This window comes from Acomys russatus, chromosome 21 (genome assembly GCF_903995435.1).
Source record: "Acomys russatus chromosome 21, mAcoRus1.1, whole genome shotgun sequence".
Taxonomy (NCBI): domain Eukaryota; kingdom Metazoa; phylum Chordata; class Mammalia; order Rodentia; family Muridae; genus Acomys; species Acomys russatus.
The window spans coordinates 7282305-7399010 of NC_067157.1; the positions used below are offsets into that span (position 1 = coordinate 7282305).

Sequence of the window (116706 nt, forward strand, 5' to 3'; positions counted from 1 at the left end):
TGTGCCACAAACAGCATTTCCTGTTTCAGGAGAGCACTAAAGCGAGGCCCTTCCCTGCCTGTGGCAGTTCTCGCCTCCTCCGGCCACTCATAAGAAACCTGCCTCAGGACTCTGTGTATCTTGAGTTTGGGAGATCAGGAGCACCTGCGTATCAAGTGGAGTCAACCCTTGGGCCTATGCTGAGCCTCACTAGTTCACCCCACAAGTCGAGAAAGCGGGCAGCCCTCCTAGATTCAGCCGACTGTGAGGCCTAAATCACACAAGGCTCTACTTTGATGCCTCGGACTCAGTCACAAAGATGTCCTGATGCTACCTCTTACAATGTCTTAGTAGGTGTGTGTTGCGGGGAGGGGGGGGGTCGTGTTTCCTGAGGAAACTGACCCCTGATGGAGGGCATCCATCTCCACCTCCCCCCAACACTCTTTCCTAATGGAACACTGGCTTTGGCAGATGTCCATTCTCCGGGTAATGACAGGTGACAGAAACGGCTTCTGGGGTCTCTCCTCCGTTCTGAGGAAGATGAACAAGAAGATAGCCTTCCATTGCTGTGACATCTGGAACCAGAGCCACCACAGAACTTAGTGGCAACTGACTTCACTGGCTAAACTAGGGAGCTCCTCTTGTTTTATATGTTAAACTTTTTTTTTTTTTTAAGGTTTCTCTGAGTTAGACTTTGTGTTACTTATAGAGGAAACGGAAGGATTCGTGCCCAAGCAAGATAGGTAGCAGTTTTGCCGTCTTTGGAGCATTTAACATGGACACAGTGCCTTGGTTCTTGGACACCTGCCTTCATATTTGTAAAATTCAGGGACCACACATAAGCATTCAGCCCTTCAATCTTCTGACTAATTTGATAAACACATATTTTTCCTCCAAAGAGAAATGGTATTAAAGACAGCAGCCTATCTATACAATTTTGCTCTACTGTCCGAATGTGTAAGAAATAATTTTTCTGTTTCAAGGTCTGTGTGTTTTTTCTTACTTGGTATTCTTGGCGTATTTGTGAACAGAGTTGCCTGAAGCAGTCTCTTGGTTTGTTTGGGTTTTGTGACGGAGTTTCTCTACACAAGATGACTTAGACAGCATCAAATGTTGCATGAAATAAGGTTGTTGAGAGTGAAGTTATGTTCTAATTAAAGAAATCATACAATTACGTCTTTTTTCTCTGGGGTCCTACTATGTGGCTGCAGATGGCCTTGAACTCAGAAGCCTTCTGCCTCCACTCCCTGGCTACTAAGATTGCAGAATACCTCACTACGACAGGCCTATAAAAATCCTTCAGTTCAATTCCTTTCTATAGTGACACAATTATGTTTTGCCATGTCTAAAAGGAAGACAAAAAGAAAACCGATTCTTTTGTGCCTTCTCATTTTATGTTATGCAAAGAATAAAGTTTTGTTTTTTAAACAAAGATGTACAGGAGAGACTTCCCCCAAATTATGCCCATGCCAGAAATTGGGGTGTCTGCCTGTGATTTCAGTATTTGGGACGCAAAGGCAGGAGGACCATACTTGGTGACATAGAAAGTTCGAGACTAGCCTGGGCTACATGAGAACCTAATTCAATAAAAACAACAAAAGCAAACACGTTATTCCTATACAAGCCATCCTAGCTGATAGTACCCCCACTGAAGTGTACTTCTATGAATTCTAAATCATTACCATATTTGTCTATTTGCCCTGGGTGCATTGTAGAAATTCTCAGGAGTGTGTATTTCTCCTGTGAAACATGAGGCCTTGAACCACTGCTTTTCTCCCTATCTCACTGGCAGTTTTCACTAAAAGCCGGAATCTTTCTCTACTTTATTTCAGCCTCAGCTACATAATTAGGGGGGAAGATCTATAAACCTTTCTATCAATCCCAGTGCTCTGGTAACTCAAAATGGCTTGAAGGATAGGGTATTTATCAACCCGACACAACAGCTGTGGGAATAAAGCTGCTGTTGGAGCCGATAATTCAGCAGCTCAACAGTGTACGCAGACTCCAGCTGCTCTCCTGTGCTTTCCCTGCTCTCTCTTCAGTCTGCCCTCACCTAATTCCCAGAGTCGTCCCAAGTCAGCCATCATGTCTGCGGCATGCAGCAAGAGGGGTTGTTTCTTCCTGTCGGCTTATTTTTACAGACCCCTTCCCTGGTCCTTTAACATACGTCCTTCACACCTTGTCAGTCCGAATCACACCATAGTGACTATGAACACTTTACAGCTCACAGAGGCATAAAGCAATGCGGGCACATCAGCAAAGAGATATACCCAAACTAATCATTGGTAAAAGGACCAAAACACTAGGGTCGGAGCAGTCATGACTGACTGTGTCATTGGATATGGCTTCTGATGTGCACGAGGGGTAGATGTTTGAACAAATCAGTGTTAGAAGAGAAAAAAATGTGTGCGGAGCAAGATGGCAGGGTAAAGGGAATCGTTTAGGGATAGGCCCCTTCAATGTTAGAGCCTCTCCTGCCTTCATTCCTTCCCATCCATTTAAGTCTGACACATCTCATAATCCTGGGAATAGTAGCGCTTCCTGGCAGTGCCTGTCAAGTACAGCTGATCACTGGACACTGGGACGTAAAATTGTTATCTACAGAGTTTATGCTCCATCGAGCTATACAAAAAGTCCCACACAACCCCATCATGTTTAAGTAAGTTTACGGCTCTGCGTCAAGCTGCTCATAGCCAGGGGACCATGTGCCCACAGGCCACAGGTTGGACACCTCTGGTAGCTCTGTCCACTAGCTGGGATTCAGAAACCACTTTTCCTCCAATGTTAGCAAAACTTAGATTTCTTTGTCAGTTCTGTTTAGTTAGTTTGTTTGTTTAGTTTTGCTTGTTTGTTTGTTTTGTTCAGACAAGGTCTTGCTGTGTAATCCATGCACAGCAGTCCTGCTGGGCTTTGGGATGGCAGGTGTGGTCATCACATTTGGCTGCTTTTGTCTTTTCTCAACAACAATGACAGGAAAGCAACTGAGAAACTGCAAAATGAAATGGTAGGTCTCATGCCAAAATCTCCTGTCCATCCTGACGTCTGTGTGCCTGGCTTGTCCATTCTGATTTGTTTTCACGTGGGGTTTCAAGGAATTAGCTTAATGACGGCATCGTCAAGACTTGCTTAGGTTGTGCCGTACGAGTGCCAGGCTATCTACAGCATTGTCTGTCCACCTCCTCGGTTTGCAGTGCGCTGGGTGACTCATTGATGTGACCATTTTCATCCTTTCTAGAGCTTTCTTTGTATCCGATGGAAGCCAAGGGGACTCCCAGGAGTTAACACTGCATGGTGGGGAACCACAGTTCTCTCACACCCCCAGTGAGGTGCCTGGACCTTCATCTACAGAGTCTGCAATGTTTAAAAAGGTAATATTTCATTTTATTTTCTTTTCTGTTTTTTTTTTTTTTTTTTTTTTTTTTTTGGTTGTTTGAGACAGGGTTTCTTTGTGTAGCTCTGGCTGTCCTGGAACTCAGTCTGTAGATAAGGCTAGCCTCAAACCCAGAGATCTGCCTGCCTCTGCTTCCTGAGTAGTGTAATTAAAGGCATGTGCCACCATGTCCAGCTTTACTGTTTCATTTTCAACATATGGTTCTCAGAAATAAATATTTTTAACAATTAAAACATGTGGGATAACTCCTATGTACCTAAGCAATATATACTTATAAGGAACATTATGTACTATATATGTTATTACATAGCTCTGCGTACTGTATCTAACATATTGTGATTTATTATCTAATCAGCATGATACCATATACATTATATAAAATATATGATGAATATTATAACATATCAAAGTTAACATATGATGATAAATTAGTCTCACTGGGTGCATTTAGTCCCTGCTTTCACCACTGTCAGTCATGCTTCCTCGCTGTCATGGACCTTTAGCTAACATTTTCTTTTTACTTAGGGCATGTGAAGTGTACTATGACATCAATATTTGGAGTTGGTAGTTTTTTTTCCCATAAAAATCAGCCTTCTTTCTGTGGTTGGATGTTTAAAGTTGTTATCATTCGCTTCTCTGTTTTATTTTTTTTTCTTTTTAATTTTTTTCGGTTTTATTTTTTACTTTTATTTTTCTTAGACAGCGTCTCATATGTAGCCTTGGCTAGCCTGGCACTCACAAGAACTTCCCACTTCTGCCCGCTGGCTTACAGGCATGGACACATCTCCCAGCGAGTGGTTGCTAGCTGTGTTTGTGTGGAATGTTCTATATACTTGGATACACACAGGCCCTGGGTTCAATGTCTGGTCTAATTATATTTTCTTAAAAGAAGAGTTTCCCTGAAGTGGGAAATGCAGATGTGTGTTCTTGTTGGCTGCTTTCCCCCATGTGTATAGAGACATTATTTGTTACCTACCTATCTGCAGCATAAACGAACAGATTGATGCTCTAAATCACAGTGAGGGCTAGGTAGCTGCCAGGCCCGAGGAGGTAGGATACACTTTTTCCTTATAACTTATAAGATCAATGATGGGGAATCATAAAAGGTATTTTGTTGAGAAAGAAGTCTTTCCAAATGCAAAGGACATTTGCTTTATTAATACTATATATTACAAGGTAATTACCTAGTGCAAGCCAAGTGTGGTGGCTTGTGTCTGGAGTTGGAGTACCTGGGAGCTGAAGGCAGAAGGCTTCGGGTTCAAGGATTCTCTGGGTTACAAAGCAGCATGAAAAGAGTTCTGGATGTTGGTTGTCTATCAGTCGGAATGTACTGGAGACTGTTTACCTGACTATCTTAAAATGACTCAGATGGCAAAGTTTTCTGCATTGTGTGTTTTAGCACAAAAGCAAAAATTAGACTCACCTGTAGGGTGCATGCTTGGGATACACAAGGCCCTGGTTCAATCTCTAACATTCCAAACAAAACTAAATATCGGTTAGTGATGGTAATCAGTAAGAAAAGGCCATGACGCGATTGCTAGGACATCGCTAGGCATCGCTAGCGGAACTTCCAACTCAGAACACCTTACTATCAAACACTGAAATTAAAAATCAATTTTAAATAAACTTTCTATACTTTATACTTACTTTCAAATTGATTTCTCAAATTCTATCCAAGTTATTTATTTATAAAGTGCTTTATAGCTATGGGTGAAAAGCCCTGGAAAGTCTGGCTACTGACCTTAGCTTGAGTTTCTATGAATTATGCTTTTTCTTATCATTTAAGATGAAAATATTTCTACACATCTAACTCATTTCAGTTCCTTAGTGGTTGCTGAAGTGCAGGAATGATCTGTGGAAGCGTTCAGAGTGAGACAGAGGAGAGGCTGCAGAGGTGACTCAGAGACTGAGAGCACCTGTTCCTCTTGTGGAAGACCTGGGTTTGATTCTCAGCACCCACATGGTAGCTCAAAACTGACACCAACTCCAAATCCAGCAGACCCAGGGCCCTCTCCAGGCCTCCTTGCACACCATGAGCATATGTGGTACATTCATACATAAACACACTCAGACACATAAAATAAAAATAAATATTTATATTTAAAAGAATTAGGACAAAGCCGGGCATGGTGGCACACACCTTTAATCCCAGCACTTGGGAGGCAGAGGCAGGCGGATCACTGTGAGTTCGAGGCCAGCCTGGTCTACAAAGTGAGTCCAGGACAGCCAAGGCTAACAGAGAAACCCTGTCTCGAAAAACAAAAACAAAAACAAAACAAGCAAACAAAAAAATTAGGACAAAAGATAAATTCTGTAGGGAGGAGCAGTGAGGGCTCCACAGTGTCCCTGTTTCCCATGCAGTGCCACCAGGGGGTCTCACTGTCACTTCACAGCAATGGCTTGGTCCCTGGGCTCTTACTTGTGCCCTCAGGCTACAATCAAGAAGCCATGGGTTCTGAGCATTACCCAAGAAAGACCCCGAGACCACACAGAAGGAAGAGATAGAAGATGGAGAGGTCAGAGCTTGGAGCCCCAGGCAAGTGAGTGGGGAGCCCAGTGTAGACAGAGCAGGAAGAAGAGAACACGAAGGAAACACTTCAGGCCACACTGTTCCCATGTGTCTCCTAGAACGGGGTCAGCCAGGTACCACTGTTTGATGCTCTTCCCCAGGGATGGTCAAAATACACACCAGTGGCTTTGATGCCTCCTGATCTCCCCACCGCCTCTCTCTCTCTCTCTCTCTCTCTCTCTCTCTCTCTCTCTCTCTCTCTCTCTCTCTCTCTCTCTCTCCCTCTCTCTATCTCCCTCTCTTGCTCTGCCATCTCTTCTACCCCTCTGGCATCTCTCCACCTCCTTTTTCATTCTTATTCATGAGCCATGGCTCTTAGAATCTTTCTCATTGTCTTATTTATCACTCTAAGCCTGAAGAAAAGATGGGGGTGCAATATCAAGCCGGGGGCGTGAATGGCTGATAGATATCTTCCTCAGTTCACGCTCCATCTTATTCTTTGAAGCAGGGTCTCTCAGTTAAACCCAGAACTCACCGATTTGGCAAGGCTGGCTAGCCGGCTTGCTCTGGGGGCCTCAGCCTTCCCTGTGCTGCTGGACTTACAGGCGGAGAGAGCCATGCATACCTATCCAATATTTACATGGGGCCAGGGGACCGAAACTCCAGTCCTCATGCCTTCTCAGCGATGCTGACTGACTCCTCTCTCCTGCCTACCAACGCGTGTTTGGCCTCATATCTCTTGAGACTATGGCTGAGAGGGCCAGTGAGAACCATATCTCAGCAATGCCAGATCATACCCTGGACCAACACTTTGGCTGGAATTATGTTGATACAACCTAGATCCTGTGTAGCTCTGGCCTGGGGTGTCTCTCAGTGGGAGAACATTGACTGACATGTATAAGGCCCTGAGGTCAATCTCCAGGGGGAAAAAAAAGTAAATTCTTTGTGATTCACCTACAGTAAATGCCCGGTACTGTTCATACCTCTGAAAGGCACCCCCAATTTATATTGGATCCACACATTCTATATTATATTTACTGTTGCTAACTTTAAAGTGTTATCATAGCATTCCTTAAAACTGGTAATGCTATGTTGATACCTCCCATTAAAGTAATATGATATTTACTATACCTGCTTATTTATATACACAAAAATAAAGGTTTCTAATTACCAAGGTGGCGTGGCCTGTCCACTGATTTCTTCTTTGGTGTTTTTGAGACAGGGTTTCCCTGTGTAGCCTTGGCTGTCCTAGACTCACTTTGTAGACCAGGCTGGCCTCCAACTCACAGTGATCTGCCTGCCTCCTGAGTGCTGAGATTAAAGGCGTGCGCCACCATGCCTGGCCTGTCCACTGATTTTTCATTGAGTGCCAACCCTCAACCTCACTCCCTACAACAGATCAACATAAAATACTTAAGAGGCCTCTAGCTTTAACCCTGCCCCAGCCTGATGCTATCCCGTGGGCCGTAGGGTCATGTGGCCCTCAGTACACTGTCCCAAGACACACAAGACAGAAATCCTCTTCACTAGGGTCTCATGCTGTCTTAAGTCACCTTGGCTGCTGATCTTACTGAAAACAGGTTCACTCACTACTAGTAGAAAAATAACCAAAACAAAAAGCCATCTAGGCATATAAGTTCTTTGCCTCAGTCTGTTTTTCAGCTCAAGGTGTCTGCCTGGCAGGAGTGTCTCTGCTTAGTCATATTGATCTAAGGCAGTGGTTCCTAGCCTTCCTAATGCTGCTGCCCTTTGCTACAGTTCCTTATGTTGCGGTGACCCCAACCATAACATTATTTTCGTTGCTACTTCATAATAGTAATTTTGCCACTGCTATGAAGCCTAATATAATGTTCTGTGTTTTCTGATGGCCTTAGGTGACCCCTGTGAAAGGTTCAGTCAGCCCCAAAGGGGTCACTTACTACCGATAAGTTGAGGACCACAGCTCTAAGGGATAAACACAATACAACCCAAAACAAAAAGCCTAAGGCAGAGATCAGAATGAGTAGCATGTTGTAGCTTATACAAGAGGCAGCAGAATAGAATATACGTGTATTTGTTTATCAATGCATTGATTGACTATAGTAGGGTACATTAAAAGCTAATAATGCTACTAGAGGGCACACGCTAGAAATCAACAGACTGAGGCAGGAGGATTACAAGTTCCAGACTAGCCTGTTCTACATTAAGGAGATGCAAAGTCTCTAATTAATTAATTAGCACTGGTAATAAATAGCTATGGGGGGGGCTGGAAAAATGATTCGGCGGTTGGGAGCACTGACTGTTCTTCCAGAGGCCCAGGGTTCAATTCCCAGCACCCACATGGCAGCTCACAACTGTCTGTAACTCCAAAATCTGACACCCACAGACATAAAATGCACATAAATAAATAAATAAATAAATAAACTAAATAGTTGTGGTGCAGTCGGGAGGGGAAAGAACAGGTAGGAGATAAAAGCTTCTGGTGGTATATGGGCTTGCATTTCTGTCTTGAGGCTGTGTAAAAGTACTGTTCACTCAAATATTTTTGAAGAAGGAGAAATTATTTCAGCATTATTACGATTAAAGCTAAGACTTAGGAATGCATTCATGATCTTCAGGACCCTCTACGTCTTATAAACTGTAGCAGTCTCGCCTTCGTTGCCTGCGGGTTTTCGCTCAGTCTCCGGGTTTCCCTCATAGGCCGGTCTCTTGCCTTCTTCCCGAGCCCAGAGCATCCCCACTCATGTGTACTCAAGGATGAGCTCTTTCTTGGTGGCCTCTGCCCAGGAAAAATTTTTCATTTTTCTCTCCGTGCTGCCACTCACCTCAAGTGTCCTCTGATCTCGGCCTTTACTGGACTGATTAGTACTAAGCCTTCTTACTAGATCGGGAGACTCTAAGGGCCCGTGATGGTTCTCTGTGGTTGTCAACGTGGCAAGGATGTAGAATCACCTTGGAGACAAGCCTCCAGGCATCCAGTGAGGGGTTCTCTGGATTAGGTTATATGAGGTGAGAAGACTCCCCTTAGTTGCAATGTGACCAGCACCCTCAGTTTCCTACCTCCATGACGCCCCTTGACATGATGGACTGTGAGCAAAATAAATGCCCTCCTCCTTTTGTTGCTTCTGTCAAGTATCTCGTCCCAGCAGCATGTAACGCATCTAACACAGCGAAGGCCACATCAGTCTTGCATGGCTGGAAAGCAGTCTGTTCACAGTAAGAAAAACAAAACAAAACAAAACCCGCAATGGGTCATGTGGGCAATATTCAGCAGTTTGAACCTCATTTTTGTTTAGGCTTTAACAGTAGATCAGAAAATCTCACCAAAGCATGTGTGGGCCTAGGAAGCAACTCAACACTCCAAGGACCAGACCCCTTTTCTCTCATGCCGTACAGTGGCCAGAGCCCCTGGGAAATAGAGCCCAGTGGCCTGGACATCTGTCTCCTTGTCTCTGGGACAGCCTGAAAGCATGGCCTTTCCATGCACAGGAACACTCAGCAGTTGTGTACCAGAGGTTGCTGCTCTGGTACCAAAGATGCCTTTCAAACAGTGGGGTTCTCTGTGCCAGTTGCTCTTCTTCTAAAAGCTAAATATCTAATCTGCACACATGTGCACACACACACACACACACACACACACACACACACACACACACACTGGGAGGGAAGGAGGGGGAGAGAGAGGGAGGGAGCACTGCTAATTTATGTCTTGCCAGCATCCCATTTGAAGGTGTCAGGGTCGCCTGATATAATAGGAAAGCCCAGTGAGGGATTTGTTTTCTTTTCTCCCCAAGTATCTGTTGTCCCTTCCTTTGAAGTAGCCACTGTGGGTGTTGTTTATTTACATATGTATAAATAAACATATAAATATATGTAAGCCAGTCCATTTCCTGTGTTCTGCCAAGCTAGGAGGCTTCATCTGTGAGAGGAGGTGTTTTGGTTTGGTTTCTTTTCAACAACCTGGCTTGTTGTTGTATTATTTTCTTGTGGCAAAAGAAATGTGCCATTGTAACAAAATATACAAAACAAAGGCTTACGGCTCTCTCCACCTTGACAGGTGACTGCGTTCTCTCTCTTTACTACTTATGTATGTGAGCAGTTGGTCCAGCGTGGGCTATTTTTAACAGTAAGTTCCATGAACTGCACACAATTCTCCAACTTAGTTGTTCCTTTCTTTTCTCTCCCCAACTCTCAACAGTGTCACCTGTAGTCTAGTCTGGCCTGGAGCTTTTTACATAGCTGAGGATGACCTTGACAACTTGTTTTTTCTTTACTAAGAAAGCGTGTTAATTTTCATTCCATCAGCCTATGACAACTGTGTGACAGGTGGCATTCTTCACATGGGAAGCGATGGCCAGAGGACCATGATTCTCTGGTCTTTTGGAGACTCCTCTGTTTCTACTTTTTACCTTTTTTTTTTATTGTTGTTGTTAGTTATTTCTATGAACTAAATTCTCTTAAAAGCACTCATGTTTTGAAATGGTATATTCTCAGATTGACCATAAAAAAAGGAGTTACCAGAGGCTGAAGAGATAGCTCAGCAGGTTAAGAGCATTGGTTGTTCTTCCAAAGGACCCAGGTTCAAATCCCAGCACTCATGTGGTGGTTCAAAACTGTCTGTAATTCCAGTTCCAGGGGATCTGACACTTGCACACAGACATACATGGAGGGGGAACACCTATGTAAATAAAATAAAATGATAACAAAAAATTTTTAAAAAGAAGGATTTATCAGCTTATACTCCAGCACTGAATGTGTCTGATTTTTTCCCCTCCTCATATGACGTGGATAACCAATTGCTTAAATCTTGCCAGTCTGTTGCTATTGTATTATTTAAATTTGCAATTCCTCAATTAAATGGCGTTGAAAGTCAGAAATAATGCTCACCTTGCAATCCCAGTGCTGAGGAGGCTGAGACAGAGAGATTGTCTTGAATCTCAGGCCAACCTGGGCTGTAGAATAGGACCACGTCTCAAAAAAGAAAAGTAAATCAATTAAGAATAATAACATGAATGAGGTAGAGATTTGTCTGTTTTCTTAATGTTTTCATATTATGGTGTTTGTTTGTTTGTTTGTTTGTTTGTTTGAGACAGAGTTTCACAATGTAGCCCTAGCTGTCCTGGAACTTATTCTGTAGACCAGGCTGGCCTCAAATTCATAGAAATCCTCCTGCCTCTGCCTCTTGAGTATTAGGATTAAAGGTGTGCACCACCCCTGGCCCAGTGAGGCTAAGATTTTTACACATTATTTTTTGTCATTTTATATTTTTGCAATGAATTTTCTTTTCCTATTCTTTCTTTGGGTTTCTACACAGGTTTGTATTGAGAGACACAGTGACAATCTGTGCTGTTTAGCACTGACAAAAGGTTTTTGTGAATTTCTTTTCTTGAGACCAGGTCTCTCTCTCTCTATGTAGCCTTGGCCGTCCAGAAACTTGCTATATAGATCCACTTGCCTCTGCCACTGGAATACTGGGATTAAAAACATATGCCACCATGCCCAGTCTTGATAAAAGTTTTTATAGGAAATATTTTTTTACCCCCTTACTCTCCTCTTCCTCCTCCTCTCTCTGCTCTCTCTTCCCCTCTCTACCCATCAGGAGAATAGAAAATAGGCATGGATGCTGGCGAGCTGCCCCAAACGCTCTTCACTTTACACATTTGCCCTTTCTGTCTTTGCTTAAGTGCATTTCTTACATATAAACACAAAAACTTCCCAAGACTTAAAACATGGGGTCTGAAACCACTTAAGAGGGGTCCTCTGGGATGCTGCAACCAGCTTCAGGAAAGATGGGCCCCCTTCTTTTGGGAATCCTGAGGGGTGAGTGTCCTGACCAGCATACGTCTTGTAAGGGAGCACTACAAAAGCTCAGCACAGTGGTAATTACTGTTATTGTCCTGACATCCTGGAACGTCAAGCTGAATTCCTACCAGCAATACAGGGCAAAATTAAAGCCATGGTGACATCATGCCTACAATAAAGAGGAGTCACGGCCGGTGATGCTCACTTGTTTTCCTGAGGCCACTGAGAGAGGATCTCTCATTTGGAGAGATGACGCCATTGAGCCTGGTCTGAGCCTGACCCTGTGAGTGGACACAGGGTCTCTCCTAATCTTTGTAGTTTGATTTTTTGCTGAAGTCCTTCTTTGGGATCAAGAGCAGAGGCCCAGGCTGTTGCTCACTCTGGGCCTGTCAGGACAACACCTGGCTGCATATGCGGCTGGATCGCTGCATTCATTCTGCAGTATTTACTGTTCTCTCGTGGAGAAAATCTGAAAGCCGGTCCACTCGATGGGGGGTCGGACTTGCTGTGGCTGCGGCTGCGGCTGCGGCTGTGGCAGGTGCAATGGGTGTGCCAACAATCGTAGCAGGAGCGTCGACTCTCGAAACCGGCGCCTTGACTCCCGGAATAGATGTGAAAATTCCAGAAACAGGTGCTATGACCGGGATCTTGAGGTGAGTCCTAGCTGGGGAATCTTCTGTGTAATTGGGTTTTGTTTTTGTTTTGTTTTACTCTTTACAGGGGTTAAATTGTAGGAATGTGAGTGGGAGCCAGCATTATCACAGTTGTGAATGGCTAGCCATGTTGGCCTTGTATCTGTCAATATCCCAGCCACTACAGTTAAAACACACAGTCTTTTCTCTCTCACCCCCTCTCTTCCCTTCCTTGCATTGTTTTTGGTTTTGTTTTTGTTTTTCCTTTTAGTTGGCTATAGTTTAGCTATTGAAGTAAATGCCACTGAGGCTAGTTACTGCTGGGTAATGTTCTCCAAGACTTAACCCTTTGTATGTAAAAAATGTTTGGACCCTTGTTTTGGGGGCAGGGGAGACAAAAAAATAATAATAAAACCTTGTATTTTCTTTAAAGCCATTTTCCTTTGGGCTGAGCTAATTTGCAGGGTACCAAGTTCTTATTTGAACTAGATAATAATAAACCATAAAGATTCTTTGTTAGGGCACGGCTACAGCGCAGTTAGTACAATGCTTGCCTAAAACGCACAAGGCTCTGGGTTTCATCTCCGGCAACACACATAGCAGCTCATGCCTGAAATCCCAACACGTGTGGAGGCAGGAATTCAATGTCATCTCTGGGCACGTAGTGAGTTTGAGGCCAGCCTGGGATACAGGAGACCCTGTCTCAGAAAAACAAATAGAGATGCATTTGAGAAATGGCATTTGAGAAAAGCGAATGGCCATTTTCAGATGCCGGTTCTGTGCTGGGGACCAAACCCAAGGCCTCTCTGTGTGAGGGACACAAGTGCTCTGCCACCGAGCAATACCTGTAGCCTCTGTTTTCAGGTTCTGATGCACAGCGCAAGTGCTCTTGTGCGCACCACAGGTCACCGTTTGTAAGGTGGATGTGGCTCTCGACCTTGATGGGTTCCCACCCTCCCCACCTGCTGCTGGCTGGACCTGTCCTGCTCCGTCACCACCAGCCTGCGCTTGCCTTTGATGCTCTTTCACCCTGTTCCTCACCTGTTGTACTGTATGTACATTCGCTTTGTTCTATGCATGGGAACTTTGTAGCTGTCGAATGGAATGCATACAATGTGTCAGCCTCGTCTATGTAATGTGCTCTAGGGGAAATGCGTGTCCTATAAACTTTTGATCTATTTTTTTTTCCCTCCATGCCGGAGTTCCCTGATCGAACCCATAATTTAATGAGACAGGTAGCTGATTTTAAAAATGGGTATATGCTTGTGGGTGCATACACATAAACACACTTTTGAAAAACATCTAAGTGCTGACTGACAGCTTGAGATAGAATAAGGCATTCAATGTTGGCCCTGCTCTGAGCACAACGGCAAGAGCATCCTTTCAGCTGTGTCCTATGCTGGGGATGTAGGATCCTAAACCTCTTGGTTTTACTGCCGTGCCTCAAGTGCCTCTTTCTGCCCCTGTGCCTGATAAGCCTCAGATTTGAGATTCTTCATTTTTAAACATTGCCTAGAGAGACGCCTTAAGTCATTATACACAGATTTGTGGTCTTTGCTAATTCTTGCCTAATTAGCAACCCTCTGGGGATATTTTGCCCCCCTCTGGAGATATTTTTAATGATGTCCAACCAGCAGTTTGGCAGAAAATTCCCAGAAGAACTTGGGGGAAAACTCAATTTTGTGGCTGGAGGACATGACCAATAATAACACTAGTATAAATGCCCAGAGCCTTGGTGACAATGTGGGATTAGGAGCAAGCTCTGTGACTGTGACAGTCACAGACAAAAGGAGTAACTGGGGACAAGCTGGGTCATCTTGGTAAACCGAGACCCGAGGATGTATGCACAGTCACTGAGTGAAGAGTGGCTCAGGCACTGAGAACAGACACCATGTCCTCCAAGATGACCCCGCTAGGAGCCCCGAGAAGTGAGGAACTGAAGTTTGCTTAACTTCAAAGTGAGAGCGAGGAGGAATGTTCAGGTCACCAGTATTAAAACATCCACTTTAAGATATCTCCCTGGAGCCGGGCGTGGTGGCACACACCTGTAATCCCAGCACTCTGAGAGGCAGAGGCAGGTGGATCACTGTGAGTTCGAGGCCAGCCTAGTCTACAAAGTGAATCCAGGACAGCCAAGGCTATACAGAGAGACCCTGTCTTGAAAAACAAACAAACAAACAAACAAATAAATATATCTATCTCCATTAATGACAATGACAATCAAATCAGAGCCCTTGGGTTTTTGTTTTTTATCATTTTTGCCTAAAATAACTTAAAAACTATGAAAGCATCCTTTCTTCAAGAGTTAACTTCTTGGCCTGGCGTGATGGTTCATGCCTTTAATACTAGAGGGAGAGGCAGGAGGATCTCTGTGAGTTTGAGGCCAGCCTGGTTGACAGAGGGAGCTCTAGGATAAGCCTCCCCTGAAAAGAAAAAGTTAACTTATATCCTAGATTGGGGCCACAAGCTTGTGAAACCAGATACCTGATGAGCCGAGGCAGGAGGTTCACAAGTTCAAATATTGTCTGGGCTACACAATGAGTTCAAGTCCCGCCTGTTCAACCTAGAGAGATCGTGTCTCTAAATGAATAAGTAGATAGGCTGAGCCACAGCTCCCTACGAGCCTAGTGTGCACAAGACCCTCCAATTCGCAGTTCAGTCCTCAGTCCTGGGGGAAGATACTTCTATGAGTTGGGGAATTAATTAGGTAATGTTTCACCACAAGGTGCATGCTAATTAAAAATATTGGTTTTAAATACTTTACAAAGTGACAATATACATAGCAAACTAAAAGAGCAGCCTTTGCTAGGGAATCTTCTTGCAGTTTTTGTTTTATTTTAAAACTGTAGTAATCCAAATATGCACTTATCTTACAATTCTGATTAAATACTAACCTTATTTGTGAAGATGGTCTGGGTCTCTAGCGTCTTCTCTCCACTGATGGTGTTCTTGGGGGAACTTTGTAAGATCCTAGGTTTCTCCATCTTTAGAAACGGTGTCTCTTTCCACCAGGAAGTGGCTTCTTCAGAGCATTGAAGGAAAAAAAAAAAAGATCTGTACGAATATGGGGGACATAAGGGAATTTAATGGTATCCATGAGACAGGATGTATCATTATTTGTGCGTGATATGTGTGTGCACTCACATGCCACAGCATGCTGTGCAGGTCAGACTCTGTTGAGTCTTGAATTGGTTCTCTCCTTCCATCTTTGGGGGATAGAATCGGGTCATCAGGCCTTTACTCACTGAGCCCGGCGAAACACAGCAACAAATGCAGCTGAGAGCAGAGCCCACCAGCTTTGGTGGTCTCCTAAAAATGAGTAGACAGGAGTGGAGTAGATGGTGTGGTGTGCCTCGGCATCATGTGGGGGGGCCTCCAAGGCTCCAGGAGGAAAGAGGAAGCTGGCTGGGGGAGGAAATTGGGCTTGTCAGCTTCAGGCCGCATCTTTGAAGCTCTGATGATACCATCTCACCTTCCCACTTCCTACCTTCCCATTTCTCACCTTCCCACCTTCCCACATTCCCACCTTCTCACCTTCTCACCTTCCCACTGCCCACCTTCCCATTTCCCACCTTCCCACCTTCCCACTTCCCACCTTCCCACCTTCCCACTTCCCACCTTCCCACTTCTCCACCTTCCCACTTCCCACCTTCTCACCTTCCCACCTTCTTCTTCCCACATTCCCACTTCCCACATTCTCACTTCCCACCTTCCCACTTCCCACCTTCCCACTTCCCACATTCTCACTTCCCACCTTCCCACTTCCCACCTTCCCACTTCCCACATTCTCACTTCCCACCTTCCCACTTCCCACCTTCCCACTTCCCACCTTCTCACCTTCCCACCTTCCCACTTCCCACCTTCTCACCTTCCCACCTTCCCACTTCCCAACTTCCTACTTTCCACTTCCTACCTTCCCACTTCCCACCTTTGCCTGGGTTTGGCATTCAGCTAAATGTAAGTAGATTTCTTTTTAGTAAAATACTGAGGTGCTGGGGAAACCCTCGGAAACAACTAGCCTCTACACAACATTCTTCTGCATCTAGTATCTGATTTTATCTAGTTTTATTAATTTACGTTATTGTCATATTACCTTTCTTTAAAAGCAACAGATTTGGCGCCAGAACTTGGCTTGTTAGGTAAAGGTGCTTGCCGCTGGCTGATTCTGGCAACCTGAGTTTGTTGCCCAAAATCCACATAGTGGAAGGAGAGAACTAAGCCTTACACACTGTACCCGCTAAATAAATAGATGAAATAAATACATTTTAAAAATAAAGGAAAGGAATGCTGTCACAGGGATACCATTAACCCACTCATACCCCTCATGTTCATACACATATTTCTGCTCTACTGTTGCATGCTCAGCTTATCTATTATTTCCTATAAATACAGTTTACATTCAAGCAAGCTTCCTGTCCCTAAAGGCTTTCTGTTGTTGATGTTGGTTTGCTGTACCATGCTAATTGTCACTGCATTTTGCTTTTATCTATGCACCGGGGATCTTAGCTGTTCAGATAGGTCACTTCTTCCCAGTCATTTTTTTTTTTTTAAGATTTATTTATTTATTATTATGTATACAGTTCTCTGGTTGCATGTACACCTGCAGGCCAGTAGAGGGCATCAGATAACATTATAGGTGGTTGTGAGCCACCACGCGGTTGCTGGGAATTGAACTCAGGGCCTCTGGAGGAGCAGTCAGTGCCCTTAACCTCTGAGCCATCTCTCCAGCCCCTTCCCAGTCATTTTTAAGCCGCTGGGTGGAGTGATAACCAAGTTGGAATTGCTGGAGGAGAGGGCAGCTGACCAAATTGATACTTTGACCTCATGGTACTAGATGACCTTGCAATGAGTCATCTTATGTACCTCCATGTTTTTTTTTTTTTTTTTTTTTTTTTTTTTAAGTGATCCTTGAAATAGCCATTCTGGCAAGGTTATGGGTAAACATGCATTGGCTGTCACCCCAGGTAGAAAATGGAGCCACACATAATTTCAACACGTTAACAGTAAGCAGGGGGTTGGGTGGATTCAGGAGGACAGAAAAGATCCACCAGAAAGTAGGAGAACAGGAGCTGAAGGAAGAGATTGAGCCACGTGTGCTCAGAGCTCACTCACAGCCTGCGAACAGGCCCTAGCCCTCCTCCAGGCTTCTGTTGTTGTTTGTTTGTTTTGGATTTGGGTTTTGGTTTCTTCTAAGGTTAGTGTCTTATTGTACATCCCTGGCTGGCCTGCAACTTGCTGTACATATATAGCCCAGGCTTGCTTTGAGCTTGCAGGTCCCTTCCAAGTACTGGGACTAAAGGTGTGTGCCACCATATCTGGCTTTAAAAAAATTTTTTTTTAATTATGTGTTCCTGTCTGTGTGAGGATGTGTGCACTTGAATAAGGTACCCTGCCCTCAGAGGCCAAAAGATGGGTTGGATGTGCTAGAGCCGGGGTTCCAGGTGGTTGTGAACTGCCCAGCATGGATGCTGGGGTCTGAACTTGGGTCCTCTGCAAGAGCGGTGTGTACTTTGAATCACTGAGTAGGCTCTCCAGTTGTGTCGTTTACTGCTAAAATTCTGACAGCGTCTTATCCTTTGTCCCTTCCTTGGCGTTGTAAGCTATTTATTTATTTAATACTTGTTGACGGGCTTACCCTGGGAGCTGCTTCTTGCAGCAGAAAAGGAATGAGGAAAAATAAAGAACTCTCAACATTACTGATGCTTGGCCTAAACCAAGACGGAAAGAAATGACCGACTAGTGTTTACGATTTAAAGCTAGGATGACACTGTGTTGGGTATATTTACTACTGCCCTGTGGTGTTGGAAAGGCATCAGAATGAAGGTGCTGGCCATGGAGACTGTCTCTGGCCAGGAAAGGGGCGCAGAAAGGAACCCGAGTAGTAGGTACCCCCCCCCCCACCCTCCCCACTCACAGAAGTATCTGGTCGGGGTCCATCCCTTAAATGCCGACAAATTGTTGTGAGTTCTTAAGCAAAGATAAATATTTGATAACAGATGGAATATGCGAGAGACAGTGGCATTGAGCTTCTTGCTGTAACGGAAGAGTTGTGTACAGGGAAGTAAAAAGCTTTGAAAGCAGAAGGGCTTGGACTCTCAGAGGCTGCTCACGCGGCCATCCAAACTGTGCGTTTGCATGGAGGCAGAGGCTGTCGGGTGAGATGAAGTCAAGAGACTGCATGATGAATCCCTCGTGTCATGTGAGCAAAAGTGGACGGTCATGATTTGGAGCATTTAGACTCAGAGGCTGGAGACATGCCCTGGTGACAAACCTGAGTCTTGTGAAGGGAGCTGGCTGGTGGGGGGAGAGGGGGAGGCGGGTAAGTGGGTAGGAGCCCTCTGGTCGTTTTAGAGAACGCTGACTTTGAAGTAGTGCCTTGAAAACCAGCCAGAGAGATTTGGAACATTTTCAGAATAGATGAGAATATGGAGGTTTTCCTGTTATTAATCAATTAATTTTTGCAAATTAACATGAAAATTCATTTGTCAGCAAAATCTAACCAGGACACATGTGAAGCAATGCGTACAATAAATAGCATATACTTTGCTATTAAAACCATGAATGTGTCTTTCTATATGCAGAGATTTGATTATAACTCCCCGAATCTGAAGTTTCTTTGAAATATATCTGTTTGCGGGAGGTTTTCATAGGGGACGGACAGCTCACCACAACTCAGGGTAGGCAGCGGCTCTCACAGAGCCATAGAGCCGGAGGCCTTTGCAAGACGGAAGTAAATAGCCATGCGCTTAGAATCAGCAACTCAATGTCAAACAGAAACAGGTAGGAAAAAGGCAAAATAAGAAAATTCAAAAGAGTAGGTAAAATACGGGATAATGTTGAGCTCCTACATTTCTTAAAGCTCGTGAGAGTAGAAGTGGGTGGCCATGCCGCTCTGAACTTACTGCAAGTCTTTTACCCCGGATGAAAACCTCTTCGGAAACAGAAGTACGTCAGAAGAGTCTGAAAATTTGGGGAAGATATTCTCTGTGTATAGCAAAATACATGAATGGTTTTGATGGCAAAATATATGCTGCTTACTCTTAGTGAGATAATTAAAGATGCATTGTTAGAGCGGGGCTTGGGGTGAGGTGGGGGAGTGGCTGGGGGTGGGGTGTCACACACACAGATGGGGCAGGCTCTATGGTGAAATGGGACAAACCAGGCAGTTTTAGGATCCAAGTAGAGCACTAAGGAGGTGGGACAGGACTAAAAGGCCCTCAGATTAAGGGAGGTACAGGTTACCGGAGCTTGGGGTGTTGAGCGTGATGGCTCAGCATTCTGTAGAGTAAAGAACACAGCATTGACACATAAAGAAACTTACGCTGGGGCTAATTTTCTTTGTGGAGAATGGGAGGGGGGGCAAATTGATGTCTGAGAAGAGCATGGTTTGGCAATGACCACCTGACAGCCATTGGCTGGTGTTGTTATGGCAACAGGAGATGATGGTTGGCAGAAGGGCCAGGGTAGTGAATGTCAGAGATCCAAAGTCTAGACCCGCAAGGGGATGCTTGACCATGGGTGCCATGGTATTCAATAGGATATATACATTGCAACCCACATAAATGTGGGGCCTTTTTATTCTCCCAGCAAACATGTAGGTGGGACTGATGAAACGAGGTGCACCATGCGATCCTTTGATGTTGGGTTTCCCCCAAATAAGCAAATAGCTATCCCAGGTCTAAGACTGTAACTATGGCAACAATCTGGTCCTCTTCTTCTCGCTGTTCTTTCTGCATGGAGGAGCCAGAACCATCTTGTTATATGCCGATCAGATATCATTGCTCTCCTGCTTGTGGTCTCAGGCATTCCGTTGTGCTGAGAGGAGACCCTTCAATCTTCCTGCAAGTTCTCGGTCCCTGGCAACCTGGTGTGTGTCCTCGCCTCCTACTCTGTCCATCTCCACCCACTCACCCCTTTTTCCCACCTGAACTCTTTCTTGCTGGGAGAACAATATAGCACCCCCTGTTTGCTTGGCCTGGGACACACTTTTGGGAGTCCTCAGGGACTGATTGCCACTCACCCTTCACGTTTCCTTTAAATGATAACCTCTGCAGAAAAACCTCTCGGACACCTCAGCCTACAGGAATTGTCCGCAGAGTACAAATCACGAGGTGACGTTTTTCTGTTTGCTTTTGTCTATCTTCCGTCTCTGGCAACATAAACCAGGAAGCGGGGACTTTTGCCTCTTGCTCACGGCTGTGTCCTCATTCCTAGCACCGCACCTGGCACACACAGAATGTTCAGTAAGGTTTTTTCGACTGAAGGAAGACATAGCCCTTCTGTTTCTTTTATTTCACTTTAATTTGCTTAACCCCAGGGACTAGGCATTAGGAGTTTTTGCTTTCAAATAGTGGTAGGGGTCTCTACTGCTCTGCAGTACAGTGTTACAATTGCTGGGTCTGACCATCCCTGTAAGGTTTCTTGGGCAGTTAGGTCCAAAACCTGTCTTGTTCTTCCCTCCCCTCATAATTATCTTACATATCAGAAAGTCGCTTTTTGGTTAGGAAGCAGTTTTATCACCAACAGGTTTGGCAGCTCTGCTCTCAAACCCACAATCCCATCTGTTGCCTGAGCCAGGATGGCAGACTGAGTCCCTTCCGATACTTTCTGATGTTCTCCCCAGTGCAGCAGCAACCAGGTAAACCCGGCCCTGGGACATACCTAGACGAACTAAGATACCAGCACGCCCTTTCCTCACAGAGCCCACTGGAGAAGCAGAAGTAAAAATCTTTGCTGCGTGAAGATGAGCATACAGCGGGAACCCAAAGGCCAGTGTGTAGTCACAGGAAGTAAGTGCAGACATGTTCAGACCACCCTCCTCCAGGGACAGATGCAGCTGTGCTGGGCGCTAACGCTGTGTAATTAATACAAACCATCCGCGAGGCCGAGCTTCCTGCAGGTGCTCCCTATGAGCACCAATCCATCACTAATTAGCCCATACTCAAGCCCCTAAGCTGGGTATCATTATTCCTGCTTTGCAAACAAGGAAAAACAAGGATGCTAGGGCCCAGACTCTGCGTACCCATGTTGCTGGGCCTAATGAAGAATCTTGGAATTCCTTATTCTGGATGAGTTTCCTGCACTAAGAAATCTACCTGTATCATTGTGGAAGACGGCCTAGTGGGAATAACTCCAAAACAGGTCGTTCTTGTAGCCCATTTCAGCTCCAGCTTTGTGGTTTTCCGCCTGAAAGGAGACTGCTCTCTGCTTGGCATAGTGGGGTTGGGAGGGGCTGGGGCCGGAGATGGGGGCTGGTTTGCCTCAGTGAAGAGCCTGGACCTGCTGTGTGACTGTTGGACTTTACAGAGGTGCTACCTCAGCTGAGCTTTCTGAGAATGTCACTTAAATCTGGAAAACGTGCTGTCCTTTGCAGAGAAGGTTGGCCATGAAATTTGGCATTCCTTTCCAGAAATTTTGTGGTAAGTTCTGTTATCTCCGAACAGACAACTCAGATTCTAGAAGCCCCTCAGCACACGAGTTGGCAGAACAAACCTGGGAAGGGAGTGCGCACATGCGCACTGAAGTGTCAGTATGTAGCTCTAGATAAGACGGTGTCAAAAGACCATAACCACAGTACTGTTATTAACACTGATGAAGATATTGTTAATTACTTTGCATTAGCAAGCATCCTGCCATGCTTCTAATTAACCCAGTCATCTATTGTATCCTACGTGTGATTTGAGCCTCTGTGCTGCAGCTTGGTCAATATGTCTCCTGGGCCTCTGTGTGTCTGTGACTGCTCCTCCTACCTTTTTTCTTGACAATTTTTCACATTAATTAATTAATTAGAGATAAGGGTCTCACTGTGTATCCCTGGTTGGCCTGGAACTCACTATGGTAGACCAGGCTAACCTCAGACTCACAGAGATCCACCTACCTTGTCTCCTCAGTGCTGGGACCAAAGATGTGTGCCAGCACACAAGCTCTGTCATTTTTTTCCCCCTGTGAAATGTCGCACATCCTGGCTTCCTCTGGCTTTGTCCTCAAGGTACCACTGAACTTTCCCAGCCATCCCCAGTGTTTACTGCCAAGCAGTAAACCCACCAACTTGATTCAGTTATTGGAGGAGGATATTTCAGATGTTATTTGCATAATAAAGCACCTACCAGTTTCTCATTTTTGTCAAGCAAAGGTTGATATGGTCCTCTGGACACCTCCCTTTCAAAGCCTTTACCAAACAGTGTCACTGATGACTGTTGCTTGTAGTCTTCAAGTCATCTGGCCACATTTATTAGCTGAGACTTTTCTATTGGAAGAACTTTCCTTCATCACATGTTTTGCTACCTGAAAAGGTTCATGAGGAAGGCAGGGAAATGTTTGATTTAACTCCTTTATTTTCCAGCTTCTGGAATAATGACTTGTTGCATTAAAAAACCTCCAGATGGGGTCATAGTTTTCTTGTTGTCTGTGCTATACTTGCGACTATGCAAGAATCATAGAAACGAACAGATAGTATCAGAAAAACATAACAACTGGAAGCTGTTGGCTTCTTAGGCTTGTGAGCCACCGGTACTTTTTATTAAGAGCGGCCTTTCGGGGCTGGGAAGATGGCTCAGTATGTAGACTGCATGCTGTGCAAAACCTGGGTATCCTGGTAACCTGTAATCCCAGTGCAGGGTGCCCTGATAGGTGGATGGATTATCCCTGGAACTCATTGGCCAGTCAGCCTAGCCACCTGATGATCTACATGTCCAATAAGAGGTCCTGGTTCAAAACATAGGTGGAAAAGCTGGGCATGGTGGCGCACGCTTTTTTTTTTTTAAGAGACAGGGTCTCTCTGTGTTAGCCTTGGCTGTCCTGGACTCGCTTTGTAGACCAGGCTGGCCTTGAACTCACAGCAAGCCACCTGTCTCTGCCTCCCGAGTGCTGGGATCAAAGTCGTGCACCACCACGCCTGGCCTTGGCACAAGCTTTTAATCCCAGCACTTAGGAGGCAGAGGCGAGAGGATCGTTGTGAGTTTAGGACCAGCCTGGTCTAGGACAGCCAAGGCTACACGGAAAAACCCTGTCTCCAAAAACAAAAACAAACGAACAAAAAAAAAAAAAAAAAAAAAAAGTAGGTAGAAAATGGTTAAGGGAGACAACTGACATTAATCTGGGGGCTCTACATGTATGCACAGACATGTGTACTCATACCCTCACGAATTCATTCCTGTAACACACACACACACACACACACACACACACACACACACACACACACACACACACACACCCCAAGAAAGTGACCAAGAGCAGGAAAGACATGTGCTGTGACAATGTGGACTCCAGCGATGTTGACTGCTGACCTTGACCTCTGTGGTGCCATGTCTGTCCTAGGTTCCTTGTTCATTTAAATGCTAACCTAAGAGTGACTTTTCTTTCTAGACTTTTTTTTTTTCTTTTACTTCTACAGAACATAAGACATTTTTTTCAAGATGTGTGATTTCAAAACACTTTGGTTTGTTGTCACCCCCTGCCCTGTGTCCTGTGTGCCCTCAGATAAACATGGGTTCCCTTATCCACTGAGGAAGATGATGCATGGTTTTGTCCTTATCAGAGGAGTGCTGCTCACTCAGAAGGTGATGATTACATCTGTGACTCAGATGCTGACTTGCAGTAAGGTTAAAACAAAACAAAAAAACAGATGTGACTGTGTCATGATTGTGTCTGTGGTCTTCGGAAAAATTGATATTAAAAGCTGTGTGTAAGTGGATCTCTGCAAGTACCAGGCCAGCCTGGTCTACCAAGAGAGTTCCAGGACAGACAGGGTGATTACACAGATAAACCCTGGTCTCAAAACAAAACAAAATTGTGTTCAGATAGTCAGCTGTGCTCTTACATCCTTAGCCAGAGTGTCCTTGGTTCTTTTTGAGGCACTGGCGGGGGGGGGGGGGGGGGGCGGGGAGGTGAAGCTGAGGGTACACGCCTACAGGGCACGGCTCTGCCGCTGAGCCACACCTCAGCCCAGTGCTGGTGTGTTTCACAGAAGCCACCATGATGCTAATGTGTCAGCAGTCTACCAGGGATCTGTAGTGCATGACAACTTCCAAACTTTCATAATTATACAGTCCTTCCCTTTTAATGTGCTTTTATATTTAGGAAGATTAAAAACACCCTCGAAACTTTAACTGTCCTTTTAAAGCCCCAACGCTTTTACTTTTTATCTAGTATTTTATTGTTGCTGTATTATTGTCTCACTGTGTCGCCCAGGCTGGACTCCAGCTTATGGCAATCCGCTTGACTTGGCTTCCTGAGTGCTGGAATTACAGGCAACTGCTCCTATGCCTGACTTCTTCGTTAAACATAAATTCATTGAGAACTTTTAGCTGCATTCAAACTACTAAACAAACCCAGGTTTGATGGCCCACAGGATATTGAGTTTGAGGTCAGCCTGAGTTATATAGTAAGACCGTGACTCAGAACAGCAACAAACATGAGATATTAAGAATAGATTTGGAGGGCTGGAGAGATGGCTCAGAGGTTAAGAGCACTGATTGCTCTTCCAGAGGTCCTGAGTTCAATTCCCAGCAACCATATGGTGGCTCACAACCATCTATAAAGAGATCTTGTGCCCTCTTCTGGCAAACAGGTATACATGCAGACAGAACACTGTATACATGATAAATAAATAAATCTTTAAAATAAGAAAAAATAGATTTGGAGGGCTGGAGTAGTGACTCAGTGGCTAAGAGCACTTGCTTTTGCAGAAGACACAGGTTCCATTCTCAGCACCCACATCAGGGGCTCACAACCACTTGTAACTCTAGTTCCAGGGGATCCAGTGTCCTCTTCTGGCACCTGTAGTTTGAGGCACACACATGGTACACATACGTACATGCAGAGAAGACACTCGTGCATATTAAATAAAAAATAAGTAAATAAATATTTTAAATGGAGTTAAATAGATTTAGTGTCTCTCTCCGATGAGAGAAAGAGTGATTCACTTCCAAGGCCTACCTTGACTTCTTCTTCATCCCTCAGAGAACAGACCCTGAAGCGGAGCGGTCTTCCCAGGACCAAGGTGTAACCTAAGGGAGGCTGTATCCAGGGACTCATTAAAAGCCTGCATGAGCAAGCCGTGCAGTCCCTGGGCAGGTGTGGCGGGCCTCCTGTATGGAACATGGAAGAGAAGTTGAAGGTACCATTCTTCAAAGGCAGAAGGACACAACACTTAGGAGATGAAAAATGATGAGCCTAGGGGAAGGGCTAGGAGATGTAGGAGAGATGGAGAGATCGGGGGTCTCAGGATGGGAAAGAAGGACCCACTAAAGCACACTGTGCAAACTGCTTTAGTGGTATCTAATAACCTGCAAGCCAATTTAAACTATATAAAAAAAAAAATTGAAACGTCATTTGATAGTTTTTTTTAGCTTGACTCATTTAAATATATGGTGTGGAACTTTCCATTAGAATCTTGTTCTCTCTCTCTCTTTTTTTTAAATTAATGATTGGGAAAACTTGGCCAATTTAAAAAATATTTTTAGTACATATTAATTATATGTAGTTCATTTCATTGTAACATTATATGTATTATATTTTGATCATGTTTTCTACGCAGTAACATCTCAACAGCTAGTCAAATCTGGATATATTTTTGTTTTCAACTAGTGAGGGTGAGGGAGGAGATTACACACATGCCACAGCCACATATGGAATCAGAGAACAACTTTCACCATCCGTCCTAGGGATGGAACCCAGGCCGCCAGGCTTGCCTGGCAGGTGCCCTCACCCTCTGAGCCATCTCACCTGCCCGAGGCTGAGTCAGCTCTTAAAAATCAGCATGAAGAAGCGTAAGATTCTTCTGTTCCTATTTCTCAAGACTCCAGAAGTTCACATTTGACTTTTGCCATGAATACAGGCACAAGGCTATTCCTAAACACACATCCCATTAACTTGGGGGATGTGTTAAGAACGGCTCTTCAAGAAGAGCCGAGTGGAGCTGTGAGCAGGTCAGAGGTATGAGCCTTCCACCTTTATGTGTCAAGGAGGCATATAGTTCTGCGAGATATAGTTTTGCTGTAAAATGTTGCCTGCTCTAGCAAAATTTATAAACTGAATGGGAAGATAGGAGAAAAATGGAACTTAAGAGGAGAGTGACTCTGAAAGTCATGTTCCCAGCAGCAGACGCTTTAAGAGGCAGAGTCCAGTTAGCTTGGATTGTCAGGAGGCCTCCGGGCTGGGCCCCACCCAGTGAATCAGAATTGGGTTGGCACAGGCAAGTGAGGCTACATTTTGGGAGGGGAAAGTCCACAGGCAGAGATATGGAGACAGACACTGTGCAGAACCACAAAGATAGGACAGCTTTAAAAACAGACGGTGCCGGCTGGAGAGTTGGCTCAGAGGTTAAGGGCACTGACTGCTCCTCTGGAGGTCCTCAGTTCAATTCCCAGCAACCACATGGTGGCTCACAACCATCTGTAATGTGATCTGATGCCCTCTTCTGGCTTGCAGAGCACTGTATACATAATAATAAACAAATCTTTAAAAAAAAAAAAAAAACAGACGGTGCCATTTTGTGCAGTGTTGTCTTGACAAGACCGGACAATGGTTGGAGGCTTTTGTGATGCAGACGATAGGGCAGGAGCTGTGATTTAGAAAAGAGCAAACAGCTTTGCTTATAGGGATTGGCACAGAGGGGACAGAGGTCCAGAGGTCAGAGACCAAAGAAGAGCTCTGACATTTAGAAAAGAGACACACTCGTTTCTTACAGGGATTGAATCATTGTCTAGTTGGGCGTAGTGGTATAAACCTGTACCCTAGCACTTGTGAGTTGGAGCAGGGGGGGTCAGGAATTACCAGCCTTGGTTACATGCAAGACTAGCCTTGGCTACATGTGGCCTTTTTTCAAGAAAAGAAAAAAAAACCTTGGGTGGTTAAGAGCACTGGTTCATCCAGAGGCCCTGAGTTCAATTCCCAGCACCCACGTAGTGACCTACAACTGTCTATAACTCCAACCCCAGGGGATCAGACCTCTAAGGCCACTGCATGCACGTGGTGCACAGACATACATGTAGGCAAACACGCATATACATAAAATAAAAATAAAGAAAGAAACCAGGCAGTGGTGGTGCACATATTTAATCCCAGCGCTGGGGAAGCAGAGGCAGGTGGATCTCTGTGAGTTGGAGGCCAGCTTGGTCTACAAAGAGAGTTCTAGGACCTCAGGGCTACACAGAGAGATCCTCTTAACAAAACAAAAACAAATTTAAAAAAGAAAAGAAAGACGAAAGCAATACACATCTCTAAAGTTTCTCAAAGCTATTACCAAAGATTTTCACAGGGACTAAGTGGTTGGTAATGGGGCATAGTGAAAAAAAAATGAGTTTCATTGTAAAATGAAAAAGTGACACTCATTTCCCACATAGCAAACTACTTCATGATCCCTCATGTTTGCTTTACATTACTGTCTGCTTCTTATAATGAAGAACAAGTAAGGTCCCCTCTTGGGCTGGGTAGGTGGCTGTGCTTGCCTTATAAGCAAAGGACCTGAGTTCAAATCCCCAGAGCCCACGGAACAGCTGGATACAATGTTGCAAGTGTCTTGAATCCCAGGGTTCCCGCAAGGAGTCGGGAGATAAAGGCAGGGGAATTCCTAGATGCGCAGAGGCCAACGAAGAAGGGCTGTTTCAATAATAATAATAATAAAATAATAATAATAATAATAATAATAATAATAATAATAATAATAATAATAAAGCTAGAAGGCAAGGACTGACACTCAAGTTATTCTCTGATGTGTACAATCATGCTGTGGCACGGTTGTGCCTGCATGCGGGTCAGACACCTCTAACCCCCCACCCCCGCCCCACAAACACCCACAAAAGTAGAAGCACTAAGCCCATGGCTCAAGCACATCACATGCATTTGCAACCACGGGATATGTGTAAGTTAATCTTGTCTACACAAATAGGGAAGTGTCTTTACCCAGGTGATGAAACTCTTTTTTTTTTTTTTTTTAAACATAAAAGTCGCACCCAGGAGGGGTGAGCAGTGTGACAAAGTGGACAGGGAGGCATCTGTGGAAAGCCTGAGGGTGTGCGTGATGCTCCTCGCACCGAGTGGCTTTTAGAACTGGCCATCTCCTCCTTCCTGAGCGGGGTCACTTAAAGAGAGAAAGTCCATGCACAGAGAGACCCCTTGCAGACAGTCTACAGTTGTGTGATTTAGGCCTCACACCAAAAGAGCACATCACAGCATGGATCTCCTCACATGCTGTGTGACTCACACTCTAGAAGGTTCCTGGCAGCTGCGACACTGAAGACTGACGTGGACTTATCTGTGCTTGATTATTCATGGCAAACCTGAGGTGGAATCTCCTCCTCCTCCTCCTCCTCCTCCTCCTCCTCCTCTTCTTCTTCTTCTTCAATGTTGACTAGTGTACCAGGTTACTGGACCAGTCGATGTGTGGAATAATGTCTCCTTCTCCATGATGGCTCACTCTTGAAATAGGTTAGCGTTTAGACATAATTTAGTAGAGGATGTTCCTTTTGCAGTCGGGCTTTGGAAGTGCCAGAGCCTTTGGGGGGTGGGGGGTGGGGTGGTTGCTCATGAAGGACGTGAGGCAATTGGTTCAAAGCATGCCTTCCAGAGTCACATCTGCTAAAGTGCAAAGCCAAGCCCTGCCACTTGATAGCTGTGTGAGCTTGAGCTGGTTACCAAACCTCTCTGCGCTTCAGTTTACTAACCTGCTTCATCAAGTCAATGTGCTTATGTCACGCAAAGCACTCAGCGTACCTGCTGCCACAAACAGCTGATGAAATAGTGCCGACCGCATAAAGAGGAAGGAAAGGGTAAAGGTAGCCAGCACCTAGAAAGGCAGGCTTAATTATGTGAGCCTAGCTTTTCTTATTCAATAGCATCTCGGCTATTTTGATCATATTTCTTTGTATTCTATGGATGGGTATTTTATCTGTTTGGGGTACACAGTTGCCTTTTATGGAGGAGTGTCTCACAATGGAAGAGAGGCTGAGAGTGGAGGGAGTGGCCGTGGTGTTGGCTTGCTCTTGGTACTTAGCGAATGTTCCTCGCCCGCCCGGGTATTTACTGAGGATAGCTCTGCTGCGAGTGGAGGGACCAACATGTCAAGTTCAGCTAAGGCGGAAAGTCAGCCTTCCCAAGACTTGCTGCGTGCAAGCTACTTCATGTTGCTGGTTGGTTTGTAGCTGATTGAATCACCTAAAGTAAGTATCTAGGCTTCAGGAAACCTCTGGTGAAATGTCCCCCTCATTCATCGCTGGTGAGTTGAGCTGTGACCAGATATCCAGAGCATGAAAGAAAGATGTGGGATCCGAGTGGAGGGAAGTTGGAGAACAGAGTCCCTTTGTGACCACGCCCCTTCCTTCAACTCTGCTACTGGGAGCAATTTTCTGCCCAGGTCCATGGAGCTGAGAAAGAGCTTGTTTTGGGGCGCGGGGTGGGGGTGGGGCACATCAGAGGTGAGTGTGAAAAGTTTCTTCTTGTCTAAAGGCTCTCCAAACACACAAGGAGCTTTTCATTCTCCCTGGGTTGGTTCTGAGCAGAGAGCTACGAATGTTTGGAAGGCGTGGCCACCACTTCCTCTGCCGCGGGCCAAGGGAGACTGTGCAGGAGTCCCCACCCCATGCAAAGGAGGCGGACACCGGGATCGGTCTTCTGGGAGGGGAGGCCAGCGCGGAGGGGCGTGAGTCACGCCTTCAGTCAGCCCTGTAGGTTTAGAAGGCTGCAGGATAATCCTTCATACGTCCGTCTTGATAGGCCAGATCTGTGCCCCCAAACAAAAATGCAAATAATAAGTGGGTGCCTGTTTTCCTTTTGTGTTAAGATTAGATCTGCCTTATCGCTCTTTCTAAACCTTAATTCCAATTATGTTTATTATCAGATACAACAGTTAAACTGTGGTTTACATGGAAACCTGCGATAGCTACAATCTGGAGCCTGATGTGCCTGCTGAGTTACAAAAGCTCGTGCTGCAAGTAATTGCTGGGTAGACTCCTGCCTGAAGGCTTGGGTTGTGCCTTTCCCATATCTGCTAAGGACAGTGCACCATGTGGCAGAGAGTAACTCAGTGGAAACTGTGTCGAAGTCAAAGCTATTTGCCATCCCAGACATGACCTTTTGAAATAAAACACAGTTAGAATTTATATATCACCTGCTTTGAATGCTGACTTGTGATGTACTGGTCACTTGTGCCCTCTTGCCAGTTAATATGTGGAAAACTTACCCTACGATGTAACCATTTAAGGAGTGAAGCCTTTTGGGAAAACCTTTGTGAAATGAGACTTTTTTTTTTTTTTTTTTTTTTTAATGCCAGAACCAGACATAGTAGCTCACTCCTGTAATGCCAGCACTTGGAAGACTAAAGCAGGAGGATTGCCACAGGGTCAAGGACAGCCTGGGCTCCATAGGAAGTCAGAGGCCAGCCTGGAATGAAATGAGAGGGGTTGGAGAGAAAGAATGTGAGTGGATGAAGGTGCAGAGTTTGCTTGTATGAAGACACTCAGGAAGGCTCTTACCAGATACAGGTAACCCTGCCGGCCCCTGGAGGTTGCACTGCCCCCACCTCCAGAACTGTGAGAAATAAACTGGCTGGTTCTAAGCCAGTAGCTCAGCCTATGTCATTCCATTACAGTGCTCTAAAAGAACTAAATCACACGGCCTTACTTCCTAAGAGCCTTTGTAGCCAAGGAACTTTCTCAGGTTTCCATGGGGAGGTTCATTCTAACCAGTGCATTCCTCCAACACTAAGGCATGGGACGCGAGAAGCCTTGTCGATGCTCACTGGAGTTTGAGTGAATGAACTGCCCATTCTGATGGGCCTTCACCCTGAGATCATTGCTTTGCTAAGAAAGCATTCCCCCAACTCAGCACACATCAGCCTGTGTTTGGGACGTGGTTTAGCAGTGTATGCTCTTTCTCTTCTCAAGGCAAAGAGGCTAACAGGTGCAGACCCCTCAGTGTCCCAGTGCCTCTCCCACGTCTTCCCTTATGATCCAGAAGTGCCCCCTTTATCGTTTGTGCACTACATGAGTCCAGGTCACCTCAGGATGAGTCCCCAGCTCAGTTTCTGCTTTTCCTCAGGAGCACAGCTGAACAGTGGGGAGTCCCACTTGCACATTCTGTTACTGTGCACATATTACTGTTAATGTGCACATATTACTTTCAGAGCGGTGCTGTAACAAAGCGCCAGAGGCCTTTGTAGATAATACACAGTAGGATGTATTCCTCACAGTTCAGAGTGTGGTCAGGGGTCAGCAGGGCTAGGTCCTAATGACAGTGTTTTCCTGGGTTGTAGACAGCTGGCTCCTTGTGTCTTCACTCCACCGAATGGAGAAGGAAGCAAACTCTCATGTGACTCCTACGAGGGCACTGATCCCATTGACTAGGGCCCTGCCCTCATGACCTGATCACACCCTACATGTCCCACTTCCGATTAGTGTCCTGCTTCAGGGTAAGGTTTCAACACGTGACTCTAAAGGAACAAAACACCAGCCCATAACACCTGCTCGTCACCTTGTATTGCCCTGATGGGAGGCACTGTGTAGACCATGACTCCCTGCGCCTGGAATTGCTGGGCCATTCTAAAGGCTCTACACACAACAACCGATTAACACCTTCTAACAGCTCGGTAGGCAGACACCGCACCATTCCTGATTTTCCTAAGTGAAAACACTAAGAGGTAGAACACATCCGAACCATAGCAATGGAAAGAAGAGTGCCCAAGGAGGGTCATCAAACAATGGTGCATGAGAAAACAGTTACTTACCCTTGAACTAGAGCCTTACCCTGTAGTCCTAAATTCAGGAAGTAGACCAGACTGGCCTCAAACGCACAGACTCTGCCTCCAGATTAAAGTTCAGGGATTAGGACTGGAGAAATGGCTCAGTGGATAAGAGCACTGTCTGCTCTACCAGAGGTCTTAAGTTCAATTCCCAGCAACCACATCATGGCTCACAACTATCTATAATGTGATCTGATGCACCCATACATAAAATAAATAAAATCTTAAAAAAAAAAAAATAAAGTGCTGGGATTAAAGTCAAAGCCATGCTCTACCACACCTCTAAATGTTAATAACTTAACAGACTTATGGTTTTATTTTGCTTTTACTTTTAATTCTTGGTGTTGAAAATGGAATAGAAGGCCTCAAGCGTGATAGGCAGGTACTCCTCTGAAGTACACCCTCAGACCACAAGCAAATGCTCTCAACACATAAACATAACATAATGATACAATTTAGAAGTTAAGTACTTATAATAAAGTTAATTTGTGAAACATTACTTGGGATTTAATTTTATAAGAAACAAACATTTCTGTCATCTGAATGTCACTGAGACTTCGTTGTCACTTAGAAACAGAAGCTTGACCTAGAATGTACCAGACCCTAGGCTCTATTCCCAGCACCAAACGGGGGGCGGGGGGGGACACACAAAACACCCTGCCAGCTGTGGTGACACACATCTGTAATCCCAGCACTAAGGAGGCTGAGGCAGGAACATTGAAACTGCAAAGCCAGCTTGAGTGATAAGACAAGCTACAGGTCAGCTTGAGCTAAAGAGTGAGGGCGTATCTTACAAGGAAAGGAAGGAGGAGGGAAGAAAGATGGTGTCTCAGCCTCTCACGCCCATCAGGACTGTGCTGAAGGCTCCTCCTGCACCCTGGTTACACCTCAGGCTTAGGTGAAGCTCATGGGAGGCGCTCTCTATACCTCCATCCCGTCCCATGCTGTTTCCCTTTGTCTCCCTTTGTAATGCTGAGAAGGGCTCCCAGCGAACTTCAGCACTGTTTTAGGACACCATATTTTTTCTATCTTACAACACCAGGTTTTCCTTTTTTGCTTATACTAATTCCCTAGGAGTGATGTAATAAGAGTCTAGGAAGAGCTCCCCTCACTATTGATCATCACCATTTAAAAAATTGAGACATTCATGGTCTATAAAGTTCACCGTCTAAAATGTCCAAGTAGGTGGGCTTCGGCTTGTTCACAAGATTGTATAACTGTCATTACCCTCGGGTTTCAGAACCTTTTCATTGCTCTCTCAAAGAAACCCAATAGTTACTCCTCGCTCCCTCCCTCCCTATCCCCTAGCATGGGCTAACCTTTTTTCTGACCCTTTGTTTGCCTGTTCTGGCGTATGATAGAAATAGAATTACCATGGAAACGTCTGTGCATGGCTTCCTTCACTTACGCAGTCTCCAAGGCTCCTCCACATGGTGGCTTTGTCAGCACTTCATCCTTCACTGGGAAGAGAGCCATCTTGTATTTACCCATCAGTTGATGAGCATTTGGGATGTTTCTGCTGGGTGGTGTAGAAGAAGAAATCTGCTTCTCACACTCCTAGAGCCCGAAGTCCAAGATTACAGCACCAGCGTGGGCAGCTTCTGGGCAGAGCTCCTGGGTAAGGGAGTGGACCCTCAGAAGCTACCTTTTTACTGTGTACTCTCATGGCCTTTCCAGGGATGGAGGGATAGGAGTAGGGTGTGGTGGGGGAGACAGAAGAGGACATCTCCTCTCCTCCTGGTACTATGAGGGCTCTAATCCTGTCACTACAACACAATAGTCGTGACCTAGTTACTCCAAATCTGCTTACCTCCCGAGGCCCCGCTTTCAATACTAATGTTCAAAATAAGGTGACCATAAATCTTGGGACGACAAGTGCATCCGTCCCACATCACTGAGTCAAACGGCAATTGTGCTTAATGTTCGTATGCAACATTTTACAGCCATACCAACAACTTGGAAAGACCCTGATGCTGCAGACTCTCACCAGCACTTGCTGTATCGTTTTTCTTTTATCCATCCCAATAGGTACAGGTGGTATCTCGCTGTAGCTTTGATCTGAGTTTCTCTGGTGCACACTAATATTATACATCTTTATATATGTTTGTTGGCTACTTGCTTATCTTCTTTGGAAAAGTGTCTCCTTGTGTGTGTTTTGCTTGCTTATCTTCTTTGGAAAAGTGTCTCCTTGTGTGTGTTTTGAGGGACCTCTTTTCATTTTCTTAGAAGAATGGGTACTTTCGATCTTGATGAAAAGACCTATTTATTACTCATTGGTTGGCTATGCTTTAGGTTCATAAGGAATTAACATCAAATTCAAAGTCACAAAGATTAGATTAAACCTACCGTCCCATTGTAGAGGTTTAGTGCTTACACATAGATAGATCTTTGATCTGCTTTGTGTTGGCTTCTGTCGATGAGGTGAGACAGGAGTGATAATGCGTTTTTGCTAGAAACACAAGTGCCAAGGAAGACAAACTCATAGGAAGATCATCAGAACGGAGGTTGAGAGTGAACAGGTGGTCCAGGCCGATGGTTCTGAATAAGTGCAGTGTGGCAGGCAGAGGTGATGCCGTGGCTAGTGGCCTAGCTGGGGATGGCTCACCACAGTCGGAGTCAGCTGGACTGCTTTAGATTAAGAGAAATTTGGCCGCCATGGTGGAGTGAAAGTTGGATTTGTTGTGACTCAGACAAGAGAATGATTAGAAAACCTGACCGGCCACAGCATGATGCCCGAAGGGATCAGATGGAGCTCTTGCAGTGTTCTTGACAACCTCTGTGTGACCACAGACCATGCTGGTCTACATGATGGCATAGCTCTCAACTCTTCCTGAGAGAGGCCCAGAGGCCGACCCTGCTCTCGCAGGTCCTTCTGCAGCCCTAGCCTCATCATCCTCCACATCCTCCCTTGTGTCCTGTGTGGATACACCCACCCAGTTCTGTCTAGATGGTCCACAGGGCTTTCTGTTGGCACCAGCCACAGTGGTCCTGGAAGGGGATCAAAGAGAAGGAAGTAAGTGAGGCTGGGACTGTCTTTCTTCCAGACCCCTCCCTGAAGGGCATTACAGGCTGCCTGTGTCCCTCAGCCCTCACCAGCATCCCCTTGGCTCAGCTCTCTGTGTGTCCCTGTCTAAGCAGCAACCGCTCCTTGCCCTTCAGGGCTGTTATTATTCTTGAGTTGACCCTGCCCTTGGGGTCTGTGTGCCCACTATTGTCCATTAGACTCTCATCAGACCATCCACTTCTGTCATCTCTTTCTTGCAGGGCCTCACTAATTCTTACTCCCCACTCAGGCATTTATGTGCTATGCTGAGCGAGCAGACTTGAAGCCTTTAGCTGTAAAACAATGCTGTGAAATGAACAGAACCATTCTGGAACTTTCTGGAGCGCGTACCGTGTGTTTCAAACAGCCGGCTACAAGACAGCACTATGAGGCTCTGAGAACACAGGGTGAAGGAAAATGATCACATCCCTGTTCTCAGGACAGGATACTCCAGCAGAGCACAAAACCAAAGATACACACTAGAGACAGATAGTGGATGAGAAACAACAGAAAAAGCAGGTAGGGCTGACTGTAAGAGAGTGTTAGAGGCACAGGAGGTCTCTGTAAGGTGAGAGGGAAAATATATGTGGCACTCTCAGGAGGGCAACCAGAAGAGCAGTGTGTGTGTGTTTGGGGCAGGGGGGTGAGGGGATTGTGGCAGCCATGTTGGCCACTTGGCAACTGCAGCCAGAACCCTCCATGGCACGGCACAAGGGAGATTGTTCAAGAGGACCTAGCCTTTCTTCTTCTGGTGTGCCTTCGTAAGCGTCCTCTAGCCTCGGGGAGCTGAATGTTTGAGGGTGAGTCAGTGCTGCAGCGTGAAATGTACTGACAAGAAGCCCCAGAGATAGCTGAGGCTCCACAAAGCAGACGTTAAATTGGAGATGAGGGTGGGGATAAAAAGAGACTCGGGAATGCTAGGCAAGGAGGTCGTGGGAGAAAAGGACCCAGAGAACCAGTGGTGTCTGGAGAGCAGGTGGCGGGAGCTGCTGGTAGAGAGAAGTGGTTGGCGGGGCCCGGGCTTGCTGCCTGCCCTTAGACAAGTTGCTGACTCACCTTCGCTTTCACTTGCAAAATTGCCTTCCTTTCCTATTTCTGTGATAGGGAAGAAAGGGTTGATTTGGACTTGCAGTACCATCACCAAAGCAGGGGAGCTGGGCAGCAGGAAGGCAGAGTGATTAGAGTCTGTAGCTGAGAACAGAGAGCTTACACCCCCAACCGGAAGCAGGAAGCAGAGAAAGCCTAGAAACAGTGGCTTTTGAAACCTCAAATCCTACCTACGCTCAGTGATATATTTCTTCCAGCGGGGCAGTCTCGCTCTCTCTCTCAAACAATTTATTTATTTATTATGTATACAAAGTTCTGCCTGCATGTGTGCCTGCCCACCGAAAGAGGGCATCAGATCTTATTATAGATGGTGGTTGCTGGGAATGGAACTCGGGACCTCTGGAAGAGCAGTCAGTGCTCGTAACCTCTGAGCCATCTCTCCAGCCCAGGGTGGAATCTCTTAAACTGCCAGTGGTAGTTTGCTGAGATTGGCCCCCATAGGCTCATAGATGTGCATGTTTAGTCGCTTAGTCCCGAAGTTGAAGAGCTGATGGGAGGGGGGCGTTGGGGAGGTATGGCCTTGTTGGAGAATGTTTGTCACTAGGTCACCAGGGGTGGGCTTTGAGGTTTCAAAAGCCTACACAAGACCCAGTCTCTCAGCTGAGCGTGGTGGTGCATGCCTTTAATCTGAGCACTCTGGGAGGCAGTGGCAAGTTCGAGGCCAGCCTGGTCTACAGAGTGAGGCCAAGACAGCCAAGGCTACACAGAGAAACCCCATCTCAACAAACAAACAAACAAACAAATGACTCAGTCTCTTCCTCTCCTTCCCTCTTCCAGTCTTCTTGTCCCACCCCGCCCACACCCCTACCCCCTTACCCCTGCCACCATGGACAGGACATAGAGATCTCAGCTGCTGTTCACCTTTCTCCCTGCCACTCTCCACCACAGTAATAATGAATGGACTAACCCTCTGAAACTATAAGCAAGCAAGCAAGCAAGACACACACACACACACACACACACACACACACACACACACACACCTGATTAAGCACTTTCCTTTGTAAGAGCTGTCTTGGTCATGGTGACTTCACAGCAGTAGAACACTAAGACACTGCCAAAACAGTGCCACCAACTGGACCTACACTATGGATGACATCTTCAAACCATGACAAACACTTAAAACAATAATAAGCACCTCTTTTGAGTCAATGAATTTAGGTCTATAAAATTCTTACCAAAATTCAAGAGGCAGAATGAATTAACACTTACTGTTACAGTTTATAAAAGCAGGATGCAACTATATATTGTGAGGCTCCCAGTCATCCAAGGGCACCTGTCATGTAATGTAATATGTATATATGGTGGAAACTCCCATTCTGTCATGTAATAATACAGTGTGTATATATGATGGAAACTCCCATTCCACACGCCAAGAAAAGTCCTCCCCCACCCCCTTACTGCTTGCTGTGGTCTCTCCCTGAGGCCACCTCTTCTGACTTCTCTTCCCATCCTTGCTTGTACCACAAGCCACCTTGTGCTTAGAACCAGGTTTCTTCTTGATTTTTCCAAAGCGCCACTATATATAAGCAGGATAGACTTTCACTGAGGGCTTGGCACCGCAGACGACCTGCTGAAAACTGCATTGTTGACTGCTGCTCATAAAGTGTCTTTAGTCATTCCACATACTAGAAAATTCTCACCAGCCTTTTCCTCTCACTATTTCTAAAGTCCACTTTCCAAAATCCAAATTTATATTCCTTTGCTCTCCTAAAGATCTCTATTTCTTGTTCTGACAAAGCCTATTTTAAAATATGTGTTAAGAATTCTCTGCTCAGCCGGGCAGTGGTGGTGGATGCCTTTAATCCCAGCACTCAGGAGGCAGAGGCAGGTGGATCACTGTGAGTTTGAGGCCAGCCTGGTCTACAAAGTTAGTCTAGGACAGCCAAGGCTACACAGAGAAACCCTGTCTCGAAAAACAACAAAAACAAAAACAAAAACAAAAACAAAAAAACAAAAGAAAGAAAGAAAAAGAAAACAAAACAAAAAATAAACAACAACAACAACAACAAAAGAATTCTCTGCTCAGCTGGGCGTCTCATTTTGGGTATCTATCTCCCAAAATGCACTAGATATTTGAGGCTATTTTCTTCTTTGTAGCATAAGCAGGTTCTAGGTGTAAGCCCTGTACGTGGGGGAGCGCGAGGTCGAATTATGAATGGTACTGGGTGTACCACTTCGTGCTCAGCCTAGCCTCCTAGAAAAATGAGAACAATTGCTGTTTTACTGCAAAGAATAAAAATTTCCTTTCTGTTAGTAAAGAAAACACCTGGGATGTTGCTGGGTGGGAAAAGACTGAGTGTTTACTGTAACCAAGAAAACAAAAAGCTGGGAGACAGAACTGCCAACTTCAGAAAAGATAAAGCAAAGGGTCTTCCTCGCCTCTATGTTGTTTGCATGCTTGTTTTGAGACAAGCCTAGGCTGACCTTGAACCCTTGACTTTCCTTCCCCTAACTCCCAAGTGCTGGGCTTATAACTTTGTCACCATGCTTGACTAATTCTTTTTTACTTTTATATCCATATGTGTGTGTATTAGGCAGGATTCTCTATAATAACAGCATTAATAGAATCATATATATAATATAATTTAACATATTTATGCTTATACTATATATAAATATGATTGTGCTTAATACATAATTTAAATATACATAATATATTAATATAAAATAATATGTAATTTAATGTTATTTTTATTATCTCTGTGTGTACGATGCATTCAGGTGTCAGAGTACAAACGTAGAGGTCAGGGGACAATTTGTGGAGTCAGTTTTTTTTCCTCTACCATATGAGTCCCAGGGAGCAAAGTTACTCAGGAGATCCAAGCATGTTGCTTTTTATACATACACAACTGTGCTTTCCTTCCTTCAATGCCTGCGTATTGACCAATGTCTACTTTCCAAACAACCCCATATGATCCCTGTGAATCAGCAGCCACAGAGCTCTCTGAGCGCTTCTCTGAATAGACTTGGGGCACCCTTTCACTTGGAAGGACAATCAGCCCTCTATTTCTATGTCACAAAGTTATTCACCTGTAAGTTTGGGCCCTCTGAGTTCTAAGCCCTGCCCTGATAGCTTCTCTTCCTCATTTCCCCAAAATTCATAGTTGGCTTTCTTTTGTCATTCCTCAGGTGCCTGCATTGTGGTTCTGGTAGATTAAAGTCACTCATGTGCATGTCTGATGCAGGCCTGGAAGATGGCTCGGTGGGTAAAAGCACTTACTGCATAGGCCTGATGACCCGAGTTCTAGCCACAGATCCCACATTAGGGTTTCTATTGCTGTGATAAAACGTCGTGACTAAAAGCAGCTTGGGGAGGAAAGGGTTTGCTGGACTTACACTTCTATCTCACAGTCCATCGTCAAAGGAACTTAAGGCAGGAGCTGATGTAGAGGCCATGGAGGGGTGCTGCTTACTGGCTTGCTCCCCATGGCTTGCTCAGCCTTGTTTCTTACAGAACCCAGGACCATCAACCCAGGGAGGACACCCCGTACAGTGGGCTGGACCCTCCCCATCAGTAACTAAGAAAATGCCTCATAGGCTTGCCTACAGCCTGATCTTATGGAGGCATTTTCTCAACTGAGGCTCCTGCCTCCCAGATGGCTCTAGCTTGTGTCAAGTTGACATAAAACTACCACACCTTGTGAAGGTGCCATTTATAGACAGTCTTGTATTTTTCTACCACAGTGACTGATTTGGCCTTGACATTAACTGCAAATCAAATGTATTGCCTTGAGAGTGAACTTTCCATGGTATATGGATGCTTCCACCTGGAGATAGCCACTGTCCCCTTGAATCTGACCGGACACATGCTGCCCCTGACCCACCTCTGGAGCTTGTCATTGTCCTCCAGGCCATGTGACTTGGCACTGAGTTCCTCTGGGCTCACCCTTCTCTTCCAACCTCTTCTTCCACACTAAACATCCTTTCCCTCCCTCCGTCCCTCCAACTGCTGGTAATCCAGTCCCTATTTCAGGTCATGCCTGAACAGTGGGGCCCAGCAGGGGCTGCAACATTCACCCTCCTCCAGCGCTGTTTGAACCGTGCCACCACGCCCTGCTCAGACACCCGTGGAAAGCGCCTGCTCCCCTTGCTTTCACACCTTGGCTTCTTGACTTGCTTCTCAAGGCTTTTCTTCCCAAGTAAGATTCAGCCTATTATTCACACTTCCAGCAGGCACTGCCAGACTTTACTGTGCCCCTTAACTCTACTTTGGCCGTTGGGCCTGCATTCGCTTGGCTAACTTCCTTCAGGCCCTGCCCTCTCTTGGAGTGCCTTCTCCTCCACCCAGGCCTTGTTAAGACTATGCATCAAGGCTCACCCATGCCAATCTCCTTCCCTTTGAACTCCTCAAGCGTCACAAATTTCTCGATACCTACTGGAGCACTTAATTATAAGCCTGCTTGTACATTGGCGGTTGTTTTATGGATAAATGTATAAGCTCCTGGAAGCAAAAGTAAGCAAACAAAGTGAGTCTAGGACAGCCAAGGCTACACAGAGAAACCCTGTCTCAAAAAACCAAAAAAAAAAAAAAAAAAAAAAGTAAGCAACCTAGTCTGTCCTCTCAGAGGTGGGTACATGGTAGCAGGATGTTGACATTAATGTTTAATATATGTTTTATCCAGATTGAGTGAGTAGAAGAAATCTTGCCTGAGATTATGTTGCCTGTTTGTTTGTTTGTTGTTTCTTTCTTTCTTTCTTTCTGAGACAAGGTCTCATGTCACTCAGGCTGGCCTCAAACTCACTATGTAGCCAGGATGATCTTGATGTAAGATCTAATACTCCTGCCTCCAACTCCCAAGTGGTGGCACTGTGTGTTGCCTATTATTATGCAGAGCTGGGGTAGAGCCCAGAACTTCATGCATACCAGGCAAACACTTGGCTAGCATCCCCAGCCTTGTTGTCACATGCTATAGTATCTAAGAACTCTTAATCTAAGTGGCTGCACAGGCTGGAGAGCTCAGTGGTTAAGAGCTCTTGATGCTTCCCTAGAGGACCTGAGTTCTATCCCCAGATCCCATGTCAGGCAGCTCACAGCCACTTGTAACCTCTGGCTTTCATGGGGATCTGCGCGCGCACACACAAATAAATAAATCTCTTATATATACATATTTGTTTGGTGCAGACTGTTGCAGAATGACTCTTTAGATTTATAGTAACTTATAAAGTTAAAATGGTTTTTTAAAAGGGAGAGAGAAAAAGGTTTTTAAAAGATTTATTATAATTTAATCAGATTACATCTCAATTGTTATCCCCTCACTTGTATCTTCCCGTTCCCACCCTCCCTCTTCCACCCTATTACCCTCCCCTAGACCTCTCAGAAGGGAACTCCTCCCCCACCATATAATAACAGCCTATCAGGTCTCCTCCAGATAGCCTGCACTTCCTTCCTCTGTATGCCTTCAGGGCTTCTCAGCTATTAAAAACAAAGAAATATTGATATTTGCAGGCAAATGGATGGAACTAGAAAAATCATTCTGAGTGAGGTAACCCAGACCCAGAAAGACACACGTGGTATATACTCACTTATAAATGGAGATTAGCCCAACATAGGTGTCCTCTGAGAGACTCGACCCAGCAGGGGATCGGGACAGATGCTGGGACTCTGGATGACTGGAGTCTGCACTGAGTGCTAAGATTAGTATGGAAGAATGGGGGGGATGGAAGAACCCAGAGGGTTCTGGAGACCCACAAGGATACCATCAAGGCCAGAAGATCTGGCCCAGGCAGGCTGACACACACTGTTGCACCAACCAAGGACAACACATGCAATGAACCCAGACCCCCTATTCAAATCCAGCCAATGGACAGCTCACTTTCCATGGTTGTGGGGAGAGCAGGACTGCCTTGACATGAACTCTGGAGCCCCCAAGAAGAAGGTTTGTTAAGTCAGCTAATCCACTTAACAAAGCCTAACTTTTTCTACATGGGCCATCCCTAAATGGTAGCTATTGCTACATTCCTGTCACATCTTATACACGCCTCTAAATGACAGTATTTCCTTGTGGATTTTTTTCCCCCACATATCTGTGTCTTTCTCCACAATATGTACTTCCACATATTGCTTGGTTTGGGGGTTTGGTTTGGTTTTGGTTTCCCCCCAAATTGTGACTGACAGAGGCTGGCAACCAATAAATGCCTATTGGTCTTGTTGTTTGAGATAGACGGCATGCTGTACCTTAAGAAGTTGTAGTAGGTACCAGGGTGGTTTTGTTGCTGTTGCTGTTTGGTTGTTTGGTTGGTAGGTGTGTTTTGTGTTTTGAGATGGTATCTTGTATAGCCTAGGCTGGCCCTCCTATTGGCTCTGTAGAGGAGGTTGGTCTTGTATTCCTGATCCTCCAGTTTCTACCTCGTAAATGCTGGGGGTTACAAGCATGCACCCCAATGCCAGGTTTGTACCGTCTGTCACAAAAAGACACTGTGTGACATCCTATGAGTGAGAGACCCAAAGCAGTCAGACTTAGGTAGGATGTAGGATGGCAGATTCCAGGCCTGGACAGCAGAGAGTGGAGACTCGTCTCTAACCGAAATGCTGGTTAAGTGTTGTACAACAAAAATGTCCTAGAGGCATTTGGCAAAGCAATATGAATATAGTTAGTATTATGGAATTAGATGCTTAAGAACCGTTTAGATGGCAAAGTGTGTGCTATATGCTTTCTACTATGGTCAAAAATAAAACTTCAGAAAATGAGTACTGTCTTATACAGACACCATTGGTGGCGCTTGCACAGCCCCTGAGGCAAACTGGCAGATGTTTCTGCCTTTTTCTTCTTCTTCTTCTTCTTCTTCTTCTTCTTCTTCTTCTTCTTCTTCTTCTTCTTCTTCTCTTCCTCCTCCTCTTCCTCTTCCTCCTCCTCCTCTTCCTCCTCCTCCTCCTCTTCTTCCTCATTCTCCTCCTCCTCCTCCTCCTCTTCTTCTTCTTCTTCTTTGGTTTTTTGAGACATGGTCTCTCTGTGTAGCCTTGGCTGTCCTGGACTTCCTTTGTAGACTAGGCTGGCCTCAAAGTCACAGAGATCCACCTGCCTCTGCCTCCCAAGTGCTGGGATTTAAAGTGTGCGTCACCACACCCGGCTAATGCTCTCTTCTTGATGGAATAAGACAGCTGTTTTTCCTGACATATGTCACTCCCAAACAGGACAAGCATGAGGAGGGCTGCTGGAGCTGCCACGCTTGCTGCAGCAGTGGACCAGAAGAATGCCACCAAACACTAAACACTTTTAGACTGCATGTGGGAAAAGTGTCCTGCATATCTCAGACTCCACAAACAAAACAGAACAAAACCAAACTGCCTGTGGTTGCAGTTACAAAGTAATGATCATAATTACTGGATTAGATTTATTGGTGAATATTAGTGTCAGTGATTTGAGTACTAATGAAATGGATTAATTTTTATCCTTTCACATTTTTAATAATATTACATGAGATATGATTTATGAAATATAGTTTACATTTTTCTAAAACACAAAAAAGCAAAATTAAATAAAACTGGAATTAGAGCAACATAAAAATAAAAACCCAGCACTAAAGACAATATACTTTGTTCACCAGAGAGTTAAAAATCAGAGCTAAGCTATGCCTTTCACTCTGCATATTTCTCATTCACCCACATGCGTATTCACCCACATGGATTTTTTTTTTTAAGAGCTTAATATATGCAGGGCACTCTCCCCAAACTACCTGCTTACTATTTCCTCTGGTGTCTTTTCAGCAAGTTTAGTGTAATGTCACACCCCAAAAAGGGCGCACCTCTTTAACCCTTTCAGCTCTTGAATCAAACACACCCTTGTTAGATGAGCTCTTCACGTGAACCGTCAGTGTCTGTGCCTCAGTTCCTGCTGGCGAGCGTGAGCTGCTGGAGGTGGACGGGGCGCTCTGGAAGGTGGACAGGCTGGGCTGTGGTGAGAGGACAGAGAGAGGGAATGTGGGCCGAGCCGCATGCTGCTCCCTGTGTCCTTTTGATGTGTTCATAGGAATCGAAGAAGCCACAGAATGGTAAGAGGTGACCACAGCCGTGGTGTCAGTTCTCTGTTGCCTAAGACCTTGTTTCTAACTGATACAGAAGTGAGAGACCAATGACATCAATTAACCTCACAAAGTATTTATCATCCAGATCTGGCATATTCTTTGCTTTTAAAGGGTTTAAGCAATTTTGAATAGAAGAAATACAGTGGGGACCAGCTACCCATAAAGACTTTGGGTCTAGGAGGGAACGTGGTCTGTGCTCTTCTTAAATACATCTGGGTTCTGCGGATCCTCCTGTTGGTACATAATCCTGCTCTTCAGCGGACTGCCGAGACTTAGTTAACCCTTTAGCCCAGCTTCTGTCCCTGCCCTCTTTTGGATTTCAAAGACAAACTGGTATCAGCTCTTTGGAGGCAGGGGTGGGGACAAGGGGAGAGAGACATTAGTGGGGAAGGAAGTGTTTTGAGTGTCAGGATCGATTTCCACCTTTCTCGGGGGTAGAAGCTGAAACAGTGTTACACATTCTTCTCAGATGTAGGCTGGCTCTCAGATGTGTCTCCACTGGGTGTTGGCCGCCTGCCGCTCTCCCCGCCTGCCCAGTAACAAGTTATTGTGCACTCACTGCACATGTCTTCCCCAAACAAGATTTATTAGGACACAAAAATGCTATGGGAACAACTTGGCTGCTTTCAACCTATTATTCAAGAAGTGCTAAGGATTCAGATAAGAGAGAAAGCAGCCTTGTAAACTTTTAAGAAAAAGGACACTTATATAAGACCTATTAAACTTTGCTCCACCTGTTTAATCACAGAGGCACGAGCACTAAGCCCTGAGTTTGTGATGGGCTTTAGGGCCTCTGTTTTCTTTGTTAGAACTTTTACACTTAACACATGCCTGTCACTGGTATCTTAGAAACAGACAGACAGACTTTAAAATTGGGTTTGTGCTCATAATCTTTTCTTTTAAAAAACATTTTTAAATTGTGTGTGCTGTGTGTGTTTGCACACACGTGTGCGTGCATGCACTCATGTCCTACACACATGTGGAGCTCAGAATGTAATTTGCAGGAGTCAGTTCTGTTCTCCATCCTGTGGATGTTGGGAATAGAACTCAGGTCCTCAGGCTTAGCGGCAAGCATCTTTGCCTGCTGAGCCATCTATCTCATTGGACCTCTTAATATTTTCTCAGAAATCTTAAAAGAGCCAATATCGGGCTGGAGAAATGGCTCAGCAGTTAAGGGCACTGATTACTCTTCCAGAGGTCATGAGTTCAATTCCCAGCAACCATATGGTGGCTCACAACCATTTATAATGTGATCTGATGCATACTGTTTACATAATAAATAAATCTTTAAAAAAAAGAGCCAATATCTTATATTTTACCAAAAAAAGGAAAAAAATCCGCTTTTAAAAAAATATTACAAGTATAAACCAACCATGATGTAAGCCTAAGAATATCCTAGATATGACTAGTCAAAAGGATTTGAAGTTTAATAAGTGAAATTTCTGATGTTTTAGTGCCCAACACCAGAAGCTTTGCCTCAGCTCAGGGTGTGAATGTTGCTAGGTGAGCTTGGGCCGGGCTAGGGAGAGAAATCAGCCGGGCTGAGCATCCTAAAAGCTGTTTCTGTCTTGACTGTCTGTGTGCTACAACATTAAAGACACACAAGATATGCACAGGGAAGGGTACACAGCCCTAGTACCCCGCACTACAGGTCCAGTAGTTAAAATTGAATTTTAATTTGAAATGTTGAAATGAGCAGAGCCTGCTGCCCACGCCTCCAGGCACGACCAGGATGGCACTGAGCAGGAAAGCCTGGGTGTGCAGGCTTGTCTGCCTCAAGTCTGTACAGGAACCGGCTCTGCAGAGCGTAATCCAGACGTGCAAGCTGAGGCAGAGAGAACGCATCTGAGCTCACTGCCTGCCAGGAATATAGTGATGAAACATCTTACTTTCAGAGCAGCATAATTCTCCTCACTCCCAGAGGACACATGCTCCCAGCCTCTTCTGCCTTGCCTCATCCCTCCTGGGCCAGGGTAGCCTCATGGAGCAAGCGAGTAATTAAAAAAACAAAAAAACCTATGTGTTCTGTGCGAGGGGGAAGCAAATCTATCTTCTTGCCCCAGAGACCAGACAAAGATATTAGATGATGTCTGAAAATCCTTACAAGGATAATTTTACCATGTCCAGCCAATTTCAATGCTGGGTCCAAAAAGTTTAAAGCAGCTTGGTGGTTCCTGGGAGGCTCTCTGGACTCCACTGAGCTGCCTCCAGGTGTAAGACCAACGTCATAGCTTCCTCCTTTGCGACTGCCTCAGCTTCCTATAGCACACACTGCCTCTCGGCTCTTTCTGTGTCTTAGGGAACGTGTGTGTGTGTGTGTGTGTGTGTGTGTGTGTGTGTGTGTGTGTGTGTCTCAGAGACAGACACAGACAGAGAGACAGAGACAGAGAGAACAAGAAATGGAAGGTTAGATTAGCCATGTATCATTTTAAATACACCCGTGGTCTGGACAAACGGCTTTTTGAAATGACTTGCCAGTGTAAAAACAAATATGTGGGTTTAGGAGCATCGTGATTATGGGCCTTTAAGAGCATGTGAAAATCCTGATCTTTTGGTTAGCTGGCATACTCGTGTATAATCATAAACACCTAACATGCACGAAGCCAATTGATTTACCTACACCCCGCGAACCCTGCAAGACAAGCTTGGGCAGTCTCCTCAGGTGTGAAGTGAGAATGATGCCTATGCCCCTCACAGGGCCATTAGCAGGTCCCAGGCACAAGGCAGGTTCTTAAGGATGGTTACTGAAATCACAAAAGAGGAAAATTAAAAGGCCAATTAGCATAGGACACAAGTTCATTGGCTTTGGAAACCAAAGGCATGCATGGTCCTAGTTATTGTGAAACAGCTTGCATCAGAAGAGCCGAGCAGAAACCTTACGTGTGGGAAATAATGGATAATAATAAAGCAGGCTCTGGGGTGATTGGAAACGGCATAAGAAATAAGATGTTGCCACTTCCTCCTGGTTTCTGATGAACATTCCCTCATCATCAAGGGCAGGACCAGGATGGGGGGGGGGGGGGGACGTGAGGCATGTGACCAAGGAGCACCAACTGAAAACCAAACCAGAAAGCAAACAACAGCAGATGCTCAGTAATCAAAATACATAATGCAAAAAAAAAAAAAAAAAAGATACATAATGCACTCATGCCATATTTAGAAATTTAAATGTGAAGAAATATCCATGATAATGTAGCCAAGTTTATTTGCTTTTTTTTTTTTTTTTTTGGTTTTTTGAGACGGGGTTTCTCTGTGTATCCTTGCCTGTCCTGGAGTCGCTTTGTAGACCAGGCTGGCCTCGAACTCCCAGCAATTTGCCTGCCTCTGCCTCCCGAGTGCTAGGATCAAAGGCGTGCGCCACCACGCCCAGCCTGTAATCAAGTTTTAAATAAGGGCAAGGATCCACATCACAAAGAAGTCACCATTATCTTTTAAGATATTTATTGATTTGAAAGATTGTGACGCGTATAGGTAGGTGTGTTTTTTGCCTGTATGTAAGGCTGTGTGCCACATGCATACAGTGTCTGTGGAAGCCAGAAGAAGGCGCTGCATCCTCTGGAGTTACAGACAGCTGTTATCCACCATCTGGGCACTGGGAACTGTACCCAGGTCCTCTGAAGGGCAGCTAGTGAGCTTGAGCACTGAGCCATATATCCATCCGCAATAGCTATTTATCTGAACTGCTATGATAGTCTATCTCTGCTTTTTCTTATGATTTACCACCTATATGCATAACCCAAGACAACACGATAGTTTTTGAGTTCCTGAATCACATGAATGGAATTATATGTTAGAGTCTCACCTATATCTAGGTTCTTTCAATCAACATCATATTTATGTTGCTGGGCGTGGTGCTACACACACCATTAAATGCATTCCTAGCATTTAGAAGGGGGAGGCCTAAGCCTCCCAGATGAGTTACACAATGAGCTAGCTCCAAATCAGCCTGGGCTACAGCGTTAGGCCCCGCCACAAAACCAAACCATCGTATTTAGGAGACTCACCCATGGATAGTGGGCAGCTGAAGGTGCTGCCTCTATTGCTCTGAAGTACTCTGTTTTATGAATGCTTCACTGTTCATTGATTCATCCTGCTAGCGAGGGTCCCTGGCCTGGCTGTGCCTGGGAGTCATAAGAAACACTACTGTGGCGAAGATGCTCATGCTTGCATCCGGGGACAGCACACACAGACTTCTCAAGGTGACTGTTCTCATAGCAAGGTGTTGGGGCCTTCAGGGATTCCGGAGGTATTTTGGGGGAACTTGGCCATGTCCAAATGCTTATGTAACCCTGCGAAGTAAATATTATTTGCCCTTTGCACTACTCTGAGCTTCTAAGTGTAGAGCTGGGGATCCAACCAGAGCCATAATGAGATGTGGTGGCGTCTTGATCTGATGGCCAAAGGGTGCCTTGTGTATTGTTGGACAACTTCTTCTTCCTCTTCCCTCCTCAGTGTTTGTCTTGATTATTTTCTCCTCACTTTTCCTTGAACTCACTGTGTAGACCAAGCTTGTTTTGAACTAAGATTGCTGATTGCCTTTGGCTCCTAAGTGCTTGGATTATGGACACATGCTACCGCACCTGGCTTTAAGTCTTAGCTTCTTCTAACCTAACCGTTGATCGCTATAGCCTACGTAAACAAGGTTCTTGTGCTCCTTAGTTTCTAAGAATGTCAAGGAATTCTAAAATTAAAATTCTGAGGACTTCTGTCCTAGGGAGCAGAATTTTTCCATTAGGAAAAATAATTTTTTTTTCTTAAGTAATGACGGCAGTGGCCTCCAGTGTGTGGGAGTCCTTTCTTTGCCTCCTCTCCAGTGTTAGGGATTGCTCCGTTCGGTTTTTATATCGTGTGTTTTGCCTACTTATTTCCCTGGTAACTAACTAGAAACGTTTCCTGTGAAAATAACTCAAGATCTGTTTACCGACAAGCTGCAGTGCTTTCTGCATCCTCCAACAGATTGAGAGTAAATACGTCATCATCCAGGGCTGAAACAGGCATGGTTGGCACTGTGGACACAGTGGATATGGGGCAGGGGCATAGCAGGCATGCTGGGCGACACCATAGAATTTAGTACAGCGATTAATATTAATATAGAAGTGTATATAATAACACAAACTCAGTGGCAGAAAAGTATACCAAATAGTAAATATGAAATGATATTATGTAGCTTGCTAAAACTGTGAGAGGTAAAGTAGCCATAACAGGTGTTTGGGAACTTACCTTTTTGACCTATTTGTGGTTCTGGCTTGCAGATGTTAATGTGTATTTCTTTCATGATTTCACCTTCTTGCTTGCTTACTTTAAGGGTATTGCTTTATAGCCCAGGCTGGTCTGAAACTTGCCACGTGCCACACGCAGGCTGGCCATGTGCTACCACTCCAGTCCAGCAGCCTTTTGTTATTATGGCTGAGATAATTGATGTATAAAGGGAAGAGATCTGTTTGTTTGTTTGTTTAGCTCCCAGTTTTGGAAGTTCCAGCCTGTGATGAGACAGATGGCTGTCACTTTTCAGCAGGTGGTAAGGCACTATGTCAGGGAACCCAGGACAAGGTGACACCGGTTACCTCTGGCAGCTGGATGGGAAAGACAGGCACCTTTTAAAGATCTGCACCCAGTCACCCCAAGACCTTTCACACGATCCCACTTCTTTAGTCCACCCATGACCTCCCAGTTAGCACCAGGCTCAGGGACACTCCAGACGCGAACTGGAGCACTGGTCTTTCCTCTTCTCCTCTCCTCTTTTTCCCCCCAAAACAGTGTTTTACAAGCACCGCACTGAGTTCTTAAAACAACGCAGAGGGCAAGTGTTTCAGAAGAGGATTTGGGGGAAACTAGGGAAGGAGACTACTGTTGGAATGAGGCTAGTTCCTGGTGGGGCTCCATTAGCCACTGCTGTCGGCTCTTTGCTAGGTGTCAGAGTAAGAGATTTCTAGAAAACATAGATGATGCCGTGCTTTTGTGACTAGTAAAGATGTAGTGAGTATTTATTGGCACCAAGCACTCATAGAAGACTGGGGACTTAGAGGCTAAGACTATGTTCCTGCCCCCCACAGGGCTCACATTCTGTAAGGAAAGGCAGATAGGCAGCAAGGAGTCCTCTATGCAAATAGGCCTGTACAGTTGTGTAAAGATGTGTGCTAGGAAGGAAAACAGAGAAGGTTACAGCTATGGAAAAGGAGGTGCTGTTCCACAGATCATAAGACAAAGGGGGGGGGGTCACGCTGTGAGGCTCTTGTCTTCTACAGAGTCTGTGAATTTACATAATTTGCACACGCAAATTAATACAAGAGTAGGCATGTAGACTTTGTTGTTGTTGCTTTGTTTTGTTTCTTTCTGTTCTAGCCCATAACACATTTAAGCATTCACATCGACAGTCATTGGTCACACTCTTCAGATACACGTGACTTTTTTATGTGGGTGCTGGGGTCCAAACTCTGCTCCTTTTTGTGCAGGCATTCTTACCTGTTGAACCATCACCCTGCCACCCCTGTGTGCGCAGTTTTTGAGAGGATAAACGATTTGATCCCTTAGTAGCATTCCCAAGTTCTCTTCATGAAAGTGTGTGCTTTCTTTTCTACTTTTCTTCCTTCTTTCCTTTTCTTTTTTTTCTGTCTTTTTTTTTTTTTTTTTTTTTTTTTTTTTTTTTTTGACACTAGGTCTTGCTATGTAATTGGGATTGGCCTGGAACTTGAGCTCTTCACGCCTCCTGTGGACCATTGCACTCGGCTACTTTCCCCTTCATTACCTGGGACTTATTAGCTGAGTGCGATGGTGCACACTGTAACCTTCCTACTCAGGAGTCGGGGCAGGAGAATTGTGAGGTGTGAGCCACCCTGGGCTACATAGTTAAGTTCCAGCCAGTTAGACTAGGGCACAACAGAATAGGAGAGTCAATAATTCCTATTAGAAATTACAAGAAACTTGGGAATTTCTCAGTTATGTTAACACATCGTTGGCTGTGTAGTCTACTCTACATTAATTGGACGAGTAAGTGTTTTCACACTGTCTAGAAATAATTTTCACTGTTTTCTGCCACCATTAAAATGTGCTTAACCTGGCTTTCTGTTAGGAAACCTCAAGGTCTTGGAGGCAGTCGGAAGCCACACACACACACACACACACACACACACACACAGTTAAGCCAGGCCCACCTTTTTGCAGGCGCTCACTCTGCTCATCAGCACAGTCCTAGTCTCCCTCCATGCCATTTAGAAATGGACTGTTGGGCTTCCTTAACACGTGCCCTCTGAGACTCCACGAGTGCTCACAGCGTTGTCACTCCTCTCCATCCTCGGCACAAATTGTCATCTAGGCCATCCTTAAAGTGTATAAAGGACACACCTCTTAGTAATGAGTTGACCACTTTGTAGTGAGCACATTTCTATTTCCCAGTTTGGCTAAACTTTAATTAGACACTCACTGGTTAGTCATTTAATTATGCAGTCAGGGCACGCACAGGGTAAGCAATACTCGGGCTGTAAGGTCAAATCCCTGTGTATCTTTTATCACACATTTGTGCACAAAGGGGGAAAAAAAAAAAACCACCCACCAAATTAGAATTGCATAGTGCAACTGCAAAGCAAATTTGTTCCGCCTGTCAGTTACCTTTGTGACAGAAGGAAAATATTTGGGAGACTTTAGTTTAAAGGAGACGTTTTGGGTTATCTTCTAATTAGATACTTCTAATAAGATACACAGTATTGAGGTTGAGGTCCCAGCCCAGGGAACATGCTGACTTGAGTAACTGAGGAAAGCAATGAAGGTCATTACAAAGTGTGGGTGAGGTTGGAAACCAAGGGCACTTAAAGACATCCTCCACCCACACGGCCTCTTCCAGGTATCTGTGTATACAACCCAGAAGTTTGCATTTCTTTCCCTTTTTCTTCTTCTTCTTCTTTCCTTCCTTCCTCCTTCCTGTCCACGTCTTTCTTTCTTGCCTTCATTCCTCTTTTCCTTTTTGTTTGTTTTGAGACTGCCCAGAACTGACAATCCCCCTGCCTCAGCCTGGAGGGTATATTACAACACACAACCACACCTGCTGCATTTTTTTTTTCCCTTAAAGAAAATTCTCCAAGTTATTATACCTACTCCAGCTCCACGAAGCCTTGTTGAAGCCCTGGCGAGGACTAGTGAGCACTCAGCTGGCCCTGTTGGGACCCCTTCTCAGTGTAGGGCAGGAGGAGAAGGAAGCCGTGGTCAAGGCCAGCGTAGTCAACTTGGGGTCTAACTAGTAAGAGGATGAGACGAATAGTGCCTTCGTCCCACTCCAGTCCCTTCCTCTGCCTGCTCCCGCCCCTGCCCCTCCACCCGCCCCTCCCTCTGCTCTAGTCAGTGCCTCTCACTGGTCGAACCTAAAGGGCAAGGGGCATAGTCTCTATTCCATTATGGTTGGAGTGAAGCACACATGTGCACATGCACACACACACACACACACACACACACACACACACAGAGGCACGTGCGCATTGGGTGGGGCGGTGGTGGGGGAGAAGTGAGGTGAGCCAGCAGACATACCTGGAACACACTTTACACTTCTAACAGTTCTAGAGCAAAGCTCTACCCCAAGAGTGAGCTTGCCTGCTAGTTATTCTATCCCAACTGTTGCTGCACAGCCAGGCCTACGGACAAGCAAGGCACACTAGTGGGATACATGTCTTCAGCTGACATACAAGGTCTCATCCCTAAGGATGGACTGAAATGCCACAGGGGAAAAGTACGGCATCAACGTTTAGAAAAGTTGAGTTGTGTTTGGAAAAATTAGTCTCTTTGACGGTGGTCCACCTTCTTAAGATAAAGAGAAACCTATGGCATAAAGTAGATGATCAATTATTATTCATGAAATTAACAACCGAATTATTTCATATTTCAAACCCTCTTTTTTTGTTGTTTGTTTTATTTTTGTTTTGTTTTTCGAGACAGGGTTTCTCTGTGTATCCTTGGCTGTCCTGGAACTCACTCTGTAGACAGGCTGGCCTCAAACTCACAGTGATCTGCCAGCCTCTGCTTCCCGAGTGCTGGGATTAAAGATGAGTGCCACCACCACCTGGCCATCAAAAACTCTTCTTTTGCTTGACCAAGTGTCAGTGGCTTAGCCAGGTGTATTAGTCCCGGCACTTCCTGGGCTGAGGTCGGAGGACAGCCAGAAGGCTAAGGCCATCCCGGACTACATAGCAAGTTCCAAGCCAGCCTGGGCTCAAGTGTGAAAACCTGTCTCAAAAGCAAAACTGTTGATAGCTATAAACTGTGTCAGTGGCTTTGAATAGTGAGATGTCAGTCTGTCTCTGTTACTGACCTAAGTCGGGTGAGGTCTGGAAAGACTGTAATCCCAACGCTTGGGCTGTGAAGTCAGGAAGAGCAGGAGGTTAAGGCTAACCTGGGCTCCGAGACCCTGTGTCAAAAAATTAAAGCCAACCAATCAAATAAAAAATGACCTGAGGTGCTCACTTCGGCAGCACATATACTAAAATTGGAACAATACAGAGAAGATTAGCATGGCCCCTGCGTAAGGATGACACGCAAATTCGTGAAGCGTTCCATATTAAAAAAAAAAAAAAAAAAGAAATGACCTGAGGAAGATCTTCATCTGAAACTGGAGATCTGCTTTTTATTACCTTTATTAATTTCTTGGACAGTGTCTAAAATAATGGGCTTTGTCACCACATCTCATATATGATAGGTTTGTCATTATACTGTTCCCAATCTCCATTCCCCTCTTGTAGCCCCCGAAGGACCCCAAAAATCTGGATTCCACATTTGAGAGAACACATATAGTATTGATTTACCTATGACTGGCTTACCGCACTTAAGATGTTTTTTGTTTGTTTATTTTGTTTTGTTTTGTTTGTTCCATCTATTTCCTTACAAATGGCATGATTTCATTTTTCTTTACAACGAAATAGAACTCCATAATGTAACGCATATCCGTGTGGTGTGTGCTGACTTAGATGCCTTTTCGTGTACACCCATGTGCCCGGGAAGTGGCGTGTTGTGATTGTGGCAGTTCATAGCAGTCCCTTTTCTGGTTACTTGAAGATGTCTTTTGGGGACAGTGCTGGGGATAGAACCCAAGACGCTGAGCATGCCAGACAAGTGCTCTGCCACTGGGCTGCATGCTCAACTGGGACTCTGCCACACTTCAGAAAAGGGGACATTTAACCCTTTCTAAATGGAAGCTTTTATAATCAGTAACACCTCCGTTTGGGACACCACTAAGTATGGGAAGTAAAGAAAAGAGGTGCGGACTAAAGTCCCCGCCACTCTGTTTCACAGGACAGTACAACTGATTTTTTTAACCACAGGATGTGGTTGCTGTTTGGCTCTCCTGACATTATTAGAAAAAGACCTGGAGGAGTCAGTGAAGAAAGGCGTATCACGTGACAGTAAAGGGGTAGAAAAAAAACCAGAAAGCATAAGGTGAAAAGGCGGCAGAGATGGGCCAGATGTTGGAAACAGTGACAAATATTAGAGAGAGGTCAGCGAGCAAGCTAGCAAGTGTGCCCCCCAGGGAGTCCGAGAGGAGAGATGGTGGAGCAAAGGGCCTAAAGGCCTAACGTGTCACTGACTGCACCATCTGAAGCAGTCACATGGGACAGCTCCACATGACTCTCCATCAGAGCCTGCTTCCCACCGTGCCTGCTGCCCTATCTCACAGCCTTGGGAGAAATCGCTGCCCCGGCTCAAGCGTGATAGCACAGCATCCTTGTTCTGTATCTGAACCACTAAAAAGTCACTGACTGTAGTTGCAGATGCTGCGGAGGCCAAGGCAGAAGGGAAGGGGCCCTTGAGCCCTACAAATTCAAGGCCAATTTCATCAATACAGTGAAACTCTACCTCAAAAAACCCAAACCCAAACAAACAAACAAACAAACAAGAACCTGCATCCCAGAAATGGCTAAATTATTAAGGCTATAGTCTGAGAACAGGAGCTGGATACTATATAATAGGAAAAAATAAATTTAAAATGAAAAACATCAGTACTTAATAAGTCTACTTACATGGACTCATTCCTTTGCATTACCTGTGCATGTGCATTAGCACAAGCAATATCAAAAAGGAAGACAACATGACAGGTGAGTGATAGTTTAAGTGTCCAATTCAAATCCAGCCCTGCGGTATATGAGATCTGTGTCTGGACGCTCCCTTGAGTGTAATTTCCTTTGTCTCCAAAGCTCTATTGAGATAATTTACAGCTGTTCACTTAGTGTCGGGAAATGGCAATTTTAATCTTAATTCTGCGCTTGGGATGGGCTACATATCAAGTACTAGGCCAGCCAGGGCGACATAGTGATATCCTATGTTGAGGCCAAAGCCAAATCGCAGCCAAAAGAGCGGAAACTCTTTCTTGGTTTTTGTGCATTTCTTTCCCCCAACAAGGCACTTTGAGATTTTTCTATCCAGTTGTGGATGGTTTCTATTCTCTCCCCATCCCATGTCCCCTACTTCTCTGTTCTTCAGTTAGCCGTCACATGGTTCTAAGATATTTCTTACCTTTAAAGTAATTGACAGGTCTCATTTACCCAAGGCTAGCCTCAAGCTCTGTGTGTAATCAACAATGTGCTTGGATAACCAGTATGTGCCACTATGTCCTCTTTTTATGGCAGTGCTGCGTGGGGATGGGACCCAATGCTTAGTTCCTGGTTGGTAGGCAAGATTAGTAACTTCCTTAGCCCTGGGTAGTTCTTACTTTTACTGAAGACATTTTAAAACTTTTTAAAAACTTCTTTTTTTTTTTTTTTTTTTAACTTTTGATAATTGAAGACTAAAGTAGCTTAAACCTATATTTTGAAGGGCACTATAACTCAGAGGTCAATATTCAATTCCCAGTGGGACTAAATAAACAAATAAATTTTAACTTCTCTATCTTTAAACCATACACTAGAGAAATGACATATATAAACGTATAATACATAACATATATTTTTATTAAGAAAAAAAGTCCTTGACCAGAGCAAATGCCAAACCACAAAGCATATGCTGGGAACCCAAGGCGTTATCAAAGTAGTCTGGCTAACCATTTCATTCAGGCTAATCATTTCCCCTCAAAGCTGAAGGAAGATTTTTATTCAAAACTGAACAAAGGGAGCACTTCAAAAATCACTATTTTTTTTTTTTAAAGAGCCATTCTTGTACATCGGTGACCACGTTCTAGAAGGACACACAGGTGAGGACATACAAGATCTCACTGGGCTTCCCTGAGTCAGAACTGGGCTGGATGCTGGCGGTCAAGCTGAGGCAGTTAGTGAGCTGATGGCTGCATCAATTTGCAGAATCCTCTCTTGGGCAGCCGTAAATGCGGACCACATTAAGTCTTGAGCAGAAAAGATTTTTATTCTGTTTGTCAGACCTAAGCCAAGCTCCTCGCGATCTTCACAAATGTTGGTACCTCCTTGAAAGTGGTACCGATCAGGTGCCCCTCCCTGTTCTGTTAGTGGCAACAGATGCTTGGTGACCACCTCAATCTAGAAATCCCTGTGCTAGTGGCTAGACACGCAGACAGGACATTTTTCGTGCTGATGAGGGACTCACACTATATAGGAAATGAAATGACTTTTAAATGTTGGCACATTTTCAAGTAATGTGTTCAACATAATTTTCTTAGCATTCACATATAATTTTGGGTGAATTACTTTAGAATTGATGCCAATGACTATAATTAGTTATCTCTTTTTTCTTTCTTCTTTTTAAAATTTAAGTATTCAGATTACATTTAAATTGTTTTCCCCTCGCTTGCATCCACCCGTTCCTCCATCCCTCCCACTTTCATCCTATTCCCCTCCCCCATGTCTGTGACCGAGGGAGACCTCCTTCCCCAATATATGGTCATAGGCCAATTAGTGATCGCGATAAAACAAAAATTAGTTTTGCATGCACGTCCAGATGTTTGGGCAGACTCGGGTGCGTTGACAATTTATCCTGAATGTTCTAGTCTTCAGCTGCCTGTCAAATAAGGCAAGGTGTAGAGTAGCACAAAGTGTCATTTACCAAGTGGCACTTTGCTGCCACACCGGAAAGGCTGAGCTTCCCATAATAGCATTTCTGCATCTTGTTGTGGATACTTCTAAGGTTCCCCCGATGAGCCACACTGAGTATTAACCAAACCAAACCAAACCCAAAACCTCTAAAAGAGGTCCGTGTCTGTGTCGCCTCCAGAACAGTCTGTTGTGGCTTGGTCAATGGCGGCGGGCACAGATGGGAGGTCCTACACAGGGAGGGCTGCCGGCTTCCTAAATTAAGATGGGAACACGGAACCTGAGGATATCCAGCCCTAGGGTACCCCAGGACCCTAGGTCGACAGAAGGGGAGAGTTGGGGTGGGGACATACCAACGGACCATGAAGCATCCTGATAGGTCTTTGCGACCCCTAACGGGCTCAAGAGAGAAGGTGCAAGGTCTATGGCTGCCCACCTTAGGTTTAAGACTCTAAGCCCCAAAGAGTACTCTCTGTTCCACTGGTTTTTGGTTCTTTATCTGTTGGACTTTCCCCATGAACGCTGGTCAGAAAACAATCTCTGACTGTAAAGAAATGTGCAACTTGCTTAAGAAAGGTGTTCCTAAAAGACCAAGGACTTTCTCCTGATACAATGAATGGGTCACTGGGAGCTCTACTCAGCTGGTCCTGCTCGGAGGTGATGGCTCTGGGTGTTCCTCAAAGGCTGGCCCCTTGGGGAACTCTTCACTGCCGAGAGATAAGAAAGGGGCCTCTGAGATGACTTAAGGGCTCTCACACTCCCCTTCCTGTAAGAACTGTGTGCCTGACACACACTGTCTGATTCTTACTTCCCAGGGGAAAGCTTTACTTTAAAGCAACTCTATTTAAGCTACAACAAGTTAGGACAAACTCGTCTTTGTATTTGTTTATTTCCCCTTATTTTTTTGAGACACGGTCTCATGTGGACCAGACTGGTCTTCAACTCACCTGATTGTCCTCCTTCTGTCTCTCAAGTGCTGGGATTACATGTGAGCAAGCATACCTTGGAGAGAGGGTCTTGTTGTGTAGCCCTGGCTGTTCTAGAAGTCCTTATATAGGCCAGGCTGACCAGAACCAATAGGTACCCATCTCTCTCTGCCAATTTCTTTTTAAGGAACCAGAGTCTTGCTACTTTACTCAGGTTGGCCATAAACTCTTTGGTACCAAGAAACCCTCTTATCTGGGTGTGGTGATGCATCCCTTTATTCTGAGCTCTCAGGAGGCAGAGGCAGGCAGAGCTCTGTGAGTTCGAGGCTAGCATTGTCTACATAGTGAGTTTCAGGATGACCAGAGCTACATAATGAGACCCTGTATCAAAAAAACAAAAAACAAAAACCAAACCAAAACAACAACAACCAAAAAAGAAAGAAAAAAAAAAAAAAGAGAAAGGAAAGAAAAGGAAATCTTAAAAAAAAAAAAAAAAGAAAAAAAAAGAAAAAAAGAAATCTTGCTTCATTCTCCTGAGTAACTGGGCGACTTGCATATGTCACTGTGGCCAGCCAGTCTACCCTTCTTAAACGCACAGCTTGACGAGTGTTGAAGCTGTCTACACACATGTAACCATCACTATAAGCAAGAGAGAGGATGTTTCTGACTACCCTCGAAAGGTTTTCTGATGAGAGTACTGGGGCTTGAACACAAAGCCTTCCACTTGCTAGGCAACCAGGCAACATCCTCAGAATCCTCTGTAGGTTAAAAGCTTGTCACTTTTTTTTTATTGTTTAGTATTCCTCTGTTGCTGAGGTACATCACAATTTCTTTATCCATTTAGCACTGGATGGAAACTTAAAGTGTTTCCAGTTTGGGGCCCTTCTGAATGGAGTTATTGTAAAAGTGATAGAATAAGCAAACCAAACTATGGCATTCTAGAAAAGTCAACAGAACTGTCTAACGAGTGAAAAATTGGCCGCCACCTGGGGGTGTAAAAGGAAAACAAATCCTCGATAGTCCAGGAGAAGAGCAAGCAAGCAAGCGGCTTTTGAAAAATCAGCTACAACTGTGACTGAGGGTTGGGGGTGGGGTCGCTTGCACTAAATAAAGAGTATGCTGAGCAGGCGTCCTCACAGCATGCGACATTACTGGACAGAATGATACATACACTAGTCATTTAATTTTGACAGGGGACTGGAATTGGGCCAAGAGACTCAAGCCTGTTTTCCAGTCTACGGTTTCAGCCTATACTGTCAAGGCAGTAGAAACCAAGGGGTCTATTTTCAGCGTCAGAAGGGCTTTCCAGCCGTGGTATTCTAACTGAAAATCAACTGACTTGTAAAAACAACAAAACCCCAAACGTTTCCTTAGGAACACTGGCCGCTTACTCTCAAGAAAGCTCTGGTTAGGTCTTAGAAGCGTAGTAGTATCACATCTGGGTGCCCAAGTCTTTTATCTTTCTCCTTCCTGGCAGCTCTCTGGTTCTCAGACTGCTGCGAGTCTCGGTCTGTGTAGCCTGGGGTCTGTTTCTCCGGAGCCACTAGGGTTCCTGGGTTCCCTCTGCACCCCGTGTCCGCTGTGGTGAACTAGAAGGGGCACTGATCCTATCTTCCCTGCCCCGGCACTTTTTTTCCCTCTTAGCCTTTGTAACTAACATCTTTCCCCCATCTATTATAGGGAACATTTTCTCTCACTCCGTTGCAGCGGGGTTACACGATCTAACGCTGCCAGATCTGACTCAACAGATGTGTTGATCGCATGCTCTTCGTCCCCAGGCCTTTTACGTTTCCCACAATCCCCGGATTCCCTTGGCTGCTTTTGTAGCTCAAACGAAACGGTCTGCGTTAAAGACTGCCGCAAGAATCAGTGTTGCCCTGAACAAACGCTCGTCCTTTAGGAAAGGTGGGGCTGCTTTCTGCCTCCTCAGGGCTCAGACTCTCGCCAGTGTTTTGAGTTTAAAGGTTGGCTCTTACCAAACTGTCCCTAGATAGGGGATTGGGTGAGTCGGGCTGACCCACACATGTACGCTGCGGGGGGAGCCAAGGGTGGCTCTTGGCTTTCTCCCCTTTCCCGCCCCGTTACCCACTAACCCACTCCTCCCTGTCGCAGAGCCCTTTGGGGTGGGGAGGGGCGTCCTTGCTTTCATTGACATGATGCACAAAGGCTGCAAGGATTGCAACACCTGGTGAGGGATGCAGCCCTGTAGGCAGTGTCTGCTAAGCTAGCTTTCCACAGCCCTCCCTGTGTAGGTGGGGCCCTCCCTCTGCCCCCTCCCCTCTGCCCCGGACTCTCCTCAGGAAGTCTAGGCTTGACTTGGGAAGAGGCGGGGCAGCACTCAGCCGCCCCGCGCGGTTTGAATGCGGACACGTGGGCCCCGTTGGGCGGAGCCAGGTGCTGCATTCCTGCACCATTACTTAAGGTTAAGCCCAGGTGTTTCCTAAAGTTTTCCAGAAGGCCGCTAGTAGTTTTTCCTTGCGCCACTCCCACTCTACCCCATCCCAGAAAAGAAAGGAAGATGTTTCAGTAAAAAAATTCCTCCCTAAGGTGGTGGGGGTGGGGGCTGGCGGCGAACTGTGAACTCTGCCTGGTTACTTTAAACTTGCATTTTTTATTAAGGAAAGAAGCAAAAAGCATTAGTCAGTGCAAACTGGAAATTGTTTACTGTATACATGTAATATCTGGAAGTACCGAATTAAAAAGGTAACGGAATACTGTTGTAAGTAATGTAGCTTCGAAAATGTGTTTAAGGAAAAGAAAATTAAGGCTGGGGAGATAGTTCAGCCGTTAAAGGCTAGGCTCACAACCAAAGATACAAGAAAAAGAAATTTAGCCACAGGTATGGTGGTGCACGCCTTTAACCTCAGCATTCAGTGGGCAGAGGCAGGCGGATCTTTGTGAGTTCAAGGCCAGCCTGGTGTACATGGTGAGTTTTCCAGGACAGTCTGAGCTACATAATGAGACCCTACCTCATATATTTTAAAGTTAATTTTCTTAGACCCTAACAAAGCGCGCTTGGCTGTTCCTTTTCATTTCCCACTACATATGGTCCATTGCCAAGTTGGCTCGCAGCAGTTTTGTAACCCACTAAAGGAGAAAACAAAACAAAACAAAACGGATTCTCAAGTTTTCTCTCCCCGTCTCTCTTTGTTTTCCAGTCCAGAGCACAACCACCGGAAGACACCAGAAGGAAGCCAGTGTTGGGAAAACTTGGCACTCTCTTTACGGCTGGAAGGAGACGGAACACTAGGAACGGGTTAGAGAGTCCCACCAACGCAAATAGCAAATCGGCCTCTGCTAAACTCCCTGAAATAGAGAGTGAGAAAAGTAAGGTCCAGGACAGCCAACCAAAGCCAACCGACGCGAGCGAGGCGGGCTCCCGGCAAGAGGCAGAGGACCAGCCGGAGGACAGCTGCATTCAGGCAACCCCCTGCGACGACGCCAAACTGTCACCTTGCTCCAGCAGCAGTCTAGAAGTTGTGCAGCAGTGCCACGACAGTGATTCAGCCCAATTAGAACCTCTGCAGGCAGAGGGAGAGACCTTCCCAAATGCCACCACCGCTGCCAAGGAGCCGCATTCCTCACCGGGGAATTGCTCGGGGCAGGAGAGCTCAGAGACGCCCGCCCGCTGTCCGGGGGAGGACGCGTTGCCAGGCGCTGGCCTCCAACCAGAGACCGCGAGGGGTGTGTCGGGGTCGCCACCTGAGGAGCGCCTCGTGGGAGGAGTAGGAGAGGCCCCGGACGGAGCCCCTGGCGTGGGTGCCGACCAGGGCTCTCTGGGGGCCCCGGGGGACGCGGTTCTGGCAGGTGAGCCTCCCGCCCAGGGCGTAGAGACCATCTGCACAACCCCGCAGGCCGACCGCGCGCATCCCTCCAAAGTGCTAACTTTGGACATCTACTTGAGCAAGACTGAGGTGGCTCAGGTAGACGAGCCGGTCTCGATTGCTCCGGGGACAGACGACTGCGACGATTCGGACGACATGGAGAAGAGGTCTAACGGCCGCCGGTCGGGTCGGCGGAGGAAGTCTCAGAAATCCACGGACTCCCCGGGCGCGGACGCCGTGGCGCCCGAGAGCCCGGCAAAGGACGACTCGGTGTTCGACGTCCAGGTGGCGCCAGACGCGGCCCCTGAGAACGGCACGGCGGAAAGGAAAGTGAAATCTGTACACGCGGTTCCCGACGGCCCGGAGCCCAAGGCCACCCCCAGCCCCAGAGGACAGCTCCGGGGGGATCCGGACCGCGGCAAGCAGCAGCCCCCCACCTCTTCTCCCACCAAGCGGAAGGGCCGCAGCCGGGTCCCCGAGGCGGTGCCCAGCGCGCCCAGCGGTGGCTCCCGCGCTCCCGCCAAGGAGTCCCCACCCAAGAAGGCGCCCGCCGCGGCAGACGGCGGGGAGGAGGCGGGACGCGTCGTCCCGCGGGAGCTCACGGTCAAGAGCAGCTCGCTGCTGCCGGAGATCAAGCCGGAGCACAAGAGGGGCCCACTGTCCCACCACTTCGATGGCCGGGGCGAGGGGGGCCGCAGCCGAGAGTCGGGCAGGGGAGCCGGAGCGTCCGACGCCGACAGCTTGAAGCCCAGGAACCATTTCGGTGCCGGCCGGTCGACTGTGACCACCAAAGTGACCCTGTAAGTAGCTGCGGAAGTCTGGGCATGGGGCTGGTAGGGTTGTACGGTTGTCTGTAACCTGTATTTTTTTTTTTTCCCTGTTGAAAACTTCCAAGAGAGAAAGAGGTGTTTGCAGAGCTAAGGCTTAGAATATGACACATTTGGTAGCCTCCGCTGCCTAATTCCTACTTTAACGTAAGATCTAAGTTAAATGAATGCAAAAAATAGGATATCCCTTGAGGCGCGGTGTTTATGTAAACAGTAGAGATAAGACTTAACGGCTTGATATAGCTAATTATATTCTTTATCCGAAGTGTACAGGGGTGTTTCAGGATCGTCACAGGGAGCCAGCAGTATTTTGAATGTGACCTAGTGGCTTTGAGGTGGGAGACTTCAAGAGAACTTTTTATGGCGTTAGTACATTGTTGTGCTAAAGTAAGCTTAAAGGGGGCCTCTAATAATTCCCTTTCTGTGATCTAAGGAACCTGTTGGTGTTTTTGTTTCTGGGCTAGAAATGACTTTTCTGTTATTGAGTTGGGCACTGTTATTATTGAAAATTAGCTAAGTGAAAAGATGCAAAACAGCCACAGACTTAACGTGCTCTCTTCTAAGTTTAGCAATTCTTAAGTATTTATTGGATACCCTTTGTTCTGTGTGTTATGGGGGGGGGGGGATGACCCACACTTGTGATTCAGTCTATTGCCTTCAACGTTTTATGTCCCCCTTGTGGCAGTAAGAAACACACAAATCAAATTAAAAGGGCCAGATGGAGTTTCCCTTGTAAGGGTTCTGGAAGCACAGGACAAGAAGTCACTGGCTTCCTGGAGAAGCCTGGGCTTGTGGTTTGATGGTAACTGATTTGTGTGGCGAGGGGCAAGACTGTGGCGAGAGCTCTCTATAGAACTGAGCACCCCACTCCTCCCAGCCCGTGAAAATTATTGAGTGCTCAAGTTTTTCCTGCATTGATTCACATATTGATTAAAAGTCTCCTCGTTTGCAGCATTGTTTTTAACTGAATGGTTTCATTCTCTTTGATTTCTTTTTTATTTTGCTTTTCGAGACAGAATTTTTCTGTGTAGCTTTGGCTATCCTGGACTCTCTTTGTAGACCAGGCTGGCCTCAAACTCAAAGAGATCCACCTGCCTCTGCTCCCTGAGTGCATGGGCCACTGCACCCCGGCTCTATTTGACTTCTTAAAAGAAGTAAGCTCTGAAACATGTTTGGAAGCCAGGAGGGAAATGTGCTTTAATGAAGAACATTGAACCCTCTCACCAGCTGGCAGCCTAGAGATCTTTGACATAATGAGCTATTTCTTCTGTAACGGTAGCGTCAGGAAAATGACCTGAGTGGATGATGCTCATTATTTGTGGAAGGCAGTGTGAAACCTGCTAAGAAAAAACCTGCTAAGCCTAGCTAAGAGAAACACTGCAGGACAGCAACTTCTGCAGGAAGCTCCACCTGCCAGCCAATCAGAAGGCAGCAGTGGAAAAAGCAGGAAGTTCAGGAAGCAATCTTACAATGGAACTCTTCTATGGTTCTGGGTCCTACCAGAACGGAGCCAAGCGTTCTTTTTTTTTTTTTTTTTAATCTGTTTCTTCACCACTCTTCTTATTTAACTTTCTCTTGTACAAAGCCTTACACATGATGAACTATTGAAGTGGAAAATTAAGAATTTTATCTAGTTCTTTGTCCTATTTCTCGCAGTCTGACAGGGGCTTTAGTCAGACCTTTTCATCCTTTTGTGGCTGGGTTTTAGGCAGATGTTGACAGACTGTGGTTTGATTTTGATTGGTTTTCTTTTTGTTGTTTTGTTTTTGTTTTTGTTTTTTTCATGGTGTCACCCTGTAGTCCAGGGTGGCTTCTAACTCACTGTGGCCTGGAACTCAGTGCCATTCTCCTGCTTCCCTCTCCCGAGTGACAGGATTGCAGATGTGAGCCTGGCTTTGGAAAAGAAAAAGACAGTATCACCTGGAAAGGGGTGACTTAATCCTGTTAGGAAATTGATTTCTTCACGTCCTCTACCACATGCTGAAATTCTTACAGGAGTATGTGCACCAGGGAGGCACTTCCTTTTACAGTGTACCTTTGGCCCTTGAGACTCCCCCTCACATCTTAATGAAGGCATTACAACATGAGTTACAGGAGCCTTCCTTTTAATCAGCCCCAGCTGGGTTAATTGCAGTGACTCTTAGCAGCGCAGCTTAATAGCAGAGAGTTTGGTTGTAAAAGGTATTTTGAGCTGGTGTAAATCTTTAATGTGCAGACGTGCTACCTGTCGGGGAGCTGTGGGCTCACCTGGGGTGCTTCGCTCTCACATCCTGAAATGCACTTTGATGTCCACTTCAGTAGTCTTCCTTGTGCTGACTGGCCAGGTTTTTCTTTGTTTTTGTTTGTTTGTTTGTTTTGTTTTTTAATATTTTCTGTATTGTCCCCTTTGCTCATTAGTTAGTTAGTACAGCATTTGAAAACCCCAGGTTTCTTTTCGTCTCCCTGACTTTAATCCTGAAGCTCAATGTTCTGTTTTTGGGTTTTGACACAGGGTCTCATAGAACCCAAGCTGGCTTCCAGCTCACTCTGGGTGCCAAGGATGCCCCTTGCACTCCTGATCCTCCTGCCCCTGGGTTCCAGGCAGTGGCCACCGAGTCTGGCTTTTTATTTGCTTTTACCTTTAAGACGTGAGCCTGCAATAAGGAAACCTGGGTAGCCATGGAGCTAATGGAGGAAGTGGTGGTGCCTAGGGAAATTGATGGACACACACCATACTCAAACATCTAACCTGATTCTTATTTTCTTTCTCTGGGGGGGGCTGAGCGGGCCCTACCTTTCTGGGGGGCTCCCAGTTGTGTGATGCCAACCTGGACAGCTTTGGGCTTCAGGGACCTCTACTTCTCAAGTCTTGTTACCTTCTCTGATGGACCTGATAACCCATTGAGTACCCACCCGACCCCACCCTCTCCCCCTCGCCCCTCCCTCCTTCCCCTCTCCCCACATATCCATCCCAGCAATAAGAAGGAAAGCAGCTGAGGGGCTCAGTCAGGCCAGTCTAGCCCGACCCCTGATGGGGAAGCAGGGTGGAAGGTATAACGTGGTGTCTGAGTTAAGACCTCCTGCTTCAAGTCAGCCCTGTGGGTAGCTATGCGACCTCAGGAGACTCATACACCTTCGCTACTGCTCGGCTTTCTCGCTTTAGAATAGAACATACAAAGTTGAACGTGGGAGTAAACCAAATTAAATGCCCTCTCAAGTGCTTGGCGAACAGTGGTTTTCATTTAGATACAAACGGGCAAGCTCCTCTGCCAGCCCTGAGAATGCTTATGTAAAATGACTCATAAAATAGAAAAGTGGGAGTGATTCTGCCTCCTGATCCTGCAGCCTCTTTCGGCCCTAATTGTAACCCTTCAAGGAGACTTCCAAAAGCTCCCTTAACCAGGGACTGGAGAGATGGCTCAATGGTTAAGAGCACTGTCTGTTCTTCCAAAGGACCCAGGTTCAATCCCCAGCACCTGCATGACAGCTCACAACTGTCTGTAATAAAAATAGAATAAAATTGAATAAGGTTTTTGGAGACAGGGTTTCTCTGTGTAGCCTTGGCTGCCCTGGACTCACTTTTGTAGACCAGGCTGGCCTTGAACTCACAGTGATCTGTCTGCTTCTGCCTCCCAAGGGCTGGGATTAAAGGCGTACGCCACCACCGCCCGGCTTTTTTTTTTTTTTTTTTTTTTAAGTTCCCTTAACCATAAGTTTTGGGTGAAATAAAAATAAATCTGCCCCAAATTATCTAGGTGTTTTGTTTTGTGTTACCTTTTAGGTTACAGATACCAAAGTGAATAATAGGCCAGAAGGTGAAATAATTTGGCTAAGTTCACACAGATATTAATGTGAGAGAGCCAGGATTGGGGCTAGGGCCAGCGATTGCCAACTGAACACATTTGTTTCTATGAAAGAACACACTGTGTACATTCAAAGGCATTATTTCCAGTAAGAAGTAGCTAGACCTAAGAAATGTGAGTGCAGAGACTCTGCCAATTAGCTAAATCAGTCAACAAACTATAGTAGAGCCATATGATGGAATTTTACACAAATGTTAATTAAAAAAAAAAAAAGCTTTTCAAGGGAAATTTTCTGGAACCTGGATGTCATGATTGTTAACTTGTCTTTTTTTCTTAGCAAAAGGCAAGCGGCCAAGCCCTATGAACATGCCAGTTTTCGGTCTAATAAAATATTTATGCATATGAAACCACTGAGAGCAAGGCAAAATGTTGATGCGTAGCAGGTTTGTGAATGATTTAAAAACACCTTCAAGGTCTGGAGAGACAGCTCAGTGGATACAGTGTGAGGACGCGAGGCCCATATGAAAGGTGGTCATGGGAGTGTGTGTCTGCGATCCCAGAACTCTTGTAGTGAAATGGAAGGTGGAGCCAGGAAGGGCAGGGCTGAACATCGGGAGGCTGCCTGAAGAAGGTAGAGGCTTGACGTCAGTGGCCGTCTTCTGACTTCACACATGTACACACGCGCATTGCACGCGTGCACACACATCATGCACATACAAATAAAATATACATATGTGCTTTACAAATTTCAGATAGAGGACACACATACATAAGACAAACTTTAAGTGTGATGGATAGCAGAAACAACATATCCTAAGAGGCAAAACTAGATGAATGTCTTATAATCTATGTTATAAAGTAGATTTTTATTAAGCAACAGCTCAATGAGATTATAACTGTTTTATATATTTATTACTTATTTTTATTTTTTGTTCTTTGTTTTGTTTTTTGAGACAGGGTTTCTCTGTGTAGCCTTAACTGTCCTGGACTCCCTTTGTAGACCAGGCTGGCCTCGAACCCACAGAGATCCTCCTGCCTCTACCTCCCGAGTGCTGGAATTATAGGAGTGTGCCACCACGCCTAGCCTTATTTTTTAAATTTAAATTTAATTTAATGTAATTATGCCTGCATGGGTTTGCATGCATGCGATGCCCACAGAGGCCAGAAGAGGGCGTTGGATTCCCTTCTAACTGGAGTCACAGTTGGTTTTGAATTGCTGTGTGGGTGCTAGGAATTGAAATTAGTTACGATGCTCTTAACTGCTGAGCCGTCTCTTCTCTCCACCCCCAAAATAATTTTTTTTTAAGTTATGAAAAGGTTGGGCATGCCTATAATCCCAGCACTTGGGACATAGAGGCAGGAGTTTCAAGAACTCAAGGCCACCTTCAGCCAGGTAGTGAGCTCAAGGCCAGACTGAACCACATGGCTCCTTGTCCCAAAAACCTAAAGGTGACCAAAACACTACAATAAAATAAAATACATAATTAATGTCTGGGAAATTAACATGCACAATTTAAAATATGGGAGTACATCCAATATTTAAATTTATTCTAATGTTTCTTATACCTTGTAATATCCAATTCTAGTGCCAATCACTGTGAAACACATATTAAATCTTGGTAAATTAATTCTTTCTTAGATTTATAGTCTCATCTGTCACATGCAGGTAAGATATCCACTAACAACATTTGCCTAGCATTTGTAGGCTTGTTTAAGAGGGTTCGTGGAGAAGCAAGCATACACCAGGAGGATGCGGACTTGGTCCTGTGTGAAATGTTTGGGGAGCTGGTTTGTATATTTACTTAACACCAGGCTGCTAACTGCCCTGTGGCTTTTTCCCTGCAGCCCTGCCAGGCCCAAACACGTGGAACTAAATCTGAAAACCCCGAAGAACCCTGACAGTGTGGGAAATGAAAGCAGTTCCTTCAGCCAGCCAGTTAACAAGGGAAACACTGCCAACAAAATCTCCTTATTTGAAAACAAGCGTGTTAACAGTAGCCCCAGACACGCTGAGGTCCGTAGCACTAGGAACAACCCTCCCTCTAATAAGACGTTTGTTGGGAGGGCTAAGCTGAACTTAGCCAAAAAAGCCAAAGAAATGGAGCAAACTGAAAAGAAAGCCGTGCCAGCCGGCCACCAGAATGGCCTGCTAGTCAAGGAACCATCTGCGTCTGAAGCCAAAGGTATGGAAGTCTCTATCCCCAGAGAAGTGGGGGAACAGCCCGCCAAGGATCAGGTCCTCTGCCCTGAGCCTGATCAAACTGATAAGGCAGATGTGCAACCAGATGCTGCCTGCCCTTCCCAGCCAGCACCCGCTGCTCTGGCTCCAGTAAAGGACCCTACGCTCTCAGGAGAGGACCGCTCAGAGGCTGCTGACAGCAAAAACCTCATCCTCAACAACATGAGTGACACCACACGAGATGTCCCTGCCATCCCTAATGCTGGAGAGTCCCCCCCAAAGCCACAGGGTGCATTTTCTGACTCACTGCCTGCATCTGAGTCATGTAGGGAGCCTTCTGCGTCCGTTACCGTGGACACTCTCCGAGATGGCTGTGCTCAAGTGCCCATATGCAGTGTTCCGCGTGCTGGCCTAGAAGTGCCGGAAAGCCAGGATGGTTGTGTTTTGCCCGTGTCTCCTCCCGCTGAGAAAATGCCAGTCTCCAAATCTGAAGCGGGGAAAGCCAGCCCTCCTTCAAGTCCAGAGCACAGCCAAGAAACAGTGGGGAACGGCTGTCCGTCCAAGGTCCTCGTCCAGGTGCGTTCCTTTGTGCTTCCGGTGGAGAGCCCTCGGGAAGTGAGCTCTCAGGTCCTCTCAGAGAGCTCTGAAGTTAGAGAGGGACAGCTGCCAAGCTGTCACCATAATGAGCTTGAAGTGGTTTCTGTTGCCACCTGTGCTCCCCAGCAAGGTGACATACCCAGCCCAGCACCCGAGAGCACCCACGGCAGAGAGGAGTCCGTGGCACAGTCTCGCCCACATACCATACAGCCAGGACCTGAGAGGGCTCTGCCTGCCGAGGCTGACCGTCAGAGCAGCGGGACAACCCTGACAGCCGAGTTCAGCCCCGTCTTCTCTCCCAGCAGCAGAAGTCATTCAGAAAGTCCCCAAAGGGCAGGTCAAAATGTGACCAGCCCGAATACCCCCGCCAGCCTTTTGAACCTTTCTGCCAATAGTGATGAGAGTGTCTTTGATTCTTCCTCTGATATGGAAAAATTTACTGAAATTATTAAAAAGATGGACAGCGCGGTATGTGTGCCCCAGAAAAAAAAGAAGGCCAGGGTCCCAAACTCTCCAGCCCCTCACTTCGCCATGCCTCCTATTCACGAGGACAGTTTGGAAAAGGTCTTTGATCCCAACGTGTTTACCATTGGCTTGGGGAAGAAGAAGGAAAACCAGGCGGAGATGTCACCAGCCCTGCACTTGCTGCAGAACCACGATCCCATATCCAAACTGAGAGCGAAGCGCGCATCCACTGAGCAGAGCGTCGTCTTCAGGTCTTTGCACGCTAGCGCTCATGGGAAAAGTGAGGCTCAGGCACCTTCTGAAGTAAATGACAAAGAGAGCAGGGACATCACCAACGGTGGGGTGAAGCGGTCAAGGCTGGAAAACAGCACGCTTTTCTCAAGCATGCTCTCTTCCCTGCCACACGACAAGATCTTTTCTCCCTCTGTCACGTCCGTCAGCACAATGAAAACATCTTTTAGCTCTTCTCAGACAGGCTCCGTGTCTCAGCCCTCAGTGGCACAGCCCAGGAAGGAGGGTGACCCGCCCTGTGGCTCAGACAAAGAGCAGCCACCGCCTGCGCCCCACAACTCCTTAAAGGTCTTCAATTTCGACTCAGCAAATACATCTCACCCGGCTTTGAACAGTCCTAAGCACATGGAAAAATACCTACAGAAAGAGGAAAGCATGGGCGATCTGAAGCCTCGGAGCAACCTGCACTTGCCAGAAAACAAACTCTCTGATTTATCCAAACTGAAGAGCAGCAATGATGTGGAAAAACCTAACCTTATCGGAAGTGTTCCTAAGTCAAACCTGCCGAACAGTGGGAGCACTGACACGGACTTCCTGGGACTTTTCAAAGCGAGCCGATATGACCCAAGCCTCTCTTTTTCTGGAATGTCCTTATCAGACTCTACAGTAAGTACCGGACTGTTATTTTTTGGGCTGTTTCTAAACCTAGGGGCTCAGCTCTGTTTTATAGGCAGCTGTTTGTGTGAGATAGCTTTCTGTTTGTTCACCGTGTCCTTTTGGGTGGGTGGGGGGGTGGGGGGGTTGGGGGGGGGGGGGGAGAGGTGGTTTTTTGTTTTGTTTTGAGACAGGGTTTCTCTGTGTAGCCCTGGCTGTCCTGGAACTAGCTCTGTAGAACAGGCTGGCCTCGAACTCACAAAGATCCACTTGCCTCTGTGCTATGATTAAAGGTGTACACCATCACGGCCTGCCCCCCACCCCAAACCCCCCTTCCCTCTCCCACTCCTTGTAGTTTTAAATCTGTGTGCAAGGAACTCTTAGAGTCCAAGATAAAAAGACAAAAGGACTTCCTCCTGCAACACATTTGTGGTCCAGCAGGAAGAATACGTTCTATGTTTCAAGGCATTTGTGAACGTCTGTGTCGTACTATACAAAGGATAGAAAAGATGGTTTGAGAGCTTAGAAACCCAGAGACCCATTTCTCCTTCTCCTCTGTAAAAACACCCAGTGCTATATTTAGAATTTTGAAGATGAGTGAAACAACTTCCTCTCCTTGCAAAAGCCCCACCCAGCCAAAGGGTCTCCCTTCTCCTTCCTCTTGTGTTGAAGGGTTTTACTCAGTCCTCCACAAGCGTCATATGTGTAATTGGGAAAGTGCCTAAATGGGAATTCGTCTTCCTCAAGTTTGTAGCATAAGAAAATTGGGTTTTCAAGGGTCCTTTCCCTCAGTAGAATAGAGGGAACTGCAAAATACAGCTTCCGTTTCTTCCTCTGCCTCAAGTTTTCTCTTAGATAGAGTCTGAACTCGGAGCCTTTTGTGTAAGTTATGCACACGGTTTGCCACTGAGCCACTCACCACTCCAGGATTGTTTCTGTGCAAATTTGTGCCCTTCTGGTTCCAAGCTTGCTGCTTAAGTTAGCCTAGCTCAGGCAAGCGGAGACATGACCACAGAAAAGACCTGGGGCCCTTCTTCCCCCGGCAGGATGCTGTGGCAGCGTGATACGGTGGGGTTTGCTATGATCTCAGCACAGACTGTGATTTTGGAGGCTTTTGCAAACTTTACAGTTGGTTAGAGGTACGTCTGCAAAAACAGTGCTCAGGAGGCTGAGGCAGGTAGGTCGAAAGTTCGAGGCCTGCCTGAACTATATAGTGAGACTCTTAACAGGAGCACACACACAGAGGTTTTCAGCAGTCCTACACGCAGAGCCTCTTTTTCATGGATTTTGTGAACTGGTAGGTTTCAAACTTATAGTCTTTGGACCCATTTCCTTATAAAGATTAAGAGCCCCAAAGAGCTTGTGTTTATTTGGGCAGTGTGTCTGTGTCAGAGTGTCGTGTGTTAGAAGTCAAACCACCAGAAAACACATGTGCACATCCTGTAGCATTCAGAGTAGCCATCATGTGCCACAGGGCCCTGTGCTCCTTCATACATTACAGAGAAAAGGGCAGATAGCCTTTTGTTACAGGGCCTGGAGAGATGGCTCAGTGGTTTAGAGCACTGTCTGCTCTTCCAGAGGTCCTGAGTTCAATTCCCAGCAACCACATGGTGGCTCGCAACCATCTGTACTGGAATCTGATGCCTCCTTCTGGCCTGCAGGTGTACTTGCAGATAAGATCAGTCATATACATAAAATAAATAAGTAAATCTTTTAAAAATTAATTTAAAAAAAGAAAAAGAAATAGCTTTTAGCTCATGAGGTACCATGAAAGGTTCTTAGGGACAGCCCCTCCCATTCCCAACTACCCTACCCCCCCCCATCCCTCTCCCCCTGGGCACTGGGGACTAGTCTTCACATATGCCTATTAAGTTTTTCACCACTGAGCTGTATCCCTAGACCCGTTTTACTTACATCTCATTAACTTACCCAGGCTGGCCTTGAACTTGTATCCTTTGTGCTTCAGCCTTTGGAGAGAGCTGGGATATAGCCCTAGCCTCCCTGGGCATTTTCATCATCCTTTGTCTACCTGCACCACGTAGAACCCTAAAGACTTTCTCAAAACAAAACCAACCAACCAAACACCATGTCTCTCAAGTGTAAGATTTCTGCTGGGCTACTTGCCATTCATTACGCCTTTGTTCCTATTATTATTTCACTTTAGCTCAGCAAGTCCAATTTTTTTTAAATTAACTTTTCTCATGCTGAGGAGATGGCTCAGTTGTTAAAGCAGCTGTCTTGCAAGCAGCGGGCTGCAGGACTGGTTGGTCCCCCAGAACACCATGTGACTGTAAAGTGTGGCTGTGTGTGACTTCTGTGCTGGAAAAGGCAGAAGCGAAGTCCCCAGAGTAAACCTTTTAGCTAGGCTAGCCCTACTGGTGAGCTATGGATTTAATGAGAGACCTTGCCTCGCTATGTAAGTGTTCACCGGCATGAGTGCGCACGCACGCACGCGTACGCGCGCGCGCGCACACACACACACACACACGCACACACACACATGAAACAGAAAAAAAAAAAAGTTTTTCTCCAAAGCCAAGTCAAATGGCCTGAAAAGAAGAAAAATAAATAAATAAATAAATAAAGTGTTTTATTGACTTCTAGGCTTTTTATTTTTATTTTTTCAAAATGTCTTTTTTTTTTTTTTGCGTCTTAGGCTTTGTTGATTGTAGTTTATATTTAATGTGTTTCTTCGCTTTTGTTTTCAATTTTAGGGTTTTCCTTTAGCTTACTGACTTCTTACACGTGTGCACAACAGATTGACACACGCTCTTTGGGCTTCTAGTCATCCACGCCTTGTGGTCATAGTGCACTGGTGTGAGGCAAGAGGGGCAAGATCAAAGACAGGCCTCGGGAGACGCATCCTGGCCAGCCTGAGTGTAGACCATGTTTTGTAATATTTTTACATGTATAATTATTATTTTTACTATCTTACATATTTCGGGTTTTACTGGTCTTGTCAGGTGATCTTGTAGATGATTACTTCTGAAGCCATATAAAAAGCTATTTTTTCCCATTAAAAAGGGGAGATTAAAAATACCATGTACATGCCGGGCGCGGTGGCGCATGCCTTAAATCCCAGCACTCGGGAGGCAGAGGCAGGCGGATTGCTGTGAGTTCAAGGCCAACTTGGTCTACAAAGTGAGTCTAGGACAGCCAAGGCTATACAGAGAAACCTTGCCTCAAAAACAAAAACAAAAAAACCATGTGCTGGGCCAGTGGGATGGCCCAGGGTTTAGGAGAACTGGTTGCTGTTGGAGAGGACCTGGTTCAATTCCTAGTAAAGGCATGGTGGCTCATGACCATCTGTAACTCCAGTTCCAGGGCGTCCAGCACCTTCAGACTTCAAGATACATGGTACACATACATACATGTAGGTGAAACATTCAAACACATAAAACAAATCTTCAAATCTTTAAAAAGAAATACCATGTATGTGGTAAAATATACCTCCTTTTTTTTTTTTTTTTTTTTTTTAATCTTTTTTTCCTCTTGCTGTCCTGGGGATTGAACCCCCAGTCTTACACATGCTGGGTGAGTGCTCTGCCCCTGTGCCACATCCCTCACCCTCTTTTTCATCTTTTGTCTTGAGACCAAAAGTCTGGCTAAGTTTCCTAATGTGGCCTTGAATGCACCTTGCAGCCTACGAGTCCATGGCCTTGCGATTCTCTTGCTCCATATCCTTTCCTGTAGCTACAACTGCAGGAAGTACTCCTAGGCCCTACTGTGCACACTCTCATTTACACTAGTCCTTGTCACATGATGGAGAAGTTGCTGTGGCAACACAGTGTTTGTAGATCCAAGGAAGGTTTGTGTATGAACACACCAGTCGACTCGGCTCTTTCTAGATAAGTGACTAATGTATTCGATGATTTCTTTCTTTCCTCCTCCTTCTCTGAAGTTGCGGTTACTCAGATTCTTTGAAGTGCGGTCCCCTGCTTGGCTCTTAGTCAGTGAACTGATGTGAAGCATAGATCTGACTTTTAGGCCCTGAAGTTTCTTGTACTGGTGGAAATCCCCTAGACATTAGAATGGTGGCAAATTCATTTGGAAAAATCTTGTGATTTAATGGTGTAAATTCAAAGAGAACATGTAAAGCAAGGTAGGCTGCTTCAGAGCTGATCACCGGTAAGGTAAATATGTTCTGCCTAAAAGTAACTCAGGGGAGACATGGCAGCTGCCCCGTGAGGCTGTAATTGCTGACTGCGTTTTCATTCCTCTGATTGCAGACTCTTAGAGGAAGTGTGCACAACAAACTTAATCCCCGGCCTGGGAAGGTAAGGTTATTTTAATTTCTGGTGCAGATTCTCTCTTGGGCTGGTGAAGGGAGACTGAATGCTGCCATTTCCCTTTTCACACAGGTAGTGATATTCAGTGAGCCTGATGTCTCTGAGGAGTGCATTGAGGTGTTTGGGGACATCCAGGACTGCAGCTCTTGGCGCCTCTCCCCAGTGGTACTTGTGAAGGTTGTCCGAGGATGGTAAGTGCACTGCAGCTGCAGCTTACAGGGGTGTTGTTAGCATGCTCTGCAGCTGCAGCTTACAGGGGTGTTGGTGTGCACTGCGATGCAGCTTACAGGGGTGTTGGAGTGCACTGCAGTGCAGCTTACAGGGGTGTTAGCATGCACTGCAGGTGCAGCTTACAGGGGTGTTGTTAGCATGTACTGCAGGTGCAGCTTACAGAGGTGTTGTTAGCATGCACTGCAGGTGCAGCTTACAGGGGTGTTGGAGTGAACTGCAATGTTAGAGTGCACTACGGTGAAGCCTACAGGGGTGTTTGTTTCTCGATTACTTTTTGGACCTCACTGCTTGTTTATGAATATCTTTTATCAGCATAAATGACATAAGACACTGTTGATGGTAAGATAGGAAACACGTGTCTAACACACATGGTTTTGATTATTAAAAGTGATACACATTCATGATAGGCAAATCAGAAAAATACAGTAGAACAAACTTCCTTTTCCCATGAGTCTCCACATCACATCGCTTTGGATACAGTTGAGGCCCAAGATATGATTTTGACTCATGAGTGCCTAATGAGGTTGGTAAGAGTTGCATTTGGGAGCTGGAGTGAAGGCTCAGCAGTGAGGAGCACGTTCAGCTCGTCTAGAGGACCTGGGTTTGATTTCCAGCACCCACATGGTGGCTCAACACCCTCTGTGTGTAACTGCGGTTTCACAAGCTCCAACATCTTCCTCTGACCTCTGCAGGTGCTGCAGGCACACGGTACCCAGACAATGCATGCAGGCCAAACACAGCACAAAAACCCAAACATGTCAAATATTACATTTGTTCTGCTTATAGGTCAGATAGGACTTGTTAAAAAAAAAAAAAAAAAAAAAAACAAGCCTATAAGCAAACCTAGGCGTGGTGGCTCATGCTTATGATCCCAGCACTGGAGAAGCTAAAGGCCAGTTACTGTGAGTCCCAGGCCAGCCAATCTCTGGTGCACACCACAGAGCTGGCAAGCTGGTCAGCGGGTGGAGGTGCTTGCCACCAGGCTTGGTGAGCTGAGTTCCATTCATAGGGCACATGCAGTACTGGGAGAGGGCTGGCTCCCTCCCACAAGTTGCCCTCTGCCCTCCACCCAAATGCCATGGCTCATGTGCACAGGAGCACACAAACAAATACATTTTAAAAATGGAGACAAGATCTCACCTTGTAGACCAGCCTGGCTTTAATGGATAGATCTCACAGACCGGTATTTGCCTCCCAATGTTGGGGTTAAAGGCGTCTACCACCACACCCTGGCAATAATTAAAAAATAAATAAACCAAACAAATTTATAGGGAAAGAGAAATAAGTTTCTGACAGTTCAGTGAAAGAGTAACCTAAAATGCAGTTTACTTTCTAATTTTTTGACAAAAGGTAGTTTTGATTAAGACATTAGTGAGGGTGTAAATACTTTGGCAGTTACTATGGTTTTTTGTTTTTGTTGGTTGAGTTGTCTCTCAGAGATGCACAGGAAGTTGAGTAAAGAAAAATAACTGGAAGCAAATCAGAGTGTCTTGTTTGTCTTCACGGTGTGTGTACACACTGGGCTGAGGTCGAGAGGGCAAGCACTAAACATGGATGAGTCACTTGGGGGTTGCCCTCACACGGCTTACAGGAGGCAAGCCCTTGACCTTTGAGCTGTACCTCAGCTGCCTCCGTACTTCCTCAGACATCATCCTGCCAGGTGACCAGCCTGGCCTGGGACTCAGTGTGGAGCCTCAGGTGGCGCCACCTGTGATTCTTCTGCCTCAGCGTCTGGAGTAGCTGGAATGACAGCTCTATGCACCAGTCCCAGTTAGGACCTAAGAAGTAGTCGTGTTTCTTTTAAATCTCCATCTGGCAAATTATGCAATGTCTTTTCTAACAGGGCTTTTAGTATCTTAATATATTTTTAAAATACTGATCGTATTCGTTAGAAAAAGAAAATGTACTTTCATTATCAAATTGGCAGACTGGAAATTATGCTAAAAAACAAACTTTGCAGGGACCGTTTCGTTTGTTGTAGGACAGCTGCTGTCTCTTTTGCAAACTTTTGTTTTAACAGTTTATTTTTCAGTTAGATGTATGTGTGGGAGTTAGAGATGGTACGTGCACGTGAGTGCAGGTGCCCATGGAGACGAGAGGCATCAGACCCCCCTGGAACTGGACATAGCGGGCGGTGGTGTCACAATGATGTGCCAGGAATCGAACTCGGGTCCTTTTCAAAAGCAGTGCTCGCTCATAACCACTGAGCCATCTCTCCAGTCCTCCTTTAGCAGCTCTTACGGCTTCTTAAAGGTGTAAGGCCTCCCCATTCACTGTGATGCTTTCCTTGATGCTGTGTGGTTGCTGGGGAGAACCTTTCAAAAGCACTCTTTGTTAACATACATATAGTTCTTTGTATCAGCGTAGCTATTAATTTAACTGTGATGTACTGCTGAAGGGACCCGCTGCTGAAGGTTGCAGCCTCCATGACAGGATAGCTCTCTGAGCCTGGCGCAAGACAGAGGACACCTATTCCCTGTCTGTCCTTATTTGGAGGACGTCCCTGAGCTAGATGTCTGCCTTATCATAGAAGTAGCCTCTGACACAGTTCCCTGCAGAATGCTCCCCACACCCCATACCCACCCCACCCCACCCCTACCCATATGATAATTAGGTAATTGTGCCCCTGCATGGGCCATAGGACCAGTGCGGTTTTATGCAAATGAAGTACACTGTGAGCACCTATCAGACTGCCTCCTGGCTGCTTCTCTTTTCCGATATATTCCCCTCACCCCTGGAATAAGGTTGATCAGCCTCCCTGCAGCTGGCCCTGATGTCATTCCATCCTGCTTAAGGTCCCCAAGCCCTGCACCCCTGCTCTCTGCTCCTGCTGCCCTCATGGGCTGGTGGCAGACAGCTCCCTCAACCCCCTCCAGGAGGGAGGAGGAGACCCACAATGTATACATTATAATACCTCTAAGAGAAATATGTGGGAATGTACATGGAAGGGGAAAGTTCATCCAGAGAGCACATATGGTCACCTGTCAGTCTGCACTGTCAGTTCTAGGAACTTGGGTGCTCTGTCACAGTGATAACTCAGAATTCTCTTAAGTGCCTGTAAAGTTTTTGAATTATCTGAGGCTTAATAAGACCCTGTGAGGCTGGTCTCAGGAGGGAGAGCTTATGCCTTTCCTAGTTACTGATGTACACCATGTATTAGCCAGAATTAGGCAATCACGCCTGCCCCACTGTGACTTTTCTGTGTTTCCTGTCAGTTGGATTTTGTATGAGAAAGCCAATTTTGAAGGGCACTCCCTCGCTCTAGAAGAAGGTGAGCTGGAACTCTCTGGGCTCTGGGGCACGGAGGAGGAGATTTTGGATGAAGAAGCAGAGTCTGATAAATCAGTAGTAATTGGATCCATCAGACACGTGGTCCAGGTAGGTTCTGGGGAATGTGGACTTCATTCAGCACATGGAGATGAATGGCAGGGCTAATTTTACTTTAAGAGAATCTTCATTTTATGAAATAAGCTCGGTACTCTATGGATATGTGTTCTATAATGTATATATTTGTATACCACAAACCAACTCGGAAACTGCTGAACCATATCTCCAGTCCCTTGCTTAGTATTTTATTGCTGCATGAAAGTCTACTTTCCTTAGGTGCCTAAAGATATTTTACTTTAGGAAGACAGTCTAGAAATAGTTTGGTTGATAGCTCAGCTCGGATTTTATGAGGATTTAAAAATAGTATTTCTCTCTCTCTCCCCCTCCCTCTCCCTCCTCTCCCTCCCTCTTCCTCTCCCTCTCCCCTCCCCCCCTCCCCCCCCCTCTCTCTCTCCCCTTTTGCACCCTGGCTGCCATTAGGTGACACTGCACTATTCACACATGCTGCCATGCTATCCAGGTTCACCTTAGTTCCAAAGCAATGACCCTTGAGCCTATGAGCCCAAATAACACTTTCCTCTAAACAGCAGCAGAGCCCCAGGTTATCTGAGATATTTGAGGTCAATTCACAGAGGTGGGGGAGAGTTTCCTGCCCTTTTTTTTTTTTTTTTTGGTTTTTGGTTTTTCGAGATAGGGTTTCTCTGTGTAGCCATGGTTGTCCTACACTCACTTTATAGACCAGGCTAGTCCTGAACTCACAGCCCTGATCCACTTGCCTCTGCCTTCCGAGTGCTGGGATTAAAAGCGTGCGCCACCACACCCGGCTTCCTGCTTATTTTTTAAGGAAGAAGATATTGTCAACATCTTTCTTGGTAAACATATAATTTCTGGTGCCTTACAAATGAAAGATTAAATAACAACTTTATAGAGGAAGATGCTATAGATTGCAGGAGAGAAAAGTGGAAGGTTAGGGTTAGGTCATTCTCCAAGAGACCCTCCTATGAGTAACTGCTGCCAGTGACTGCAGCTGGTGCACACTGACTGGGGCAAAGCTTTAGGTGTGTGCAGAAGGGTGAGTCAGAGGGGCGAAGCACAGGGATCTATATCCTGTGTGCTGCAGCAGCAAAAGCTTTCCATGTTACTGCTTGCTTTGCGGCTCACCTGTACCCGACCCTTCATCGAAAGGATGAGTTAGTCTTTCTCATGGAGTCCGTAAATGAATCGCCATCATCTATCTGCCATTTGCAATTACAGTGAGCCTTAAGGTTATATCTTGAGTTTTTCCTTTCAGCTTTTTAAGATTGTATTTTCAGTTGTGTATAGGGGGCTATGTGCACATGAGTGTGGAAGCCTGTGGAATCCATCAGGGGAGGGCGTCAGATCCTCTGCGGCTGGAGCCGCTGGTGGCTTCCAGAAGCCCACTGCGGGTGCTAGGAACCGAACTCTAGTCCTCTGCAAAAGTAGCAAGTGCTCTTAGCCCCTGAATTCTCTCTCCTGCCCCTCTTTATCTTCTAAATACGCTGTGTGAGCACAACTGTTTGTACCTCCAGCTCCAGGTGACCTGATGCCCTCCTCTGCCCTCCACCAGGACAAGGCATGCATGGGCACACACACACACAACCACAGGAAGTTTTTTAAAATAACATTTTAAGTCAGTTGCAAGTGAAAGAATAATGAACTCGCAACAAGTTTAACACCCGGTGTGTTTACTGTATGCGGACTGAATATATATAGATGTGTGTGGGGGTTTTTTTTCCGTTTGTTTGTTTTTTGTTTTTCAGGATTACAGAATTAGTCAAATTGACTTGTTTACTGAGCCAGAAGGGTTAGGACTACTGAACTCCTACTTTGATGATACTGAGGAAATGCAAGGCTTCGGTGTGATGCAGAAGACCTGTTCCATCAAAGTGCACTGGGGCACGTAAGTCTGCTGTCTCAAATGCGTTCTCACAAGGATGTGTTAGGAATACTAGAGAGGATGCATGCGCTCAGTATGGTGGTCCAAAGTTCAGCCCCCATGGTTATACTTTACCCACAATGCTTTACCCGATGAACCATCACCCCAGCTTATCCTTCCCCCTATCCCTCCACCCCTAATGCCCTGTGCCCGGTCGTTTTTGGCATGTTAGGCAAGGACTTTACCAATAAGTTATATCCGACCCAAGGGAAACACATTTTTTAACACAGGGCTTTCCCCCTGGTCACAGAGAAAGCTAGCCGTTCAAAGCTGAGTAGAGGATTATACAGTCATGATAATTCCAAGGATGTAATTCAGGATTTCAAGTGGGATGGGCTCGAGCCGAACACTTCCTTGGATGCCATTGTTAGAGGATACTGTTGGGTTGGCCCTAGGAAACTGTAGGAATATTAGGAATATTTTGAAGGATACAGGGCTCTCTGAGATAGCGGAAACAAGGCTAAAAAGTCGAGGCACAGGACAGAGGATGTGGGGTCTAAAGTAGGCCTCAAAGCCCCAGACACATGGAAGGAATCTGCTGAAATGCGGGGGGGAAAAAACCCATTGAAGTTGCTTGATATTCTATATAAGCTCTCTTTCTTTGGAACAGTTATTATCATTATTTATTTATGGTGTATGTATATAGACATGTGTGTGCATGTACATGGCATGTGTGTGCTATGGAGTACGTGTGGAAGTTTGAGGGCAACTTTCAGGAAGTGCTCCTCTCTCTCCAACATATGGGCCCTGAGTACCGACCTTAGATCATCAGGCTTGGTATCTGCACTTTCACCCCACTGAGCCATCTTGCCACCCAAATCTCTTCCCCTTTTTAACAGTTTACTTCTGTGTGAGTTTTCTGAAATGCATAATTAGTTCAACGATAATGGATATAATTTGTAACTACGTACATATTCCGAAAGCACTGGCAAGTTTTTACAAATGGGATGTGCAGCCAAGGGTTTCATCGTGTGTCTTACAAAGTGGTCTAGGATATCTCCGAACCGATGGGAAAGTGTTCCTTAGTCATGTCTTTGGCATTCTGTTGGCCACTGTGAGACTTAGTTTGCCATTGTTGTCATCATGGGAGAATGGTTTGGTTGTGCAGACTGGAGGAATGAGGAACCTGCAGATCACAAATTCCTGATGTCCAGTCCCCAGAAATCGTCAATTGGAAGCATCTAGGTGCCTGGAGGATGAAGTTATGACTGTGGGCTTTGACTTGGCGTGGGTAGCACCATCTTTGAAGAAATGAAAGCTATTACAGGCTGTTTTCTGGCGTTCCATTGGCATCCTGCTGGAAGCAGCCAGTGACTGGAGGAGGAGCCTTTGGCTTCCTGAGGGGTGGAATGGTCTGACTCATTAGGTAGAGCGCTTCTTGTCACAGCCTCCTGTGACACAGCCTTCAAGTAGAGGACGGTATTCTATGTAGGGCTCCATAGGAGAGAGAGAGAGTAAGATGTAGGTTAGCTACCACCTTTATCGCTGTTTGTTCTTTTATTTGTCTAAATAAATTCCTAGAACAAAACCAGCCCTCTGTCTTAGTCTGTTTTCCGTGGCTTTGCTAAATATTGCATGCTGAGAACTAAGGAGGAAAGCAGGTTGTTAGCTCACAGCTGTAGGGGCTGAGCGGCATGGGGTGAATGACGGGCCGACCTGGCAACGGGGACTGTGAAGTCCACACAGGGCATCATCATGTGGGAGGAGGGGCGCACACAAGAGGCAGCAGCCTGGCTGTGGGTAATGGAGCTGATCAGGAAACACGCCTTAGTCCATGAATGGCTGACTCCTTTCATGAGGAAAGAGGCCCCAGGACTGAACTGACGACTGAATTACCTCTTGGAGGTCCTGTCGGATACCCTCTCTTAGTAACTCCCGGTGGAGGTTACATTTCCAACATGGCGTTTTGAGGGGAGCATCCAAGCCACACCACCCCCTTTTCCGTGAGTGAGACAGTGGCAAGGAAAGCATGGTGCTGGCTTGCCGACAGGCAAAGGCCGCTCACTAGGGCAGGATTTAGGATAACTGGCTGCTGTGTAGAGATAGACTGTCCAGAAGGGAGTGTGGAGCACAGGAAAACAGTTGGGAGGCAGGTGCAGTCATACAGGCAAGAGATGACGGTGGCTTAGATGCTGTGCTAGTGCTGGCGGGAATTGAGATACATTTTAAAGGCAGAGCTGGCAGCATTTGTTGGTAAACTTTACTTAGGTGCAGGGCTCTGAACCCTGGCCTGTTCTGAGATGGAGGCCTATAGGAACAGTGTGAGACGAAGAGGGGAATTCAGAAGTTTCTTGGTGGGGATGGGGGTGGGGGGGAGACAGGTTAAATCTGAGATCCACTGTGAGTAAACCCGGGAGGGCAGGAGGGTAACTGGGAGTGTGAGCCTGGATTGCAGGGAAAGGTTGCAGGTAGGCTGGGAGTGAGTCCTGCACCTAGAGATGGTATTGAAAGGCCTGCGAGTGTAAGTCAGGGTTAGAGCCCGTGCCTAGAATGCGGATGGCCTGGAGGTTAGTCCCCAGTACCAAAGCCAGGAGAAGAGAGTCTGCGTGCAGAGCAGATAGATGAAAGCCAGTTTTAAAAGGGAAAATGACCATTGAGAAGACTTTAAATTAGGTACCACATGAGGTCCCAAAGACCAGTGGATAGGTTGAGGGAAAAGATGCTATGTGCCTTAGGCAGGTTTATGTTGAGAGACTGGGAGAAAATGGCTTTATAAGCACAGCCTGTGGCTGTGCACTTCAGTGCCAGTGACCTCGTAGAAGCTGCCTCCCATGTCTATTGAAAGCCCAGCTCCCTGAGCTCAGTGGCTGAGCTCAGGATGTTAATGCTTTTACAGATCCCCAAGGAAACCTGAGTAAGCTGAGAGGATGTGTGTATCTGGCTACTTTCTCCATCCACCCCTTTCCTCCCTGTGTGGGATTACAGAGCCGCCGCCAAACCTGACTAGGTTGGGAGGATTTAACTGGTAATAAGCTCTCGGGTCATTTTGCTGCTGGTGGTGTCCCAGCCTCTGAGGGTGTGAGCAGAGAAGTCCTGGACGGGGTGGAGGCTGTCCTAGATCCCATTAGAAGCACAAGCTTGGGCCTGTGCACCCTAGATTAAGTTCCTCTGCACGTGTGTGAGGCTGTCACTGGCCTTCTCAGATTCATTCTTGAGGAAATGAGTAATTCTTAACTAAATGTGCCTTTCAAATTCTGTTGACTATGAATGGTTTCTAAACCTTTGATTTAGCAGTTGGCTAGCTTAACCCCCCCCCCCCCCCCATCCTCTTTGAGGCAAAGGCCAGCTCGCATAGTTCTAGGATGTATTTTCATAAGAACAAAGGATCTTGGAACTTCATAGGGAACAAATCATTTAAGCCACTTTGTCTGGACCAGGGTTGTTAGTTGGAGAGTTTGATGTTTTCAAATAAAGAAATTTTTTTCACTAGCCAAATGTGCTTTTATCATTTTTTTAAACTATAAAATAGTTGATGTCTACAGAAGAATATATATCTATATGTGAGTTTGGGAGCCTAAAAATGACAAAAACCCTAGTAAACTTACCACCCACCTGGTGACCTAAGCCACTGCCATCTCTGTTGCAGAACCCTGTCACTTGTCCTGGTCCCATTCCCTCACTCTGCCTGTGACTATTCATACCCATGGGTTTGCCTGTACTGTATACTGTGCTATGGTCTACACACTATGGCAGTGATCGTTAGCGTTTCCCATGCTTGTTGTGTGTGTTTGTGTGCTTGTTTGTTTGAGACAGGGTGTCTCTGTGTGGCCCTGGATGTCCTGGAACTCACTCTGTAGACCAAGCTGAACTCAGATATCCTCCTGCCTCTGCCTCCCTAGCACTGGGATCAGAGGGGTGAGCCACTTTGTCCAGCTTCCTGTTTGTTACCTTTTGCCATCAGTTGCCTGTACACTGAAGATATTTTGCTCCTTTGTTCTAGAGACTCAGCCTGAACCTCCTTGTAATAATAATAACTCTCATTAAACCTGAGAAAATTAGCACTGTGTCCTATGATAACATAATACCCCAGAATTTTATAATGCCCACATTTTCCCAGTTGCCTCCAGAATGTCTTTTATGGGTTTTGTTTTGGTCCAGTCAGGATCCAGAGCCAGGCGTGGCGGTACTTGCCTGTCGTGGCAGCACTTGGTAGGCTAAGGCAGCATAGTAGTGAGTTCCAGGTTAACCCTGGACACTTTTCTGACAGACACCGTCTCCTCTCCAACCCGAGGAGTCTCAGCGAGACTCCCTTCTTTAACTCTGTTTCTTTTTCTGCCTCTGGAAGTCTCTTTGCTGCTCAGGCCAGATTTCTGTGTCTCTGTAGTGCATGCACCTGTGTGTGCCAAAGTGCTTGCCTGTTCGTGCATATGCCTGTAGCTGTCATCTAGACTGACTGGTTGGTGAGGTCCAGGGATCTGCCTGTCTCTTTTCTTTTTTATAGTTTAAAAAAATTAGATGATTACATCATTTTTTCTCCTTCCCTTTCCTCCCTCCAACCCCTGTACCTCCCGCCTTCTTCTAAATGTATGGCCTCTTTAATTGTTCACACACATGTACATAAACACACGCACACACACACACACACACACACACACACACACACACACAGATTGATAGACAGACAGACAGACAGACAGACAGACACAACTTTGTCCAGTGTTACTTTATGTGTATGTTTTCTGTTTTCAGGGCTCACCATTTGGCACTGAATAACCAATTTGGGGGCTCCTCTGCGGGGAAGACTTTCTCCCGGTCTTGGCATCCCTTACTTGTTTGGGGTTCTCTGTCCAGGACAGAGGCCTCAGGAGCCTTCCCCTTACATGCTGGCGTGTCTGTGGTGGTGGTTTAGGTCATGTTTAGGCAGCTGCGTCGATGAGCCCTCACAGGTGTAGTTTCTCTGATATTTCCAGATGACACCATCTCACAGCGCACTTCCTGTCCCTCTAGCTCTAACAGTCTTTCTGCCCTGTCTTCTGCAATGACCCGTGAGCCTTAGGTGCAGGACATGCCAGGCTTTTCAGAACTTCCAGCCAGGTGTCTTACAGCATAGGTTTTTCTGGGTGTTTATTTTCTGGTGGTCCTCTTATTATCTAAATGTTGTTTGTACAAAGGGTCAGGTATAAAGGTATAATTAGATTTAGGTTTGACAGTTTTGGCAAGGGTACTTCTTGTGAAAGGTTGGCATGCATTTATGCTGTGTCACCATGTGACAAACTGGTCACCTGCCTACTGATGACATCAAGTTTGCTTGCCTAGTTACATGGGGCATCCCACATCTCTCCTTTGCGAAGTCATTTAGAAGTTTTGAATAGCATTTAATCTTCAGTGAATTTCCATACACATCTCCCAGCTGGGCATGCTCAGTTTTGTTTTCCCTGCTAGGTGTTCAATTTATGAGTTACTTGTTCTAAGAACAAACACACATGATAAGACTGATTTTTTTTCCTTATAAAACTAAAGGTATTTCTAAAGGAATGATAGCACGTATTTTAATATACAGACCAGTGGCCATTGTTCAGTATTTATTTATGTTTCTTTTGTATGTTTCTTATTCATATACATTCGTGAACATTCATCATGTATGATCCTTATGTATATGTTCATGGACATTCATGTTTGTTAAAAAAAATATAAGCACATGCTTCTTATCAGTACAGCTCACGTGACTACAAACCATAGTTTTTAATGAGCAAAGCTTACTACCTTAGTACAATAGAAAAGGAGAAAAGTTTCTTTAGAAATGAAAATGGCATTCCTAAAGAAAATTTCCCACTTTCCTGAAGCTCTTTGTTAGTTTTGTGATCCCCAAGTGCACCTGGCATACACAAATGACTGTCCCAGTTATTTAGAAGGTCCCTAGCACTGGCTCATTGAGGGGTGATTCTCAGGACACAGCCTTGCAGATTCACTGGTTTGTCTGTGCTGCCTCCCAGCGGTGTCCCCACCTCCTGTAGATGCTGTGACTAATCCACATGCTTCAAGCAAAGTGAAATTTTAGTATCAGACAAACAGATCCATTACAACTCAGCCCAAAGAAAGAGAGCCCTCAAGAGGAGGCTACTTTGAAAACATCATTTTGGGGCTGGAAAGATGGCTCAGCAGATAAGCACACAGGCTGCTCTTCCAGAGGACCCGGGACCCATTCCCAGCACCCACATGGCACCTTCAACTATCTGTAGCTCCAATTCCAGGGGATCTGGTATCCTCTGACAGACAGACATGCAGACATACCACCCACGTACACGAAAGTAAATAAATCTCAGGGTTACTACACAAGCCACTCGCACTGTTTATGAGAAGTCACAGCCATCCCCTTGTGAGGGGGTCAGAGCCAACAGCGTTGGCCAGAGCGCGAAGCCCATGTGTAGCCTGCCTGAGCCAGCCTTGGACTCCAGGGACGGAAGTGCCTTCCTGACTGGCATGGTTTAGATATAAGAAGTTAGAGTGAAGCCCTCAGCCTGCTGCCTTCTGTATTGCAGGGTGTTTAAAAGGCAGGCTTCTTCGCTCCTTAGCTACCTTGTTCTGAAGTGTAACCTCTACACAGAAAGACACCCAAGAAATCCTGACTCTATAAGCTGAGCGTATTTTGTAAGCTAGACATAGGACACCCTGGCATGCCAGGAGCCTGTCACCCAGGCTTCCTTCTAGTCACTCCCCTCCCCCTATGTCCCCTTTCCCCTTTGAACTGTGATCTTGCCTTAGCACACTGTTGATTGACATTGGTGTCTCCACTTATGGGTCACAGGACTTCCTTGTCTTTTGTGTGCCTGTTGACAGATCTTTAGTAGGAACTGGGTGGCAAATCTCTGGGTAATTAGTCAAAAGGCAGTCCAGGGGCATCCTTAACGCAAACTTTCAATAAAATCGGAAACAAGAGGAAAGCAACCCTGTCCTCAGCCTCTGCTTTGCTGTGAAGGGTTTCCATTAGAGCGCCCCCTTTTCACCACAACATCTGGGAACATAGCATGAGTGGTAGAGTACCCCAGCCAGGTGGTTCAGACAGGCTAATGGAGCTATCACCTAGGTGAGTTGGAGATCACGGACCAGGGACAGTGGGAGGAGCTGGCTTCTGAGCTATGCAAATCACTTATCCAGTAGCTGCACTTCCCCAGAGCTCTGCACTTAGGTCCAGTGGGCATGCTTTCATGGTTCCCTAGCTCGGGAGAGGGTGTGGCCGCCATTCCCCGACCAAAGCAGAAGTGACAGCTGATAAGCCTCATACGAGCATGTGGTACTGCAGTGTCTTTATGATCAGAACCAAGCACTCAGTTGCCACCTGGGCACAGGCAGCCCTTGGACCTTCAGGCTCCGGGGGACAGATGTGTGTCCTGAGCGGTGCTCAGAGTGAAGATGCTCCTGGACTGAGAAGAGCAGATTGTGTTTGGTACACTCCCTGCAATGGGGGAAAAACTGCTGTGAGAGGATCGCAGGGAGAGGGGGGTCAGTTTCCAGCAGCCCTGTCTTGGAGTAAGTGACTTAACCTCACCTGTAAATTAGGGAGCAGAGCATTCCCTCCCCCTCCCCGCAGCTCTGCTGTGAGGATTAGCTAAGTTCTAAGTGGCATTCCTTGTAGCTTTCAGAAGGAGTCAGTTGCTACAAATTTTTGACACCAGGAGAAATGCTTAAGTAGAACACTGTACGTCTTAATTTACAAATGAAATATCAACTTAAGACAAGGCTTCAGATGACCTAACTTGGGGTCTCTAACTAGGTAGCAGAGATATTCACATATAAAAACGGTCATCATGTGGCTTAAAGTAAGTGGCTAAGCCAGCCAAGAGGAACTCGTAGACCTGGGAGACCGCCCACCACACAGCTGGCTTCGCCGGGGGCCACCACACCTAGATGCAGCCATGCCCATGTGACGACACTCTCCTCTGTTCTTGCCCTCTCCTGTCAGAGGGGGTCCTTTGTGCCAGGCAGGCGGAACAGAAACAAACCATGAGTTCCTGCTTCTTTGTTTCCGTGGCGGCTGTTTAGGTGGCTGATCTACGAAGAGCCTGGATTTCAAGGCGTCCCCTTCATCCTGGAGCCGGGCGAATACCCTGACCTATCTTTCTGGGACACGGAAGAAGCGTACATCGGATCCATGCGACCCCTGAAAATGGTAAACCTGACATCGAAGCTGCTGTCCCGAAGGGGCTTCGAACAATGAAAACTGGCTTTTATTGCTTTTTGTTTTTTGTTTTTTTGTTTGTTTGTTTTTTGAGACAGGATCTCTCTGTGTAGTCCTGGATGTCCTGGACTCGCTTTGTAGACCATGCTGGCCTCAAACTCACAGCTATTCGCCTGCCTCTGCCTCCCAAATGCTGGGATTAAAGATGTGCGCCCAAGCTTTTATTGCTTTGCGTGTGTCTGTAACAGGGAGATGGATAGAAATAATGGAAGCAGTGACTCCTCAATTTTACAGCTAAGAAGGGGGACAAGACTATGTCCTTTGTGCTGAGGGCATCTTCTTCCTCACAGAGTAGATGTCTGTGCCTAAGAGCCTAGTAAGTGAAGACATATTTATGGAAAATGGGAGCGATGGTGACTAAAACTCCAGTTGGTGGGGCAAGAGGCAGGACAGGTGCATTGTTAGGAAAACTATCTGATAAGCCAGGCTGAATCTCAAACAAGAGCAGGGATGTCGTCGCTGGAGCTGGTAGAGAATGCGTGTGGGGGCCAGGGCTGGCACAGAGCTGGGCAAGGTGTGCTGAGGACCAGCCCAGTGCTAGTGCCCAGAGGCTGGGCTGAGTGGGACAGAAGGCGAGCCGTGGCGAGTGGTCAAGTACTTAGCCTCCTTACACAGAACCTGTGCTCTCTTCCCTGCCGCCGTGTTTGCCTTGGTCTCTGGAATGCAGGCTTAGGGCGGATGACGCTGCCACACTAGACTCTGGTGGGTGCTTCCTGATGGTAGGTGTTCACCAAAAGCAACGCCAGAGAGTAAAAAAAAAAAAAAACCTGCTCATTGCAGATGGCTTCAGAGCCAGGCTGAGACCAATTAGAAACTTGGAAACATTTTATTTGAATATCTGTAGATTTCAGTGCAGATGACCTGAGGCTTTTTTTTCTTTTTTCTTTTTTTTTAATAGTTAAATCCACTTTCAAAGAGCCCAATTTTATTAATTTTGGGGAATGCATGAAAGAATTGTCCCAAGCTTAAAAAGCAATTTGATGGTTTTGAAACTCTGAGGTTTACTGAGCACCCCAAAGACTACTTTTTAAGAGAGCGCTCCTTGGTTGTATAACATCTGGCTTACTGGGTGAATTTGCCTATTTCTTTAGGATTTTAGTGTATTTGGGTCATCTGAAGATCTTTGGCTGCAGTTTTTTAAGCTCATAAAGGCACATTGATGGGACTTGTCCCAGCTTAACCCACTACTGACTTAGCCTGTTTGCTATTTTTTATGGTTTTGAGCCTAGCCTTTAATGGCTGAGCCACCTCTCCAACCCCTGTTTACTATTTTTAGGCAACACTCTCTTCTCTGATTTTAGGGTTTTGTTTTTGCTTTTTTAAACTTAGACGGTTTTTTTAAAAATCTTTTTAAAATAAAAGGTTGTATTACAAAAGTGTAACAATACCATCCTTTGAGAGGTTTCAAGTGTTACTTAATAGTTGATCTTATTATTTCCTGCTGTGTGAACTTTAACATTTTTGTAGCCTGTTGGTTGCAAAGTCAGATGTCTCCAGGGATCAGGCAGGAAATACAAAGGGTGAGTTTACTGGGGATGAAGGCAGAGGGAGTGGTGGAGCTGCCAGCCAAGCCTGTGGCCTGCTGCAGGGCCAGCCTGCAGGGTTACCCAGTGCAGAAGGTGGGACTGTTAGCCTAGTTGTGTCAAAGCTTAGCGCTATTTAGCAAGAGACACAAGAAATATGAATCTTAGGAGGTTGAGGCAGGAGGATCCCAAGTTTGAGGCTAGCCTGATCTTCATGGTGAGTGAGAGCCTGTCTTGGAATACAAATTAAAATTGTATCGGGAATTTTCCCAGTTCCAAAACAATACAAAGCAAAATAAACCAAGGAGCTGAGATGTATGCAGCTCAGTGATGGAACGCTTGCCCTGGCGCTACAAGGCCCTACGTTTGATTCCCCAGTACACAAACCAGCCAACAACCAACCAACCAAACAAAAGCAGAACAGAAGCACACACTAGGTCTGCATCACTTCGAGCGCACACAGAGTCTCTGCTGCAGGGGGTCTCGCGTCTTTATTTCCATTTGATACTCTTGGCATCTTGAAAATTAAAACAAACCAGAGAGTGGTCACACTGTGTGCTCCAACTCCTGTGATAATACTAAGCACTCTCAGTGGAAACCAGGGTTCTTACTATGCTGTTTTTTCATTTTAGGGTGGCCGCAAAGTTGAATTCCCTACAGATCCCAAGGTAAGAAAGAGGGGGGAGTGAGTGAGGGAATGAAGGAGGGAAGAGGGAAGGGGGGGCATTATCAGAAATGAGGGAGTAGGGAAGAAGGAGAGATTGTTCTATGATCTTCAAGTATATGACGCTAATGCGACTCCCACTTAACCTTAGCCAGAGGAAGCTCGCTAGCTTCACAGGCGGGGAGAGGCTCACAGCACCGGCACCTGTACCGTTATCCTAGCAGGGCCTCCAAGGCTCACTGTTATGTTAGCTTTACCATTCCCGGCTGTGTTTGCTAGTCGCAGAGCCCATTGCTAGCAACGGAAGAAAGCTTTTCAGCTTTTCAAATCAACTGTAGACTCCTGGCTCTTTAGCGTCTTTTCAACTTTGCCTTCGGAGTGTTCCACACTGGGTGGAAGGATGGAGAGCCAAATGAGTTTTCTCTAACTGTATCAGTGGGTGCTGTTTTGTAGTTAGTTTTTATATATGATTAGAAATTTTGAATTTTTATTCCAGGATTTAGTGCTGTTGTTGTTGTTGTTATTATTATTATTATTATTATTATTACAACATTTGTTTGTTTGGTTAGGGTTTTGTGTGTGTGTGTGTGTGTTGGCATGTTGGCACATGTGCAGTGGGAACGTATGAAGGTCAAAAGATGACCTAGAGTTGGCCTTCTCCTTCCACCCTGTGGGTCTGGGGAGCTTGAAGTCAGCCATCTTGCTGGCCCTGTTTTTGATGACTCAGCATTGTTTATTATGTCCCGTGGCTGGGACTTGGGATCTTTCTTCCTTACCCTCCTGAGCCCTGGGATTGCAGGCTGCGCCACCATGCCCAGCTTGTTTTGTTTTATTTATTTTATTTTATTTCCCCTGGCTATGTCTTGTAAGAGCTGGAAGCCAGGGTCTCACATGTGCTGGACCAAAGCTCTCCCACAGAGCCACACCCCTAGCCCAAGTAAGTGCTATTGAATGACAGATTTGATGTTGGGGTTTTTGTTGTTGTTTGTTTTTGTTTTGTTTTTTATTTTGGTTTTTCAAGACAGGGTTTAAGTGTAGCCTTGGCTATTCTGGACTTGTAGACCAGGCTGGCCTCAACCACCTGCCTCTGCCTCCCCAAGTACTGGGATTACAGGTGTGCGCCACCACTCCCACCACTGGCTTCAATGTTTAGCAATTTAACTACTCCCAAATTATTGGCATATCTCATTTCTATTGCAGGTGGTTATTTATGAAAAGCCTTCCTTTGAAGGAAGGTGCATGGAACTAGAGGCAGAAATGTGTAGTTTTATCACAGAGGGAGGTGAGACAGAAGAAGCAACTGGAGGTGACTGTTTGCCGTTTACATCGGTGGGGTCTATGAAAGTTCTAAGAGGCGTGTAAGTAGAAGGGCAACTGGTAAGGCTTTCTCTCTTTTCCTTGACGAAACACTAAATGTGCCCTCTTTTCCTACCAAGACAACATTATAGAATAGTGGTGTTTGTGGGAAGGAGGGGATCTCGAGGATTGAACCCCCAGGGTGTCATATGTGCAGGACAAGCTTCCCCCGCCCACCCCGCCCCCACAGGGTCTGGTGACTTTCGCCAGTGTTCACCTTCTCCTCTGTCCACTTGGACTGGACTAAAGAAGCTAGCTGGAGCGCTGCTGTGGGGGCGGGGTCTGATGCAAACGACACGCACACAAGTGGCCGTACAGGTTCAGGCTGGTTTTTAAAATATCATGTTCTAACCTAATGAACTATTAATTTATTTCCGTTCTAATTGTTACGCTCTTTTTGAATTTTATAGATCTTGCACATTTATTGTATAAATATAAGCTAAAGCTGGCTTTTATATTTACATTTTTACTACTTACTCAAAGAAAGTTTGTCATTTTACTTGTTGATTTTATTTCAGTTCTCTTTTAATTTATTTATCTTTATTTTATGTGTATGAGTGTTTCACTTGCATGTATGTCTGTGCATCACATGTGTGCCGTGTCTGAGGAGTCTAAAAGATGGTGTCAGATCCTCTGGAACTGTAGTTACAGTTGTTAGCTGTTATGTGGGTGCTGGGAACCTGGCCTGGGTCCTTTGCAAGAGAAACAAGTGCTCTTAACTGCCGAGCCATCTCTCCATCCCCTCATTTTAATCCTTACTAAACATACACACGCACATACCCAAATGCAAGCACATGCACGCACACACATACACACATACACACATGTGCACACACACAACTACACACCTCTATAGAACTCTGACATGTTTCGTGGCCTTTTCTGAACAAATTCTCTTAAATACTAAAGAATTCTAGCAAAACCACACAAATTTACACACCGTCCTTTCTAAATGTAGGGAGTTTCACAAATTCCCATCTAATTTTATACACGAAAAACGTTGTAAATGTTGAACTGTCGCCCGCGTTCTCTCTCCTGCAGTTGGGTTGCCTATGAGAAGTGTGGCTTCACAGGACATCAGTATTTGCTGGAAGAGGGAGAGTACAGAGACTGGAAAGACTGGGGAGGCTACAGTGAAGACCTTCAGTCTTTACGACCTATATTAAGTGTAAGTTAAAGAGAAGCCGATGGCTAGTTTGTGGCTTGGTTTGGTTTGGTTTTTGTTTTTGAAGATAAATGTCTACCCTTTGAATTTGAATCTTTCCTTTTTTTTAATAGGATTTTTCAAATGCTCACATGATAATGTACAGTGAAAAGAACTTTGGCTCCAAAGGCTCCAGTATTGATGTCTTAGGAATTGTTGCTAACTTAAAGGAGACCGGATATGGAGTGAAAACGCAATCAATCAATGTCCTGAGTGGCGTGTAAGTGAAGTAATTCAATCAAGACCTTAAGTCTGGGTTTCACTCGGATTTCTGTCACACAGGGTCTGTCCTCAGTAAATATCTGGCAGGTAAACATGAATTCAGTCGCCTGGTATTTATGGCTGTGCTACTTTCATAGCTGTTTTAAAAATATGCTGATGTAATCTTTTTTCCCCCCACTTGGAGCAGGCTTTTGGGCTTTTGGGCTTTTGGGTGTCGTGGTAGAAATATGCAGACCCTTTCCTAAGTGGGAAGATTGTGAGTTTCTTTAGTATGGGAAGCAAATAAATAGAATAAGCTGGCTGGCATTGACCTTGAGGTTGGGACCAAGTCCCATTAGGCTTTCTTATAGTTGCATCCCTGCTAGCCTTTCTTCACCAGTATTTTGACATAATTGTCAAACTCTCTAGAGTTTTGATGTTGAGATAGTCTGGTTGTGTGGCGCAACTCGCCTGACCTTGGGATCTGCCTACCTGAGCTTCCCAAGTGCTGGGCTATGTTGCTCGGTGCTTTCACCAACACCAATGCAAGTCTTTACCCTGACATGACTCTGAGGTAGAAGTGACTGGTTCAGCTTACCAGCCTAAGTGATAAAAACAGAACTTATTGCCTATAAAAATAAAAAGCCCTAGAGAAGATTTTGTTTCAGGCCTGGCACGGTGGCCCAGGCCTTTATTCTTAGCACCTCAAGGCCAGCCTGGGTTACACAGTTGGATCCTGTCTGAGCACAATAGCAATGACAAGACCAATCAATCAGAAGCATTTTGCTGCAAGCATGACTGGATGTTAGCGATCGAGTAAACCGCTGTCACAAGACCTTGTCTCACCTGGGCTTGCTTCTGTGGCTTTCCCGTAGGCGGGCCCTCTATACCTGGTGGCCTTCAGCCATGTTTGGTTCTTGTTCTCCCGGTTCGCTTCGTGCTCAGGCTCCAGGTTTGGCTTGGAGTCCCTTGGTGTGGATCATGGTGGCACGCCTGAACTAGAGCGGTGGCTGTGCTAGTGTGACGTGCCCAGGCCTAGGGTCAGTCCCATAGGGTGTGGTTGGAGTGTGTGGCTCCCAGGAGCATCAGAAGGAGAGTTGCTGGGTTTCTATTGTAGGGAAGTGTTCTCTGTGATCTGATATTGACCCTTCTGGTCTCTTCTAAGTGATAATGCTATCAAAAGGACATATGAAGAAGTTGGTGTCGGTTCTATCCAAAGTGGTTGGTGTTAGCCTACTTGTATCAGTCTAGCCTGAACCTTAACGCTTTTCTTGAGGCCTCTTCAAGAGCCTGGCGAGTCTGACGCATGTCTACAGTAGGCCACACTCCTGTTGTTAGTCACTACACCTTTGGGTAGGTTGTTGCTTGTGGCACATCTTGGTAGAATGACATCAGTAGCCCTAACATTTTTTTTTTTCACTTTACATTTCTGATTGGACACCCCCCCCCCCCCGGGCGTGCCTGGTCCCACCCTCCTCCTCCTCTCTTCCCCTTATCTTCCTTCCCCCTTCTCAGAAAAAGGAGTTGTCCATCCCCCCTCCCCCAACCCACTCCGACACATCAGTTCACATCAGGCCTGAGCGCATCCTCTTCCACCGAGGCCAGGTAGCCCTAACATTTTATGATCATAGTTGGCTTTTGGTAGACAGCCAAACAACCAAAAGCCAACTGAACATATGTTGTCAGGGGAACAAAAGCCATCTGAATACCTGGCAGAAGCCACTGAAAATGTTGTGGTAGCTCTGTGGTGTTTCAGATTGTCTTTACAGCTGATTAAGTCTGGGGAAAAAAAAAAAAATGACAGTAGGCCACTCAGTCTGGGAGAAGCAGGCATATGTTTTGACATTGACCAGGTTCCCTTGTTCATCAGTCACAGGCCGGTCAGGCATCGACACTGCAGAGGAAGCTGGAGGATGCTGGGTAGATGCTGATGTAGGTTAAGTTAGCACAGGGCCTGTTTGCTTTCCTCTCACCCACTCTGCTTCTTTGACATCAGTTTCCTCTAATAGGAAGTTGGGCCTTTTCATGTTTCTATTTTCAGTCATTTTTAGTTATATTTCCTGGCAGAGGCTTCCCCCCCCCCCCTTGTTGTAGCAATTGAGGTTTGGTATTGGGGGAAGTAGAAGGGAGGACCAGTGGTATTACACACACACACACACACACACACAACTTCCTCCTCTGTTTGTTGGGTGTAGGAGGGCTGCATTGAGCTGTGTTACATCCTGAGATCAGATGCAGCCTTTATGTTGACCACAACGCCTGCTGCGAGAGGTAGAGATTAGACACTGAGAATGCTCAACGGAGAGAGGAGATTCTAGTCTGTCGGCACACAAGACTGGAGGAGACGGTACTGTGAGGAGACGGTACTGTGCGGAGACGGTACTGTGCGGAGACGGTACTGTGAGGAGACGGTACTGTGAGGAGATGGTACTGTGAGGAGACGGTACTGTGAGGAGACACGGTACTGTGAGGAGACGGTTCTGTGCGGAGACGGTACTGTGAGGAGACGGTACTGTGAGGAGACACGGTACTGTGAGGAGACACGGTACTGTGAGGAGACGGTACTGTGAGGAGACGGTACTGTGAGGAGACGGTACTCTGAGGAGACGGTACTGTGAGGAGACGGTACTGTGAGGAGACGGTACTGTGAGGAGACGGTACTGTGAGGAGACACGGTACTGTGAGGAGACGGTACTGTACAGAGACGGTACTGTGAGGAGACGGTACTGTGAGGAGACACGGTACTGTGAGGAGACACGGTACTGTGAGGAGACACGGTACTGTGAGGAGATGGTACTGTGCGGAGATGGTACTGTGCGGAGACGGTACTGTGAAGAGACGGTACTGTGCTAGGCCTTGCGGGATGTGACACTTAAGCGAGGATGACTAGCCTACTCATTTTTTAATAGTTTCAAAGAAAATGGTCTTATTTTATGACTTTATTTTTACTGGTAAATAAGCAACCTAAATTTTTTTTTTGTTGCATTTATTAATCTATTTACTTATTTTGAGGTAGGGTCTCACTGTATAGTCCTGGCTGGCCAGGAACTCTATGAAGACCAGGCTGACCTTAAACTCACAGATATCAGCCCGCCTCTGCCTCTTGGGTGCTAGAATTAAAGCCATGTGCCACCATGCCCAGCTTTACTTTGCTCTTTTATTTTACAAAATCCAAAGTTGGAAGAAACTTTTTGTTTTGCTTTTATTGTTTGAGATACAGTCTTGCTATATGGCCCGGGCTAGCCTTGAACTCAATCCTTTTCCTTCAAAACCCTCCCAAGTGCAGTGGGTGGGGTAAGTATGAAAACTGGGGGTAGGATATTTGTGGGGTGTTATCAATGTATGCCAACATGCCCAGACAGAACAAAGCTTTTGAAAGTCCTGTTCTGTCTCCCTAGAGGCACACTGTCATATGATGTTAAGTCCCCTGTGATGATGAGCTGTGAAACAGTGGGAAGGATGATCACGACACCAACTAAGCTTTTGAGGAACCACATTCTAGTTCTGAAGCAAAGTCAAGAAAAATCCCTTCACACAGCTGCTTATGTTCCCATGATGCACCGTGCCCCTGCCTGAGCAGTGGAAGTTGGGATAACTTTTTAACATCTAACAGTAAAAGCAAAACTACCTCTAGAGTTTAGGGGGAAAGAAGCTCCATGTGGCAGCCCCTAGTACCTTTAATCTCAGCACTCAAGGAGGCACAGGCACAGGGATCTCTGTGAGTTCAAAGCCAGCCTAGTCTACATGGCAAGTTCTAGGCCAGCCTACAGTGAGAATGTAATTCAATAAATAAAAACAAGTGTTCTTGTTTTGAATTTTTTTGCCCCTTCACTCTTCCCAAGAAGGATGTTTGTCCTCTTGGTTAACTCTCAGTGATTACTCCACCAGGCTAGGGGCTTCTGGGTGACCCACTCCTCTCTCTCTCTCCTGCTGTCCACCTTCAAACACAGCAGCGATGCCTCACATGGACCAAACCTTTTGAGTAAGGCCACTGAGGAATGTTTGCTCATCAGAGCCCCAACTATAAGCAGGTCCTGCACATTCAGCTGGGCCGGGCCATGCACCAATGCTTTCCTCTCAAGTCTCAGTGCATGTCCCTCTGTGCTTCCAGCTAAGTGAATCAGGCAGGCTGACAGCTGTCCTGTGCTTACTTAATTCCACAGAGAAGTGGAACACACATTTGTGTGTGTGTGTGTGTGTGTGTGTGTGTGTGTGTGTTCCCTGTGTTCTTTAATTGTTGTTTTTGTTTTCAAGTTCTGGTGTTTGTGACTTACCTTACGAAGAGGCACCCATGGCTAGGGGCTGGGCTTCCTGTTCTAGGTGCCATTGTCCCCAGCCACAAGCTAACCTGAGATGTGTGTGCAGGGGTGACACTGCAGATAAACTGTGCCCTGTGGCCTCTGAGGCTCAGCACAGGGCCCCTGGCCAGCTCCCTCCCTCCCAAATAAAAACAAGTCTTATGAAAGTTGAGGGACCTCCCCTTAGGCACTCCTCAAAGTTAACGTCAGACCCACAGAGAGAACCAGGTCTCCAAACTCCTCACCTCACAGCGAGGATGCTGATGTCTGCAAAACTGCTGTGGAGTGGGGGCGGGGGGGAGGCGAGGTGTTGGGAAGGGGCTTATTTTCTGAGAGAGACTGGGATCCAGTTTCTGCATTCAAATGGCCAGGGGTAAGCTACTTAACTTTTCCTGACCACTTTAAGTCCTATAGAGTCCCATATCTCCTGGGTGGTTTTTCATCTCCTCGGGGATAACTGCAGACACACTGTAGTTTAAATTGATCCCTCCCATAGTAAAACCTGAATCAGTTGTGGTCCAGACAGTTTCTGTGTGTTTTACCAGAACATGGAGGGCAGGTCACAACGTGCAGAGCCTTGTGCTTGCCCATGCTCTGGCCCTTGACTGACGGCGTCACTTTGGATAGGTCACCTCCCATCCACAGTGTGGCACGACACGTAGTCACTTGTGACGCTCCTCTGTCTACTAACCTCAAGGACAGGGATTCTGTATTCTCCCATCTTTTCAGTCTTCACGCCGTCTAGTTTCTGGCGTGTGGCCGACGGCGGTCAGTGTTTGCTGAATGAGTAAGTGGACTGACTTTCTGTCCATGAAGCAGGCAGGCCAGGCAGGACCCACTTAGGAAATGTGATGTCACGGGTATGCAAACAACTTGGAATGTTCTGACAATATGGTGCGTCACTCAAGCTGCGAGTGGATCATTAGAGCCGTGAGTCAGAGCAGATGACACCAAGCATCTGTTGAGTGGAGTAGGATTAGAAAGCCTTTTCTCCTTCAAAGACATCCTCTTTTCACAGGAAGTAGCGTCAGTTACTTGGATTGACTGATTTCGTCTCTCTGAGATCGCTGCAAAGATAACATGAACATTACTGAGAAATGATTCACCTTTGCTTTTCTATAGATGTGTTAAGTTGGAAATACTGTTTGAAAAATTTAAATTATTTCCCTCCCCACCGCAGTTTTATTATTCATTGTGATTCGTTGTATATGAGACATAGCTTTCTGTTAAGATTTGTCTGCAGAACTCTTTCGATGTTGAAAAAGTCGTTTACTTATTAAAAAAAAAAAAAAATCAGACTCCTGTTTAAAATCCAGGCGTGATGGCACATGCCTGTAATCCCAGCACTCTGGGAAGCAGAAGCAGGCAGATCTCTGAGTTCAAGGCCAGCCTGGTCTACAGAGTGAGTCCAGGACAACAGCCAAGACTACACAGAGAAACCCTGTCTCAAAAAAGCAAAACAAGGGCTGGAGAGATGGCTCAGAGGTTAAGAGCACTGTCTGCTCTTCTAGAGGTCCTGAGTTCAATTCCCAGCAACCACATGGTGGCTCACAACCATCTATAATGTGATCTGATGCCCTCTTCTGGCCGGCAGGTGTACATGTTTGGCAGAGCACTGTGTCTGTAATAATAAATAAATAAATCTTAAAAAAAAAAAAAAAAAAAAAAAAAAGCAAAACAAACAAAAAAACCCAGTGTATTTCTTTGGTATGAAACTCAGGCGGGTGGGGACCACAACACAAAATCATCCTCATTGGGCCTTTCCCAAGGTATAGCAACTTGGTATTTAGGAACACTAAAAAATTTGCATAGAGACATTCTTTTGTACACTATTTGGATTGGACACATAGACAAATCCAATCTGTCCCTAAATATTAATGGACAACAGAAAAAAATATGGGATCTGATCAGCAAAACCCTTTTTTGGATGTGGGAGGTAGATTTATGCGTAACCTAAGACCCACACTAACCAGGGCTGTGTTTCTGTAGGTGGGTAGCCTATGAAAACCCGGACTTCACAGGAGAGCAGTATGTCCTGGACAAAGGCTTCTACACCAGCTTTGAGGACTGGGGAGGCAAAAACTGTAAGATCTCTTCCGTTCAACCCATATCCTTGGTAAGAACTTCATCCTCCCGGGAACATTAACTCAGCCTCGCTTCCCTGCGCGGCTTCTGGCTTGTGTAGTGATTGCTACAGAAGATATTCTGGGGGTAATTTTAACAGTAACTGCTAATGTAGAGGAAAAGAAAATTTAACATGGCTCCTTTAATAATCTTTCTCTCTCTCTCTCTCTCTCTCTCTCTCTTTCTCTCTTTTCTTTTAAAAAAATGTTTAGGATTCTCTCACTGGTCCAAGGAGACGAAATCAGGTAACTTAAAAAGCATTCTATAGTTAGGGGCTATCCATTTTCCATTGAAAAAGTGAGCATACATGCCAGATGTGTGGGATGTTCCACCAGTCTTAGTACTGAAAGCATTAACATGCTCAACCAGCGGCACTGACCCGGGTCTAGACATTTCTCGAATAATACTTTGGTAATAAAATGCTGGATTTAAGTTCATTACAAAGAACCAGTTTCATGACTGTACATAAGCGTATGTACATTCGAGGCACTAACCCATGGTTCTCTCAGCATGTCATGAGCTCACATTTGCTGTGTATGCATTAGGAAACACTTTATGTATTGTGTCCCTCAAGCCTTTGAGTTGCTGACTCTCAGGTCAGTTTCACCGTCACTTTTGCTATTTAGGCTTTTTAACACAGAGGCTCAGACAGCTATAATTACACACAGAAGCACAAAAACTACTGCAGCCTCTTTTATTGGCATAGAGAGATTCTAAGAATCGAGCAAGTATCATCCTCCAAGAGGGAGGGAAACTAGACTCCACGCTTCCAAATCTAGTCTATTGTTAATGCTAGAACCTGTTAACAATTGCTTCTGGCCACAACAAAGCTTTACTGTAGCTCCAAGCTTGTAACAACAGGGTGCTCTTTAGAAAGTGGCCTCTGTTCTTCCACTGCCCTTTGATGCCTCTAAATGAAACACTCAAGGATGGAATAGCAAACCTGTTTCTAATTCATCACTGGTGATCTAGTAGAAAATTAAAGGATTTACAACATTCATACCAGTTTACTGTGGCAAGAGTTAGCAGGTCAGGTCTGGGTCATCATTTAAAGACCTGAGCTAAGGGGCCTGAAAGGTGGCTCAGTGGTTAAGAGCGCTGCCTGCTCTTCCAAAGGTCCTGAATTCAATTCCCAGCAACCACATGGTGGCTCACAACCATCTGTAATGTGATCTGATGCCCTCTTCTGGCCTGCAGGTGTACATGCAGGCAGAACACTATACATAATAATAAATAAATAAATCTTTTAAAAAAAAAAAGAACTGAGCTACAGGCTGGAGAGATGGCTCAGAGGTTCCGAGCACTGGCTGTTCTTCTAGAAGTTCGATTCCCAGCACACACATGGCAGCTCATAACTGTCTAACTACAGTCCCAGAGGACCTGACACCCTTTTCTGGCCTCTACAGGCAGCGGACACACAAGAAGTGCACAGAAACAACATGCAGGCAAAGCACCCATATACATAAAAATAAATAAAAATTAAAAAAAAAACAATAACCTGAACGTGCTCAGCAAGATAATTTTGTTTCTCTCCGCCCCCCCCCCCCCTTTTTCTTTTAAGATTCACTTGTTCTCAGAACCACAGTTCCGAGGTCAAAGTCAGAGTTTTGAAGAGACGATAAGTCAAATTGACGACTCATTTCTGACAAAGTCCTGCAGAGTTCTGGGAGGCAGGTAAGCTGACTTGCAAAGGGCAGAGGCAGATCACCAGGGTTGAGAATTGACACCTTTGCAAGTCTTCCCTGACCCCTGTGAGTGGTTGGTACCATGAACCCACCACATCAGTTGGGAAGCTTGCTTTGCAGCATCTGGGGTCAGAGGTCAGAAGACGTGCATGCCAATATGGGCTGCAGAAGTTGTGGATTCAGATCAGCTCTACACCTGTACCTGGTCTGACATCTGTACAAAGGGGCAGGCAGGGTCTGGGGGAACCTCTCGGGTACCTCCCAAGACCGATTTTGTTGTACGGGCAGACAAGAGTAGGGTTGGCACTCCGCACTGCAGGCAAGAGACAGCACCCTGGCTGAGAGGGCTAGGGGCTTACGGTAGCAGAAGGGAAGCCAGCCTGGGCTGGGGAAGGGAGGATCTGACTCCCAGGAGCCAAATACAGAGTGTGATGGGTTCATCAGAAACACAGCTGGGGCTGGGTCAGAAGCAGTGAACTCACAGTGCTGTGCTGCGAGCAGTCATCTTAGCAACGCTGCCTAAGAAAGGGAGAAGCTTGGGATAACCATTGAGATGTAATATGAATAAATTAATAAGATATTAAAAAAAGAAAGAAAGAAAGAAAGAAAGAAAGGGAGAAGTCAAGGAAGCCCTTAGCCATCTATAAAGCGGCCAGGGGGACTAAGCCTAACAACAGAAGCTAACGTTACAGTTTGTGCTGTTCGGTGCCCCGCCCCACCCCCCACCCCACCACCACCCCCCACCCTGGGTGAAAGGCTTTGTGTCAGATCAGGCCAAGTGAAGGGAAGTGCCTCAGTTTCTTGATTCCCCCACTCACCCCGCCCCATTCCTCTTAGATCCTGCTTCACTTCCTTCTGCCAGACTCCGTGCATTTTTTTTTTTTTTTTTATTGTTTATCATCTGTCTCAACTTGCCGAAGTAGCTTCAAGAGAGCAGGGACAGTGTTATTTCTGCCATGTCTCGGGCAAGAGGACAGTACCCAATATGGAGTCAGCCCTCAGTGAGCATCTGTTAGGTTAGGGGAGCGCGGCCCAGAGCCACTGTGGCCCAGAGCCCAGGCCTTAGGCCTCAGGAAAGGACAGGAAAGGATGTCATCAATCAACATAGAGTTGGACCTGGGGCTTAGGCCTTTAATCCTAGCCATTTGGGAGACTGAGGCAGGAGGATCACAGGTTCAGGGACCTGCCTGGTTTACAAGAGTGAGTTCAAGGCAGCCAGGAAGCTTAGTGAAGGCCCTCCCTGTAAAAAAAAAAAAAAAAAAAAAAAAAGGTGGAGTGCAGTCAGGGAAGAGCACTTGCCAAGCATGTGTGGGAACTGAGTTCAAGCCCCAAGAGAGAAAAAAGGAAATCTGATGAAGGGCAGGGAAGGGAACTCCTGTGTGTGCAGCTACACTGGCTGGGAGATGGGTAAGGAAAAAAGCCACATTTATACCCATCCAGTGTAGTAACCAACTTAGCCACGTTAAATTGCCACAGGATGCAATGCAGCAAATATATCCAGATAATTTTAAAGAAAAATCAGTTAGTTAGAAGATTTATGTTTATTTTATAGCAGGCACCTCTAAAAATCATGTTTCTTGTGTTTCTTTCGTTTATCTGGGTTTTTTTTTTTTCCGAGACAGGGTCTTACTATGTATGTCTGCCTGTCTTGGAACAGTGTAGACCAGGCTGGCCTTGAATTTACAGAGATCCATCTGCTCTGCCTCCCTAGTGCTGGGATTAAAGGCGTGCACCACCAGGCTCCACATACAAATCAGATTTCTTAAATAGAATTACATATATTTCAGACCATATATACATATATATACATATATGTATACATGTACACACACATATACACACACACAAACACACACATATATATATATATATTGCATATACATATTACATATTTCCTATTTATTACAGCTGGGTTGCTTACGATGGAGAAAACTTCTCTGGCAATCAGTATGTGCTGGAAGAAGGCCACTATCCTTGTCTCTCAGCAATGGGATGCCTGCCTGGAGCGACCCTCAAGTCTCTTCGCTTTATAGATGTTGTGAGTATGACCCAGTGGCACAGGCATGCACTGTTTACATGGCTGACGGGTTAGAGCAAGGAAGCCAGCAGGCAGGACCTACTCAGGTTAAAGTGCACCAGACCAGGGCCCTCTACCCTTCATAGTGTACCCCCCCCCCGCGGTGTATGAGTGTGTGTGCCCTCCCCCGTGTGTGCGTGTGTGTATGCGTATATATGTGTACCCCCTCTATGTGTGTATGTGCATGTGTGTGTCTATGTGTGTTTGTGTACCCCACATGTGTGTGTGTGCGCGCGTGTGCATGTGTGTGTATGTGTATGGCTATTTGTACCCACCTGTGTGTGCGTGCATGTGTGTGTGCGCGCGTGTCTGTGTGTATGTGTACCCCCCTCTGTATGTGTGTATATGTACCCCCCCCCCCCGTGTGTGTGTGTGTGCGTGTGCATGTGCATGCACATGAATGTGTAGGTGCTCTCAGAGGCCAGAAGAAGGCATTTGGTCCCTTGGACTGGAATTACAGGAGACTCAAGGCCGGTAGTGGGTACCGAGAACTGAACCTGGGTCCTCTGGAAGAGCTGCAAGTGCTCTTAACCACTGAGCTATCTCTCCACCCCTGCTTTTGTGCTTTTTATGTCTGTTAAAACTAGGGTTTTTTTTTATTGCCCTTTCTCTGATTTCTTACTCAGGACATTCATTTATTTACACCCACAATAGCCATGTGATAGTTCTGGGCCCCTCTCCACCTAGTCGTCTCCCCTTCACAGCCATGCCCTGTGTTTTATGGGCACAGCCTGAACATTCTCATAAAATGCTTGATTTTAAAAAGCGTGTATGTAGAACCTTTAATTTATTTATTTATTTATTTATTTATTTATTTTTTGAGACAGGGTTTCTCTATGTAGCCTTGGCTGTCCTGACTCGCTTTGTAGACCAGGCTGGCCTCGAACTCACAGCGATCCACCTGCCTCTGCCTCCCGAGTGCTGGGATTAAAGGCGTGCGCCACCACGCCCGGCTAGAACCTTTAATTTTATGTCATCATTATGCTGTAGTTCTCACTCTTGCAGATAAAACTCAGAAACTGATGTTACCATTTTTGAAGAGCTGTCCATCCTGCTGCTGTGTGTGCGTGTGTGTGTTTGTGTGTGTATAGGTATGTGTACTCCCCCCCCCCCGTGTGTGTGTGTGTGTGTGTGTGTGTGTGTGTGTGTACGTGCACACACGTGCGCATGTGTCTAGCTTTTTGACTGTAACTGTCTCTCAGATTCTGCCACCACCACAGCTTCTCGAATCCCTGTGGGCCTAGGGTGGAAGTGCTGCCATGAGGGAAGGGGGTCCCCTGGGCTATCCACGAGGGCACACCAGCACTTCTGCCACTCTGTGCTGACAAAGCCACACCAGACAGTGCCATGGCAGATAAAGAGTTCCCCCCTCCCACACTCTCCAAGACTGCCATCCCAATGACAGGACTTGACTGCATCTCACCGAGAGTGGCCTGGTCCTGTTCTTTTGTTATTAACTTTAAAGGATCCTTTGCGGTTTAGTCTACTGTCACTCATTCTCTTTAAATGTGTTATGTGTGTGGGTGTTTGGCCTGCCTGTGTATCTGTGTAGCACCTACCAGTGCCTGCAATGGCCAGAAGAGAACATTGGATCCTTGGGAACTGGAATCCCAGTGGTCATGAGCTGTCAGGGGTGCACTAGGAGCCGAGCCCAGGTCCTCTGCAAGAGCGGCCAATGCTCTTAATCACGGAACCCTCTTTCCAGCCCCGCTTCAAGTTTTCCATGGACCCCAGGCTATCAGCTGGGTTCTAATCAGGGTGATAGTGCCCCCTTTGGACAGTATCTTTCATCAGAGCCATTCAAAATGATACATTCGATACAACAAGCCCAGAAGATGATGTTCATATACTTAAGTCTAGGCTTGTCTATGGTTTTGGAAATTTTTGTTCATTGTTATTAGTAGTCTCATAAAACTGCTTTAAACATTCCTATGCTTTTAGTCCTAAGTGTAGGAAGAAGGTGTGTGTGGGCTTTACAGCACCTCTGCCTGCTTGCTGGTTTAATAATAAGATGCTGTGGAGAAAGGAAAAGAGCAGCAGTGAAACCTGGAGTAATGCAGAGTCATCAGCTTACAAGTAAAGGCTGGGATGTGGCTCGCCCAGTAGAGTGCTCACCTGGATGGCCACATCGTGAATCTGGGCCAGCCCAGGCTAGATTGGACCCTGTTTCAAGACAAAACAGCCTAGGGCATGAAATAAGACTTAAAAAAGAAAAATAAAAGAAGGAAAGTTAATGTGCCTAGAATTCTAAAATCTACCTGCAAGTATATATTTGAAGTTTCCTAGTACATACCCTTCTTGGCACATACACTTATATTATTTGGTCACTTAAAGATGATCGCCTTTTACATTTCCATGGAGATCTACCCAGCATGAGATTACACAGCCTGTGTGCCTGAGTTAGGGGTCTGCGTGGTGCTGGCGCCCTCCCGCGTGCATGCCAGGCAAGCACTGTATGACTGATCACTTCCTTTACTCTCTGCACCACCAACTGTAACGGTAACACTTCAAACTTGTTTAAATAATTTCTGACAGTAAACGTGAGTGTTTAGGATGCTAGGGGCATCTCGTCTCTCTCTATAGCAAACATGCAAAGCAGTGACCCTGTAACGTGTGTCTGGTTCCGTCCTGTGTGTTATATCTAGTCTGATTCCTAGACTACGGGGCCCACCCACCTCTCCACACTACGCTTAGCTGATGGCAGACAGACTCTCCCCTGTGCATCAGGGCACATCCACACAAACGAGCAGCAGCGTATCTTACCCTTGAAGCAGGTTGGGCAATAACTGTGATCCCCCGTATGCATTTTTGATGGGTCATTTATGGTCTTGGGAACATTATCAACTTTTTTTCTTGTCTGAAAAATCAGTTGGGTGCTGCTGTCCTCTCTAAAATGTCTGTGGCTTCTACCTGTGGCCTTTGCCCCATCCTGGACAATAACTCCTCCAAGAGGGTTTTGGGACCACGAGCCTACAGAATCTTTGTTACTAGCAATTAAAGTGGGCTTTAATACCACACTACCTTGAATGCCCAATCATCTACTAGAGGCTCAGAAATCCAAATCTCCCAAGCCAACCCAACCAAAACTCCAGACCCCGGGAGTACTTGCAAAGAGAAAGCTCCTAGACCGGATGGCACCACCACATCACCTGACCACCAGACACCAGCCTACCACAGCCTTCTGCCCCTCGATGTTTATGTCCATGGCTTTCCATCCGGCCTCGTCTCATTGAAAACATTCCAAGATGAAAAGTAGATTCCATTTGAGGGTTCCATGCATATTGCGTCTCTCCAGGCATGGGCTCTTTCGTGTCTCCACTTTCCTGTGGTCTGTTTTAGCCTTTAGATACAGCAGAAATCTTCCTACCTTCCCATCCATTCTCTCTTTAACTTTGCAGCCTGGAAACATCCCGATGGGCTGAGTTTATAAATAGGTAGAGCCTGGCAGCGTCCTGTGCCTTGTCCTGGAGAGTAGACTATGTATTGTCAACTTCAGGTTATCCACAAGAGCTTTGCAACTATTAACAGATGAACAAATTTACCCCCAAACAGGAATTTTCTGAGCCAACAATTATTCTTTTTGAAAGAGAAAACTTCAAAGGAAAAAAAATTGAGCTGAGCGCCGAGACAGTCAATCTGCGATGCATGGGGTTCAACACTCAGATCCGCTCTGTCCAGGTCGTTGGTGGAATGTGAGTGCCTTACCCACTTGTGATCCACTAAAATGGACGATTCCTCTTTTTCTTGCTTTCGCAAATGTTCTTTTCCTATGAAGCACATAAAAAAAAATACATGCATACGAACGGTTATATATATATACCCCCAAAATGTACCATCTCATTTGTGTACACCTCCGTTTGCCCGCAATGGACACATAAGTGAATACCATCATGGAAAGACTGAATGACATGAGTATATGTGCCAAGAAGGGACAACACTGGGAAACGTCAGACACACATTATCTTTAGTGAGCGGGCGGCAGTCTTTGACTCTGTGTGTGGGTCAGTGTCACACATTCCATGTTACATGTATCTCGGTGGGTAGAACCTGTGTAAGCATCATTCATCCATGGATCCAGACTTTTTTGCTTACAGTTAGGTTAAGGACTCAAAGTCCCTAGGGGAGGCTTCACCCCGCTTTCCTCAGCAAACTCACGGAGCATTTCTTTATATAGCAAGTGAGAGAGAACTAGTTTTCTCTTTCTCTTAACCCTCTGAAAGGCTGGAAAGGCCATGCCCTGTGATTTTACAGCAAAGGGCAGACTCTTTTCCTCAACTGCAGAGGCTGTATACGTTAAGTCAACTGGGGAGTGTCAGCAAGATGATGGCAAGATAACAGGCACCCACTATGCAAGCCTATGACCTCAGTTAGTCCCTGGAGCAGAGGACTGACGATACAAAGTTGTCTTCTGACCACCACATGCCTGCTGATGCAGTTCCCCAGCATAACACACACACAATAATGATATAAAAAGTTGCCACACCACCCTTTCTTTCTTTCTTTCTTTCTCCTTTTCTTTCGGCAGGGCCTCTCTATGGAGTCTTGGCTGGACTGGAACTTGCTATATAGATGAGGCTAGCCTCAATCTCAGAGATCCACCTGCCTCTGTCTCCTGTATGCTGGGATTAAAAGCATGCATCACCATGCCTAGCCCCTATCAGCCAATTTTTTTTTTAAAACTTGGGAAGGTTTTGGTTTTAATCTCTGGATAATTATAAAATTGAATCGGACATAAATAAATACATATCAATGCAATACATTTTTCTATGAAAACATTTTTCTTTTATTAAAACAGCAGGTGAGGCATGCTGAGGGGCATAGACACAGAAGGGATAACGTCTGCGTGGACAGATGAGTTGTACCATGCCCACTGAAAATACCGAAGGAATTATTAGCACTGAAACTTTTAATTTTTCTCAGTAAATTTTTAATGACCATTTTGTAAGACAGACGAAATGTTTACATTTGGAGTTCTGGGGTTTAAAGTAGAGAGCATCCTTCTCCAATGGTCAGCAAAGCAGGAGGATCATGGGATATTCAGTCTGTAGGCTTCTCTGGTGTAAAATCCGGCGTGTGAATGGAAGGAACTCAGCTTAACACTTGTGGGATTTGGGGAAGGCTGCTCTTATTTTAAACAACAACAACAAAAATGTTTTCTAATTGTTTTTAAATTTATCTTCAGCTAGCATGGAAGCAATAGGTTCTACCATGGCTTTGTGCATGCTTCATTGAATAGGTCCTTCTTAGTTAGCATGGAGGGAACAGGCTCCCCCACGGCTTCACGCACACTTCACTGAATAGACCCTCCCTTCTTCACTGGAAGAATCTGTTTTATCTATTCATTACACTCACCAGTGTTCACACAAGAACTTGGTAGATGTTCATTATCTCAATAAGGATCCTTTCCCTGCAGACGTTTTATCAACAACTTCCAGAAAGGACTGGAGCGTCCTACTGAGAGCATCACTATTTCATTGCTTTATTGGAGGAGGGGAAAAAAACCTTACCTATTTCTCTCTCAGAATGGATTCTGACATAAATACTTAAATACTCTTGATCCTCAGAGAATTCATTTTTATCAATAAATAAGTCTAAACATTCTAGAACATAGGCTTCTTTTCCCTTCAATGTGTATTTAAAGTTCATCTCAGAATCAATAGTGTTCTGAGATGGGCATGACAATCCTAGCACTTGATCAGGAGGCAGAGGCAGGCCAGCATGGTCTATCTGCGGATCAGGAGGCAGAGGCAGGCCAGCATGGTCTGTCTAAGGATCAGGAGGCAGAGGCAGGCCAGCATGGTCTGTCTGCGGATCAGGAGGCAGAGGCAGGCCAGCATGGTCTGTCTGCGGATCAGGAGGCAGAGGCAGGCCAGCATGGTCTGTCAGCGGATCAAGTTCCAAGGCAGCCAGGGCTACCTAGAGAAAGCCTGTCTCAAAATCATGAAAGAGAACGGAATAAAGGAAAAGAAATTTACAACATTCTGAAAGCAAATGTAAGCGTCAAGGCCTGCCAACAACTGGAAGTTGACATCAGCTGTGGTTTGTCCTCTTTTCAGATGGGTTACCTACGAATATGGAAATTACAGAGGCCGTCAGTTCCTGCTGTCTCCGGCAGAAGTGCCAAATTGGTATGAGTTCAGTGGCTGTCGCCAAATAGGCTCTCTACGGCCCTTTGTTCAGGTATGTGACATTTCCCTCCACACTGTGCAAAGACTTCTCAAAAAACATGTTTTTACAAAAATATTGTTCAGCCTTTTAGCTTCGATCCAAAGCTTGGCACTGGCTCCTCTTCCCTCAGCCTTTGGACATCAAGTTCATGGCATCAAGAGGCATGATGGGAGACAGGCGGTCGTGGCGCATGCCTTTAATCCCAGCACTTGGGAGGCAGAGGCAGGCAGATCGCTGTGAGTTCAAGGCTAGCCTGGTCTACAAAGTGAGTCCAGGACAGCCAAGGCTACACAGAGAAACCCTGTCTTGAAAAACCAAAAAAAAAAAAAAAAAGGCATGATGGGTATTCCAGAAATGCCATTAAGCTCAGCAGTGCACGTGCAGTGTCAGCTCTGGTTGTCCATGTGGCACATGCCGTGCCTCCTCACACTGGAATGTCCTCAGACTCTTAGCTTAGGTGTAGCCACCCTTGTGCTCCAGTTAGGATTCTTCCAGACGTGGATCTCAGCACTTCCGGCGACACAGTTGCATGTGACCGCCACTGGTGTTTTTGTCTTCTAGAAACGAATTTACTTCAGGCTCCGAAACAAGGCGACGGGTCTGTTTATGTCAACCAATGGGAACCTGGAGGACCTGAAGCTTCTCAGAATCCAGGTCATGGAAGACGTCGGCGCGGATGACCAGATTTGGGTTTATCAAGAAGGATGCATCAAATGCAGGGTGAGCGCTTAGGGCTGCTCAGGCCTTTGCCTTAGTGCGCCTCTGACCTTTCCAGGGTGAGCATTTAGGGCTGCCTAGGCCTTTGCCTTAGTGTGCCTCTGACCTTTCCAGGAAGATGCTGTGATACAGTCCCCAGAGACCTTCCAGAGATGAACTGGAAGGTTCAATCCCCCACGAGAGGACTTCCCAGCTGTGACAGACTCAGAACCGGGGTTGGGGATCCAGAGCTTAACTCAACAAGAGAGTGCTGTGCCACTTGGCTCAGAGCCATGCACAAGAGCACCTGTGGGGTTGGCTCCATTTCAGAGAACTCTGCAGGGCAAGATGAGAGTAGTCAGACACAGCACAGTCCATTTTCTCATGGTTGGTCACCCGCTGTCCAGTAGGAAATGGTCCTGAGTTCACGCTGCTCCGGCCACAGCCGACATGAGCAGCAGTGGCTCTTGTACTGTAGCGGGGATCTCTTTACCCACTGGCTTTATAAGCTTGGCTGTGTACCTGATTCTTTAAAAACTTCTTGGTGCCCGTGAGTGTTCAGGAGCACACCTCTTCCTTATGGCTGTTGTGCCTGAGAGAGAATCATGTTTTCGTAAACAGAAGAAAACCTCACAAGAAGCTGGGTGGCTGAAAGACTGCAGCTGAAAAGGAGGCAACTTCTGCCTTGGGATCATCTCACTGCCAGAAAGTGGTACCCTCAGCAATTCTAACATCTCAGTGACATTGTAGATCTAGGGGGAAAAGAGAAACGTCACAGATGATGACAGTGATTTTACCAGCATATATGTGTGCATGCGTGCACACCCACCCAGGCCTCATACATGCTAGCCAAGCACTCTCCCACTGAGCCACGCCCCCTGCCCAGATCAGTTCACTTTGAATAAGCTTTCACTGCAGCGTGCTGGCAGTGGTGAGCAAAGCTGTTTGTTAGTTCACGGGGGACTTTAAATCCTTGCATTAAAGCACGTGTTCTTGTGTTTTCATTTTCCTGCTTGTTATACCTGGGTAGCATGCCAATTTAGACAATTTTAGACATTTCTCATGTAGAGAGATAAGGAGCCAGAGACTGGAACCCCAGGCTTTAAGCAGGGAGGGCATTCTGTCTGCCCCAGTGCAGCTGCAGAGGAGAACAGGTGTGAACTGGACACACAGGTCAAGAACGAGCTGTGGGTGTGGTCTCAGAGCACATTCGCTGCTGACAGGGAGAGCTGCAAGGTGGGCAGGTGACTGGACTGAGACTCTACGTTTTCTTTGTTAATTTTTAAGTGTGTGGGTATTTTGCCTGCATGTATGTGCATGCCCGGTGTCCAAGGAGTCCAGAAGAGGGTGTTAGATCCCCCGGGACTGGAATTATAGACAGTTGTTAGCCACCACGTGGGTGCTGGGAACTGAACATTGGCACTTTGAAAAAGCAGGCTGTGTTATCCACTTAGTGTCCTTGAAGCTGCTCTTAATAGAATCTCACAAAAGCCAGTCTCACAACGCACAAGAACCGAGGGCTCATCATCGCTCATGTCACCTGAAATAGTGGGCCTATTTTTTGGCTTCGGCTCCTCCAGCTGACAGCTGTAACGGCTCCTGTGGCGTAAAGCAAGCCAGGGACTATGATAGTGTTAGACATCAGTCTGTGAGACTGAGTGCGTGTCCTGAGACAGCCTTGTTTGCTAAGCAGATAGCCGAAGACTGCTGCCTGACTATCGTGGGCAGCCTCGTAACATCTGGCTCTAAACTGGGACTGGCCCTCGACCAAAACGCGGACAGTCAGTTCTGGTGCATGAAGTCGGATGGCAGGATCTACAGCAAGTTGAAACCAAATTTAGTCTTGGATGTGAAAGGTAAGGACCGTTTCTTTCCTTGTGATGCTCCCTTCTTTAGTTAAGGGAAAGCCTGTTGGGAAATGTTGGGTGTGCTGCTGACATGCTGCTGGGAGGTGATCCATGGGTCTAACATGTGCTCACTGAGCTGCACCCTCAGTCCTGCTTTACAGTAGTGTCAGGTCAGTGTAGTCCATGGCTTTCATGTACACAAGATGCCTTTTCACTGAAAAATCTCAAGTCCTGGAAGAAATTACCATGCACTAGGAGTCTCTAAAGTTACAGAATTTATAGAATGAATCAATCTCTCTAATAAATACCATACACACACACACACACACACACACACACATACATACACACACACACATACACCATAAATATGGTATTTATTAAAGTAACTTACAGACTGTGATCCAGCTTAGCCAACAATGGCTGCCTGTGAATGGAAGGTCCAAGAAGCCAGTAGTTGTTCAGTCCACAGGGCTGGATGTCTCAGCTGGTCCTCAGGAGACATTGGCATCCTGAAGAAGCGGCCTCTAATGCCAGGGAAGGAGTGGGCTTGCCAGTGAGAGCAGCAAGCAGAGGGAGGCCTCTTTCCTCCATGTCCTTAAGTGGTTCTCAACCTTCCCAATGCTGAAAGCGCTGTACACTTCCTCATGTTATGGGGACGCCCTCCAACCGTAAAATGATTTTCCTTGCTACTTCATAACTGTTTGTGGGTTCCCTTGTTGGCTGCAGCAGTGCTATAGTTACTTTCTTGTTCCCCAGAACTTCAGTTTCTCGGAATGTGGGGAAATGGCGCCACCTTGTGGACATGAGAGCAGGCTGCATGGCCAGCACACTGGCAAGAGCAATGTAGACAGCTCTCTGCTCTTCTCTGCTTAGGAGCCTGCGGTTTTTCATTTGTTACCTACAAAAACTGAGTGAGATTCACCAGATCTTTTTCCTTGCCTTGCATTTGGGGAGTGAGATGTTTTAGTGAACACTGTGTATAATTCCAGCCGGGTGTCCCATGACAATAGTGGAAGCTTACTCACACTCTCAACAAAAGACATCAAACGCCTGGTAGGGTTGTATGCTAAACAGGCCAAACTACTACATAAGACACGGAAACTAAAAATAAACCAACACAAAGAGGTAACCCCAGGCAGTATCCTTTCTTTGTCCCCCGTGGCCTTAAATCTGTACTCTTTCTAGCCAGAACCTAAAGAATGAAAAAAGACACCGAGTCCTTAATACTTTTTGAACTGTTGGAGTCTGTTGTCTTAAAAAAAATTTTTTTAGAAGCCACGTGTGGTGGTGCCTGCCTGTGATCCCAAGCACTCGGAGAGACAGAGTCAGGCAGATTTCTGTGAGTTTGAGGCCAGCCTGGTCTACAGAGTGAGTCCAGGACAGCCAAGGCTACACAGGGAAACCCTGTCTCAGAAGACTAATAAACAAAAATAAGAAAGTTTAGACTTATTAATGTATATGAGTGCTTTACTCCCATGTGTGTCTGTGCACATGTGAGTGCCTGGTAGCCTCTGAGGTCAGAACAGAACACTGGGGCCCTGGAACCGCAGTTGTGGGTGGTGTTGAGCTGCCATGGTGCTGGGAATCTTGCCCTCTGGAAGAACAAGAACTTCTCTTGGCTGCTAAGCCATCTCTCTGGCAGTGGCTGCTGGCAACTGTGTTATCTCGATGGGGAGTGCAGCATTTGCTGGGGCCCTGAAAGTCTTTCCTGGCCCTGGGCACTGCTCTACAGCCCACTCCCGGTGCTCAGAGACATGAGCTGCTTCTGAAAGACGAAGAGATGATTTCCTTCACCAGCTGCTGTCTCAGACTCTTCTGCGAGATGACGTGTTGTTTCTCCTTGTCTGAGGATGACGCAGGGTTCTGCCCTGCGTCCAAATGCAGATGTTCACTGCCATGGGGACCTTGGTGGAAAGGATTCAGCTGAAGCTCACAAGGCATCAGAAAGGATGTTTACTCCACACTGGGAAAAGCCAGATAGCCCTTTCTGTTTTAATGACTCTTCTACTGAAAGGAGGTACAAGCTGCTTTTCACACTGAAGTGCCTCACGTTCTCAGTGAGCACCCGTGGAGAAGCCCTTTCAAGCATCCTGGTGAGAGGAGTACAGGCAGGGTTCTTACATGGTACTCAGCACTATTTTACACACCCAAGTTTCCAGCAGTGAGGGTCTTGGGTCCTGTGCATGCTTTGGGGTGTCATTCAAACCTTTAACCTAATTATACAGCCGGTTTTTATTATGCAGGCAGAACTCACTGCCTGACTCCCTCCCCCATGGCCTTTCCTCCCACTGCCACCAGATGGTCCTGCCTGTTCCTCACTGATATCCCACCATCTCCCCTAAATCCACCTTGCAGCATCTCTGTTTTTTTGTTTTTTGTTTTTCCTTTCTCTAGACTTTTCCCTGGGGTTCCTATTTCAGATGTGGTAATAGTAGCTAGACTGGCCTAAACAGCTGGGTAGAAAAGTGAGAGCCAGAAGCCAAGATGGGCTGTGTGAAGCCGCTGGTCCCCATGATGGATTTGAGCCACCCCTCCCCCCTCCCCCCCACAAGCTGACCTCCTCCCACAGGCTCCAAGGCCTCTCTCCCTGCTCTTTCCCTTTCACTCCCAGTTGTCTCATGCTCTTCGGGAGTCTCAACAAACACGTTCTCCCTTCTCCCCTGGCACGATTCTTACTTTTTAAAAAATCTTTCACTCAGGGGGTGCACAGTACGATCAGAATCACATCATCCTCAACACGGCGAACACAGAGAAGTTAACGCAAGTGTGGGAAGCCATGGTCCTGTGAACCTGAACCGAGAATGCAGGAGGAGGATTTCCAGGGGATTTTCTGGCCACCTTACTGAAGAAAAATAAAATAACAGAGCTGATGGAGAAGCCAAGTAGAAAGTGGACTGGAGGCCATGGCGGGGAGAATTGGCTTCTCAAAGACATTTGAGGTTGAAGCCAATAGATTGATGTTCTTGTTTCTTGCCTCGTATTTTCTCAGTAGCTCATTAAACAAGCTGCTCTGGTAGCAGCTTTTGGGTGTAGATGTTTTAAAGATCAACACCACATCGTAAATTATTTCCAGGGACAGGAGGGGACAAGACTTCTGAGTGTGGACATACAGATTCCTTAGAGGGAAGGATGAAAGGCCAAGCTGGTCCTCAGAAGACCTTAGCATTGGAGGGTGTGTTGCCAGACCTCTGATCCATGGCCTTCACAATTTCCAGGACCATTTATCTGGGATGGTAGAGCGGGAAAGCCCTGTTTTCTCAGACATATTCTGAGGAGTTTAGCAAGCATAAACAAAACACTATTCAAATAAATAAATTTGCAAAATTTCATGTGGATGTCTGTTTATGAGCAGAACTTGGGTTATTTTAATTCACCTGAGGACTCCCTCAAGTGTCTACAGATAGTTTAATGCCTTCCTCACAGCTGCTGTTGGGACAGTATTATGGTCTAATTTATTAACCCTTGCTCTGCCATTCACATCTAATGCTGAAGCCATATTCTATAATTCTGGCTGAATTCAGTCCTTTCAGTCTGGCTTCTCCAGGCCTACCAGCAGAAGGACTGTTTCAGTTCTGAGGGCACCAGTACCTCCCTTCTGGCAGCAGAGATGCGCAAAGCTCCGAAGAGTGCCAACAGTCACTCCTAGTGAGGAAAGGAAAGACCCCAAGGGCTCTGTGCAGTGTTAGCACACAGGGGACCAGACCTCCACGGCAGCTCAGGAGCAGCTGCCGTGACCCACTGAGTGGACCCTGCTGCTCCAACAGCACACAGGCCTTTTGAGCAAAACTGCCAGACATTTCCTCGAATTCTTCTTCCTCAGTCTGCCCTCATCATGTCACTGGAGCTTTTGCCGAAGGCTTGACAGGCCCTGCTTCTGTCTCATCTGTTCAAGGCAGCGGGAGGCAAGTGTGCTGCTCATCAGAAAAGTTGCTCTGCAGTTTAAACAATATTCGCACAAACAGCAGCACCCAACATGTCTGTCTTGTTCTTATGTGTAGAACTTTGACTGTAGGCCTTTTGTGTATGTCGCTGTAGTACAGTGGCCTAAGATAGCCTGTGAAAGCCTCCTTGATTTTCTCTCTTGAATAAACTTCTTTCTGGCTGACCACATGATGAAATCTTGGAATCAGTTCGGCAGCCTTCTAGTGCCACTGGGAGTCAGGGGGCAGACTGGGACACAGCAAGCTAACTACCGGAAACTTTTTAGCCACCCTCTACGGTG

At 46.0% G+C, this 116706-nt stretch overlaps 1 protein-coding gene and 1 non-coding gene across 3 annotated transcripts; both read left to right on the forward strand.

Annotated features, from left to right (window-relative positions):
• The first annotated feature begins 3195 nt into the window (after positions 1-3195).
• Crybg1 (crystallin beta-gamma domain containing 1) lies at positions 3196-115990 on the forward strand. 2 transcript variants are annotated; one of them, XM_051164619.1, is made up of 21 exons: positions 3196-3347; positions 61258-62723; positions 68378-70670; positions 74888-74935; positions 75020-75138; positions 78394-78556; positions 80287-80426; positions 88443-88569; positions 90794-90829; positions 92026-92183; positions 93223-93349; positions 93460-93605; positions 99874-100000; positions 100221-100253; positions 101570-101682; positions 103602-103731; positions 107323-107462; positions 109827-109950; positions 110500-110658; positions 112328-112490; positions 115184-115990. In XM_051164619.1, exons 1-21 carry the CDS (start codon positions 3336-3338, stop codon positions 115270-115272), a joined length of 5913 nt encoding a protein of 1970 aa, XP_051020576.1. In that variant the 5' UTR covers positions 3196-3335; the 3' UTR covers positions 115273-115990. The 2 variants fall into 2 exon arrangements, with proteins under 2 accessions (XP_051020576.1, XP_051020575.1); XM_051164618.1 differs by lacking the exon at positions 3196-3347 and adding an exon at positions 12008-12313.
• On the forward strand, positions 53642-53748 carry LOC127205428 (U6 spliceosomal RNA). The gene has a single exon (XR_007832639.1). It is a non-coding gene; the product is annotated as a U6 spliceosomal RNA (small nuclear RNA).
• Positions 115991-116706: the final 716 nt, after the last annotated feature.

Excerpts from the sequence above, each read along its gene's own strand:
- Crybg1 (XM_051164618.1), top strand. The coding sequence starts at position 12,149 with ATGGGGGGTCGGACTTGCTGTGGCTGCGGCTGCGGCTGCGGCTGTGGC. Across the intron at positions 75,139-78,393 it reads GTGAAGGTTGTCCGAGGATG|TTGGATTTTGTATGAGAAAG; the intron begins GTAAGTGCACTG and ends GTTTCCTGTCAG. Across the intron at positions 107,463-109,826 it reads GTCCAGGTCGTTGGTGGAAT|ATGGGTTACCTACGAATATG; the intron begins GTGAGTGCCTTA and ends TCCTCTTTTCAG.